This window comes from Aedes albopictus, chromosome 1 (genome assembly GCF_035046485.1).
Source record: "Aedes albopictus strain Foshan chromosome 1, AalbF5, whole genome shotgun sequence".
NCBI classification, from domain to species: domain Eukaryota; kingdom Metazoa; phylum Arthropoda; class Insecta; order Diptera; family Culicidae; genus Aedes; species Aedes albopictus.
This window is the reverse complement of record NC_085136.1, coordinates 63,584,340-63,728,518: the sequence shown is the minus strand read 5'-3', so window position 1 is coordinate 63,728,518 and position 144,179 is coordinate 63,584,340. Positions and strand designations below refer to the sequence as shown.

The 144,179-nt window shown below is 40.8% G+C and overlaps 1 protein-coding gene across 4 annotated transcripts; it reads right to left on the bottom strand.

Moving 5' to 3' along the window:
- Positions 1-27,801: 27,801 nt before the first annotated feature.
- On the bottom strand, positions 27,802-139,639 carry LOC115256531 (uncharacterized). 4 transcript variants are annotated; one of them, XM_062844663.1, is made up of 6 exons: positions 139,499-139,638; positions 138,588-138,780; positions 124,617-124,808; positions 123,681-124,133; positions 72,038-72,119; positions 27,802-40,495 (listed from the first exon to the last, which is right to left on the bottom strand). In XM_062844663.1, exons 5-6 carry the CDS (start codon positions 72,056-72,058, stop codon positions 39,377-39,379), a joined length of 1,140 nt encoding a protein of 379 aa, XP_062700647.1. In that variant the 5' UTR covers positions 72,059-72,119; positions 123,681-124,133; positions 124,617-124,808; positions 138,588-138,780; positions 139,499-139,638; the 3' UTR covers positions 27,802-39,376. The 4 variants fall into 4 exon arrangements, with proteins under 4 accessions (XP_062700647.1, XP_062700648.1, XP_062700650.1 ...); XM_062844664.1 differs by lacking the exons at positions 138,588-138,780; positions 139,499-139,638 and adding exons at positions 126,214-126,246; positions 126,360-126,583; XM_062844666.1 differs by lacking the exon at positions 123,681-124,133 and having other exon boundaries at positions 139,499-139,639.
- Positions 139,640-144,179: the final 4,540 nt, after the last annotated feature.

Here is a 144,179-nt window from a genome sequence, read left to right as displayed (position 1 = left end):
CCTCTGGGAGTTCCTTCAGGGATTCCTCCAGGATCTCCTTCAGGGATTCCTCCAGGATCTCCTTCAGGGATTCCTCCAGGAACTCCTTCAGGGATTCCTCCGGGAATTCCTTCAGGGATTCCTCCGGGAGTCCCTTCAGGGATCCCTTCAGGAATCCCTCCAGGAGTTCCTCCAGGAGATTCTTCAGGGATTCCTCCAAGAGTTCCTCCAGGGATTCCTCTGGGAGTTCCTTCAGGGATTCCTCCGGGATCTCCTTCAGGGATTCCTCCTGGAACTCCTTCAGGGATTCTTCCAGGAGTTCCTTCAGGGATTCCTCCGGGAACTCCTTCAGGGATTCCTCCGGGAACTGCTTCAGGGATTCCTCCGGGAACTGCTTCAGGGATTCCTCCGGGAACTGCTTCAGGGATTCCTCCGGGAACTGCTTCAGGGATTCCTCTGGGAACTCCTTCAGGGATTCCTCCGGGAACTCCTTCAGGGATTCCTCCGGGAACTCCTTCAGGGATTCCTCCGGGAGTTCCTTCAGGGATCCCTTCAGGGATCCCTCCAGGAGTTCCTCCAGGAGATTCTTCAGGGATTCCTCCAAGAGTTCCTCCAGGGATTCCTCTGGGAGTTCCTTCAGGGATTCCTCCGGGATCTCCTTCAGGGATTCCTCCTGGAACTCCTTCAGGGATTCTTCCAGGAGTTCCTTCAGGGATTCCTCCGGGAACTCCTTCAGGGATTCCTCCGGGAACTGCTTCAGGGATTCCTCTGGGAACTCCTTCAGGGATTCCTCTGGGAACTCCTTCAGGGATTCCTCCGGGAACTCCTTCAGGGATTCCTCCGGGAACTCCTTCAGGGATTCCTCCGGGAACTCCTTCAGGGATTCCTCTGGGAACTCCTTCAGGGATTCCTCTGGGAACTCCTTCAGGGATTCCTCCAGGAACTCCTTCAGGGATTTCTCCAAGAACTCCTTCAGGGATTCCTCCGGGAACTCTTTCAGGGATTCCTCCGGGAGTTCCTTCAGGGATCCCTCCAGGAGTTCCTCCAGGGATTCTTCCAGGAGTTTCTTCAGGGATTCCTCCAGGAGTTTCTCCAGGGATTCCTCCAGGAGTTCCTCCAGGAGTTCCTCCAGGGATTCTTCCAGGAGTTCCTTCAGGGATTCCTCCGGGAACTCCTTCAGGGATTCCTCCGGAAACTCCTTCAGGGATTCCTCCGGAAACTCCTTCAGGGATTCCTCCGGGAACTCCTTCAGGGATTCCTCCGGGAACTCCTTCAGGGATTCCTCCGGGAACTCCTTCAGGGATTCCTCCGGGAACTCCTTCAGGGATTCCTCCGGGAACTCCTTCAGGGATTCCTCCGGGAACTCCTTCAGGGATTCCTCCGGGAACTCCTTCAGGGATTCCTCCGGGAACTCCTTCAGGGATTCCTCCGGGAACTCCTTCAGGGATTCCTCCGGGAACTCCTTCAGGGATTCCTCCGGGAACTCCTTCAGGGATTTCTCCGGGAACTCATTCAAGGATTCCTCCGGGAACTCGTTCAAGGATTTCTTCCGGGATTTTTCAAGGAACTGTTTCAGAAATTCATTCAGGAACTCCTTCAAAGATTGTAACAGTAACTCCTTCAGAGATTTTTGCAAAAATCCCTCTAGGAACTCCTTCAGGATTTCTTCCAGTAGCATCTCCAATGATTCTTCTGGAAACTTCATCATGGATTCCTCCAATAAGTCCTAAGGGATTCCTCCGGGAACTCCTTTAGAGATTCTTGCAGTGACTCCTTTGGGCATTCCTAAATAACTGAAAGACTTCTTGAAGAATCTTTTTTTTTATTTTATTTTTCATTTCAAATTTCTGTGAGGAATTCGGAAAGAGCTCTTGCAGAAATTCTATATGCAATCGGTATAGGAACCACTAACAAAGTTCCTGGAGGAGTCTCTGAAAGAGTCCCTGGAAATTTGTTTTGTTTGATAAAGATTCCTTAAGCAAAAGCAGGAATTCCTTGACGAATTTCTAAAGCAACTTGTGAAACAAAAACCTATAGGCAAATGCTGGAAAAACCACTGAAAAAAGGACCTCCTGAGCGAATACCTGTTGGAACCAAGATATATTAGAAAAGTTCATAGAGTTTATGGAAGACATCCAAGAAGAATTCACAGAAAATCTCTGGTAAAAATTCCGTAAAATAATGGTAAAATTCCGCCGGAATCGTGCAAGAACTCCTTTCAAAAGTCTCGGCAATTCTTGTGGGAACCCAGATATAAATGGCCGAAATAATTTTTGAAGGACTTCTGGGAGAATTCGACAATGATTTTTCATAAGGGCCTAACTGACTTGATCGATTTCTCTCCGTCGACTCGCTCTTTCGCTAATAACTTGATGAAAACAAACAAAAACATTATTCTTTTTGTTTCCATAGCAAGATGTAGTCGTCTTCTTTGCATTTCAACCAAAAAATCTTTGGAAAACTCAATACACATTTTCTAATAACACAAAGAGAGGATCGATGAAGAGAAATCGAAAATGTCAGTTAGGCCCTAATGAAAAATCAGTGTCGAATTATTCACTGAATTTCTGGAAAACTTATGTCTTGCTTGTGAAATTTTTCATTGATCCACATCGGTGCTAACAGCCGGCTCGCACATCATTGGCATTATTTGCCTAATCCACATTCTGGAAAAATCCATCGAAACCACCACCCAGCAAACTGAAATTTGAACGATTCCGCAGGAACAGAATGCTATTTCAGACCATCCTTAAGTACACTGCTTCCGTGGCCATTTAGCTCAATGTAGCGCGACAGTAGCACGACGGAACTGCTCCGCTAAATAAACCAGGTCGGACGGTTCGATCGGCGCAGATCCAGACCCGTCCCATATTTCCAGCTCCAAAACACCGCATTAGCTGCTGTTCCGTTGGTTTTGTTTTGTTTTTTTTTTCGTTTCTCCTCTTTCTGACGTTTGCCAATATGAATTCATTAGTGTGCGGGTCAGCATTTACGGTACGCAGCCAGTGTTCTCGTTAATCCGAGATTAACTTTGATGCGCCGAAATCGGCGCACTAAAGTTAATACTCGGATTAAAAACAAGGATAATACCGTTCGGTGCTTAAGAAAATCGAGGATAATACGCGATTGGCGTCTCATACGCTGTTGAGCTTACCGCCATTAGAATTCCCTCAACCCAAGCACCAACACGGATACACGGGATCATCGGGTTCATGAAAAATAACTTCTGCCACAATTCATATATTTTTAAACACCAATTCACGTTGCAGACCACATAATATCTTGTTTGCTCCCCCAACATTCTTAACCCTGGATGTGACAGCTGGCGATCCATCTATGTTGTTTGTTCTTCAACAAATAATTCAAAGCATACTGTGCTGGTTTTCCTCTACGCGGGGATAGCCCACTGCGCGTTATTTCCGCACTGCGATCCAAATTTTTAAATTTCCGCGTAATATTCCATCGCACATAGGCGTAAATGGACCAAATTCCTGGCCATAAGTCAATATTTTTTTTTGGGATTTTTCAAAGCCTATTATTTTTTGAAGATGAATAAAGTATTGGTTCATTATGGGGCGATCAATAAAACGCTTTAGGATGCACCATTTTTTAAGAACAAATGCCTGAAAATAATGGTTTTTTCTACCTTTTATTTCATTTGCACCATGACTCATCGGAAGTACTTAAATTATCGAAATATCGACAGTTTGAAAAAACAATCGAGAACGTAAACCAGTTTTCCTTATTTAGGTGCATCATAAGAACAAAAAACTGCACCTTGTTTCATTTATTTTTCCCTCTTACAGAAAAGTTTTAAAAATTATGGTTTTTGTCAATTTTTAACCATTTTCAGCATTAAAAAAGTTTCTAGATTTTGCAGCATTCCACGATCTCGATACAGTTACATTAAAATATAAGGTTAATACTTTATGTTTTGCAAGAGAACGGTTGCCAGAAATTGGCAGACGAAAAAATAGATCATTTTGAAATTTATACCTGTTTGGCTTTGGATAAGTGAAATCAACGAGAGCGATAATCTCAACACTCTGTGGGAGTCTATCCACGGAGCGAGGAGTACGGCAGCGCGGGAGGTGATAGGCACTGCTCAAAAACTACCTAGGAACGGGTGGTTCGACGAGGAGTGTCAGAGGGTTACGGATGAGAAGAATGTCGCCAGAAGCCGGATGCTGGTGTTTGGGACCCGGCAGAGCAGGGAGCGATATAGAGAAGTGAGAGCAGCCGAAAAACGATCCACCGCAGAAAGAAAAAAAGACCATGAGGAAAATGTGATTGCTCAGGCGCAAGAAAGTATGGAGCAGAATAATATGCGGAGGTTTTACGAAACTGTTAATGGCGTGCGGAGAAAAACAGCGCCTTCTCCCGTCATATGCAAAGACCGTGAAGGAAACTAGCTGACAGACAAAACAATGGTGGCTGCCAGGTGGAGAGAGCACTTCGAAGAATTGTTGAACGGTGGGAATGGAAGAGCGACAGACAGAATTCGACTCGACGACGACGGACAGGCTGTGGAACCTCCAACGCTAGACGAAGGTCAAGACAGCCATTAGAGGGCTGAAGAACAACAAGGCTGCTGGGAAGGACGAACTCCCGGCCGAGCTTCTCAAGCACGGTAGTGAGCAGCTGTATCAACTCTTACACTGTATTATATTGAATATATGGGAAGAGGAAGTACTGCCTGCTAGTTGGTTGGATGGTCTCATTTGCCCTCTATACAAAAAAGGGCATCGACTGGAGTGCGCGAATTACAGAGGAATAACGCTTCTCAATTCAGCGTACAAAATTTTGTCCAGAATTCTGTTTAGCAGGCTGAGGCCGATTGAGGAGTCCTTCGTCGGCGAATATCAGGCGGGCTTTCGTGAGGGCCGATCAACGACGACGGATCAGATGTTCACCCTGCGTCAGATTCTCGATAAATTTCGGGAGTACAACTTGCAGACCCATCATCTGTTTATTGATTTCAAGGCGGCGTACGATTCAGTGAAGAGAAACGAGTTATGGCAGATAATGATCGAACATGGTTTTCCGGCGAAGCTGATTAGACTGATTCGTGCGACGCTCGACGGTTCGAAATCAAGTGTACGGGTTGCGGATGAAATTTCGTCATCGTTCGTAACCTTAGACGGACTGAAGCAGGGCGATGCTCTTTCGAACTTACTGTTCAACATAGCGCTGGAAGGAGTGATAAGGAAAGCTGGTGTGCAAAGGAGCGGAACCATTGTCACGAGGTCGCATATGCTCCTGGGCTTCGCGGACGATATCGACATCATCGGGATCGACCGTCGGGCCGTGGAAGAGGCGTTCATACCTTTTAAAAGAAAGACAGCGAGGATTGGACTAACGATTAACACCACAAAGACCAAGTACATGATTGCTGGTGGTCAACGTTGGTCCGGCCATGGTAGTGGTGACGAAGTGGTACTAGGTGGTGAAAAGTTTGATGTTGTGGACGAATTTGTTTATCTTGGTACTGTAGTAACTGTGGTAACCAACACCCGGAACGAACTCTTTTAAAGAAATCAAGAATAAATGCAGAAGGCATCTATTCGCTGCAAAAGTAGTTACTAGACTGAAGACCTACTTCCCATTCGAACGTCGTCAAACATCACACACTCACTCACACCCTCAGCTCAGTCTCGCGCCAGTTCCGTTCATTCCTTTTCATTCGCTCATTCGCCATTCAGCGTACGTGGCTTTTGCACACGTATGCTTCGTTTCATTGAAGCGATCGTTTCATTCTCGCTTTCGCCAACACCAACACCAATGAAGCGTCGTAACTGAGCGGCCCGTGGGCCGAACCGGTCGAACATCGGTTTTCGCAAGAATAGTCCATTTTACGAGCAGATTTTATGAATGAAAATTTGACAGGAGCTCTCGTCGTAACACGTGAAAACCAATATCATCATCAGCAATGTTGTCATTTCGTAAAATGGCTCATAAACGTCAAATATGAAGCCCGCCATAAATAGACTTGGGCGATCTCAACCGTTTAAACACACGGAGAGAATTAATTCCGATTTCCGTTCATAAGTTTTATCGCACATATTTTATTTCTGAGGGTGTGAGTGAGTGTGTGATGTTTGACGACGTTCGAATGGGAAGTAGGTCTTCAGTCTAGTAACTACTTTTGCAGCGAATAGATGCCTTCTGCATTTATTCTTGATTTCTTTAAAAGAGTTCGTTCCGGGTGTTGGTTACCACAGTAACGTGCAGTAATGATGTTACCCGCGAGGTGAAAAGACGGATTGCAGCTGCGAATCGGGCCATTTTCGGTCTGCGAAATCAGCTGAAGTCCCGTAGGCTGCAAACGAAGACAAAACTCGCGTTGTACAAGACTCTGATTCTTCCGGTCGCTTTATACGGCCATGAATCGTGGACGTTGAGAGAAGCTGATCGGAGAGCCTTTGGAGTCTTCGAACGTAAAGTGCTGCGAACAATACTCGGCGGTAAACTGGAGGACGGCATCTGGCAGCGTCGCATGAACCACGAATTGTACCAAGTATATAAAGAGATGGATATAGTGAAGCGAATAAAACACGGCAGGCTGCGGTGGGCTGGGCACGTAGCCCGTATGCCGGAGGAACGACAAGCTAAAGCCATATTCAACAGAGAACCAGGAAGGGGCCGTCGGCTTCGTGGTAGGCCGCGCATACGTTGGCTTTTTGCAGTTGAGGAGGACCTAAGGGCTCTAAACGTTCAGGGTGATTGGAAGCGATTGGCCCAGGACCGAGACCAGTGGAGGCGAATGCTTCATTCGGCGTGGACTCACCGCTACGAGTTGTAGCCCATCAAGTATCAAGTAAGTACCTGTTTGGCTAGCTTTTAGATAAAATTTAACTTTAATTTTGAGAAAAACAAACTTGCTTATTAACACTCCCGGCCCCAAGATCGGAAATTTGTTGTAACTAAATTTTTAAATGACTATATCTCAGCGATGGTTCAACCGATTTTCAAATTTTTTTTACCAATCTCATGTCCGAATCTAAAAATTTCAGATGATTGAACAGAAAATATTTTAGAGGTGTTCAATTTTCCTCTAGAACAGTGCAACCGATACAAATTTTTTTCGACATGCATAATTGATTGTAAACCTTAAAAAACTTCAGTAAACATCATAAATCTGAGTGGTTCACATGAATATAGTATAAGATAACTGGATGTATATCGTAAATCCACCCGAAATTTTTTTTGAACATCCCTAGCGCTCCCGGCACAGTGACTAGTTGCAATAAGATTTTCAAATGGCTATATCTCAGCCATGGCTCATCAGATTTTCAAAATTCTTTTACCAATCTCTTGTCCGAATCCAATAATTTCTGATAATTGGACAGATATTATTTTAGGGATGTTCAATTTTTCTCTAGAACAGTACAACCGGTACAATTTTTTTTTCGAAGTGATTTTTTTATTGTAAACGTTCAAAATATTTCAGTAAACATCATAAATCTGCGTGGTTCACATGATTATAGTATAAGATAACTGAATGTATATCGTTAATCCAACCGAAAAATATTTTGAACATCCCTAAACCTCCCGGCACAGTGACTAGTTGCAATTAAATTTTCAATTGGCTATATCTCAGCGATGGCTCAACCGATTTTCAAAATTCTTTAACAATCTCTTGTCCAAATCTTAAAGTTTCAGATAATTGAACAAAAACTATTTTAGGGGTGTTCAAATTTCCTCTAAAACAGTGCAACCGATACAACTTTTTTAGACATGCTCATTTGATTGTGAACGTGGTTCACATGAATATAGTATAAGATAACTGGATGCATATCGTAAATCAAACCAAAAAAATATTTTGAACATCCCTAACGCTCCCAGCACAGTGACTAGTTGTAATTAAATTTTCAATTGGCTATATCTCAGCGATGACTCATTCGATTTTCAAAATTCTTTTACCAATCCCTTGTTCGAATCTCAAAGTTTCTGATAATTGAACCGAAATTATTCTAGGGGTGTTCAATTTTCCTCTAGAACAGTGCAACCGACACATTTTATTTTTCGACATGCTTATTTGATTGTAAACATTAAAAAAAATCAGTAAACTTCATACATCTGCGTGGTTCACATGAATATAGTATAAGATAACTGGATGCAGATCGTTAATCCAACCGAAAAATATTTTTAACATCCCTTGCGCTGCCGGCACAATGACTAGCTGCAATTAAATTTTCATTTGTCTATATCTCAGCGATGGCTCAAACGATTTTCAAAATTCTTTTACCAATCTCTTGTACGAATCTCAAAGTTTCAGATGATTGAACAGGAATTATTCTAGGGATGTTCAAATTTTCTCTAGAACAGTGCAACCTATATGTTTTTCTCAACATGTCAACCTAATTGTAGACGTCATAAAAATGTCCGTATTAATTATTGAACTATGTGGTTCAAATGAGAATACAGTAAAACCTCCATGAGTCGATATTGAAGGGACCATCGACTCATGGAAATATCGAGAAGTGGAAACGGCATTCTTTGGGAAGCCGTTTGAAGGGACCATCATAGCAGTCCAGAATTTTTTTTCAGTATGGAAAAAATTACCTCCATGAGTCGATATCGAGTCAAGGAACATCGACTCATGGAGGTTCGACTGTAATATTAGAAAAAAAAATTTGAACATCCCTAGCGCTCCAAGCACGGTGATCGGAAATAAGTTGAAACTATATTTTTAATCAGCTGTATCTCTGCGATGACTTGACTGATTTTCAAAAAAAAATTCTAATGTGTTGTCTAAATGTTCCAATTTCAGACAATTGAACAAACAATATTTTAGGGGTATTCACATTTCTTCCATACCAATGCAACAGTACGATTTTTTTCGACCATTTTTTCTTCATTGTGAGCGCTCCCAATATTTCCGTAAACATCATAAATTTACGTAATTCAAATGAGAACATTATTAGAATCCCGAATACATATAATAAACTTCACAGAAAAAGATATTGAGCATCCCTGGTGCTCCTGGAGTTGCGATTGGAATTAACCCAAGTAGCACCCCAAGTAGCACTTGTAACTTACGAAATATTTTAGAAAAATATTGAAAATTACATAGCCGTTTCACTTCTGACTATTCGTAACTATTCTATATATCTAGTAAACATTTTGGTTGCTCAGACATCGCAACGCAACCTTAATTTTGCAGAAGCTACACTATTGTCGCAGGGTGGCTTTCGTGAAACATGCTTTTGAACTGTCAAATTCAGAAAGTTGCATTCTTGACATCACACTGTTACATTGAAACCAAAAACCAAAACAAATGACTGACCCACTTGGTGAGAAGTCAATGTTTGGTTACCATGTATCGTGTTACAGAATGTCGTTTCCAAATAACGACAGTGTAACTTTTTTGTTGTTTCATTGTAATCACATATAAGACGCATAAAAACGTACGATTACTTGGTGACAAATGTGCAACCTACCAGTTACTAGTAAGTTATGATCAACACTGCATGCCAAAAGTATTTGATAATTAGATATGTTTGTATGCTAAAACTTAAATGAAAAATTCGATGTTTTGAAACTTTTTATGTAAAAGACGCATTTAAAAATACTTGCTTGAAATCATGTAACTGGAAGTCCTGTAGAAAGCAACGTTTAATGTGGATATTGATATCTTCAGACATTCAACCGGCAATGTAGGTTCTGCCCAATAATCACAATGGTGATTAGCTGTATCAGTGACAGAAAACTTATGTAATATAATTACCAATTATGAGTTTGGAGTTATAAGCAAACAAAATAGATATTTTTTATCAGATTCGACAAATAACTGGGCCTTGCAGGCCTAATATCATTTTACCCTATCATACGCTGTATAACGAATCGGTGAGATAAACAAATGTATATGTTAAAACCCTCGAATTTCGCAGGCGCTCGGGTTTTCTGTTAGTAAAATTGATAGTTTCACCGGAATAAAACGATTGCCAGTCAAATTTAGGATACTGTCCAACAACATTTTATTTGAAGATTTTTTTCCAATCGCCATGTTTTGGATCCACCGTTTATCATTTTCCACATTTGTTATGATGGAACAAGCAATTTAACTTTCAATTTATTTTTCTATTGCAGTGTAAACAAGCGATATTACAAATTGGTTACCATCTAATATTTTATGCAACGAACGACGTTTGTTACAGAGGCTCCACCTCTTGCGCTTTTTCGGTTACATAGCTGTAGACATCGATGTTGCAGTTATTTTGAATCGGTTTTTGTATTTGTCACATATAAATTACTGTGATTTAGTTGTAACAAACTGTGCTGCTTGGGAAGCTGTTACAAAATTTTGAATATTTCAAAATTATTTTACTTATATGTTGTTCAAATCTTCATGTTTCAGACAATTGTCTGACTATATATCAACGATGGCTCAACCGATTTAAAAAAATCTTTTACTGATCTTCTGTCAGAATCTTCAAGTTTCAAACAATTTAACAAAACAATCTAATTATTAAACAAAAAATTCAACTATTGAACAAAAAAAAAAAATCTATCGGTGATCAATTTTCCTCTAGAATGGTGTAGGGGAACCGATAAACATTTTTTCAGCCAATTTTTCTCCGTTGTCCGCTACATAAGTATATGTACATACATTATAAGTTTGCGTTGTTCAATTCAAAATAGTATTAGATAAACTATTTTGAACATCCTTAGTGGTCCCGGCACAGTGATAGAAAGTTGATTTTAACTTTATTTTAATTATGCTATATCTCAGCGATACTCAGCCGATTTTCAAAACGTTTTTACAAATCACTTGATCGATTCAGCAAGTTTTATAGCATTGAACAAAAATAATGATGGGTTTATTTTCTTCGTAATAAATAGTAAAATAAACACGATTGTTTCGACAATTCTTTCGACATTCTAAACGATCTAAATATTTCCGTAGGTATCGTATATCTACGTGTTTCAAATGAGAATAAGGTATGAGGAGTGTATAGGAAATTAGTTGAAAATGTTCAGGATGCTCTATCTCAAATCTCATAACTTTGGTTTTTCTATCAAATAATATAATCAAGGTGAGAACAGCCTGGAGAGATATGGAAAATGTTGTGTATTATTTAACAAACGATTCAATCCAGCTTTTTTACGCTGGCTATAAACACACCTCACAGAATAAAATTCTACTAAAAGTGTAATTACCGCAATACTAATTATTTTTTTATGTAGCCAAAATAGTTGAATGAAAAAAATCTGGAATATATTAATTTTTGTTAGCAGTTATGTACACATAACAAATCAAACAAATCCGAATTTTGAAAATTCCTATTTTTGAACGAAAAATCTCCATCATTTGGTTGGTTTTAAGTCAGAGTGGACTCGGCGATATTTTGGACAGGTATATAAGAGAAGGAGATCAATAACTCTGAACTTTTTGATACAGATGTCTGCATTTTGATGAACCATAGGCATACCAATGGATCCCCAAAACCACTAAGGGGCATCACATCCTGTGACATCAGAGACCAACAGCCATCATAACACTGACAAAATTTCCAACCCATATGTCTCAGGGTTTTGATTACTTAGAGCGTTGGTGTGTTCGCTAATATTATAAGCTGGCCAAGGACTTACAGTTGATGCTTCGTTTGATTCGAAATTCCACCAGTAGGCGGCGCTATAGAACTTATAAATTTTAGTTTTTAAATATCTCAGGATCCTGATTACTTAGAAAGATGGTTTCTTCGGCAAAACTGTTAGGTAAGTTAAGGGCTTACAGTTTGTTTGCCATTTGATGCAAAATTTTGTCACTAGGCGGCGCTAGTTGTAAATTTGTTATAGCTTGTACATGATTGGAATTTCTAAAAAATGTGTTCAACAAGCTGTAGCTTTTTTCCTTTTGACATATTTGTGGTATTTTTTTTTTGAGTGGATAACTGACACTGAGGAAGATTACAAGTGGTAGTCGAAATACGCGTATCTGTCAAAGGATAAGCAACATAGGGCGGAATTAAAAGGTACAAAACTGATTACACTCATTCATTCGAATACTTGTGGTAAGTCAAACGGTAATCAAAGACCAATATATTAGTAATAAATGTTCAAAATTTCATTTAATTTGGTTCACTGAATCATAAGATTAAGTAGTTTAATGAACTGCAGTGAAATTAGAAGTATTTTACTAGAAACATTCCGTGTAGGGTCAACCAATCAAGCCCTAGTTTGCACCACTTTGAGCTAACTAGTTGAGGAACTAGCAGTCAAAATTTGAGAATTTTTACTGAACTTAATAGAAAGTAACAGCTAGTTGAAAATTTTCAAGCTAATATTAAAATTTGTAAATTTTTGCAAATTTGCTACAAGCGCCCCTAGTGGCAGAAACTCGAACCAAACAGTAATTCGACGGAAATCCCTAGATCTACCAAACAACTTCGCAGAAGACACCATATTTCTAAATAATCAGGATCCTGAGATATGGGAAATTTTAAATATGTTTACACTCTAGCACCGCCTAGCGGTGGAATATCGAATCATACGGCTCATCATCTGAAAGTTCTTGAGCAGCAGAATAACTTCGCCGAAGACACCAACTCTCTAAGTTGTAAGGATCCTGAATTATAAGGGATGGAAATGGTATCGGTGTTACGTCTACTTGAATTTGATATCACAGAAATCACAGACAAAGAGATGCAACAGTAACGAAATTGCAATCTCATCTATCTCATGACCCTGACTACTTAGAGTGTTGGTGTCTTCGGCAAAGTTGTTTGGCTGGTAAAGGACTAACAAATGATGGTACGTATGGCTCGAATACAACGCTAGGCGGCGCTAGAGTGCATACAAATTTTAAATTCTACATATCTCAGGAGCCTGATTATTTGGAAATATGTTGTCTTCGGCAAAGTTGTGTAATTGACCAAGGGCTATCAGTTAAATTACTGTTTGGTTCGAATTTCTGACACTAGGTGGCGCTATTAGCAAATTTGCAAGAACATGCAAATTTTAATTATGTGCTACAAAATGTTCAACAAACTGAAACTTTTTATTAAGTGCACCAAACATTCTCAAATTGTGACTGCTAGTTCCCCAACAAGTTAGCTATAATTGGTACATTTTTGGACTTGATCGGTTGACTCAACTCGAAGTTGGAGCGTTTCTAGTAGTTCCGTTCAATAACCTGCTACATCTCAGGATTAACGGAATCGAATGATATGAAATTTTGTATATAAATGACTAATATATTGTTCTTTGAGAAGTATTTGACTCAACTAACAAATGTTTGAAAGAAAAAAGTTATGGCCTGTTGAATACTTTTGGGGAAATTCCAATCCTTTACATGCTATTATAATTTTCTACTTGCGCGTCGTCGCATTGCGTTCAACAGTATAATACTTGAAGATTAGAACAAAAGATTGGTAAACGCATATTGAAAATCGGTTTTGCCATCGCTGAAATATGTTCTATTCAAAATCTTGTTACATCTAAATATTGATCACAATTTCATGATCACTTAGGGCGATCAACATGTTTTTTCTGCGAGGTTCACTGTATGTATTCGGTAATCTTATACTGTTCTTATTTGATTTGCGTACATTTATATGTTTATGCATATAATTGAAACACTCGCTATGAAGTACAAATGGTAGAAAAAACCCAGATTGATCCACCTAGTGGTGATAGTGCCTTTCTCGTTGATCTCATGATCTTTCGTCGACGTAAGATGAAATGTTCCTGAATCCTGAGAATACTTTATTTAGAAAAGCAAGAATTTGATCGAAGCCATCATCGAATTGAGAAACTTATTGATGGCACATATTCTGAGATAATGTATAGGCAGAGCAAAAATCATTGGTTTTAGTAGAATAGCGTATTTTTTCGTCGAAAAAAAAAAGGTTTTTTTAGGTCCATACAATTTTTGACAACTTTAAGCCACTTGAGGGACCACTAAGCCTTGAGATACGGACTTCAAGTTTTGACACGATTTCTTAGCTAAAACGATCATTTTCCAACAACGAACTTACAACATTTCATTTTTTTTTTTGCAAAATAAGGGACGGCCTACTGTATATTTACAACTCAGGAATCTGAAATGTGTAATTCGATGAGATCGCTTTAGTTTTGTCAAGACTTTGTTTTCTTACAGATATTTATCGCTTGCATTGCTTACTCTTTTGTAGTTCCGGCAAAGCACCCAACGCTGGTTATGCAACACTACCGGTCTCTAATGCGGTATGAGCCTATACTCTTGCTAACCGTTCATCAGATTATCAAAAAATCCGCGGTTTGGTGTGTCGCATGCTTGGGTTTGGTCCACTTTTATATTTGGTCACTCTCGGCGAAACACCTGGAACCGATGCCGGGACACTACTAGTTTCAGTGTTTGGAAGCCGAAGTGATAAATGAACCACTCGGCAGTTTTTCTTCCTTTCTGTTGGTTCTGTTTCAATTACCACGAGCGACTTTGTTCTCTGTCGAGTTGCATGGTTCACGAAGGAATACAAAGAAGATACTCCGATTATCAAAAGCTGCGACGAGGAGCGTGCATCACTAAGAATAACACTTTCCGATGCTCTCTCATCATTGTCTTGCAACAACTGTGAATATACGTTATTTTTATCGTTATTTATCGCATTTCCACTCAAAAAACGTATTAATGGTTGCGTTGCCAAAAAAAAAACAAGAGTTATGACACTATTCTGATGAAAAATATTGCTGCCGAATGCTTCGCTTTCATTAACGTCGCCGAACATCCTTCCTCTTGATTGCGCTCTCGTATCGAACCGGGAAAGAAAATGAGCAGCATTCCGGGAAGCGTTCGCGAGCATGTCGCTTCACGATTTGCTACATTCATCGAGTGTAGCACAAGCTGAGTATAGACCACTCAGTGATTCGCGATAAAATTCTAAACACTGACTAGTTTCCTCAAATATGGTCTAAGATTTTCTTCTTATTAACCGTTCAACAGGATACCTGAAAAGTCACTTGATGTGTCGCATGTATGAGTTTGGTTCTCTTTTACTTTGATCACTTCTGGCGGACACCCTGAACCGGTTCCAAAACACTACCGGTTGTCCCAAATATGATCTGAGGCAATTTTCCTGCTAACCGTTCATCAGGTTATCGATAACGCCGCTATTTGATGTATCGCATGCATGGATTTGGTTCATTTTAATATTTGGCCACTTCCGGCGGGAATGACACCCGGAACCGATTCCGGGACACTACCAGTTCAGATATGGTCTGAGACTATTTACCTGCTAACTGTTCATCAGGTTATCGGAAAAGCCGCTATTGGATGTGTCGCATGCATGGGTTTGGTTCATTTTAATATTTGGCCACTTCCGGCGGGAATGACATCCGGTACCGATTCCGGGACACTACCGGTTCAGATATGGCCTGAGACTTTTTTCCTGCTTACCGTTCATCAGGTTATCGAAAAAGCCGCGGTTTGATGTGTCGCATGCATGGGTTTGTAGCATTTTCATATCTGGCCCCTTCCTGAGGTACCGGTCCGGAACACCTAAATGGCCATAACTCCGGAACGGCTGGACCGATTCGAACCATTTTCAATAGCAAACAATGCGGTAAAATTCCGGTTTGATTCATGCTAAAATCCGTAAAATCGGACAATGGGAAGTGCCTTAAAAGTGAGTGACCTTTTTTGTACACAGACATACATACATACATACACACATACACACATACACATACAGCAGGGCAGCAGGGACAGGAGTCCAGGGGCTTGACGAACCCCCCCTTCTGCGAGTCGGGTGGGAGCTTGGGAGTCTGTCCTAAGCGAAAACCGTTCACACACCCGTGTGGATTACCACCATTATTGGCTCTCCCTTCGGGGAGTGACCGAGCTTCTGGCTTCCAGACAGCTCAAGCGGGGGATGCCTAGGATGTGGTGGGGGTTCAACAGTGGGCTCTGTTGGATTCCCATAAAAAGCCACACATCTGCAAGCAACTCCGTACAAGCGACCTGGTACCGCTTCCAAAGTGCCTTAGCCCAAACACTCGGAGTGCCAACCGGCACATCAGGATCGATGCCAGTAACATCCTGATTATGGTATACTGGTCAACGCAAACGACAACGGACTACGGAATATGGATCGGATGGCGACAATGGGCTGGTATTCGTGCTGTTCTGTTCCCTGAGTAAGGAAGGGTGACACCTTCTTGAAATGGCGAGCGGGCTAACAGTACGTTTGCCACCGTCCCGTTAAAACCTTGGCAGGCCTCCAAGTACGTTCCGAACTCGCCACCCTAGCCGGTGGAAGTAGGCTCAGATGAACATTCCTGACTAGTGCCGATCCGGCTCTGAACACGGTTCCCCATAAAGGACCGTGTCAACCCTAGCATGGCCTCACTGCTTGCAAAGATCACCATGGGATCACGACGGCAACTACTTACGACGGGCGAAGATAGCGGCTTGGAGGGGGGACCCAATCAGATGGAGAAAACACAAAACAACACCATAACGGAGGTAGCAGATGATAAGGATGCGAGCGCATTCTTCAGGAGTAGTAGGTTGACACGATCGCCGGTAGAAACTTTCAGTATCGCGGCAACGGATAACAGCGGCACGCCACGAGGTGGGCAACATGGACTCTTTGGAGCAAAAGGGTTAACGAGCCAAATGTCCACACCAAGCAGCAGCACTATAGGAGGGCCCCCGGTGTCTACACCGAGCAGCAGCACCACTCAAGAAGGTCTACAGCTTGCGAGGCCCAAGGTGTCAATGACGGAGTTGAACAGGAAGGTAATCGAGCTGCACGAATACGTAAAAGGCCGTAACAACGTGCACACCGAGATTAAGCAAAGGGTGTCGAGCCTCAGATATGCCGTGATGGAAGCTGACCGTGAGCACACTGCGTTGCGGAAGAGAGCTGAGACGGCAGAAAAGGCTTTGAAGCTGGCCTTGGAACATGTGGCGGCGGTGGAAGCATCCACCGAACTACAGGAGACGCCGAAAGGACGCAGAAATAGGAGCTCGAACAAGCGGGATCGAGAAACACCTGGCGAGGAGGAAGACCCGAAGAAGACAAAAAAAGTTCAGGGTAGCGAAGAGTCGAGAGACGAGCGAACCAACAACGATTGGAACGTCGTCAAAAATCGCAAGGAGAAGAAGAAAAATCAGTCCAAAAAGGAGGAAACGAAAGGGAATAATCGAATCGAAAAGGGAAGAAAGCCGGTTCGAGATGAAAGGAGACCCAAAGAGAACAGGCAAGAACGCCGTCTGCCCCTTCGGGAGAGACACATGGGAGACGCCCTGCTGGTCAAGGCAAACGACCAACAGTCGTACGCAGCAATCCTCAAAAAAGTCCGAGAGGATCCGGAGTTGAAGGAACTGGGTGAGAACGTGGTGAGAACCAGGCGCACTCAGCAAGGAGATATGCTGTTTGAGCTGAAAAAGGATCCTGCGATTAAAAGTTCTGCCTACCGAGAGCAGTTCGCCAAGTCATTGGGCGACCTCGTCGGGGATGGTGGGAACGTGAGAGCTTTGGGCCAGGAAGCAATGATCGAATGCCGATACCTGGACGAGATCACAACAGTAGAGGAGCTCGGTCGTGAACTGAAGACGCAATGCGAATTGGGAGAAGAGGTTCTTACGATCCGGCTGACGAGGGGGTACCAAGGCACACAAACAGCGATGATTCGACTATCGGTGTCTGCGGCTAGAAAATTGTTGAAGGTAGGCAAGGTACGAGTTGGCTGTTCGGTGTGCCCGCTGAGGGTCGCCGCCCGAGTAGCAAGGAGTGACAGCAAACGGGTGTTGAGATGCTACAAGTGCATGGGTTTCGGACACATGTCGGCCAACTGCAAAGGCCCAGACAGATCTGAACAATGCAGAAAATGCGGAGAGAAGGGACATTTAGCGAAGGACTGCTCGCAAGCGCCAAAGTGCATGCTCTGCACAACGGAAGAAGGAAACGCCCATTCGACGGGTGGATACAAGTGCCATGCATATAAGAAGGCGATCGCAGGCCAACAGTAATGGAGATAATGCAGATAAACCTGAATCATTGCGATACCGCACAGCAACTGTTGAGGCAGTCAACAACGGAAGCAAAGTGCGACGTTGCGATTATTGCAGAGCCGTATCGAGTTCCTCTCGGTAACAACAACTGGGTGGCAGACAGCACGGGAACGGCTGCTATACAAGTGATGGGAAGATTTCCTATTCAGGAGGTGGTTGCAAGCGCGTACGAAGGTTTCGTCATCGCCAAAATCAACGGTATCTTCGTATGCAGCTGCTATGCACCCCCAAGGTGGACAACGGAGAAATTCGATCGGATGCTGGAGGAGCTAACCGACAAGCTGGTTGGACGCAGGCCAGTACTGATCGGCGGTGACTTCAATGCGTGGGCCGTGGAGTGGGGTAGCAGGCTAACCAACGCAAGAGGTTACAGTCTGCTGGAAGCACTAGCGAGGTTGGAGATACAACTGTGCAACGTTGGCACCGTTAGCACATTCAGGAAAGACGGGCGGGAGTCGATCATCGACATTACCTTCTGCAGTCCATCGCTGGCGAGCAACATGAACTGGAGAGTAAGCGAAGGGTACACCCATAGTGATCACCAAGCGATCTGCTACAGCGTTGGCCAACGGAACCCTACGGCCATGCAGAGAAGCAGAACATGCGAGCGAAAGTGGAAGACGAAGGCCTTCGACAAGGACCTCTTCATCGAGGCCCTCCGTGTGGACAGCGACACTCCAGACCTGGATGCGGTAGAGCTGACAAGAGTGATTACAAGGGCATGCGACACTACAATGCCACGAAAACGGGAGTCAAGGTACAAACGGCGTCCTGTACATTGGTGGAACGAGACACTCGGCACTCTCCGTGCTGCCTGTCTAAGAGCCAGAAGACGCTACCAGAGGGCAAGAAACCTCCCGGATAGGGAGGAGCGGAAGTTGGCGTTCCAGGAAGCCAGATCCGCATTTAAAAAGGAGATAATCGCGAGCAAGTCAAACTGCCACAAGGAGCTATGCCGAGATGCCGATGCAAACCCCTGGGGTGACGCGTATCGAGTCGTGATGGCGAAGATCAAAGGTCCAGCGACGCCAGCCGAAATGTGTCCAGACAAGCTGAAGGTAATCGTAGAGGGTCTCTTTCCGAAGCACGACCCAACGACGTGGCCACCAACGCCGTATGGTGAGGAAGACGAAGGTAGTACGGAAGCTCGACAGGTTTCCAATGTCGAGTTAGAAGCAGTGGCGAAAAAACTGAAAGCGAACAAAGCCCCGGGTCCGGACGGGATCCCCAATGTGGCGTTAAAATCGGCGGTCCTAGCCTATCCCGATATGTTCAGGACGGTGATGCAGAAATGTTTGGAAGAAGGTCACTTCCCAGACATATGGAAGGTACAGAAACTGGTTTTACTGCCAAAGCCAGGAAAACCGTCGGGGGATCCAGCATCGTATAGACCGATATGCCTGCTGGACACACTTGGGAAGCTGCTGGAGAAAGTCATCCTTAATAGGGTGGTGCAGTTCACAGAAGGAGAGCATGGACTATCACAGATGCAGTTTGGATTTCGGAAGAAAAAGTCGACGGTGGATGCTATCCGGACGGTCCTGGAGAGGGCCGAGAAGGCGTCCAAACAGAAGAGGAGAGGAAACCGGTACTGCGCCGTAATCACAATTGACGTCAAGAACGCGTTCAATAGCGCCAGCTGGGAGGCCATCGCCGTAGCGCTGCACGGAATGCGGGTTCCAGACTACCTGTGTCGGATCCTGAAAAGCTACTTCCAGAACAGAGTCGTGGTGTACGACACTGAAGCTGGACAGAGGAGGATGAAAGTGACGGCGGGAGTTCCACAAGGCTCCATCCTCGGACCAACGCTGTGGAACGCTATGTACAACGGAGTGATTACGCTGCAGCTACCCACAGGAGTCGTACTCGTGGGTTTCGCGGACGATATCGTCCTGTCAGTAACAGGCGAGACACCGGAGGAGGTAGAAATGTTGGCGGCAGAATCGATCGGCATCATCGAAAACTGGATGAATGGAGTCAAGTTGAAGATAGCCCACCACAAAACGGAGGTGCTATTGGTGAGCAACTGCAAGGCAGTGCAGCGAGTGGAAATCCCCGTCGGAGAACACGCAGTGGCGTCGAAGCGAGATCTGAAGCATCTGGGTGTGATGATCGACGATCGGCTAAATTTTAACAGCCACGTCGACTACGCCTGTGAGAAGGCGGCGAAGGCGATCAACGCACTGTCGAGGATTATGCCAAACACCGGTGGCCCGAGAAGCAGCAAGAGGCGGCTGCTAGCGAGCGTGTCATCTTCGATACTGCGGTACGGAGTTCCAGCCTGGGGTGCGGCGCTGAAAACCAAGCGAAATCGGGTGAAGCTAAACAGCGCGTTCCGGCTCATGGCCATGCGAGTAGCGAGCGCGTATAGGACCATATCGTCGGAGGCAGTTTGCGTGATTGCAGGGATGATCCCGATCTGCATCACCTTGGAGGAGGACATCGAGTGCTACGAGCGGAGGACGACCAGTCAAGCGAGAACGTTGGTGCGAACGGCCTCAATGGCAAAGTGGCAACAGGAATGGGATTCCACGGAGAAAGGGAGATGGACCCATCGGCTCATCCCTAATGTGTCGACTTGGGTGAATAGGAAGCATGGAGAAGTGAACTTCCATCTAACCCAGTTTTTGTCTGGTCACGGCTGCTTCAGGCAGTATCTACATCGGTTTGGCCATACTGCTTCGCCCTTCTGCCCGGAGTGCGAGCATGTGGAGGAGACACCGGAGCACGTAGTGTTCATCTGTCCCAGATTTGAGGCGGTAAGAAGATCGATGCCGGCATTAAGCGTGGACAACGTCGTCGACGAGATGTGCCGCACTGAGGAGACGTGGAATGCGATCAGCAGGGCAGTCACTAAAATGCTGACGGAGTTGCAGAAGAAGTGGAGGAGCGACCAGCAAGCTGGGATCGCTTGAAGAGGAGACATACGAGAAGTGCATGAGCACGGATTAGAAGCGACAAAAGGTGCCTGAGCACAGCAACAGAAGAGTGCATGAGCACATTGCCCCCCCTGAAGCAGTCGCATCAGTGGTACCAGGGGGATCGAGGCATATAGGTGTGGCAGAGTTTTTTCAATAGGGTTTCTCTGCCGAGGGAGGATGGGAGGAAAAAAAAAAAAAAACATACACACATACAGACATCATCTCAGCTCGTCGAACTAAGTTGATTGGTATATGTGACTTGACCCTCCGAGCCTTCTATCGAAAATTCGTTTTTTGAGTGAACATATAGCCTTTCAGTACACTTTGGTGTACGAGAAAGGCAAAAATGTTTCGCTGTGTAATTGGTACACTTACCCTACCAATAACTCTTTTCAAAGACTTAGGTTTTTCCAACCTAACTCCAGCCCACTCCTTTCGCATTCGAAGGCTTGGGTGATAGGAAGGATTAGAAAAAGACTATGGTGATTATAGAACAACGCCACACTTCGAATTTTCAAAAGCACAAATCTAAAGAACCAAATGACGGATCGCCCTGAAAAGTTGATCGATTAGCCACCAACCAGCAGGTGACCAATCGATCAACTTTCCAGCGCGATACAATATTTAGTTCTTAAGATTACTGCTTTTGAAAATTCAAGGTGTGGCTTCGTTTTATAATCGCTGTAGAGTCGTACCTTGTGAGAAAGTGTATACCTAGTATAAATCTATCATCCTTGATGAAAGCGCACAGCTCTGTTAGGTAGACGTACAAATGACACGACAACCGAGCAGGCAGGCAGGCAGGATGGGTAGAATGTGTTGAGCAACGGCGCCGAGAGCACGCACAGGAGAGTGACGGTGAAAGATGTTAATAGTTTAAAGAAGTTTAATAAACGAGGATTTATTGAAAGAGTGCGATTCGTGTATTATCATTATCCGGAATATTACAACCTGGCGACGAGGAGAAAGGTTAGTGAATTATGCAATTATTAAGTTGAAACAGAAAAAAAAATTGATGCATTGCAAAGAAACATTGTGTTCACATCGTGAAGAAAAATGGCGTCGGTCGGATGAAGTGTTATGCTGCAAATTTTATGAAGGGGTAAAGTGTATGTGTGCGCGTGTTTGTTTTTGCATTCTCTTTGTTCCTATGCAGGCGAGGCAAGTGTTTCTGTGGTCGAAGGGAAAATTTTCAATTTGATTATTAAACAGAGGAGAGGGTAAGATTTTCGTTGAGCATTGGGTTTCATTCAAGCTTGGATATGGGATTGCGAAAGTTAATGATGACGATGATGACTGAAACGGTAAGTGTGAGACAAGGAGGTGTGTTGTGGTTTGCATGAGGGAGGGAATGCAAAAGGGTATACAAGTGGAAAACATCGACTTCATCCACCATAGGCGTATAAAGGAGGTTGAACCAGGAGCGTTCAAGAAGTGGATTTGTTGGTGAAATTGCAAGCGGAGGACGATTGAACCAGTAGCGTTCAGGGAGTGGATGTTTTGTTTTTTTTTTGTTACATTTTCTTGGGAGATATGAATCACGTTGGAGATGATGATATATTGGTACCAGAAGCGTACATGGAAGAAGTTGAGATTAACGGAGAATTTGATGAGAGGATGAGTTGAACCAGTAGCGTTCGAGGTAATAAATTTCTTGTACCAGAAGCGTACTTGGGAGAAGTTGGAAGTAATGGAGACATTGATGGAAGAGGTTATTAAGTGTTTGTACCAGAAGCGTACACAGGAAAAATTGAAAGTAACAGAAGATAGGAAGAAGGATAATTCAAACCAGTAGCGTTTGATAAACTTGTGTAGATGTGTTGGATGTCTATCACCAGTAGCGTGATGGAAAATCATTAGTTAGCAACTTTAATTAGTGGCATTTTAAACAACCGTGATGCATATTGCATGGAGGTCTGGGAGAATTTTGGAGTGTGATGATGGTGATACCATGAGTGTAAGTATTGTGAACCAGAAGCGTTCATAGAAAAGGGGGGAAACGTTTAAGGAAAATAAATAAAAGTTGGAAACAAATGATGGTAATGTTTTATTTATGGGTCCAATGGAACACTGATTGGTATTGAAAATTAATTTTGTTTACGGTAGCTGGCTTCATCCGACTCGATGCTATTTTATTATAATACCAGTAAAGAAAGTTCACGATGCTGATAGAAAGCATATTGTTCACAGATGGAGGAAGTACGGCAAATTCCACCTTTTCGTTGTGAGGCTATTGAAAAAAAGCAAGTTATCACAAGCATGGGAGGAATGGAAAGGCAGTTTCGAGGCATATGCAATAACGGATCAACGAATGATGAAGGCTAAGCTACTACATTTGGGAGGGGTTGATCTACAACGTGTGTTCAGAAGTTTGCCTGACCATAACAAAGTTCCAATGGTAGCGACGGAACCGAGAGTCTACGATATAGCAGTTCAACTTCTCGATGCATATTTTCAAGCCGGGCGACAGTATGTCATTGAAAGAAGGAAGCTGAGGCAGCTGAAGCAAATGAACGATGAAAAATTTTCGCATTTCGTAGTTTGTTTGCGTCAACAGGCGAAAAATTGTGGATTTGAGAAGTACTCCAGTGAGGTCGGTGAGATATTGAAAGAGATTTATTTGATCGACGTAGTTGTAGAGAACTGCCGATCTGATGAACTCAGGAAGAGTATTCTGAAAAGGGATCGCAGTTTGCAGGAAATCGAAGAAATAGCAGGTAGCATTGAGGGTACAGAAGCACAGATGAAGAATCTGAAAGATTCCGGATTGAGTAGGGGGGAATCGACTGTGTACGACGTCAGGGATAAACACCGAGCAATTACGCGTACTCGATACCTGACAAACAAGTCCGATGTAACACGACAGAGGAACCGTAGTACCAGCGTCCCATCATTTTCGTCCGGACAGAACAACCAAAGTTGCTACGCCTGTGGACAACAAGGACACTTTTCTGCCTCCAATGAATGTCCGGCAAAGGGCCGAACCTGTCGGCGATGCCGCCGGTTGGGTCATTTCGAGAAGACTTGCCGAAAGCGGCGATTTGAAGGAAATACACCGTTTAAGGCTAAACGAGTCAATCAAGTTGAGGATTCATTAGACACCGAGGAGGACCAGGATGATAAGGCAAGGTAGAACATGGAAGCGGATAACAAGGTGTACTACGCGTTTTACGGAGGTAATGATTCAAACGTTGTTCCCGGGAATATTGGAGGAGTAGCTGTGGAATTGTTGGTAGATTCCGGAGCCGACGTAAACCTGATAAAACCGGCGACATGGGAAGCTATGAAGCAGCAAAAGGTTTCAGTAAAACGTTCTATAAAAGGTTGTTCAAAAGTGATGAAAGGTTACGGTAGTGATGCGCCTCTGGTCATAATTGGGTCTTTTGAAGCGGAAATTTCTGTGGGCAGGAAGAAGGTTGAAGCTGAATTTTTCGTTGTGCAAGGTGGACAACGCGATATTCTCGGCGACAACACAGCAAAACAGCTTGGTGTTCTGAAGGTCGGGTTAAATGTCAATCACGTTGATGAAGAAAAAGGACCATTCAGCAAGATATCTGGAATACAAGCACACATCCGTACCAGTGCGCATATCAAGCCAGTGTTTCAACCTCTTCGGCGTGTCCCGATCAGGGTTGCAAAAAAATGAAGGCATGCAACGAACTTGAGTTTTTGTTTTTGTCTTTTCACCACACCGCTTCTGACGTTGAAGCCTCTTTCCTTCACGGAGGCGGGTGAGAAGAGAATAAAAATTCTCTCGCCGCTCCCATCGTGGTGACGTCGAGATTCAATAACAACATTTTCCCTGTCATTGGCACTCAAAAGATAAAATTCACCACGCTTGCTTATGGGCCAGTCGCATTCATGCGGCCGTTGATGACATGAAGCATCCATCAGCGCAGAGCGTGTGTTGATGATTGTGGAGTCATTACGTCCACAAAGTAGTTGAGTTTTTCTGTGTTCACTTTCAGGTATCTCACAGTGGAGCTGAAAATGAATGCTTAATGCATTCAGTTCAGCACAAATTCATTCAATTGAATGTGATTTTTTCAACCCTGGTCCCGATTCATTTGGAAAAAGCGGTGGACAGGAAATTGGAAGAGCTTCTACGTCGCGATATCATCGAACCGAAAACAGGACCGACCACCTGGGTTTCCCCACTGGTGGTAGTAGGGAAAGCGTCCGGGGAACCACGGCTATGTCTGGATCTTCGGCGTGTTAATGAGGCAGTTGTACGAGAGCGTTTTCCGATGCCGGTAGTGGAAGAATACTTGGCTCGTATTGGTCGTGGAAAGGTATGGAGTAAGCTCGACATACGGGAAGCTTTTCACCAAGTGGAACTAGCGCCTGATTCAAGGGATGCCACAACCTTTATAACGAACAGGGGTCTATTTCGTTTCAAACGGATGCCCTTTGGATTGGTCACTGCCCCAGAGATCTTCCAAAGAGTAATGGAGGAATTACTGTCTGGATGTGAAGGAACACACTGGTACCTAGATGACATTATCGTTGAAGGTGAAAGCCGAGAAGCGCACGACAGGAACTTGCAAGAGGTAAAGTAAATTCATTGTTCTTCATTTTTATTAATTTTCCTATGACAACTGATTCAAAATGACAAATAAAAGGAAGACGTAAAGCACATTTTTTATTGTTTGTAGGTTCTTAAACGGCTAAAAGAAAGAGGCGTTGAGATTAACTGGGACAAATGTGCTTTTGGTGTGTCAGAATTAGATTTTCTAGGCCATCATATTTCACCGGAAGGTATTAGTCCAGCATTGTCGAAGATCAATGCTGTTTTGTCTTTTCGCCCACCAACTTCGGAGACTGAAGTGCGGAGTTTTCTTGGGCTTGCCAACTACATGAATAAGTTTATTCCTGATTTGGCGAACATCGCTCAACCACTTCGAGAGTTGACAAAGAAAGGAGTCAAATTCGAATGGGGTTCTGCGCAGAAAACTGCATTCGAAACCATCAAACATCTATTAGGTGCGAAAAGGAGCCTTGGTTTCTTCAATCCCAGAGATCGCACGGCAGTCATGGCAGATGCAAGTCCAAATGGACTTGGTGCTGCCTTAATCCAGACAGATAGCACTGGCGATTCTCGAATTATTTCGTGTGCGTCTAAATCATTGACTGAGACAGAGCACCGGTATTGCCAAACTGAGAAGGAGGCGTTAGCATTAGTTTGGAGTGTGGAACGTTTCAGTATGTATCTGTACGGAACATCTTTCGATTTGATTACCGACTGCAAAGCTTTGGAATATTTGTTTACGCCTCGTTCAAAACCATGTGCGCGCATTGAAAGGTGGGTATTGCGATTGCAATCCTTCGACTACCAGATTGTTCACATTCCGGGGAGCCAAAACATAGCAGATTCTCTCTCACGGTTGGCAACAGTGGAGGCTGTACCATTTGATCCAGAGGAGGAGATTTTCATTCGCGAGGTGGCAGTTTCAGCAGCAAATGCGTCAGCTTTGAAATGGGAGGACATTGAACAAGCAAGCCGACAGGATGACGAAATATGTGAAATTATCCAGAAGATTCAAGAGGGAGATCAACAGAACTTGTCGTTGGCATACAGAGTTGTTTCAAATGAGTTGTGCACGGTAAATGATGTCCTGATGAGAGTGGACCGAATCATCGTTCCGGAAAAGCTTCGAGAAAAGGTTTTGGTGTTGGCTCACGAAGGACACCCAGGAATGCGGCTAATGAAAAGTCATCTTCGAACTAATGTGTGGTGGCCGAAAATTGACCAACAAGTAGAACGATTTGTCAAGCAATGTAAAGGATGTACGCTTGTCTCGGCACCGGATGCACCTGAGCCAATGATTAGGAGAGAACTTCCTAACCAGCCATGGCTGGACATTGCTGCCGATTTTTTGGGGCCACTGCCAGAAGGCCAGTACTTATTAGTGGTCGTGGATTACTATAGTCGATACATGGAAGTTGTGGAGATGACATCGATAACGACAGCAGATACCGTTTCTGAGTTGGCGACCATTTTCAGCCGTTTCGGACTTCCAGCATCTCTGCGCGTGGATAACGGGCCTCAATTCAGTGAGAAGTGTGAAGAGTTTCGAGAATTTTGCGAGTCCAATGGAATACAACTGGTTAATACAATTCCGTTTTGGCCCGCGATGAACGGAGAGGTGGAGAGGCAAAATCGGTCGTTATTGAAGAGATTGAGAATAGCACAGGAACTGGGAAAGAATTGGAGAGAGGAGATGCGTAAATACCTTTTGACATACCATTCGACCAACCATTCAACAACTGGGAAATCACCGGGGGAATTTATGTTTGGTCGTAGAATGCGGACAAAGCTTCCTCAAGTACCGCCGGAACGGATAGAAGATGGAGAGGTGAAGGATCGAGATACACTGGAGAAGGAGAAAGGAAAAATGTATGCAGACGGTAAAAGGAAAGCTAGGGAGAGTACGATTGAGATAGGGGATTCTGTATTGGCAAAAAGAATGAAGAAAGATAACAAACTTGATACTAACTATTCACCTGAAGAATTCGAGGTAGTTAAAAAGCATGGAGCGGATGTTACTATAAGGTCAAAACAGTCAGGAAAGGAATACCGACGAAACGTTGCACACTTAAAGAAGCTGATATCCAACTCGACAACTAACGATGAAATAACGTTGCAACAAGAATCGGAAGGAAGGCCAGCTAGGTCAAGATCAGAGCCATCGCGATTCAGGGAGCAACGGCGGCGAGAGCACGCACAGGAGAGTGACGGTGAAAGATGTTAATTGTTTAAAGAAGTTTAATAAACGAGGATTTATTGAAAGAGTGCGATTCGTGTATTATCATTATCCGGAATATTACAATCACCTTAAGCTTCTCAAAGTGTTTGGAAACGAAGGATTTCGAGTAGCAAATAAGTGAGCGTTTTGGTGCTTGTGTGCCGTCCAAGGAAAAACTGCTAGCGACTTTATTGTTCGATCTCTTTATATACTCTCGTCCAGACATTATTCGCACCCTCTTTTTACATGTTTTTTTCCTGATTCCTACGTAAACTATATTATTTGCATGTGTATCGTTCAGAAGCTATGCTCACCCTCTTTAGATCATGATTGATCAGGATTCTAACTTGTACACAGACAATCCTGCAATATTAGTCTTACAAACAAGTACACTGAAGTTTTTTTTAAGATGGTAATGGTACCGCGTAAAAAAAACCGCGTTATTTCAAAGAACGTCGTAAAAAAAGTCAAGTCAAGTCGGACCGCGTAAAAAAAAACCGCGTAAAAAAACTTCAGTGTATTGCTAACAATGATGTTATCCCTGATCAAAACCTTTCTATGGTACTTCGACCATTACAATACATTGGGGTTGCGTTCCTTACTTAACCTTAGTGGTGAGCATAGATAGTTGCTTACAATTTTAGATCCTATCGGTGCATGTCTGGAGCTAACAATTACAAATGGCCTAATCATAATGCTTATAGCAGCGCTTTTACGAGCTCCGTTAACGATTGAGCATCTTTTAAACCCCCTCAATCATTCATCCCTCAACACCGGTTGCATGACGCCTTGGATTCGTTTTTTTTTTAATTTTTACAATGCTTTTTTTTCTTTTTTTTTATATCCCTCAACACGGGTCCTATAACCCATGGATTGGGGTTTTCTGTTTGGTTATAATGTCACGGCAGAAAAATAAGTGCGTCCAAGTCAAATTTAGACAGCAAAATTTGCAAAATCTTTAAAGACAAAAAGGAGGTATCCATCAGAGATTGCGCAAAAAAGTGTGGAACGAATATTGGTATGGTTCAGCGCCCCAAGGAGCGTAATACCCTGAAGACCTACCCAAAACAGAAATGCTGAAAACGCAGTCAAATTCTTGCGGATTATGTGAAAACTCGGGTACGGAAACTGTACGATGATGTTTTGAGCAAAAATTACATGTGCACAATCATGGATGATGAAACGTATGTCAAATTGGGCTACAAGGCACTTCCAGGGGCATAGTTTTTCACTGTGAAGCGTGGCACGGATGTTCCGAATTCGGAGAAATCGATTTTTTGCGAAAAATTTGGGAAAATGTGTTGGTTTGGCAAGCAATTTGTTAAAGTGGCATGAAATCGTAACTTTTCTTCAAAGTCCCAAATATGAACGTGGAAATATACCGGAAGGAATGTCTCCAGAAACTAATTCTGCCACTCATCTGAAAGCACAAAGGTCCTATATTATTTTGGCCGGATTAGGCATCCTGCCACTGTAACGACCCTAAGTCGATATCACCCTTACTATTCCATATTGATTAGGATTTCTCAGTAAATATAATGTAATTGTCACTTATGTGGAACATTGGCACTTTTACCCTAGTAGCGATAAAGTTTGCGTTTCAGTGTAAAAACAGTAAATATAATGTGTCGCCTGGGCACGCACATGTGAATCAATGGTTCACCGTTAAGACAAACAAAGACTGCTAGAGGTCAGAACGCTCCGAGCGAGCACGTTGGAATCTACGAAACACCGTTAACGTAAACAGTAAACCGCGAGTCACGTGGGGTTCAACGAATGTCCGTTAACACCCAAAGGTATGAACTAGGTAGCCAAAACAGACGTGTACGGTCATAAATATTACTTTGAAGCCAAATTATAAAAGAGATGACTATGTTTAGAGGAGGGGAGTCAGGAGTCGGGAGTATACAGTCAGTATGTAGTCAGTTAATAGTTGAGTTTATAGAAGTCAGTGCTCATGTGTTTAGTTTTAGTTTTAAGTGTTTTAGTTTTATAAGAAGGACAATATAAGTGAAGAAAAGAAGTGATGTAGAAGTTATCAATTTGATGACAGAACCATGGGGGGAAAGGGAAATAAGTACATCTTTTTGTACAATATGGTGACAGCGGAAACTAACCGCTTAGGAAGTTAAGGAACGCTTAAGTATGACTGTGAAGAAGTCTAAAACTTTTTAAGTGCAGAAAAACGGAACAGTAGTGCCATCAATCGTGGTGGTATAATATCGGAAATCAAAGATTGATCAGTGCTGAGAAGAAATCGCTCGATTGCAGAGGACACGCAGCAGTGCAACATTTACAACCTGCAACCTGTTCCATGGGAAGAACAATGCAGTGGAGCAGAGCAACCCAAGACGCGAGACGATGAGGAAACAAGTGCTAGCTGAGGCTAAGTATAAAACAATCTCTTCATTTTATTTTTGCACATTTTCTACAATGGGGTTGTAAAATGAAAAACAAAATACCGTTTTCATTAATAAATACGATCAAACATGGTGTTTTGATCGCAACAGTACATACCAAGGTACAAACTTTTTCCAAACGTTGAAACTGAAATAATAATAATGATTTAACTCAAAATCAATAAGGCCAAGGGCGGGATACAAGAAAAATAATAATAATAATAATACATATTTTCATCGACAACCTATAAACACGTCGAAAATGAGTAAATGTGTACTCACCATGTTTGAACCAAGGTTTGAACCAAAAAAAAATCTAGACAGGACTTAATGACCCTATTAAACGTATCAAAAACCACCCAACAATCGGTGTGACGAATTTGATACTTGAAGATAGGTCGCGAAGTTCATATACGTGCATAACGGTATGATGAGTAACGAAACGATAGTAACCAAAGCCAATGTGCGAAAGAATGAAAAAAGCAAAATATTGAAACGACACCTTCGGTGCTGGCGCATGCATTAACTGAACAAGTCGGTTGACTCTTACGCTAGAATGATTTTGCCTGAGCCCCGTTTAATGGTAGCTAGCATATCAACCATGCGCTGTTGTTATTGTTTGCGATACGTTAGTATCACCGCAAAGCCAAGCAAATTTGATCTATTCACATAAAGATAGATAATGAAAGACTGCACTATGTGTCTAAGTAGGGGGAACAAATATGGGAATGTAGTTAACAATCATTTTTACTTGAATAATTATTTATTTTTTAATCCTGGAATACTGACGTTGCTTTAAATCACTTAAAAAGAAATCATGGAGAGGTTTTCGCAGGTAATCCAATGCATCCCAGAATTTGATGGGAATGTAGAAAACTTAATACCTTTCATAGGACAAGTTGATTTCTTTGCGGATCAACTTGTGGAAGGAGAAACCCACAGAGCACTGCTCAATGTGGTATATATGAAATTAAGAGGAAGGGCATTGCAATACCTGCCTAGTATTATAGCAGCGAATACCTGGGAAGAGGTGAGAGAAAATTTGACACAAGCATTTCGTGATCAAAAGGACATAAGGTCCATAATTAAAGAAATTGAAACATTGTGGCAAAATAAGGACGAGCAATTTGATGCCTATAAAAACAAAGCCAAGGAACTATTTAAATGGGTAGAAAATGAAGGACAATATGCTGTGAACCATTTACGGAAACATTTCCTAGCTGGCTTGCGCAATAAAAGCCTAGCACAAATAGGAATATCACAGAGGGAAAAACCTTTCCATGAGTTATTAAAATGGTTGTCAAAGGAAAATGACGAAAGGGATGAAATTGAAGAAATACATTCCAGGGTTGCATCTTTATATTCCAACGAAGAGAAAAAACAGAACACAAACAAACTAATTTATCAGGGATTCGATGATTGTGTCCGAATACCCCGTCAGAGAAAGACCATAGAAAGACGGTACCAAGTAAATGTTGCCGAGACTGATTGTACGCAAAGTACAAATATTTTTAAATTTGAAAAATATAAACAAAGCATTCCATTTAATAAGCCACAAAGGCTAAGAACCTGCATTCCGGAACATGAAAAAATACCTATAATATATACAGAACAAAATCAATTTTTATTGATTCTTGGAACGATAAGTAAACCAAACATAAAAGTCAAGTACATATTAGATACCGGTTCATGCTATAATTTTATGGGGTGGGACATAGTGGCAAATATAGGCGCGCATAACATAGACTACTCCGAAAAAATTACTATTTCTGGGTTTAATTCTACACTGTCCGAGACATTAGGATCAGTAGAACTGATTTTGCCAATGGGAAATTCACACTATAAAATTAAGTTTCATTTAGTAAAAGAATTATGTTCTCCTGGAATAATTGGAGCGGAATTTCTTAAAGAATACACCTTGTATATAGATCAGCAATTTTCTTATCTAATATTACGTAAGCCGAATATAAATATGGACAAATATAAAAATACTTTAATGCATAGCAATGGTCAAACAGATAGCCATTCAAATATTAATATGGGTTCCCTCGAATCACATGAGGATATACATAAAATTGTATCAGAAAAAGCAAGCCAAGAGCCAACAAAAACCAAAACTAATAAGGTATATATTGAAAAATGCAATAATAATAATAATAATCTTAAGGAGATTCGAAAAGATACAACAAATAATATTGATAAAGGGTCCAATATGCATAAAGCAAATAATATCAATAAGGGTAGAAATCGTAATAGAAGAAATAAACATAAAATTGATATCCAAGACACGAAAACCAGCGAAGAAACATTGTGTAAAAACCTACAAGTAAATATTTGGAAAAAGAATTTGAAGAGTTTTCTGAAGAAGAACATTATAATGGAAATTTCAAAGTAGCATCTATGGAATATATTTTACCCGATGATTTGGATACAAACCAAGATATAAGTTTAACAGAAAATAAAAGACAAACACAATTGAAAGAAGATGATCGAGTAAGAAATTTACTCTGCACAATAAATTTGAAACATTTAACAAAAGAAAATTTCAATTTCATGGAAAAAGTTATGGAACAGTATAGCGATGTATTCTATTTGAAGGGCGACCAACTTACAGTCACAAACGCCGCCATGCATGAGATTGAAACTACAACAAATATACCAATCAATAAAAGACAGTATAGGTTTCCAGAATCCACGAAGAAGCAAATCAATGATGAAATTGAAGAGATGGAAAGGCAAGGGATCATAAAACCTAGCAAAAGTCCATGGAATGCGCCAGTATTGTGCATACCAAAAAAGGACCTAGATGCAGAGGGAAATAAAAAGTATCGAGTTGTGGTTGATTTCAGAGATCTCAATTTGATAACCAAGCCTTTCGTCTACCCAATTCCTCTCATTAACGATATTTTGGACAGTCTAGGAGACAGCAAGTATTTTTCAACAATTGATTTAAAATCGGGATTTTACCAAGTACCAATAAATCCAAAAGACGCTGCAAAAACCGCATTTTCAACTCCAAAGGGTCATTTTGAGTTTACAAGGATGCCTATGGGTTTAAGGAACAGTCCATCAACTTTCCAAAAATTGATGAACTCTGTTTTGTATGAAATTAATGGTATTAAAACAATTGTTTATTTAGACGATATTATTGTCTTTGGACGAACAATTGAAGAACATAACGCAAATCTTGTTAAAGTATTGGAAGCTCTTCGTAAACATAACCTGAAAATGGAACCGACCAAATGTCAAATTTTGAAAAGCGAATTGAAATTTTTGGGGCACACTGTTGATGAAAAAGGTATAAGACCAACGCATGACAACATAAAAGCTATAAAAGAAATGCCCATTCCAAAAACAGTCAAAGATGTTCGCTCATTTTTAGGTACAGTTAATTTCTATGGAAAATTCATACCACAAATGGCAGAAATTCGAAAACCCTTGAACGAATTATTAAAGAAAAATGTAAAATTTAATTGGACTCAACAATGTCAAGAATCTTTTGAAAAACTCAAGCAATTTTTATCTTCGGACTCTTTATTGGTAAGACCAAATTATAAAGATACATTTGTAATAACCACAGATGCAAGTGACCATGCTATTGGAGCGGTGCTTTCAAATGATAAATCAGTAGATAGACCTATTGCGTATGCAAGCAGAGGACTTGTTGGGGCCGAAACCATACAATTGAGAAAGACGAAAATACCATACAATTGAGAAAGAATTATTGGCAATAGTATGGGCGGTCAACTATTTCAAACACTACATTTATAATCAAAAATTTATTGTCTACACGGATCATCGGCCACTGATCTCGCTTTGGCATTTAAAAGAAACATCACCTACTTTAACACGATTAAGACTGAAATTGCAAGGAATGGAATGCGACATTCGATATAAACAAGGAAGGGATAATGTTGTTGCGGATTTCTTATCTAGACTTCATTATAAAAATGAAATGGAAGACGATTCTAATCATATCGCTGTCATGACAAGACAACAAAAAAGGCAGCAGCAACAAAATAGCGAAGTTATCCAAAAGAATAAAAATCCAGGTCCAATTACGGAAAAATCAGGAAATTCCAAAATTTTAAAGAATGAACAGAAGAGTGGAACATGGATGGTCTTGAAAACATCGATATCAGGGATGCTGATAAATATGATAATTTGGACAAACTAATTTCAATTGAAGATTTCTCCGATGCAATTTGTAATGATCAGATAAATGACAAGCTTTTAAAATTTACTAAAGAAAAACTTCCAACAGAAGATGTTGATGCAACATTCCTAATACTCAACAGCAGATCTGCGTATAAGGAGTTAAGCGATTTCATAGATTTACCACATGGATTGAAAGACCATTTAAAAGGAAGAATATTCTCATTCCCAAGTCAAAGAATATGGGGATTTATTTTGAACGGGTCTAAACGATCTCAAATCGGTGACTCTAAATTCGTTCTAGAAAATTTTGTGGATGCATTTGTCAATTGCCCAAAGTTTGCAAAAACAGCGAAAAATATTCAAATAATTTCATTTAGGGATGTTCAAAGGCTTCCATACCTAAATATTATGAGATTTATTGCTGATAAGTTTGACAAGAATTTCACATTGTATGCTCCCGATAAGGATCGGATGTGGGTATCTCCAGAAGAGCGAGAAACAGTTTTAGAAGAATTTCACGATTGTCCGCTTGGTGGACATGTTGGATGCAAGCGCATGTTGAAACGCATCAATCCTCTTTTCAAATGGGAAAATATGCGTAGAGATATAGAAAACTATGTCAAGCAATGTGATTCATGTCAAAAGAACAAAATCAGAGCTGCAAACAAAATTCCTATGAAAATTACTACTACATCCGCAGAACCTTTTGAAAAGATTTTAATGGATATCGTTGTACTACCTGAATCTAATAATGGCAACAGATACGGGTTGGTGATACAAGATGATTTGACTAGATATTTAACGGTGGTACCAATGGAAAATCAAGAAAGTCATACAGTCGCCAAAGCATTTGTAGACCATTTTATTTGCAAGTTTGGAGCACCAAAAGAATTAGTAACTGATAATGGTGCAAATTTTGTTAGCAATTTGATGAAAAATGTTTGTAAAATATTGAAAATTAAAAAGATTACAACCACAGCCTACCATCCTCAAGCAAATCTTGTAGAAAGATCTAACAGAGAACTGAAAATATATTTACGTCAATTTATTGGAGGCGATCCTCAAACATGGGATAAACTTTTACCACATTTCACGTTTCAATACAACACTACGATAAACTCATCACCCTGTTGTTACACCATTTGAACTATTATATGGCAGGCAAGCAAGAATACCAAATTCTATTTACAGAATGAGAGATATGGAATTTACTTACGGAGATTATGCAGATGAGTTGAGGGCGAATTTGAAATATCTCCACAACTTAGCACGAGGAAATTTAACAGCATCAAAAAAGAAGCGTAAAGAAGTTTATGATAAACAAGCCAATGATTGGCAACCAATGTGGGGTGACTTGGTTCTAGTAAAGGCGAATCCTACAGGATCAGGACAAAAATTGCAATCCCAGTGGAGGGGACCATATGAAGTGGTCAGTTTTCCAAGCGAACAGACAACTATTATTAAAAACGGGAAAAGATTAGAAAAGGTTCATAATAATAGACTACGAAAGTATAATGAGTAACCACCATATATCGGTCAATATAGGTATATTTGTAAATATGTACATAGCAACCTTGTAAATATTAGTTAAATTGTATTATATTATAACAAATATTGAATGATACAAAAATATTTTAAAACAAAAATTAAAAAAAAAATCTAGTATAATAAGAACTAAATATCTTTAAAAAAATAAAAATTATTTTGTAGAATAAAAATGCAAAAGACCATTAAGTTATAAATATTCAATTAAAAACAATAACAAAAATATATGCTGAACAATAAATTCATATGATCAAATATTATTTTATGATATTATGGGCAACACACTAAAACAAAACTGGAAAAAAATGATTTTTTTTTCTTGAGTTCTGAAATGAACTAATAATAAGAGGGATCTCTTGGGACAATATAAATGAAAAGAATTTAATGAACAATTTGGGTATGACCATGCTAATAAAACCACAATATTCCTAAATAATGGACGCAGTGGTTAAAAAGGCTCTACAGATGAGGGTGAAAAAAAGGCTAAGAAAAAGCTGAATCAATGGAATAAACCGAATGAAATGATCAAAAAATGAACATGATTTTTGAAGACGAAATAAAAACATCGTATGGACCCATACATAAACAATAACGCACAAAATCAAAAATACATACATAACACATATACATGACAGAACATAACTGACAGGATGTAACAATTTCAAAGCATGAGTGAGAATGAGTGTGTGAATGGACAAGGGGATCGCGACCCCGTATGAAACATCGAGTTTGTAAATGTTTGAAAGAAACATCAATACTATTGGACAACATTACCAACTGACAAAGGATGCTGGTCACAGAGTACGAGCATTACAATGATATAATAAAAAAATAAATAAATAAAGGGATAGGGATAATGGGAAAAAATGTGGGTATGGGAAATTTATAACAACCAATAGGGGGTTGAACAATAATGAAAAAGGGTTTTTGGGGCAACAGCAAAATAATGAATAAATAAAAAATTAAATCTGAAGATCACTAAAAGAAAACAAAAATAATTCAGCAAGGCTGAATGAATGTCATAATAGATCTAAAAACTGGTCGCAGTGACCAACAAGGAAAAAAAGAGGTTGAATGAATAATCTTACTGAATACAATATATAAAGATATATAATACATAAAGAGGTATATATAAAAACATAAATGAAGAACAAGTAGAAAAAAAAGTTGTGGTCAAAGACTATTTCAACTATTAAAATTATTGTATAAAATATGAATTAAACACAAGATCTTAGTTTCATTACAGGAACCCACAACCTCGAATGGGAAAAGCGAGGAGCTGTAGCGAATATACAGACAGAAACTAGCCTGGAGGAACGATTGAAAGGAACAGGTAATATATTAATAATGCGTAGTGTGAAGTATTTTGCGAGGTTAATATACAATCCGTTGCTTGATCTTAATGATTCCTGCAAAATGCTTACATTACTACAGCTTAAATTTTACATATATTTGAAAAAAAAAAAAAAACGTCGACTCTAACAGAACTTCAATAATGATGCCAAAAGATATTGAAAAAAAAAACGCAATAAACACAGAAGATTGGTTTATCAATATATACAGAATACAGATAATAATAATACAATGTAATTTTGAACAGATTTTGATTTGAAAGCAAACAAAATAAAACACAAATCAATCAATATACAAGATAGAATGACTTTAAAGATCTGTAAAAATAAAATATTTTGGCCTGATTCATTCCCCGAGAGTCATCATCGAAGAGGACAACACACTGATGGTACACTGCAAATTGGAAGATTGGTCAGCATTCCGCTGATGGGCACGATTATCCCAATTGTATTTTGGTATATGAACGGATGGAGAGGATGACGACAGAGGACAGGTGTTGGGTGGTATGGAAGGAGTTACATCATGACAAGTGACGGAATAAGATCCCGGGTAGAAACCAAGCAGAATGTTTAGCTCGAGGTATGATAAGCAATTGAAATCATAATGATTTTACTGTCATTGAAAAACACACAAATACGGATTAACACAACAAATAATCCATACATTCGGTGCAGAGCAATTAGTTCGTTACTCAAGACTAATTCTACAACAAATATCGATAGTCATCAACATGGATGCGCAAAATAATAACCAAACTATAAGCAAGCAGTTTCAACCTAAAAACTGCATGATTCGGACAGCATGGAAGCAGTCTGAAGTTGGAAAGAAGACTTTTGGATGATATTTTGATTTACTACGAAAATTGAGTGGAGCCGGTTTTCTCCTACCAAACCAGAAGCCGAAAATGGAATAAGAATATAAGGTTTTCACCCTTTTGAAGACGAGATGTCCTATATGACTCGACGATGAAACGGAGCATTACAAACGTGTTCGAGACCAGTGAGGTTGCGACAATAGACATTTGCATGGTTAAGATATCTTTCATTCATCTGAAATCATGGAAGGTATGTGAGAGCGGCTTTAGGCAAACGGATACCCACACCTGGAATCTGAAATCATCCGTGGAGCTACGTAACGTAAACGGAAACCCAAGGAAGCAGACTTTGAAGGCAGAGCAACATATCAACAAGTTCTCGGGGATGAAAACAAAATCATAATAATGATAATAATAATAAAAATAATGTTTTAACCTACACTTACCGTTTGTCTCTAAAATCTTCAATTCTAGAATCAAACAGCTGATTGGCAAAGGGGAGATTTTAACGACCCTAAGTCGATATCACCCTTACTATTCCATATTGATTAGGATTTCTCAGTAAATATAATGTAATTGTCACTTATGTGGAACATTGGCACTTTTACCCTAGTAGCGATAAAGTTTGCGTTTCAGTGTAAAAACAGTAAATATAATGTGTCGCCTGGGCACGCACATGTGAATCAATGGTTCACCGTTAAGACAAACAAAGACTGCTAGAGGTCAGAACGCTCCGAGCGAGCACGTTGGAATCTACGAAACACCGTTAACGTAAACAGTAAACCGCGAGTCACGTGGGGTTCAACGAATGTCCGTTAACACCCAAAGGTATGAACTAGGTAGCCAAAACAGACGTGTACGGTCATAAATATTACTTTGAAGCCAAATTATAAAAGAGATGACTATGTTTAGAGGAGGGGAGTCAGGAGTCGGGAGTATACAGTCAGTATGTAGTCAGTTAATAGTTGAGTTTATAGAAGTCAGTGCTCATGTGTTTAGTTTTAGTTTTAAGTGTTTTAGTTTTATAAGAAGGACAATATAAGTGAAGAAAAGAAGTGATGTAGAAGTTATCAATTTGATGACAGAACCATGGGGGGAAAGGGAAATAAGTACATCTTTTTGTACACCACTATGCGCGTGACACCTTTGACTGGTATGAAGAAAACAATGTCCAATTTGTGGAAAAGCCAATGAATCCTCTGAACTGCCCGCAAATAAGGCCCATTGAGAAATATTTGACTTTGATGAAAGGGAAACTACGGAAAAAGGATGGAGGATCAGAGGACGTCATCAAATTCAAGAAAAACTGGGTCAACCTAAGCAAAATCATCGACGGAACGGTTGTCCAAAACCTTATGAAGAACACCAAGAAGAAGGTGCGAGAGCTGGCAAGATCCACGAAAAATGAAATAAATGAAATAAGTTACGGCCTAAACGGGGTGGGTATAAACATCAAGTGTTTATTTCCATTTTTTAAAGACAAAAGATAAACAATACCAACCTATTACCAATAATCTAGGTAATATTGAATTTCGGAAATCAGACAAATCCATATGTGAAGTTATACACTTAGAAATCAATGATATAATCAATGTCATTATCACCAATATCGCCAATATCACCAATACATCCACAGTTGACAGCCAAGGCAATTGTCCAATAACGCTGCGGGCCATTTCCTTAACTGGACCCCAAACAGCATTAACGCTATTTGAGGAAACGTCATTGTTGCCGTTGGCCACACCGTTTTCTTTTGGGGCTGCCGATAGCTGTTGCACATAATTTTTGTAGCCATCCCTGCCCAGCTGCAGTAAATGGTTTGTGTTCGACGTCCGCAATAAAACATTTAATTGAGAAAGAATGTCTTTGATCGAAGCCTTGTTCATGAAATGATTTCCAGAAAACTTCAGCCATTTTCTTACTACAATCTTGGTGTATTGTATACAAAGTTCAACAATTTCGCCAGGACCTACAATTAGTCCTGGCGAAATTGTTGAATGAAACTTCATGATGACGGAATCATTTGTTTCAATTTTTTTAAGTTGCTCATACAGGTCATTTAACGTTTCTTTGTAGTAACTTTCCGGTATACTCCCAATCAAACAAGGTGGATCTTGGCTAAAATCTACCACCTCTAGAAGTTTCAACAGCGGAGCTTGTAATTCGTCAATGTTCTGCCCAATTCCTCCCCACATATTGGCCCACTTTTCCACGAGCTCCGTGTAGCCAAAGTGCGTTTTTATGTCCTCGTGCAGGTCGGGAAATCCTTCCAGCTTTGACAGCATCTTCTGTGCAAGCTGGATTCTGATTACATGCGAAGCATGTAATCTTTTATCGGAACTATTTCGATCTTGGTACTGAGACCTACCGGCACACAAAACTTCATTTCGAGGAATCAGTAGGTGATCGGCCTCCTTCTGAGTAGCCCCAGCTTGATAAAAAACTGTCATCAAACGCGTCAGGAGATGTTCTAGAGCCGAAGTCTGCATGGTTGGGTCCGCGTGGACAGATGTCGACTTCCGCCTTCCCCTTTGTTGCTCGGAATTTCGTGCGTTGGTAGGTTGTAGTTGCGTTAGGAACTGTAAAAAATAAAAATAGCACAACCTTAGTTGGATGGTTTACTAGACTGGTTCAAATACACTAAGGTCTTTTTTACACGGGGGATACGTACCGTGTAAAAAAACCCTGTAAAAAAAAACGTGTTAATTTGCGAAACCCGCGTAAAAAAACTGAGGGATGACCTTCAGATATCCGAGGATTGTTTCAGAGAGTTCAAGCAGAAAGGGAGGGGATAGTGTAGCAAGGGTGGGTTCTAGGGGATAGTGGGGAGGGGGGCAAGGGATGGTTAAAGGGTTTCAAGGAGGGGAGTGCATACTGGTTTCAAGGAGGATTTCAGAGTATTTTAGGGGTGTTAAGGGTGGTTTAGACGGACGAAGCGAAGAATCAAGGAGACTGTCACGAAGTGTTCAAGAGAATACAAGGCTTTGTCTGGGTGGGGCATAAGGCCACCCCTGAGGAAACTTTCCCACCCCCCTGAGGCCTCCCCTCCAGGTAGAGGTGTGCGCCGATTTAAAATCTGTCGGCGGCGGCGTTTGGCACTTTTTATGTCGGCGGCGGCGGCGTGATCGGCGTGACGCCGAATGCATTTTCGGCGGCGGCGGCGGCGGCGTGAATCGGCGTGGCCATAATTTTAACATATTTATTAATTCCATTTTCGTAAATTAATAAAAGTGTTTAATTTTTTAGTAAATCACTAAATTGTTGAAGATTCAATGACGTTTTTATAGTTGTGGTTTAACATTATTTTCATTTACCCCTGTTTTGGTAATTTATCTGAAAACTGTTACAGTGAATATCAACAAGTTGCACAAGGAATTAAACCAACAGTATTTTTTAGAATATTTTTTTTTGTTCAAGATATTGTTAGAGAATAGATCCCCAAGATATCTTTACAAATATTTGCGTTCAAACTCCATTAGGAACTTAACTTTAAGTTTCCACAATATTCTACTAAGACTCTACTCGGAGATTTCTCCAAATGTTAAATACTCATTGAAAAAGAGACATCGGTTGCAGACTTCTTCTTAGTTCATGCAAACTTCATTCACAAAAGTGCCTTCATAATTTATTTACCATACTATAGTTTAAATTATCCAGGTACTCTGTCTGACACATATTAAGAAACAAAAAATGGAAAGCATACAACCATTATAAAGCATGGTGCACTGGTTTTATCATTTACATAGCTTCTGCTTTCTCCCTGTGTGGCTCTAAACACGTGTGAGTTTCTATAATTGCTCTCGACAAGACATATCAGCGGTCAAACGACAAAAGCTAAACGTCAGATCGTCTTATCCCTTCCGAAAAGCGAGCGTGATTATGGCGGCCATTAGGGCTCGTAAAAAGCTGGATTTTTAGAGCAGGTCTTAAAACATCAATACAAGCTTTTTAATATTTTACTGTTAACTTTTCTTATTCTATAAAGTCGAAAGGAATTTAACAGGCTAAAAGAGATAGTCAAGGATTTTTATTCAATATTTCAAATGTTTTTTTCAAATATTCTTTCTAATAATTTCTTAGTTGGAGATTCGGTAGAGTAATATTTTCAACAAATTTATAAAAAAGCTAACAAGGCACTTAAAGCAGCTTTGTAAAAATTGCTATAAAAACTTTCAGAGGATATCCTTTGTAAACCTCTAAATAAGTTTATTCTGTAAAATTTTTTATTCGTTATTTCCACAGAAACTCTTGATGAACTTTTGTCACATTCATAGGAACCTTGAATCACTTGATTAAATAGACATGGGATATCATTAAAACTCTTTTAAGGGTTTTCGTATATTTTTTGTTTTTAGTTCATAAATTAAATAATACTGTCGGCTTAAGTAATTTAGAATAACACAGAGAACTAGCCGTTTTTAGCCTTTTAAAGCACTACTGGTAGCAGGAATTGATAGCTGAAATAATTGTTTTAGGGAACAAGTTTATGAACATAATATTCAAATAGTAGATAACAGATTGCGTAAAGTGCTGAAAAGTTCAAAAGAAATTTCAGTGAATATCTCTAATAGTTTTATTAACTTTTGTGATGCCCAGGGCTTTGCGGAATTTCAGAATGCGGCGGTTTTACTGTGCAATTGTCTGGCATTATAAGAGCACAATAAACATAAAATTTATGAAATTTTTTGAACGAATTTCTAGATAATTATCTATAAAAATTATTAAAGGTGTTTCCCGTAAATATTTAAGAAAAAAAAAATAGGAAGAAAGCTAATAAATATTCGAGAGATTTGGCGCCATTTTTTTCCTATTATTTTTGACCGAATATCCGGTAAAATTGCAGGGGAAAAGTTTCCAAGTTTGTTTTATTATTAGAAATATGTTAGCTATTCAGACATTTCTTCTACAGTATTTCTTGGAATTCTCGTGTGTAATTAATTGAAAATTGATAAAATTAGAAAAACTTCCAGACGTTTTTTTTTCTTAGATAATCTCCAGCGTAATATTTATCATATTCAAAAATAAAATTTCTTTAAAAAAATAACAAATTCATGGCGGAAATCCAGCAAAAACTCGTGAGGTGATTTTCGTCATATTTTCAAGATTTTTTTTTAATTCTAGGGTAAACAGCAATAGACTTAATACAGAAGTTTGCTTTTGTGACAAAAAAAAATAGTTTCACTGTGTTATTAACGGAATTTCTAATTATAGTTTTCGGAATTCAGGATTTCATTAAAAACTAGCTGTCCCCGGCAAACGTTGTCTTGCCTATTGCGTTTTTGACGTTTCAAAACCAAGTCCCCGCAAATTGCATAGAAAACCGATTTTCAAAAAAAAAAATCTCAATTTCTCCATGTTTTTTGCCTCATCAACCTTCCTTGGGTGAAAACTAACAGAATAAAATAAAGTTGACCCAAATCGGACGTTCCGTTCGTGAGTTATGCGCGGTCCCACGTACGCCACTGCATTTTTATATATATGGATGTCCGGGGAACTTGATGTGTTTATTTCCGAATAAAAATTTCCTTATGAGCTTCCAAAGGAATTACAAATTTTACAGCTATGAACTATTTATATATGTATAAGAGCCATTCTTGGAGAAATTGTGTAGTTGAATCGAGGTACAGCCATTATTTAGTATTCATTCTGAATTAAATCATGTTAAAAGTTTTTCACAACACAGGGTTTTTGAAAATGTGTGATCAATTCCACAAGAAATTATCTCAGATACATGTATCGTGAATTTCAGTCACATTTTTTTTTGATGATTTTGACCATAGAGTTCACTAAAAGTTTCACAACAAATTTTCCAGAAAATTTTGTTATAAACTTTACCAGAATATTCTACAGAAATTCCATCAGCAATTCTCCAGTGTTTAAGTTAAAAGTTGAAAATTCATAAGGAACTCTTGCAGAATTTCAGAATTTCTTACAGAAATTCCATTTTAATTGCCTTCAGAAACTGTCATAGAAGTGATTTAAGTTACCAGTATAAGAGACTTGAACTATTTATCTTACTCATGCGTATTTTATCCGGAGATTCGTCTGATAGTAACTGATTCGAAATTGATAACTAAGTCACTGAAAAAGTTACATGCTACCAGGCCTGCTGTTGATAAATAGTAGCGTCACGGTGCTCCCCAGACCGTTATTATAAAATAAAAATCTCCATCCAATCGGTGCCCACCAATCGTTTTCTATGACTATCCTGCATGTCTGGGCAAAATTTAAAAAAAAATCGTAGGGCCCATTTTTGAGTTACGCCCTTTTAAAGGGCGTAAAGCCCTATATTCAAAGAAAAAATCGAAATATTCAAGTACTCAACCATTTTTTTTAGATTTTGATGAAATATTTTCACGAAGAATCGTTTTGCATTGAGTAGTGGTTGTGTCGAACATAGTTTTGGTTTATTTATTGATGAAAATGTGAACATTTGAATGTTATAATACGAATAAGTGAGTACTTTAACGTGAATACATATTACAATAAATTTGGAACGTCTAGGTAAACTTCAACCAAGAAAATGCGTAAAAGAAATAACAAGAAAAGGAAAATATAAAGTTGTCTGTACATGGCAAAAGGTAATGGGGAAATTAGTAAGAAATTACATGAGTTAGAGGAGAAATTCTAGAAGAAAATTAGAGCATCTTATCCAAGGAATGGGTTTCACCATTTTTGCTACAAGATATGTTTCGTTTGTCCATTGTTTTATATCTTAAAAATTGATCAAGTAATATCTATCAGGATGCTGGGCGGTTCTGGTGTGAAGTGCATGCAGTCTTGTTAGAGATCACAGTCTTTGACACCTTTTTGTCGATATTCGGCTGCCTTTGTGTCCGACATTCGCAACACAAGCAATCAAACTACCGCACGAAACCAAAATGTCAAACGAATGCGCTTGACCACGATAGCGTCTTCGGGAGACGGTTCGGCTTTTGTGATTCCTGTCTTCTTCCATAATGAGCGCTGTTTTGGCCATATGTGTATCGTATTCGCTTCAACAAGCAAGAATAAACTTATATTAACATTCATAATCGGAATTGGCTGAATTCTATGCGAAAAGCGAGAATTAGACAAATGTCAACGTGTCAGATGACATTGATTCGACTCTTTCTTATGTTTATTGATCTTCGTTCTACCGCTCGTGTTGTGTGCAAGAGGTAGCGGTAGCGCACGAATGTAACAAAGCAAGCTGACACACGACCGGGGCAACGAAATGAAGGTAGGGAAAAGTATCGAATGTTTACAAGACTGAGTGCATGTCTTTCAAGGCGAGATTTGGGGCCTGTACCCCACTTCTAATGTATTCCCAAAAATCAGTGAGTTTCTTTTAGCAGGGAAGAAAGCCGTTGGACTAGAAATCTCATTGGACTAAAATCTAGTTGAAATAGATATAAAGAATTTTTCAGTATACCATGCCAATATATTATATAAATACATCTTACACATTTATACAAACTTTTTTATTTTAGTTAAAAAGGGGATTTTAAGTTATAACTAGATCAACATTTGAAAGGGCAAAACACCCTTTGCGCATTTGTGCTTCATTCATCAATTTTAAGCAAAGGTCCAACTTATTTTCATATTTATACCATTTGAAGGAAGGAAAGTGGAGGCCAGTTTTATTTATTGGTAAAATGAGTGTATAGATGATGGAAGGCAGATGAATAATACACAATGGCTATTCCGCCTGTTTTTCATGTTCATCTGAGTACAAAAATAATAAAGTTCAATTACTTTGAAGATAATGTTGGTATGCACAGTTCCTACAACGACACAGTCAAAACAATGCACTATGGGCTCGTCCATAAACTACGTGGACTTTAAGGGAAGTTGAAGGGTTTCTGGTCAAAGTGTACACATTTTTGAAAATATTGTTTGGACAAAAGTCTCGGGGGTGTTTGAGATGCCCAAAATTGAGTCTACGATTATGGACAGCGCCTAAGTTGAAATAGCTGCGCAAATTCGATGAAGAAATTACACAAGTAACATATGTTAGTCAAGTAGTTTCGAGGAGGTTATACCATCAAAAAGTCAAAATAAACTATCTTAGTTTTATGACGGATCTCAAATCCTCTTGAAAGCAAATTGCTCATCAATTTGTTGCTTGGGTAATTACCTTAAACATGTAGATGTCGCTTAAAAAAAATGAGAAATAAACAGATCTGGTTCGGCATTAGAGTTATTCTAAGTCTATTAATTTGTCATTACATGTCCACATACTGTGACAGCCATTCCGTATTTATCATATCAATAGGTATTAAAATTTAATATAACCTACATTTAAATTCAAAACCTACGTTTCAAAATACAATATATATTTGGCTAAATGCGATTCGCATTAGAAATATATACAACACTAAAAAGAAATAAAATAATTGGTTTAACGTAATTCACCTTTTTCCATACTTTGTAGCCTTTGTTGAAGCAGCAGTGTATTTCAAACATTTGAAAAGTTAGCTTTTCAAAGTAGACACTCTGTTTATTTTTATTTAAAACTCATACAGATGCGTTGGATAGTTCAGCACATATTAGTACTCCTGATTTCATACCGACTTGGTCTATTGTTTTCTTGCGCAAGCAAAGCTAGCATTTTAAGGGCTGAAAACAAGCTTTTCTCCCATCTATTCCAACACACATAATCTAGTATTCAACACTTCAAAAGGGCGTAACTGCTTTTCAGAGTGACTCATTCTTTCAAAGCTATTGGTCATATTTTATCTTTCCATCTCAATTCACCACCACCAGCGGGAATCCTCCTTTTTCCGAAAGTAATGGAGAATTTTAAGGAATTTCAACTCTGCACCCTACAGCTTTGAACGAAAGTGCTGTGTTCAAATGCAGTTACGCCTTTTTAAATTGTTGGTGCCGTTTTCAGCTTTCGCTTCATTTACTTTCATTTTCAATAAATAAGTACATTCACGGTTTTTTAACGTATTTCATCTTGAGAAGTTACAGAAATTATTGAAATATTTGCATATAAATACGCATGTCAACTCACAAAAATATTCCCATTTTCTTTTACAAATGGACCAAAACTATGGACAACACAACTGTTACTCAATGCAAAACGATTCTTCATGGAAATATTTCATTAAAATCGAAAAAAAAATGGTTGAATACTTGAATATTTCGATTTTTTTTTTAATATAGGGCTTTACGCCCTTTAAAAGGGCGTAACTCAAAAATGGGCCCTACGATTTTTTTAAAATTTTGCCCAGACATGCAGGATAGTCATAGAAAACGATTGGTGGGCACCGATTGGATGGAGATTTTTATTTTATAATAACGGTCTGGGGAGCACCGTGAGCGTATAACGGGTGGCCACTAAATAGCGAGAATGCTTACAAAGTGCTCTTAAAAATATATGATCTTTAAAAATGGCTATCTGAATTTATCTATCATAAAGGTTTAACATTGTACTTTCATGGAAAAATATAAAATTTTAGAAAATTGAACGCAGTGATTTGTACAGTATATTTTTGTAGTGATGTTGGAGCAACTGTTTTGTACGACTTTTCAAAGTGTACTTTCACGCATTTTCTGCATCTGTGGAATAGTTGGTTGAAGTAATTGGCTTCCCAGCTGCCTTTAGCATCTACACACTCAAACAACAATAAGAAAAAAAATGGGGATACTGACTGGTTTTACTGTTTTGGTGGCAGCCTTTTTCCGTAAATGACGTTTATTGAAATTTCCAAAAAAATGCCATTTTTCTGTATCATAAAAACGTGTCAATGTAATTTGTGCACTGCGGTTCATTGATGACCTTTTTGTGTGCTATTTTATTTTATAACAAACCATTTACATGATGTCCAATGTGTAAATGTGATTTGATGTGAATATTTGATATTTTACACGGCATTCTATTGATTTATCCAGCCCATGTCGAAAACATACATTGAATGATGTAAAATGATTTCATGCTTATTGGATTAGTAAGTTTGCCTCTATTTCCTTCAGGATCTGTTTCTTGGGATGCCAGGTTGTGGAGTTCATTCAAAACTTGACAGATTTTAGGTTTACAATGGTTTACTGTTAACTTTTTTACGGATTTTTTGAGCAATCGGTAAAGCCGTCCAAGGCGCTTAAGTAGTGCTTCCTGTTTCAATGTCGTTTTCTACAGAACAGAATAAGTTGAAACAAAATAAAAAATACGCTAACTTTGTGGATAGATAGGTGATTGTTTTGCATAAAAAAAACTTTTCTCTATAGGCGCTTTTAATTTTTTAGTCAGTTGCTATAATCATTCCCGTTATTTAGTGGACACCCGTTAGTAAGAGTATAGGGTTTTGGATGTCTTTGGTGCAGGATTTCCCGGGTATAGTGTATAACAATGCTAGTAACGCAATATAATAATTTATGTAACGTCTGACAAAGGAAGCCCACTGTTTAGGACTGACTTATTAAAATATAACAGTATTTTTGTGCGATATCTTTTAACAAAATATCGGTTTTCTTCAGATCATTAATTATTTTACAATTTTGAAAAAAATTACATTACATTAATTATTCATAACTGTATAATTGAAGTGGTTTTTAAAAATCCAATTAAACCAATAGTTCTAGACTGTACATAACTATTCACTATGTTCCTACTCAGGGAAAACTAAGCATGTATTTGTCAAGGACGTAGTGAAATACGTTACAATTATACCTCTCAGCGCTTTTGGAACATTATATTGAATTAATGGAGAACGTTGTGCCCCGGTATGAGCAATGAGCATATCGAAGAAATTTTTATTTCAAGTTATTATCTTCAAAACGTTCATTGTTTAATTTATGTAAAGTATGTAGATGACCTAAATAAATTACTTTAAATGTTAAAACAGGATAAATGCAAGATCATTTCCGTTTCGGAGGTGGTTGCAGATACTGATGATGTTGATAAAATAGAATTTATGTTTGCTGAAATAAGCCACAATGCAGACAAATTTTTATTATGAACTTTTTATAACCCACCTAGGGGAGACTGCGCTGCTAAACTGGAAGAGAAGTTGTTCGAACTTTCTCTACGATTTCAAAACACTGTTTTAATAGGTGATTTCATTACTGATTTTATTGAACCGAGTACTAAACGTTATCGTATGCAGGGCGTGCTGGATAGTTTTGGATTGATGTGTGTTAATGATGAACCTACTCATTATTATTCTTCTGGCTGCTCATTAATAGATTTACTATTGACTATAGACCGTTCCAGAAATTATAAGCACAACTTTGCCGCCCAGCCATCTAGGAATAAATGCAAGAATAAACTTTATTTTCACACATATTGTGCTCTTATATATTAACATCAAATACCGGTAATCAAAAGTTATATTTGACTCTTGGTTTGTAAGTGGCAGAACATTCTTTAGTGACACCTCAAAAACGTTTTGCACAAATTGCACTATTTTTGAAAAACCTTGTTTGACTATTTTACTTCTATGGAGAAAACTAAACTAGATAAAAATCTAAAAAAATACATTCATGAATGTCAATATACGTATCTATCAGGCAATCATTAGATTTAGTTTCAAATATAGACTTTCGGACCTGAAACTTCAATCCAAATTCAGAAATTTTGTTTCCCAAAAATCAATTTTTTCATCAGTCGAAACAAGTAGCAAAATTCATACTATAACATGTGTAAAACTACAATTTTATTTAAGCATAAGTGAAAGCAATGCCTAAGCTTCATTATGCGTAAAGTGAAGTATATTTTTTGTCGTAGGAACATGTTTGAAAATTCCAAAATCTGTGGACTCATTCCTTTAAAAATTAAGAAAGCTGAAATTTCAAGTTTTCTCGAAATTTCGAAGTGCCCGTAAGCACAGTCAAAATATTATTTTCAAAAAAAAGTCAATGCAGTATCTAAAGAAACATGTTTTTGAAATGATCCTGTGAAAAAATTAGGAAAAAAATAGTTTACAGTACATGAAATCAGCATAAATATAAAAAAGTGATTTGTGCAAAGAGTTAAAAAGTTAATTTTTTGTAATGAACATTTTGGATACAAAAACTCGTTTTAATGTATAAACTCATTACAGATATCGAAGAATATGCTTTAAATAAAAATACAAAAATATAAACATAGCTGTTTGTTGAGAAAATCATTATTTTATCGCTATGCGTAGGTGTGCTTATAATTTCTGGAACGGTCTATAATAACGCAAATTTTGTATCTAACTTCAACCAAGTAAGTGCTTCTGGTTTCTCGAAGCACGATTTAATCTTTGCTTCATTGGACATTGATCGTCGTAGTAACAATACTGATATCACAAGATACAGAGATTACAAATCTATTGACAATTTATCTTTGAGAAACACCTTGCTTGATATCGATTGGTCAAATTTATATTCAATTGATGACCCTGCACGGTGTGTCTAAAACCGTTATTAACAAAATAAAATACCCATCCAAGCGGCACCCACCATTTGAAAGATGTAGTATCCAGGCATCAACTCTGAAAATTTGAAAATGTTTCATCGAGGAAATTAAAAGTTTGAGCGATTTGAAATTTTAGGGTGATTTTTATCGCTATTGTTTTACTTTGGCAATACATCAATACAATCCTAGTGCATACCAAAAGGAGAAAGTTGTACGTGCGGGTTGTTAATATAAAAACAATAGTGCCTATACTCATTGTATAAACATTTGCAGTCTATTCCATCCTGCGCAGTGAACACGTGGTTAAAATGGTGCGATCTAAATCTCACGAGGAAAACAGGCACGTTTTGTGTGCTTTATGTTTTTCTAAATAAAAAAAATTGCATAAAATAACTGATGCTCAGAAAAACATAATCAGTGAATATTTTTTGAGCAACTTCAAGATTTGCGAAGCTGATTATCTGGATAGGTTATGTGTAACCTGCCGTGTAGTATGTAACCAGTATGGTGCCGGGAATTTCGCGCGAAAAATAAATTTACACATTTACTCGCATAAAAGTTCAACCATTACAAGGTCAAGGGCATTTGTAACAACTGTTTGTCGGAAGTTGGGAAGGGAAGGCAGCATTTTTGTAATGTGTCGAAGCGAATCAGCAATTTAAGCAATTTGCTGGAAGATAATTCATCAGCCTCACGGCCTGGCGAAGCAGTGGTGTCATCTTTCTTGCACTCAAAAACAACTGAATCTGGAAGCAGCACAATACAGCTGAGGAATAGAAGGGGGAAACCCACGGTTTTTGAGAAAAACTGGTAAGATGCATTATAAGAAGATTTAATTTGTAATTTATTGGAATATATATACAAATATTACAGCTCTTCAAAAGTTGTGTCCGTTTCGGCGAAAAATGTGTTCGAGATGAAAACGGATAAAAACATAAGCATCAGGAAAACATTGAGTATTGCAAAGAATTCGAAAATGTGAAGTTTGATGCAAATATGAAAGAAAAACTGAGCAGCTTCAATACGCAATTGAAGAATTTCTTCGAAATAAAGAATTTGGGGGAAATTGGAGGTCATGATTCGGTTAGATATTCCTATTCTACTGGAGGATCGACTGAGGATTTTAATCTACGATTTAAACGGCTACGCAGTCTTCTAGTATGGGAAAACGAGGTTTATTATTTGCCCGACGTTTCGACACTGGGGTTTTGTGTCATCTTCAGGGGTAATTAATTTTTCGTTTCTGGTCTTATGTTTCGTCAAACTGTAACTGTCTTGTCGAGTTGATGTTGGTACATGACTTATTTTGGTTTGTCTAGTTTTGCAACGGACTGTACGCATTTGGTGCAAATCTACTTCTAACCTAGGTTAGAATAATAAACCTCGTTTTCCCATACTAGAAGACTGCGTAGCCGTTTAAATCGTAGATATTCCTATTGTACATTGCTCTAACGTACAAGGGCTAATTGATAAAATGTTGGCAACTCGTGACACTCAAAAAGAAGACGTTCTGATAAAGTTTGGGATTGATGGCGGAGGAGGATTTTTTAAAATCACCTTTTCGATTGTTTCACTGGAACAACAGTCGAAATCGGTTCGTTTTAAAGACGGCGGTGTTCGAAGGTTTGTATTTCAGCTGCAGTTATTAGCTATGTATCTTACATTTACGCTGGTACATATTAGTATTTATGATGTTTTTATTATTATAGGCTTTTGATCCTAGCCCTAGCTCCAAGTCTGGCCGAGAAACATGAAAATGTTTCTCCAATTTGGAAAGCATTAGGACTGCAAGGGATCGGTGGAGTTGTGTCAGGCGACCTTAAAATTATTAACATTATCACAGGTATAATGGCTCACTCATCTGCTCATCTATGCCCATACTGTGACGTGGAGAAAGTTAACCTGATGACTTGTTGTGGAATTTTAAGAACAGTCGGAAATATAAACCATAATATGCAGCAGTGGAAAGAAAGTGGATTCAAGTCAACGAAACGTTATGCTTGTTGTGTAAATGAGCCCCTAGTCAACGGTACGGATGAGCAGTAGATATTGACAGCCACTCCCCCACCTGCTTTACACATAACTATCGGAATTGTAAACGCATTGTACAAAGCCATCGAAAAAGTATCCCCTGAAAAGGCACAGTTGTGGTCCATAAAGGCTGGAGTGAGACATCAGCAACGAACGTATGGTTTCACAGGAAAAGTATGTCTTCTTTTTTTTTCTTTTTTCTTATTTGTGAATTTTAACTTATGCTAATTCTTCACAAGGAAAAGCATGTCACAATTTGATGGACGCTTTGATTGTGCTTGAAGGAGATCCTGAACTTCACGATCTTTCAAATGTAAGCGTTTAATTAACTATGATTTATAAATGTAACCTAGTAGTATTTTAATAATTATATTTCAAGCACTAAAACTCTACAAAGACATCTACAGAGCATGTTTAATGGAGAAATTGGATCCAGAATACACCATGTTAATTGCAAAGTTTGGAACGATATGGGAGACACTTAAGTTGCCGAACTCCTCAAAGTTCCATATATTGCGGTTCCACGTGAAGCAGTTCAGTGAAGAGACTGGGAAATCTCTTGGTGTATTCGGAGAGCAAGCTACTGAGAGCGTTCACAGCGATTTTGCCGAAACATGGGGGAGATATCGTACGCCCAAGACATCGAAATCCTATTTCAACCAACTGTTGAATGCTGTGGTTGACTACAATAGCGGGCATTTGAATTGATTTTGTTTATTTGTAGTAAATAGTAACCATTTATTTGCCATATATACAGTAAAAACCTATATATTTGGTTTACAAACACTATTCACAATAACTTCTTATTCCGTAGATCAAATGTTCTCAAATTTTCAGCAAGAATGCTTGAATACCATACATTTCGAATGTTGAATGCAAAATTTATGAGGGGGAGGTCGAATGTCACGATCGTGACACAACCAGGATTGAGTATTAATAGTTTAAAGAGAATTTCCTAAAAAATCACCCTAAAATTTCAAATCGCTCAAACTTTCAATTCCCTCGATAAAACATTTTCAAATTTTCAGGGATGATACCTGGATACTATATCTTTCGAATGGTGGGTGCTGCTTAGATGGGTATTTTATTTTGTTAATAACGGTTTTAGACACACCGTGCCTGACATTGCTTTAGACATTTTGAATAACCGGTTAGTTGATTTGTATAATTCTTTTGTACCAGTCCGTGTACATAAACGATCGTGTAACAAAAACTGGTTTAATAATGATATTTTACATGCCATGATTGAGCGAGACTTGGCATATAGATCTTGGATTGCTAACAGAAATGATTTTAATCACAACCAATATAAAAGATTACGTAACCGAGTGACGCACCTGATTAACGTAGCGAAAGCGAATTATAGTCTCAATGTTACTAATGAACATGAAAATAATTTGCATTATTCAAACACCAAGGAGGAAATCAATGAATACTTCGCAAGTAACTTTTCTAGTGATTCTTCTCATGTTCCATTTATGCCGCAAAATCCAAATGGTTTTAAGTTTGAAGTAACTAACGATTGTGAAGTAATCAATGCGATAGGAACAATCAAGTCTAATGCAATAGGTTTAGATGGAATTCCAATAAAGTTTATTAAGCATATTCTTCCCCTAGTAGTTTCTCACATAACTTATGTCTTTAACCTTATTATCAAAACGTCAAAGTTTCCAAAGAGTTGGAAAACTGTTAAAGTTATTCTAAGAAAGCTGGACGGACAGATTAAAATAATCTGCGTCCTATCAGTATTCTGTGTGCCCTCTCCAAAGCTTTTGAAAAAATATTCAAATCTCAAATCAAACCTTTTTTGGATAATTTCGATCTTTTAAGCCCGTATCAATCTGGTTTCCGAGCAGGGCATAGCACAACTACCGCAGTGCTTAAAGTTCACGATGATATCCATTCTAAGATTGACAAAAAAGCTGTAGCATTTCTAATGTTTCTAGATTTTTCCAAGGCTTTCGATCGTGTGTCACACACAAAACTATTAATCAAATTGGCAAGACAATTTAGTTTTTCCAGTAAGGCTGTTGTATTAATAAAATCTTACCTAATAAATCGCAAACAGTGTGTCTGTATTGATGGCGAAAATTCAGATCAAATCGATATAGTATCTGGAGTTCCGCAAGGATCTGTGCTGGGGCCAATCCTTTTTTCATTATTTATCAATGATCTTCCGACAGTACTTCGTCATTGTAGGATACACTTGTTCGCGAATGATGTCCAGATTTACTTTGACTCGATCGATCTTTCTTTAAATGAAATGGCACGGATAATCAATCTAGACTTGTCTAAAATTCATGACTGGTCAATGCGAAATTTGTTGCCTGTTAAATCACGAGTCATGTTTATTTCACGATCTCGTTGTCCGCCTGCTTTGCCTTCTATTAGACTTGGGAATGATGATCTTGAATATGTCAATAAACTTACAAATTTAGGTATTGTTATACAAAATAACTTGGAATGGGAAGGACACATCAATTTACAGTGTAGCAAAACCTATGGTAGCCTTCGATCTCTCAGAATTACTGCTAATATGTTGCCAAGCGCTGTTAAACTTAGAATATTAAAATCGCTTGTCTTACCCCACTTGTCGTACGGTTGTGAGTTTCTTACAAACGCTTCAGCGAGAGCAATCGATAGACTACGAGTTGCATTAAATTGCTGCATAATGTGGATTTTCAATCTCTCTAGATATGATAGTGTAACGCATTATCAACAACAACTATTAGGCTGCTCATTTCACAATTTCTTGAAACTACGTTACTGTTCTGCATTATTCAAAATTGTTAATACTGAAAAACCCTCGTATCTATTTGAAAAATTAAGACCTTTTCAGGGAACGCGCAATCGAAATTTCATATTGTGTCATCATAAAACCTCTCACTATGCGGGAACTCTCTTTGTACGAGGCATTGTTAATTGGAACTAGTATAATTATTAACACGAGTAAAGGTTAGTTTAGTTAATGTATCAAAGTTTTATGTATTCAAAGTTAATCTAATTGTAGAAATTTATAAGGAGAAGTCCTTACTCTACATGAATTTGAGCAATAAATAAATAAAATAAATAAATCAAGAAATTATATAGTTTTTTAATGGGTTTTAAAGATCGGCGTGGAAAATTGGAGTGCGGCGGCGTATAATTTCACCGCATACCGGCGCGCCGAAAAATAATCGGCGGCGGCGGCGTGAACCAAAAATCGGCGGCGGCGTCGGCGTGGCGCGGCGGCGCACACCTCTACCTCCAGGAAACTTTCAGATCTACATACGTTATCAATGGGGTTTTATTATCCTTCTGCTGATGCGCAGCATTCTATAGGTCTATGAAACGTGGTTCAGTAGAGTAGTTATGTCCACAAATGTTGAAGGTCCTTCATAAACTCTTGCGAATATAGGCCTCAAGACCTACAAGCGTAATCAACAGCTTGTTGTTACATAAATGATACGGTGCAACATCTAACAGATCCATAAGGCATAGATCTGTAGAGAAGTAATTATCAAAGATGTTCTAGGTCATACAAGAACTTCCGCGAGTAAAGGCCTTAAGATCTACGAGAGTAATCTACGGATTGTTGTTACATTACTGATATGGTGCAACATCCTACAGGTCCATGGAGCATTGTTCTGAAGAGAACTAATTTCCAAAGATGTTCTAGGCCCTCCAAGAACTTCCGCAAGTGAAGTCCTTAAGATCTACAAGCGTAATCGATGGATTGTTGTAACATTACTGATACGGTGTAACATCCAACAGGTCCATTGAGCATTGTGCTGAAGAGAACTAATTTCCAAAGATATTCTAGATCCTCCGAGGACTTCCGCGAGTAAGGTCTTAAGATCTACAAGCGTAATCAATGAATTGTTGTTATATTACTAACACGGTGCAACATCATGCAGGTCCATGGAGTATTGTTCTGTAACGAAGCAATTTCCAAAGATGTTCTAGGTTCCCCAAGAACTTCCACGAGTTAAATCCTTTAGATCTACCAGCGCAACCGATGGATTGTTGTTACATTCCTGATACGGTGCAACGTCCATGGATTGTTGCTCTGTAAAGATATGATTTCCAAAGATGTTCTAGGTCCTCCAAGAACTTCCGTGAGTAAAGGCCTTAAGATCTACAAGCGTAATCAATGGATTGTTGTAACATTACTGATACGGTGTAACATCCTACAGGTCCATTGAGCACTGTTCTGTAACGAACAATTTTCCAAATATATTCAAGTCCCTCCATTGACTTCCGCGAGTAAGGTCTTAAGATCTATAAGCGTAATGAATGGATTGTTGTTACATTACTGATACGGTGCAACATCATACAGGTCCATGGAGTATTGTTCTGCAACGAACAAATTTCCAAAGATGTTCTAGGCAGAGCTGCACAACATCAGTCATGTCAGTTGACTACTGATTTTGCACCACCGTCACTATCACTGTAGGCCGATCAATATCAAGACGACAATGACAGGCAACGACTTGATACTGACCCGCACTCCAAATCACAATCATTGCAACTGAACTGATGTTTTGGCGATTCTAGCCAAATCTCAAAATTTTTAATGACTAACATGCAATACTTGTTAATTTGTATCACATATTAAAACTTCACCACGGTAAGTGTTTATTTGGATTTTTAAACGAATTTTAAAGATGGCCTATCAGTGATATCTACACGCCATCAAAGTCAGTTCAGTTGTGATGGACAAAGGAAAGTGACGGTGCCTGGTGACTCATCAGAGCACACGCTGACTTGGATCGCAGTTAGCCTATCAAAATAGGAGATTTACCTACCATTGATAGCGATAGAAAGCAACTCTGGTTCTAGGTTCTCCAAGAACTTCCGCGAGTGAATACCTTAAGATCTACAAGCGTAATCGATGGATTATTGTAACCTTACTGATACGGTGCCCCGTACTACAGGTCCATGGAGCATTGTTCTGTGTAGAACTAATTTCCAAATATGTTTCAGGTCCTCCAAGCACGTCCGCGAGTGAATACTCTAAGATCTCTAAGGACAATCAATTGATTGTTGTTACATTACTATTGTGGTGCAACAGCCTACAGGTCCATGAAGCATTATTCTGTGAAAAACTAATGTCCTAACTAATTTCCAAAGATGTTCTAATCGATGGATTGTTGTTACATTACTGATGCGGTGCAACATCCTGCAGGTCCATGGAGCATGGTTCTGTAATGAACTTATTTTCAAAGATGTTCTGGGTCCTCCAAGAACTTTCGCGAGTGAAGGTGGTCTGATCTACAAGGATAACCAATGGCTTTTTTTTATTCTACTGATTCGGTGTAAGAGTCTTTTAGATGTTAAAACCTATAACTCAAAGGATTTAAAGAGTGGACATCTTCAAATGCATAAATACCATACTATATGTGGAATTGCGGTTCATTTGTTTACTATGATGATAATGTTTGGAGCTCCAGGGCGCGATGACGTCATGTTTTTGACTCCCGCATTGTACCAATGTTTAGGGAACCCAAATTGTTAATGGGATACCCGATTGATGTTGGCTGCAAACAAGCCCATTAAGGGGGAATAGGGATGTCATCTACGTGGTTAGGAGATTCAATCCAAAAGCCAGCATATCGTGCATTGATATTCCGTGGCTGTAAAATACGTATATTACAAATCACAAGCGTGATGCTTCCATCGTAGTTGTTTTTAATAGCTGTGGATTACCTGCAAAAGTCATTCCATCAGTGTAGAAGTCCTGCCACCTTCTTTCGGTCCTTTATTTATTTACTATTTGTACTGAATTTAGATTTCAAAATGTTACACCTCTCTGAAACCATCTGAAGACCCTCCAACCAACAAAAGCCCAAAGAAATACCTGGTAACGCTTAAAGGCCTTAAGTTCACTCTAGACTGTTCTTGGATGCCCTACATTTGATAAAGTCATTTATTCATTCAGGTTAGCTCTATGAACCTCGTGATAGTGAATACAACCCATTTATTACGCTTGTAGACCTTAAGGCCTGTACTCGCGAAAGATCTTGGATGACCTAAAGCATCTTTGGAACAATTTTTCATGGACCTGTAGGATGTAGCATCGCATCAGTAATGCAATAACAACCCATTGATCACACTTAAGGTCTATATTCACGAGAGTTTTTGGATGACCTAGGATTTCATTGGATATTATTACTCTACAAAACTTCCATGTTCCATTGACCTGTAGGATTTTTCACCACATAAGTAATGTAACAACAATCCATTGATTACGCTTGTATATCTTAAGGCCTTTACCTACAGATGTTCTTGGATGACCTAGACCGTCGTTAGAAATTATTCCCCTGCAGTACAATGCTGCATGGACCAGTAGGATGTTGCACCGTATCAGTATTGTAACAACAATCCACTGATTATGCTTGTAGATCTAAGGCCTTTACACGCGAAAGTTCTTAGGTGACCTAGAACTCCTTTGCTTCATGGACTTGTAGGATGATAAACCATATCAGTAATGTAACAACAATCCATTCATAACGCTTGTAGATCTTAACGCCTTTGCTCGCGGGAGTCCTTAGATTACCTAGAACATCTTTGGAAATCAGTTCTCTAAAAAACCATGTTCCATGGATCTGTAATGATGTTGCACTGCATTAGTAATGTAACATCTACTGATTGATTGCACTTGTAGACCTTCAGACCTTTGCTCGTGGAAGTTCATGGATGACCTAGAACACCTTTAATGGCCGTGCGGTTAGTGCGGTCACTCATCTGGGCGTTTCGTAAGCCTCGGAGTGTGGGTTCGATTACCGCTTCAGTCGGGGAAAACTTTTCGTCAAAAACGGAAAATTCTCCACTGGGCCACTGGATGTTATATGTGTTGTCCGTTGTCTCGTGTTAGTAATGTGCAGTCTGTGCAGCCTTTGGCTGAAGACAGTGTAAATGTCTTTTTAATAAATAGTTCTTTACAGAACCATACACCGCATCAAAAATGTAACAACATCTATTAGTTACGCTTGTATTGCTTTGGAGGGTGTGATAAGGAGAGCGGGGATAAACACGAGTGGTACGATTTTCACGAAGTCCGTTCAGCTGCTTGCTTTCGCCGACGATGTTGATATTATAGCTCGCAAATTTGAGACGATGGCGGAAACGTACATCCGACTAAAGAATGAAGCCAGGCGAATCGGATTAGTCATTAATGTGTCGAAGACGAAGTACATGATGGCAAAGGGCTCTAGGGAGGAATCAACGCGCCCGCCACCCCCAGTTTCTATCGACGGTGATGAAATCTAGGCGGTTGAAGAATTCGTGTACTTGGGCTCACTGGTGACCGCCGACAACGACACCAGCAGAGAAATTCAGAGGCGCATTGTGGCAAGAAATCGTGCCTACTTTGGACTCCGCAGAGCTCTACGAACGAATAAAGTTCGCCGTAACACGAAGTTAACCATCTACAAAACGTTGATTAGACCCGTCGTCCTCTATGGGCACGAAACATGGACCCTACGTGCAGAGGACCAACGCGCCCTTGGAGTTTTCGAACGGAAGGTGTTGCGTACCATCTACGGCGGAGTGCAGATGGAAGACGGGACTTGGAGAAGGCGAATGAACCACGTGCTGCATCAGCTGCTGGGAGAACCAACCATCGTCCATACCGCGAAAATCGGGAGGCTACGGTGGGCGGGTCACGTCATCAGGATGTCGGACAGCAACCCGACTAAAATGGTTCTCGAGAGTCATCCGACCGGTACAAGAAGATGTGGAGCGCAGCGAGCTAGGTGGGTCGACCAAGTGGAGGATGATCTGCGGACCCTACGCAGAGTGCGGAACTGGAGACAAACAGCCATGGACCGAGTGGAATGGAGGAGGCTACTATGTACAGCAGAGGCCACCCCGGCCTTAGCCTGATCGGTAAGGTAAGGAAGTTGTTTCCATTTTTCTGTGACGAACTACAAAACATTTCAATTTTTAAAAACTATTGAAAAAGTTCGGTGTTAGCTATTGGTACAAAAGTTACAGATATGTTGAATTTTGACAATAAAAATGTACCAAGACAAAAAATGTTACAGCAAAAAATGGATACGTCATATCATTATGGTGTCTTCGGCAAATATGTTTCTTGTGTTATGACGAATAAATTTGCTTAAGAGACCAACATGATTTGACTTCTGCATTTTTTGCAATATTTTTGTTTGACTTGGTTCATTTTTATTGTCAAATTTCAACTTATCTGTAACTTTTGTATCAATAGCTATCAATGAACTTTTTCAATAGTTTTTAAAAATTGAAATGCTTTGTAGTTCGTCACGGAAAATTGAATTGTTGGTTGAGAAATAACTGAGCAATGGCAATCTAAAGTTGGCTAGTTTGCATGGGAAACCGGCTTTGGTGCAATTTTATTGTCCGATACTGTACATTGATTTTATGGCAGGTCCAATACATAGCGTATACTCGAGATATTTTAAGTAACTTTAGATGTGCAAGATTTTCCTAAGATGGACATATTGTACTATACATTGGTTTCCGAAATTTTTAAGCAATTCCGCGGAATTCCGTTTTATTTCGTCAGAATGTATTTTTTAGAGGCGAAATTTTTAGAATTTGACGAAACGAAACGAAATTTAAAAAATAAAATTTCGCCTAGTTGAATTCCGTGGAATTCCGCGGAATTTCGTTTCGAGGTGTCATTGGCGAAACAATTCGGTATACCGCATACCCTTACTTTTTATAGGCCTGACACTTAAAGCATCCCGTCTTATGGTCGTTTCTGTCCTCCGGCTTACACAGCATGCACTTGAGTTGGCTCGTGCAGTCCCGAACAACGTGGCCGTTTCCCCCCCCCCCAACTCCAGTATCGTCCGGACCTGTCGGGGTCCTTACAATTTTTCGCCTGATGGCCAAACTCCATGTATTTAAAACATCGAATCACTTGTCCATGTTTTACGAAAATGACATCAAACTTTTGACATCAAGAGTTAATTTACTTAATAACTTTTTTACAAGATTTTTTAGCCAAGTTTGGTAAAAAGCAGTTGAAAGCTAAAAAAAATATATAACCACTCTCATCTTAAAATTTAGTCGACTCACTTTCCAGCGATATTGCCGTATGTTTGTATTTATTTTTAAGGAAATTTGGCAACTTTAGGTTAAGCTTACATACAAATACTTCTGTATAAGTTTTACCTTACCATGTTTAAAGATACGTTGACTTATTATCTTTTGAATGAGACCTGAGGTTTTGAAATTGGATGCAAATTTGGGGAGATATGGGCCTAAAAAAATTACATATTTTTGAGGGGGTGACCCCAAACCTTTGATTGGGAGTGTATGAAGGATTGGTGTAACAACGAGTACCCCTCGGCGAGCTACCACCAGGAATTACAATAGGGTATGCGGTGGTGTCAATTGCCATACAAGTCGAATGTCACTGCGTTGAGTTCAAATATCGATGACGATTAGGTTGTCCAAAAATTGGACATGGTCGAAAAGCTTGGGGGCTCACCCTGCAAATGATAGCTAAGGGTGTTAGAAACAAACTTTTGTATGACGGCAACTTTCAGACATGACGTTTAGAGGTCGCCCCGGCGAGATTTTTGAAAAATGGCCATTTTTCGTAATAGATTTCATACAAATATTTTTTACCGTATAAAAATTGGCAATACCCACTATTTTTATATTTTTTACAGCTTGATATGGATCCAAACTTCTTGGGAAAAATAATTAACGACATGTTTTGCAGGTAACTTTTTGATACTGATTTTTTTAATTTACTGAAATTTGTCATTTTTCGATATACTGTGCATTTTACCCATCATAAAAAGTATCTGAACCTAATGCTAATTTAAAACAATTCCCATAAAAAGATAGGAAATTTTATGAGGAAAAACTTTGCCGAAGACAGCATTGCGTTTTTTCTATCCGTTTTGGAGTTATTTACGATTTACTATTTGGTGAAATTTGAATTTTTAGGTATTTTTCTAAAAATGTCACATAAGAACTTCTCAAAAACACATAGGTACAAGTAAATCACGTATGCTCAACAAGTTTTTGTCCTGATTGTGTTATGGAATTATGGTGACATCATTAAGAGGTTTTTATTTTTTGTTATTCAATCCCTTCATATAGAAATTATATAGCAAAGTTTTCTTAATAAGCTAGCTCTCTTGGCTTTACAAGCTTAGAACTGCCTATTAATTTTTAAAGATATTCTCCACAAAATGTTGAGCCATATTTTCGCGTTTATCTTACTTTCCTGTCGATATTTTCAATTATTTTTCTATGTGAAGACGTATGAGTCCTGGACCAGTGAAACAGCCCAGTAAACAGTGGCAAAGTGAATAAAGGCGAATACGTTGATCCATACCAAATACAAATCGCGATTACGAACATCTTACGTAAGAACACCAATTTTTAGATACAAAGTTCTAATTTAAGACATTCCAGAGCATGTCTTTTTTACATTTACTGACTTGAACTATCTTATCAACACCGAAAATAAGATACACCGAGGCAAATTGAAACGGGTGGGATGAGCGAGTTAACGTAATGTTATCCAAGGTTAGAACAATTTGATTACCATAACACACACGCGGCAAGGGATACTCAAAATAACTGGAACAGGCAAAATTTTCACTTTTCAAAAAATGTTCAACTCGCTGTAACTTTTCGAAAAAGGCATCAAATATTCTCAAATTTTTACTGTAAGCTCATCAACTAGTTGTGTATTAGTGGTAAAAATTTGGGAAGGATTGGGTCATTCTACACAAAGTTATAAAGGTTCTAGAAAAAGGTATAACTATCCGATAGCCAATTTTGAGCTGCTATATCTCTGGATTCAATGAACCGCATGCAATGAAATTTTGTTCATTTATGACTTACATAATGAACTTTGAAAAACAGTTGACTTAATTTGAAATTATTTATAAGAAAAAAAGTTATGGCGATTTCATTTATCCCATGTTTCTTCAGTAAATTTATCTATTTTTCATATGCATCCCATTACTTTTTCAATTTAATGAAGGCTATTTGGTTGCTTATTCATTATTGGTTATATATTCAATTCAATTAGAAGGGAATTTAAATGAACTATAATTACTATCTCGAACTTTGAAACGATGATGAAGTTTTCGATAATTGGTGTTAAATTAGAAAAATAATCTAATCGAAATAATTTTCTTTCGTGTGAAGAATTTTAAGTTTAGTCAAATGTTTTTAATAGCTCATTATATGAGTCATAAATGATCAAAATTTCAATGCATTCGGTTCATTGAATCCGGAGATATAACAGCTCAAAATTGGCTATCGGAAAATTATACCTTTTCCTAGAACCTTTATAACTTTGTGTAGAATGGCCCGATCCTTCCCAAATTTTGATCACTGATACACAACTAGTTGATGAACTTACAGTAAAAATTTGAGAATGTTTGATGCGCTTTTCGAAAAGTTACAGCGATTTTAACATTTTTTGAAAAGTGAAAATTTTACCTGTCCCAGTTATTTTGAGTATCCCCTGTAATAAGCCAAGGTAGGCTATTATTGGTAAACAACAGTTTTGGACGTAAACAAGTGACGTCATTTTTATCATCCTATATGTTGATCAAAATGATAGGGACTACTAGGACGTTTTATTCATGTCTTTGAACGATTTGAACAACATCATTTTGAAAAACAAAAGCGGCATGTTTTGCGGAATGTATCGCCTTCTAAATAATATAGAAAATGTGCCGTGCGTTTGATTGTGTATTATGCGCGTATAAACCATTGTCAGTACATCACCGTTAAAAATGCCATGGCCTACTGAGGCATCTCAAAATGGTACCTGTGATAAAGTTTCTCGCTAGTAGGTACCGTAATCCGGGGTAACATTGATCAGAATTTTTGATCTTTCTTGAATAATTCTTTTGTTAAAGCAAACATTACATGTTTTATATTTTTAAAACAGGTACTGGTCCTCTGAGTATGTGTTAAGCTACTCGAAAAAGTATTATAAAACTTTAAATCATGTTTAAATAGGCTTTTTAACCTAATTTTTGATTTTGTTGATTTGGGGTAACATTGATCATGTCAGAGATCAATACTCGTTTGTGTTGAAAATACCCTTACTTACTAAATTCAGGGTCGCTGATTTCGAATATGCTGTTCAAATTCTTACTTTGTTTTGTACTTTTTGAGTTATTTTAGGATTAAAATCCTCCAATCCGCGAATAACGCCTAAAGGTAGGCAATGGCTTAATGAATTTGATTGAATTGATAACCTACTTTTAATAAATCGCATATTTTATTGAAAAATAGTATTCTCATAAAAGTTTCGGTGATTAAATCTAACTCTAGGATATCATATTGAAGTAACACAGTGATTTCGAACCTCATATTGTATCTAGTATTCATGCCATGCATGATTTTTTGACAATGTATCTCATTGCGTTACGAAACACACTTATGGAAAAATCGATTTATTTCATTGTTTATGAAATTCAATTATCGTGTATTACATGTCATTCGATAGCTGAATAATAGCAGATCACGATATACCATTCGATAGTAGAAACGGATTCAATGTAAAATGCTTGTTTGAACATTTCATGAGGTCGGTCAAGACGATCAATGTTACCCCGCTGATCAATGATACCCCGTTTTACGGTACCTTTCTATATCAAAGAAAATGGATTTGCCAACGGAAACAAAAATTCAATAAATGATGCCGCCATAATTCCATAACACAGTCAAGACAAAAACTTGTTGAGCATACGTGATTTTTTACTTTGTATGTGTTTTTAAGAAGTTCTTATGTGACATTTTTAGAAAAATACCAAAAAATTCAAATTTCACCAAATAGTAAATCGTAAATAACTCCAAAACGGATAGAAAAAACGCAATGCTGTCTTCGGCAAAGTTTTTCCTCATAAAATTTCCTATCTTTTTATGGAAATTGTTTTAAATTAGAATTAGATTCAGATACTTATGGTAAAAGGTAAAATGCGCAGTATATCAAAAAATGACAAATTTTAGTAAATTTAAAAATTCAGTATCAAAAAGTTAACTTCAAAACATGTCGTTAATTATTTTTCCCAAGTAGTTTGGATCCATATCAAGCTGTAAAAAATATAAAAATAGTGGGTATTGCCAAATTTTGTACGGTAAAAAATATTTGTATGAAATTTATTACCAAAAATGGCCATTTTTCAAAAATCTCGCCGGGGCGACCTATAAACGTCATTTCTGAAAGTTGCCGTCAGACAAAAGTTTGTTTCTAACACCCTTAGCTATCATTTGCAGGGTGAGCCCCCAAGCTTTTAGACCATGTGCAATTTTGGGACAACCGACGATGCAAACTGATGGAGATTGAACGATAAAAGAAAGTCTGTTGTTTTGATAGCATTTTTATTTGTTTAATATCCTCAATAATTTGTTAAATCTTCTTAAAACTTAATTTCTTAATCCTAGAGTGAGTATGTGAGAGGTCACAGAAAACTAATGCACTGAACGAAAATTACTTGAGCGATTCCGTTTGAAGTGCATACTTCGCATAAATAGTTAAATATACTTAGTTCTATAGGGCTAATTGTATTTCAGAATCCACAAACCTAAAGGACAAGAAAGAAGAAAACTGAATAATTGTGAGTGCAAATTCGTTATTCTAATAATTGAAATCGCTAAATAAATTAAATTTTTTAGCTAAAGGTGATCCCTACCAACTAGGAGTATCACTACGGGCTGCTAACAAAACAGTTTCAAAAGTTAGTGTGGTAGTCTACCCAAGCAACCAAAAGTTCGGATTTCACTTGAAGCGCGGACTCAGAAGTATAAATTTGGTTCAATTCTGGCTTCGTCGAACTTGATTCTCCAAAAAGTTACTCATGTATTGTTTATGAACTTGAAAGTATATGTAGAAGCGTGTGACTTCTCTTTCAAACGACATTAAAGTCGAAAACAAGTTCAGAAAGAACTTACGTTGCACTTTTGAGCAGTGTTCAATCAAATATTAACCGTACTCATGTTGAACGTTTGCGTGCCTCTTAAGCTTAAATATAGTTCATTCGGACTATGTCTGAACCAGGGTTGTTAACGTTAATCAACGATTAACGCCGTTTCGTTAATTCGTTAACGTTAATTGTAACGATCAACGATTCTTCCGTTGATTTTTTGGAAGCGTTGATCAACGTTAACGTTAACGCGGAGCGTTGATTTAACGTTAACGACTCCGTTAATTTTTCGTTAATTGTAGTACATGTTTAATTGATACTAGACTGTACATTTAAGTGAATCTACTTGGGTCCAACCAAAAATTTTGGTAAATTTATCGGAAAGGTGTGCAAAATCGCATAATTCAGATTGTTCTCAATTCAATTCTCTAAGTAATCAGTATCCTGAGATATATGAGATGGAAATTTTGTCAATGTTTCATCTGCTTGTCTAAGATGTCACATAAATCACAGACCAATAGATGTGACACTAACGATATTTCAATCTCATATATCTCATGATCCTGATTACTTAGAGAGTTGGTGTATTCGGCAAAGTTGTATGGCTGGTCAAGGACTAACCGATAATAACACAAGTTTACAAAATAAAACGAAAGTCGTGAACTTCTGTCAACGACCAACATTTTTGAAGCACAATTTAGTGCTGATTTCGAAACCGACCCTCAAAAAAATTTAAGTAGAACAGTTTTTGAGTTTTAGCTCAATATCGAGTTTTACAATTTTTCAAAATATGTAATTTACTAAAATTCAAATATATTGCGTTTTGTTAAACCAATTTTAAATCTTTTTCCATAAGTTAAAAGCTGAATACAATACCATTCGATCATCTGAATACAGGTTTTGCGTCAGATTGATGAAACTCAAGATATTGGCGAGTTTTAGGGACGATCTTCTTAAATTTTTGCAAAATTCCCAAAAATTTTAGAAGAAATGTATTTTTTTCAATAAGAAAAAACCAACTTAAAAATTCTCTCTCGACGTTTATTTGACATATCATATGTAGGCGAGTTACAGTAAAAATTTTAGATCAATCGGAGCATTGATTACGGAGAATGAGATGTTTGAAGTGAGTGACTTTGCTTAAAATTGGAACAAAAATCGATTTCAAATCATCAACCTTGTATGGAAAGTCGAAAAAAATTCCGCTCTACTGTAATTTTTTTCTTTCGCGTTTTCGAATTCAGGGCATGATTCTACACCAAAAATGATCATCAGCTTACCGAGTTCAAAAATGCTGTAAACTAGTGTAATTTATGCTGGCCTGCTTACTATCACAGAAAATTTGACGTTTGAGAGGTGCCGACACCGCTCAAACGTCAAATTTCGTGTGAGAGTAAGCAGGCCAGAATAAATTCTTGCAGTAATCCATTGAGTTGATCACAGTAGCCATCCATGCAAATGTCAAAAATTTCAATCTCATATATCTCATGATCCTGATTACTTAGAGAGTTGGTGTCTTCGGCAAAGTTGTATTGTCGCGCTTATCTTAGATTCTCAGCAAGCTGCGTTTGAAACGCGCAGCCTCAGATCGCGCCAGACCGCGCACGTATGATTTGTACACGGTGTGCACCTTGGCTAAAACTGTTTTGCAGCCGCCGGGTGGAGCTGTCAGCCGCCGTGTACAAACCAAACGGGCGCAATCTTATGGCGGCTGACTCAGATCAGCAGCATCTGAGTGATTAAGCTAGGATGCACAATATGGCTGGTCAAGCATTAATCGATAATTAGACTTATGTTTCCAAATTCCACCGCTAGGCGGTGCTAGTGAGCTAACAAATTTTGTTTTCCATATATATCAGGAAAATTTGCAAAAAATTGCAACTAGCGCCGCCTAGCTGCAGAAACTGGAACCAACCGGTAATTATTCTGAAAGCCCTTGATCTACCAAACAATTTTGCCGAAGACACCATCTTTCTACAAAATCAGGATACTGAGATATGCGAAATTTAAAATTTGTTTGCTCTCTAGCGCCGCCTAGCGGTGGAATTTTGAATCTTAAGTCTTATTATCGGTTAGTCCTTGACCAGCCAAACAACTTAGCCGAAGACACCAACTCTCTAAGTAATCAGGATCATGAGATAGATCAGATTGAAATTTCGTTAGTGTCACATCTATTTGTCTGTGATTTATGTGATATCTTAGACAAGCAGATGCAACACTGACAAAATTTCCATCCCATATATCTCAGGATTCTGATTACTTAGAGAGTTGGTTTCTTCGGCAAAGTTGTTCAGCTGGTCAAGGGCTTTCAGAGTATGGGCCGTATGATTCGTAATTTCACCGCTAGGCAGCGCTAGAGAGCGTACAAATTTTACATTTCACATATCTCAGCATTCTAATTTTTTAGAAAGATGGTGTCTTCGGCAAAATTGTTTGGTAGATCAAGGGCTTTCAGAATAATTATCGTTTGGTTCCAGTTTCTGCAGCTAGGCGGCGCTAGTTGCAATTTTTTGCAAATTTTCCTGATATATATGGAAAACAAAATTTGTTAGCTCACTAGCACCGCCTAGCGGTGGAATTTGGAAACATAAGTCTTATTATCGATAAGTGCTTGACCAGCCATACAATTTTGCCGAAGACACCAACTCTCTAAGTAATCAGGACCATGAGATAATGAGATTGAAATTTTTGACATTTGCATGGATGGCTACTGTGATCAACTCAATGGATTACTGCAAGAATTTATTCTGGCCTGCTTACTCTCACACGAAATTTGACGTTTGAGCGGTGTCGGCACCTCTCAAACGTCAAATTTTCTGTGAGAGTAAGCAGGCCAGCATAAATTCGTGCAGTGGACCATAGCTACTTAAGATGAGTCACGTTATATAATTGTCCACAAACAACATGTGGATAGCCTAAAAACACCGGGGGATAGTCATGGACGAAATTAGAGCGCTTTGGGCACTTCCAGTCCCAAAAATGAGCGCGCTGGGTGTATATTAATATTGCAATTGCATAACAAGCGCGCTCAGTTTCACAGCTGAAGGTGCATAATGCACCAACACCATTACTTCCTTCCGAAGCATAAACTCACACTTCCTGAGTAAGTCGGCAAAGCATTTTGCAGGTTCTTGACGTGGACGATATAGACGAGTGCACCGCCCGCTGGAAGTTCACTTGGGCAGCGAATTTTGACACCACAGCGGGGTCGACTCTCAACAACTTCTACCCAGCTAAATATTTGTTTAATTTATTGCAACTAGTTTTCGCGATGAAGTTGCAAAAATATGAGCTTGTGCATTAAGTAGGGGAAATTACCTATTCTCGGCCGTTTTGTTCTCTTCGTCTTTGGGGTTTTTTTGAAACCTGTTGAACTCAGAGTTGGTCTCAAATCCTTCCCAACTAAGCTGAATTATATGGCCAAGTTTCAAAAACCCCCCATGACGAAGAGAACAAACCTGCCGATAATACCCATTGTCACCCTATATGCATATGCATCACTTTAAATGGAAATTCATGTAAGAAATCAAAGAAAATAAAATATCAGCGCATTTTGGTAATGCATCTCTGAGTAGAAGTTGTTGAGAGTCGACCCCGCTGTGCTGTCAAAAATTTTCAGGCTTAGTGAACTCAATGTTCCTCGTCTTTCAATTATGACACTGTTGGTCAAATGCCGGCGCACAAGTTCCAAAAAAAAATTCCTGCTAGTGAGTAATGAAAAAAAAAAATCTTGTCAAACACAAATAATAATCTACCCAAAAATTGAAAAAAAAAACCACAAGTGTCACACAGATCACAAAGCATATCACATCAATTAACGCCAAAATTAACGGCATTCGTTGACGTTAATTTAACGCATTCCGTTGGCGTTAACGTTAACTGGCTAGAAAATTAACGCAACGCCGTTGACGTTGATTCGGACGAAAATTAACGTTAACGGCGTTAATCGTTGATTAACGTTAACAACCCTGGTCTGAACTCGCGGAAAATTTTCAAAAAAGTATTTTTGAGACGGTAATTTCATAAGCTTTGATCGCTGAAATTTTTGGAATGCACCTTGTTTTCGTTCCTGAGTTATGGGAAATTTAGAGAAAAATAACCATATAATATAGGCTTACATGATCATTTTGACAAAATTGGCGATAACTCAGTAACGAAAAAAAAAGTACATTCCAAAAATTTCAGCGATCAAAGCTTATAAAATTACCATCTCAAAATTATTTTTTTGAAAAATTTTCGCGCGAGTTCGGACATAGTTTTTCCGGCTTTTCTTTGTGAATTTTCTCGACGGTGGAAAATTTTGTGGAAATCTTTCTCCATTTCATATTTTTTTTTGAATTCCTGAGAAAATTTGCTTTATGTTTTCATAAACAAACTTAGCTTCTACGATGCTTCGTTCTTGAGTTATGATTTTTCAAAAAAAAAAAGGCTTTTATGGCACATTGGGGCATTTTTCAACAAAATTGACCATAACCGAAAATCAAAAAAATAAATTGCATTCTAAAAATTTCAGCGATTAAAGCTTATAAAATAACCTTCTCAAAAATATTTTTTCGTAAATTTTCCACGAGTTCGGGTATAGTTTTTCCGTCTTTTCTTTACAAATTTTCTCAACTGTGGAAAATTTTGTGGAAAACTTTTTCCAGTTCAAAATTTTTTGAATCCTGAGAATTTTTTTTTCATTTTCTAATAAAAAACTTTGTTTCTACGATGTTTCGTTTTTGAGTTATGATTTTTCAAAGTAAGTAGTGTCAGGGGAAAACCAAAAATTTCCACCTAAGTTTTCCGGGAAAATAGTCGACCTCGAATTTTTCTCATTTTTTTTTTGTTCATATGTGCCCTGCCTGTGGAAAAAAATCCATGAAAATCTGAGACCCTTCGGCCCTTTTTTGTACGATAATAAAAATATGCCCTACTGTGTCTTACTAATAAATTACTTTTGAGGACAAAGCGCATTTTTTTTCCTCGATTTTTCCGAAGCTTATTTTTAAACAGAATAGCGTTCCTCTTAACGACACAAGTGTACTTCGTGTGAACTCATGTTCGGTTAATTAACTGATCTGAATAGAATGCTATTCATCTTCCTTCGAATAGCTAAGCCCAAACATGCTATTTCATCCGAACTTCTGGTTTCTTGGGTAGACTTGCCGAGTAGGCGGTGGATGTAACATTGAAAATGATCAAGGATGGAAATCTAGTGATCATGATCAGATTTCGAATGTGTCGCGGTCGAACGGAATCGCGCGATCATAGCAACAACGATAACATTTTGTCGTCAAGCATCATAACCAACTTCGGTCCGAGAAGAATGATTCGCTCGGCATGTGCGGGCGCGATGCGATCGTTATCATGAAGTCGAAATGATAAATTAGTGATTTCATTCATTTTTGAGCATTCTTGGTGATTCAACTTCCAGATATGCTTATGAACGTATCATTTCGAATCATGAATGCGGCTTACGGGTGCATAAGTGGCAAACAATGTGATGAATACGATTTATCATGACTTGTAACATGATCCGATAACGGGTCATCACGCGATAAAGCGTGCATCAGATGCTTTAATTGTTCTGTGATACGAGCACGGTGTGAGGCGTCGACATCATGCTACTGCAAGAACAAGGCTATCTTGGATTATTCGTATCCCGTATCATTTATTGCTTGAAGTGATTTTCTGCCATCCTTGAAAATGATCGGTTGACCTGTCAATGGAAGAGCACGAAACCGTTCTGTGACGAAACCCACCACCGTTAGCTTGAAAAACATCTTGTTCATATTCTTGTCGCGAAGCACATTTCCACGTGTCCTGACAAAAAATAAATGTATTATTCTATAGCTCACCATTTCATTCATTTCGAACATGCTGCTAGCAAGAACCGTGCACACTTCAGCGGCGGTGGATCCTTCCTCAGTATGTGTGATGCTAAAAAAACAATAATTGTGATTTTATTAGTACACATTACGTACGTAAAGGGAAATTAAAAAAAATAAATGTAAGTAATGCTTTACACAGTTATATGTAATACGATTCATGGGCTTGCTTTTTGCATTTTTTTTTTGAATTTCTTTATACATATTTGTGAAAAAAAAATTCAAAAAAAAAAATGCACAATGAAAAATATTCAATTAGGGTGCATGTACCAGTTATGGCACTACCTAAGGAAAACCACTTCTACAAAAATAAGAAGAAGACCGACGAATGTCGGCGATATGTGAAATTATAGATTTGTTTTCATACTTTACAGGAAAAATTTAAAATCTTAGCCAACCCCACTTTTACTATTTATTACGGCGTGTGTCAATGATAGGAATCCTGTACCAGTTATGGACATACTTTTTAATTTCTGGGACTTGCCATAACTGGTACACTATGGCGAAATAGGATGCAAGGAAGCCGAAATTTTAAGGAAAATGAGTTATTTCTATATAATTTCTATATAATTTGAGCGAAATGTGAAATTTGAATGAGTGCAATCATCTTTTATGAACGTGATCGATTGTTCACATATTTTTTCTTGATGATTTGCACCGTTATAGGTTAAAAAACAACTATGGCGAATTTGAGGTACTATAGCCATAACTGGTACACTGAGCCTATTTCCAGTCGTTTAACCCTTCTTACACCCATAAGAAGGGTATAAATACCGCTCGAAAAACCGACTTTCGATCCGAGGCCCGCAGAGCCGAGTCACATATACCAATCAACTCAGCTCGACGAACTGAGCAAATGTGTGTGTGTGTGTGTGTGTGTGTGTGTGTGTGTGTGTGTGTGTGTGTGTGTGTGTGTGTGTGTGTGTGTGTGTGTGTGTGTGTGTGTGTGTGTGTGTGTGTGTGTGTGTGTGTGTGTGTGTGTTTTTTTTTTTCCTCCCTACCACCCTCAGCAGAGAAAACCGATTGGAAAAACTCTGCTACTTGCCTCGATCCCCCTGGTACCACTGACGCGACTGCTTCAGGGGGGGCAATGCGCTCATGCGCTCTCCTTCTTCTGTGCTCATGCACATTTCTTCGCATTTTAATTTGTTATTCTAATCATTTTTGTGTTCGTACCTAACCTATCGCCATTCAGCGACACAGTTGGTACAAACATACACCAAATTTGTTATTCTAGATGCTGCTAACTTGCTCCGAACAGTGCTCTTTCGGTGCCACTCCACTTTTTCGTCCAGCTTTTCGCACACGACCCGGATAGTCCCCGACGGTGGATCTACCCTATCCGACGAAGAGTTCCCCGACACTGAAACTTCTTCCGTTCCCGATACTTCCCAGGCTGGTGCCAAGGTCGGTTCTGAGATTCCGGTTGGAGACTGGCTTCCGGTTCACAGGCGCCCCGACGACCAAGCTCCGGTGCTTTTTCGCGGATTACTCGGTCTAGTCCCCGGCGGTGGACGGACCTAGCCTACTCCGACAGAGAAAGTCCCCGACGGTGGAAGTTCTCTCGACACCGATGTTTTCATCCCGACCAGTAAGGTGCCGAAGTCGACCCGGCGATTCCGGTTGGTGGTAGGCTTCCGGTTCACCGGCACCCCGACGACCTATAACCGGTACTACGCAACGGACGACTCGGTCAAGTCCCCGGCGGTGGATCAAGCCTACTCCGATCGCGACCCAATACTCTTTGATCTTCGCGCCATCTCCGCTGGAGAGCTGACATGATCCGCGTGACCGCTCTGTTCACCGCATTCCATACGCTTTCGTCCTGACACATTCTCTCTACTACGTTGTTGGGACTCAGATTTCCAGCAGCGCTCGCTAGCATGTCACCACGTACAGGGGATGGCCAAAATGTTTGGGATAGGCAACTTTTTTTCTCCAAAAAAAAAATTCAACATGCTGTAACTTTTCATAGAGTGCACCAAAAAATCTCAAATTCTGACTGTTTGTCAACCTATTATATGTGCATCTATGGTACAAATTTGGGCTCGATTGAATAATTTTTGGCGGTGTAAGAACCGCTCGGGTAAAACACTATTATTGAGACAACTAGTTTTTTTAACTGTCGTATCTCAGAAACCAGTAAACCGAATTGAATGATTTTTTTAACGTTCATCAACAATATATTGATACTTGATACGACGTTATAAAATGTAATATTTTCTCACGGTGAATTAAGTTATACCGGGTTGAAAATTTTACCCATATAGAGGAAAATAAGTCAAATTTACAATACCACACAAAAATTACTAAATGTGTTCTTCCTTCAGTCTTAATAGGCTCTAATATATCTAATTAGAGATAACTTGAGAACAGAAGTAGGAAACCTTTGAATATCAACACTAAAATGTATTGACATTGATGTAAAAAAATACATTTTTTAGAAAAAAAATCTATAAAATGTCAATCCATGATAACTTTTTTCAACGTTCAAAAAGTACCAATGTTTTAATAGTTTGTGAAGCATTTATATGGTGTTAGTGTTCGTTCAAAATTTTATTTAATTCGGTTCAATGGTTTCCGAGATATGACAGCTCAAAAACGAGTTGTCTAAAAAATAGTGTTTCACGCAAACGGTTCTAACTTTGCGAAACATTAATCAATCGAGCCCAAATTTGTACCATAGATGCACATATAATAGGTTGACAAACAGTCAAAATTTGAGATTTTTTGATGCACTCAATGAAAAGTTATAGCATGTTGAACTTTTTTGTGAGAGAAAAAAAAGTTGCCTATCCCAAACATTTTGGCCATCCCCTGTACTTCTTCAAATCGCGGACAGTAGAATATCACGTGCTCCGGTGTCTCCTCGTTGTTTGGGCATGTCGGACAGAATGGGGACTCTGCATGGCCGAATCGATACAAACACTGTCTGAAACATCCATGACCTGACAAAAACTGTGTTAGGTAGAAGTTCACATCTCCGTGTTTTCTGGACATCCATACCGACACATCTGGGATAAGCCGGTAGGTCCATCTACCCTTCTCCGCGTCATTCCACTCTTGCTGCCACTTAGCCAACGAGTCCGCTCTGATTGTCTTCCTCACGTTTGCAGTGCCTCTTCTCCGGTAACACTCTACATCCTCTGCCAGGGTGATGTGTATGGGAACCATCCCGGCGATAATGCAGACTGCTTCCGACGATATCGTCCTGTACGCGCTCGCCACACGAATAGCCATGAGCCGGAACGTGCTCGAAAGTTTTGTTCGATTCCGCTTCAGTTTCAGCGCTGTAGCCCAGGCCGGAACTCCGTATCTAAGTATCGAAGAGGATACTCCCACCAGAAGACGTTTGCTGCTGCTGCTGCTCGGTCCACCGATGTTCGGCATAATCCTGGATACAGCATTAACAACTTTCGCTGCCTTCTCCCAGGCATAGTCGACGTGACAGTTGAAATTCAATCGGTCGTCCACCATCACGCCCAGGTGTTTTAACGCACGCTTTGACGGGATAACCTGTCCGCCGACGTTAATTTCGGCCCGTTGAACTGCTTTACAGTTGCTGACTAGCACTACCTCTGTCTTATGGTGAGCCAACCGCAGCTTTACTTCACTCATCCAGGCCTCGATGGAACCGATCGTCTCCGCCGTCAGCATTTCTACTTCTTCCAGGGCCGCGAAACCGACGATCTCGACTCCTCCGGGTAGTTCAAGTCTTAACACTCCGTCATACATAATATTCCACAACGTTGGGCCGAGTATGGAGCCCTGTGGCACACCCGCCGTGACTCTAACCGATCTCTAACCCTGGTTTGTCTCGTAGACCAAGACTCTATTCTGGAAGTAGCTTTTCAGAACCTTGCACAGATAGTCAGGGACCCTCATGTTGTGTAGTGCTGTGGCGATGGCTTCCCAGCTGGCGCTATTGAATGCGTTCTTCACGTCTATAGCTACCACGGCGCAGTAACGATTACCTCTTCTTTTCTGCTTTGAGGCTTTCTCCGCATTCGCAATGACTGTCCGGATTGCATCCATAGTCGACTTCCCTCTCCGAAACCCGAACTGCCTATTAGACAGTCCGCTCTCGCTTTCCGTACACTTCATCAGCCTGTTCAGGATGATTTTCTCCAGGAGTTTGCCAAGCGTATCCAGCAGGCATATCGATCGATACGATGCTGGGTCTCCTGGCGGCTTGCCAGGCTTTGGCAGCAACACCAGCTTCTGGATCTTCCAAATGTCTGGGAAGTAGCTATCCACCAGACATTTCTGTATCGTTATCCTGAACATGTCCGGAAACGCTTCGATCGCCGCTTTCAATGCCATGTTGGGAATACCATCTGGACCAGGGGCTTTCTTCACTTTTAGTCCTTTGGCTATTGTAAGGAGTTCCTCGTTAGACAGCCGGTTTGCGCCGGCAGCTACCCAAGTAACACACATGTTATAATAGAGTTACGACAGCGCAAGTTTTGGTTGTATAGAAGTTTATTTTACGTAATTCTAACATTGTGTTGAAATAACGTAAAATAAACTTCTATACAACCAAAACTTGCGCTGTCGTAACTTTTATATAACATGTGTGTTGCTTGGGTACTTCCACCCCGTCGACGTACGGCGTAGGTGGCCATGTGGTTAAACCGTGATTCGGAAAGAGGCCGTTCACAATTACCTCCAGCTTTTCAGGGCACATTTCAGCTGGTGTAGCTGAGCCCTTGATCTTCGCCATCACGACGCGATAAGCTTGTCCCCAGGGATTGGCGTCTGCTTCTCTGCACAGCTCCTTGAAGCACGTACGTACGTTGTCTTGTCGCTCGCTTCGACAATGAGGGCATCACCTCTGCTTTTCCTCCTAGATGGCCGAAGTTTCTCTTTCTTTTCCGGTTCCGTCTTCCTTTCTATTTTTTTCCTTTCGCTTTTTCTTCTTAACTCGCTGGCTTTCAACGGTGCGCCATCCACTGTCTCTTCCATCGTTTCTCTGATTGTCGACGCGCGACTGATCGTTCTTCTGCTTCTTCGGGACTTCCTCGTCTCCAGGCGTGTCCCTACCTCTTTTCTCCGAGCGGTGACTCTTAGGCGTCTCCCGAGTTTCCGCCGTAGCTCTTCCTGCAGCTTCCGTTACAGCCTTTTCAGCTGTTTCAGCTCTCAATCTGAGTGCCTTTTGCTCCCGTTCGGCAGCTATAACAGCAGATTTGATGTTCGTCACCATCTGCTTAATTTTCAGGTGCACGTTGTGTCTGTCCTTCACAAACTCGTATAGTTCGTTCACCTTCTTCCTCACCTCACCCAAACCCGACTCTTGAGCAGCACTGCTCTTCGGCGTCGGTGTGAACACTCGCTGGCTCGAAGACCCTAGCTCCTGTTGGTTTCCTTGGAGCTCGCTTCGGATTGTGCTACTGGTAGCGATCGCTGCGGTTTCCAGCGGTGTCACTGGTGATCTCTGCATCCTCTCGCTTCTTCAGAACGCGTTCGCGTCCTCCTCGGCTTCGATATTCGTTAGATTCTCCATTTTGTTGGGTCCCCACTCCGGGCCGCTATCTCCACTCGTTGTAGTACACAGATAAAAATAATGAGATTTACACGTCATGTAAACTTCATTTCAGTCATGTAAACTTAATGTTATGATGGTTTACATGATATATCATGTAAATTTGTGTTATATGTCATGTAAACACTCAGAGTCATGCTGAATTACATGACATATAATGGAAGTTTACATGATATTTTATGACTTTTACATGATATGTCATGTAAAGTTCTGCGATATCCCACGCTCCAATTATGTGCATCATATGTCACAGAACTTTACACTCTTTTTTCGATCTGTGTAGTCGCTTATGATCCCTTGGTAATCTTTGCAAAGCAGGGAGGCCAAGCGAGGGTTGAACGCGTACCTTCATGGGGTACGTGTCCAGAGCCGGATCAGCGTAGGTCAGGAATGTTCCATCTGAGCCTACTACCCACCTTTGTTGGTGCGAGTATTGACCGTACCTGGAGGCCTGCCAAGGTTTTAACTGGACGGAGGCAAACGTACTGTTAGCCCGCTCGCCGTTTCAAGTAGGTGTCACCCTTCCTTACTCAGGGAACAGAACAGCACGAATGTCAGCCCATCGTCGCCATCCGATCCATAATCCGTAGTCCATTGTCGTTTGCGTTGACCAGTATACCATAATCAGGATGTTACTGGCATCAATCCTAATGTGCCCGTTGGCACGCCGGGTGTTTGGGCTAAGGCACTTTGGAAGCGGTACCAGGTCGCTTGTACGGAGTTGCTTGCAGATGTGTGGCTTTTTATGAGGATCCAACAGAGCCCACTGTTGAACCCCCGCCACATCCTAGGCATCCTCCTCTTGAGCTGTCTGGAGACCAGAAGCCCGGTCACTCCCCGAAGGAAGCGCCAAAGGTGGTAATTCACACGGGTGTGTGAACGGTTTTCGCTTCGAGAAGACTCCCAAGCTTCCAACCGACTCGCAGAAGGGGGGGTTCGTCAGGCCCCTGGACTCCTGTCCCTGCTGCCTTTGTGTGTGTGTGTGTGTTTTTTTTTTTCCTTCTAAACCATAGGGGGATAAATCTGCTCATCAGACACCCTAACAGGAAGGTTAGGGTAGTGTGGGGATGAGGCCGTCTTCTACAATGCCGGTAGAAGCCAGGACTACTCTCTCCTCGACCCACTAAAACACATTCCTGTGGTCGCCAAACCCTACGTCTCTCCGGAACCACCAAGAAGGTATTGCTGCCCTTGTGTGTGTGTGTGTGTGTGTGTGTGTGTGTGTGTGTGTGTGTGTGTGTGTGTGTGTGTGTGTGTGTGTGTGTGTGTGTGTGTGTGTGTGTGTGTGTGTGTGTGTGTGTGTGTGTGTGTGTGTGTGTGTGTGTGTGTGTGTGTGTGTGTGTGTGTGTGTGTGTGTGTGTGTGTGTGTGTGTGTGTTTTTTTTTCTCCCAACCTCCAAAGCAGAGAAAACCGATTGTAAAAACTCTGCTACACCTTGACGCCTCGATCCCCCTGGTACCACTGATATGCGACTGCTGCAGGGGGGGCAATGCGCTCATGCGCTCTTCTGCTATTGTGCTCATGCACTTTTTGTCGCTTCTAAATTTGTTATTCTAGTCATTCTCGTTTTCGTACCTAACCTATCGCCATTCAGCGACACAGTTAGCACAAACACACACCAAATTTGTTATTCTAATACCACCAGCAAGTACTTCGGATCATACTGAGTTTCTCCGAGGAACGGTGCCGTTTTAGCACTCCAGTTTTTCGCGCACGACTCGGATAGTCCCCGACGGTGGATCTACCCTACGCCGACAAAGACTTCCCCGGCAGTGGAACATCTTCCGAAACCGTTTCTTCCCGGACAGGTGCCGAGGTCTCTCCTGCGATTCCGGTTGGAGACTGGCTTCCGGTTCACAGGCGCCCCGACGACCAAGTTCCGGTGCTTCTCCGCGATATACTCGGTCTAGTCCCCGGCGGTGGACGGACCTAGCCTACTCCGACAGAGAAAGACCCCGACGGTGGAAGTTCTCTCGACACCGATGTTTTCATCCCGACCAGTAAGGTGCCGAAGTCGACCCGGCGATTCCGGTTGGTGGTAGACTTCTGGTTCACCGGCGCTCCGACGACCAAAAACCGGTACTACGCAACGGACGACTCAGTCATGTCCCCGGCGGTGGATCAAGCCTACTCCGATCGCGTTCCGGCGCTCTCTGGGCTTCGCGCCACTTCCTTTGCAGCGCGGACAGCATCCTCGTTACTGCTCTGTCGACAGCGTTCCACGTAGCTTCGTCGCGACACATTTCTTCGACAATGTTGTCGACTGTCAGGCCGCGCATATCCCTGCGCATCTCCGAGAACCTAGGGCATTCGAAGACGACGTGCGCCGGTGTTTCCTCCACGTTCACACACTCCGGACACAGAGGGGAAGACGCGTGACCGAATCGAAACAGGTACTTCCGGAAACAGCCGTGCCCGGACAGAAACTGCGTCAGATGGAAGTTCACCTCCCCATGCTTCCTGTTCACCCACGCCGACACATTTGGGATCAGTCGGTGGGTCCACCTTCCGTTCGCCGCATTGTCCCACTCTTGTTGCCACTTCACCAGCGAGTCCATTCTAGCAGCTGCTCTCGCATTCCTTACGTTACTCCGCCGATAACACTCGACGTCTTCCTCTAGGGTGATGCAGATGGGCATCATCCCAGCGATAACGCATACAGCCTCCGACGAGATTGTTCTGTAGGCACTCGCGACTCTCATAGCCATGAGCCGGAACACACTGCCCAGCCTTCCACGGTTTCTCTTCGTTTTTAGCGCCGGAGCCCAGGCTGGCACTCCATACCTAAGTATTGAGGTTGCAACATTTGCCAAGAGGCGCCTCCTACTGCTTCTTGGACCGCCCGCGTTTGGCATAATCCTCGCTACTGTGTTAACCGCCTTCGCCGCCTTTTCGCAGGCATAGTCAACGTGCGCGTTAAAGTTTAAGCGGTCGTCGACCATCACGCCCAGGTGCTTCAACGCGCGCTGCGATGAAATTCTCTCCTCTCCGATCGTGATCTCCAACCTTTGCACTGCTTTGCGGTTACTGACTACGAGCACTTCTGTCTTGTGATGGGCTATCTGCAGCTTCACTCCATTCATCCATCTTTCCACTGTGTCGATTGCCTCCGATACCAGCACTTCGACTTCATCGATTGATTCGCCAGTTACCGCTAATACAACGTCGTCTGCGAACCCCACGATAATGACACCTGCCGGAAGCTTCAGTGTTAACACATCGTTGTACATTGCGTTCCAGAGCGTAGGGCCAAGTATTGACCCTTGTGGAACACCTGCTGTCACTCTAAACGACCTCTGCCCTACGTTGGTTCCGTACACAATGACTCTATTCTGGAAGTAGTTCCTTATAATCCTACACAGATAGTCGGGGACCCGCATATTATGCAGGGCTACGGCGATAGCTTCCCAACTGGCGCTGTTAAACGCGTTTTTAACGTCTATCGTTACCACGGCGCAGTAGCGATCTCCTCTCCGCTTTTGTAAGGATGCCCTTTCCGCCATCTCAGCGACGGTCCGAATTGCGTCAACCGTCGATTTTCCCTTGCGGAAGCCGAACTGCATCGTGGACAGCCCTCCCTCACTTTCGGTATACTCGGTCAGCCTGTTAAGGATAATCCTCTCCAGGAGTTTTCCGAGCGTATCCAACAGACAGATCGGCCTGTACGATGCTGGATCTCCCGGCTGCTTTCCTGGTTTTGGCAGCAGCACTAGTTTTTGGACCTTCCATATATCCGGAAAGATGCCTTCCTCCAGGCATTTCTGCAACACTGACCTGAACATATCGGGATACTCCAGGATCGCTGCTTTCAACGCCACGTTGGGGATTCCATCCGGACCGGGAGCCTTCTTCACCTTCAATGCTTTCGCCACGGCAACGAGCTCGTCGTTCGAGACCAGTCGGTTTACGTCAAATTCCACATCGCCCTCGCTGTACGGCGTAGGTGGCCACGTTGTTGTATCGTGTTTTGGAAACAAACCCTCCACGATACCCTTCAGTTTGTCTGGGCACATTTCGACTGGCGTCATTGGGCCCTTCAGCTTTGCCATTATGATGCGGTAGGCATTTCCCCAGGGGTTAGCGTCGGCTTCCTGACATAGCTCCTTGTAACAGTTCGCCTTGCTCTGCTTGATAGCTCGTTTGAAGGCAGCTCTAGCTTCACGGAACGCAACATTGCGCTCTTCTCTATCGGCCGCAGTTCTTGCCCTCTGAACTCGTCTCCTAGCTCGGAGGCAAGTCGCACGAAGGGTGCTGAGCGTCGCATTCCACCAGTACGCTGGGCGTCTAGCGTTCCTAGGTTCAATCTTCCTCGGCATTGCTGCATCACATGCCGTTGCTAGCGCTTCCGTCAACCACCCTGGGTCGAGGTTTGCCGCATCGCTATTTGGCCGAAGTGCCTCGATAAAAGTCTCCTTGTCGAAGTCCTTCGTCTTCCACTTCCGCTCATAAGTTCTAGTTCTCTGTATGGACGTAGGAGCTCTCTGGCCTATCTTGTAGAGGATCGCCTGGTGGTCGCTGTGGGAGTACTCCTCACTCACCCTCCAGTCCATGTCTTCCATCAACGATGGACTACAAAATGTAATGTCGATGATGGATTCACGACCGTCTTTGCGGAATGTGCTGACTGTTCCTACATTGCACAGCTTTACGTCCAGCTTCGCCAGAGCTTCAAGTAGACTATATCCTCTTGCATTGGTTTGCCGGCTGCCCCACTCAACGGCCCAGGCGTTGAAATCGCCGCCGATGACTACTGGCCTACGTCCTACCAGCGTGTCAGTGAGTGCATCCAACATCCGGTTGTATTGCTCCTCGGTCCATCTTGGAGGCGCATAGCAGCTACATACGAAGACACCGTTAACTTTGGCGATCACGAAACCTTCGTAAGAGTTTTCCACCACTTCCTCTATAGGGAATCTGCCCATAACTTGTATAGCTGCCAGTCCTGCTATATCCGCTACCCAATTGCCGTTCTCAGGAGGAACCCGATACGGCTCTGCGATGATCGCAACATCGCACTTCGTCTCTGTTGTCGACTGCCACAACAGTTGCTGTGCGATGTCGCAATGATTCAGATTAATTTGCGTTATCTGCATCATTGTTGGCCTGCCTTCGCCTTTTTGTAGGCCGGGCATTTATAGCCTCCCGTCCGGTGGCCATTTCCTTCCTCCGACTTGCACAGCATGCACTTGGGTTGCTTCGTGCAGTCTCGAGCAACGTGTCCGTTTTCGCCGCAGTTCCAGCACCGTTTGGACCTATCTGGACCCTTGCAGTGTCTTGACTGGTGACCAAATTCCATGCACCTGAAACACCTTTCCATTTTCTTGGTGACTCGGGGAGCCAGTCGCAGCGGGCACACCGCCCATCCGACCTTGATCTTGCCGGCTACCGCAATCTTGTTGGCCGCATCTACTGGAAGTCGGATTGCCGCCGTCTGGGTACCTGCAAACGATCTCTGTGTGTGTGTGTGTGTGTGTGTGTGTGTGTGTGTGTGTGTGTGTGTGTGTGTGTGTGTGTGTGTGTGTGTGTGTGTGTGTGTGTGTGTGTGTGTGTGTGTGTGTGTGTGTGTGTGTGTGTGTGTGTGTGTGTGTGTGTGTGTGTGTGTGTGTGTGTGTGTGTGTGTGTGTGTGTGTGTGTGCGTTTTTTTTTTTATTATTCTAGGAGTCCAAAAATCTTCAAAAGACGCTGTATGGGATTCGAATGTGCGCCTACCCACTAAAACACTCTCCTAGTTCACCTCCACCTTAAATTCCCCTCCGGTACCACCATGCAGTATTTGGAGGGGAGGCGTTATGTGCCTTGTGCACCATCACCAAATTGTTATTCTACGCTGTTATTGTTAAAATTTTCTATGCTTTTTCGCTACCTCCATGCTAAGCCAATTAGCTCTTGTTGGTAATTTGTTAGGTTTCGCCAATCAGCAAGCAACATGCGTCATGCTGAACCATTTAGCTCCTGTTAGTAATTTGTTAATTTCCTACTTTTTTCGCCCTTCAGCGCAGACCCACCCGGAGGCAGACATCTTCTACGCCTTGCGGACATTACGAACTTACCGGCGGGGTGCCGAAGTCACTCCAGCGATGCCAGTGAGTCCTGGCGTCCGGTTCACTGGCGCTCCGACGACCCAGACCGGTGCTACGACGCGTTCTACTCTACTAGTCCTCGGCTCTACTCCGTCAGAGAGTTTCCCGGCGAAGGAATGTCTCCCGAAACCGATCGTTGTTCCTCCCGCGAACTTTGCTGTAGTACAACCATGATCTGAACTACAGTCCTGTTAACTACGTTCCACTTTTCTTCGTCGCTGCACATACGTTCGACGATATTTTCCACATTTACGTCGACGCCGACAATTGCTACCATTTCTCCTCGCGAATGCGCGAACCTTGGACAACTGAAGATGACGTGCTCCGGTGTTTCTTCTGTGTCCCGACACTCAGGACAGATCGGTGAACTGGCATGGTCGAATCTGTACAAGTACTGCTTAAAGCACCCATGACCAGACAGAAATTGTGTCATGTAGAAGTTAACCTCCCCGGGTGCTCTGGTGATCCACATCGACACGTTGGGAATTAGACGATGAGTCCACCTGCCATTCGCAGCGTTATCCCACTGCTGCTGCCACTTGTGTAGTGTGCTGACTCGCGCTCTCTTCCGAATTCCTCTTGTGCCTCGGTCCCTGTAGCATTCGCTATCTTCTTCCAGTAGAAGGCAGATAGGGATCATCCCGGCTATTACACACACGACGTCTGACGAGATGGTTCGATACGCACTCGACACTCGCATCGCCATCAGCCTGGACGTACGGTTCAGCTGGGCGCGGTTTCTTCCAGTCTTTAATGCCGACGACCACACTGGGGCTGCGTATCTGACGATGGATGATGATACGCTCGCTAGTAGTCTCCGCTTGCTGCTGATGATCGCAGAGTTGTTAGGCATGATCCGGGATAGTGCCGAGATCACCACCGTGGCCTTCTTGCAGACGTAGTCAACGTGGTTGTTGAAGTTCAGTCGGTCGTCTAGCATCACTCCCAAGTGCCTGACTTCGCGCTTCGAGTCGATAGTACACTCGCCAACCACAATTGTTGCATGCTGCACATTCTTCCGGTTGCTGATGACAACTATCTCAGTCTTGTGGTGAGCTAGAGATAGCTTCTTCTCCCGCATCCAGTCTTCCACCGTGTCTATCGCCTCCGTGGCCAGTACTTCTACTTCCTCTCGTGTTTCTCCGATCACAAGCAGCGCCACGTCATCCGCAAATCCGACGACCTTTACTCCTCTGGGAAGGCTCAGTTTCAAAACCTCATCGTACATGACGTTCCAGAGAGTCGGGCCCAGAATGGATCCCTGTGGAACGCCCGCCGTAATAGCCACACTCCTCTTTCCAGCGTCTGTTTCGTAGATCAATCTGCGGTTCTGGAAATAACTTTTCAGAATCTGGCACAGATACACAGGTACCCTCAGCCTGTGCAGCGAATCGGCAATTGCTGCCCAGCTGGCACTGTTGAAAGCATTTTTGGCGTCTAGGGTGACCACCGCGCAGTAACGGTTTCCCTTTCTCTGTTGCTTCTGCGCCGTCTGCATAGCATCCACAACGGTTCTGATGGCATCTACAGTGCTCCTGCCTTTCCGGAATCCGAACTGCAATTCTGATAGACCGCTCTCACTCTCAGTGTATTTCGTGAGCCTGTTTAGGATCACTCTCTCCAACAATTTACCAACGGTATCCAATAGGCATATCGGCCTATGCGCTGATGGGTCGCCGGGAAGTTTCCCAGGCTTTGGCAGTAGCACCAATTTCTGTCGTTTCCAGATGTCAGGGAAACTGCCCTCCTGAATGCAATGTTGTATTGTGCTCCTGAACATATCCGGGTTTTCGTAGATTGCTGCTTTTAGGGCCACGTTTGGTATCCCGTCCGGGCCAGGGGCTCTCTCGATTGGCAAGGCTTTCGCTACCGCGATCAGCTCTTCGTTAGACACCCTGATTTCTTCCTTGTGGATATCCTGATTGACGTACGGTGTGGGCGGCCAGATTGTCGGCTCGTGAATCGGAAACAGTGCCTCGATGATAACTTTCATCTTTTCCGGGCATCTGTCGGGTGGTGCCGCAGGACCTTTTATCTTCGACATTGCTACTTTGTACGCACTACCCCATGGATTCAAGTTGGCCTTATGACAGAGATTGTCAAGACAGGCTTTCTTGCTGAGCTTGATCGCTTTGTTCAATGCGGCTCTTGCTGCTCTGTAAGGTAACCTTCGTTGCTCCCTATCACTGTCATTTCTAGCCCTCTGCATCCTTCTTCTAGCTCGTAAGCACTGTGCTCGCAGATCAGCAATCGTTGGGTTCCACCAGTAGACGGGGTGTCGACTGTTTCTTGGTTTTCCCATCCTTGGCATTGTAGCGTCGCACGCGCGGGATAGTACCGCTACCAGCTCGTCTGCACTGAGGTTCAGTGAATTGCTCTCCAGCCTTAGCACCTCAACAAACACGTCCTTTTCGAAGTTCGCTGTCCTGCACCTCCGCTCATTCGTTTGTGTCCCACGTGACTCCAACCGAGCCCTGCCTCCAATATGGTACCGGATGGCTTGATGGTCGCTGTGGGTGTATTCCTCACATACTCTCCAATTTATCGCTCCCATCAGAACAGGACTGCAAAAGGTGACGTCGACGATAGACTCTCTACCTTCCCTACGATACGTACTGGTGCTACCTTCGTTCGCGATGTCTATGTTTAGCTTAGCTAGGGCCTCCAGTAGACTACTTCCTCTTGGGGTTGTGAGACGGCTAACCCATTCGACCGCCCAAGCGTTAAAATCGCCGGCAATGACGACTGGTCTTCGGCCGATTAGCTCCTCGGTTATCCTGTCCAGCATTTGGTTAAACTGCTCTATCGTCCATGTTGGTGGGGCATAGCAGCTACATATAAAAATTCCGTTGATTTTCACAACCACAAAACCTTCATCTGCGCAGTACACCACTTCTTGCACGGGATATCTTCCCGCTGCCCAGACTGCTACTGTTTTCGCCCTATCTGCTGTCCAGTTTCCATCTTCGGGGGGGATTCGGTATGGCTCCGAAATAATAGCAACATCGCAACGGCTTGTGTGTGTGTGTGTGTGTGTGTGTGTGTGTGTGTGTGTGTGTGTGTGTGTGTGTGTGTGTGTGTGTGTGTGTGTGTGTGTGTGTGTGTGTGTGTGTGTGTGTGTGTGTGTGTGTGTGTGTGTGTGTGTGTGTGTGTGTGTGTGTGTGTGTGTGTGTGTGTGTGTGTGTGTGTGTGTGAGTGTGTGTGTTTTTTTTTTCCTTCTAAACCATAGGGGGATAATCTGCTCAACAGACACCGTAACAGAAGGTTAGGGTAGTGTAGGTCTGACAGGCCGTCTTCTACAACAAAAGTAAAATCCAGGACTACTCTCTCCTCGTACCCACTAAACACATTCCTATGGTCGCCAAACCCTACGTCTCTCCGGAACCACCAAGAAGGTATTGCTTCAGAGAGGGGCTAGTGCACATCGCACCCACAAGGTTAGCTGCGTAGCCTGCAGCAACGAACATCGATGACTCGCTTTGGAGAGTCCATCACGGTAGCATGCTGGCGCTTAGCCAGTTTCCCGAGTGGTCCTCGCCACTCCCTTTGTCCTCGGAAGGCGGGCAGGGTCAACCCCGCCCGCGCCCTACTGCTGAGCGGACATCAAGAACTGATGCCCACGTGCAACCCGATCTGACCTGCCCGCAAGGAAGGGTATCACTACCCTTCATACTTAGGTATGGCGGCCCGGCGTGGGGCACCGCGCTAAGTACTATATGCTACCGACGGAAGCTGGAAAGTACTTACAGGCTTATGTGCCTGAGGGTTGCGAGCTGGTATGGTGCCTATCAGCATTCTTATCAGTGAGGACATGGAGTGCTTCGAAATGCGCGGCACAAGAGGCATACGCAGGACTGTCAGGATGGCCTCTATGGTCAAATGGCAGCGCGCGTGGGACAGTTCCACCAAAGGAAGGTGGACCTATAGGTTGATACCGAGGGTAGATAGTTGGATTAATAGGCGCCATGGGGAAGTCACATTCCACCTGACACAGGTCCTTACAGGTCATGGTTGCTTCCGACAGTATCTACACCGTTTCGGGCATGCGGATTCTCCCGAATGCCCAGTGTGCAATGGTTTAGAGGAAACGGCGGAACACGTTTTGTTCGTGTGCCCGCGTTTTCGCACAATGCGTGACCGCATGCTTGCCACATGCGGGGAGGACACAACTCCGGACAACTTGGTCCAGAGGATGTGTAGGGATGAGTTTGGCTGGAACGCCGTTTCAACGGCTATTACCCACATCGTCTGGGAGCTACAGAGGAGGTGGCGCGTGCACTCGGAGAATGGCTAGTCCAGATGCAGTACAAGAGGTGGTCCAGGGGTTCGGAGTCGGCTTCGTAGGTCATACCGATGCCCTGCGGTCGAGATCGACCCTTACGGAACTCCGTCCGGACCAGGAGCCTTACCTACGCTAAGGGACTTAGCTATCCCCGCAAGTTCCACATCGGTGACCCTCTCCTCATCGCCAGCCCCAGTCCCCGGCTGTCCTACGAAAGGAGGCCAAGGACTAGGATCATGACGCGGAAAAAGTCCTCCAATGATCCCCTCCAACATCTCTGGAGATTGCTCTGTAGGAGCCATCACACCTCTCGTCTTGGCCATAACGATCCTGTAGGCGTCACCCCACGGGTTCGTATTGGCACTCTGACAGAGACCCTCAAAGCAGGCCTTTTTGCTTGCTCTAATCTCGGTCTTAAGCGCGGCTTTTGCAGCGGCGAACACCACCCGCCGTTCGTTTCGCTCTTCCTCTGATCGTGCTCGCTGCATCCACCGCCTAGCCCGTAGGCAGGCGCGGCGCAGGTCCGCAATCGCGTCGGTCCACCAGTAAGCCGGTGGCCTCCCATTTCTAGGGTGGACTCGCCTAGGCATGGTCGCATCACACGCACGTGAGAGCACCGCTACCAGCTCGTCGCCGTCTAAACCGATTAAGTTTCGCTCACGGCGGAGCGCCTCCCTAAATACCCCTTCGTCGAAGTATGATGTCTTCCACCTGCGAGGGCTTGGCCTTGGCCTAGCCACCTCTTCTTCTATCCACTGTCTGCTGTTATTGTAGTCGATACTGTAGCGAACCGCCAGGTGGTCGCTGTGAGTGTAGCCATCATCTACTCTCCAGTTCGAACTACTTGTTAGGCCAGGACTACAAAAGGTCACGTCAATAATTGACTCCGCTCCGTTTCGACTAAAGGTACTCTTGGTACCGACATTAGCCAAGTCGACATCTAAGATGGCCAGTGTTTCTAGCAGGATCTGACCCCGCTGGTTCGTGAAACGGCTTCCCCATTTCACGGCCCAGGCATTAAAGTTGCCCGCTATTACCACCGGCCTTCGCCCTGTTAGCACGGTCGTTAAGCGGTCCAGCATTTGCGTGAACTGCTCGATCGGCCACCGTGGAGGCGCATAACAGCTGCAGAAGAAGACCCCGTTTACTTTGGCGACCACGAAGCCCTCATAAGTAGTAGACACCAACTCCTGAACGGGGTATTTACCCGTCGTCCATATCGCCGCCATTTTTCTGGTCCCATCCGCGACCCAGTTGCCGTTGCCGGCGGGTACTCGGTATGGGTCCGATATGATGGCGATATCCGTCTGCCACTCAGAAACTGCCTGACAAAGCAGTTGCTGAGCCGCATCACAGTGGTTCAGGTTCAGCTGCGTTACCTGCACTGTGATTTGTTGTTCACTGCGGCTTTCTTGAAGGCCGGGCACCTTGGACCACCCATCGGATGTCTGTTGTTCGAGGATTTCCCGGTACAGATCATGCAGATGGGCGGACTCGTACAGCTTTGGGCCTTATGACCTTCAGCGCCGCATCGCCTGCACAGTTTGCGCCTGTCGGGGCCTTTGCAGTCCCACGACTTGTGTCCTGGTTCCAGACACCTGAAGCAAACCTCTGGTGGCTCGTGGAATGTCAGGTGACATACACACCAACCCACCTTTATGCTCCCTACTTTAACGGACTTTTTGACGTCCGCCACAGGTAGCTGAACCAAAGCTATCTGTGTCCCTGCTGGCCCTTTCCGTAGCTTAACGGCCTCGGCGGCCACCTGCACATCGCACTGTTGCCGCAGTGCCGTGACGAGCTCTTCCACTTCGGTGATCTCATCGATGTCCTTGACCTTCAGAGTCGCCTCATGTGTCAGAGCCCTCACCTGCACACCCTCACCAAGGACCTCTTCTGCCAGCCTCTTATAGGCGGCGCCCTTGTGCTCCTTCTGGCGCTTCAGCTCCAGGATCATCTCGCCCGTACGAGTACGTCTAATACTGCGTACGTCGGCTCCAAGACCCTCAAGCTTGGCGTCGCTTCGCATCATCTTCAAGACGTCCGAGTACTTGGACTGTTCCGTCTTGATGACGATAGCGTCGCCTTTCTCGCGCTTGGCACCTGCCCTCCTACGCCTTGGCTTGGCGTCCTGCGCTACTACCTGCGGTTTCGCCTTCTTCTTCCTCTTCCGCTCTACCTTCGTCCAAGGGGGGTCCTCCCCTTGGATCGCCCTACTCTGTGGCTGTTGAGGGCCCACTAGCGGTCGCAACCCCTTGTTCCCATCGTTCCGGGACGGGCCAGCCTTTTCAGGCCCACCCTTCCCAGCTTTCCGGGAACCCTGGCTGGGGTCCGACCTTCCGGCATTATTACCGACTTTCGGGGTAATGATTCGCCTGGCCTTGCGGGCACCGCCAGACAGCTCCTCGCCTGACGGTTGCCTCGCCCGCTTCTGCGATTGCTTGCCCCGTTTGTCGCGAGCAGTCGCTTCCGCCTTATTCGGACTTCCTGCGAAGGAGAAGGCCTCCGTTTGGGTAAACTTCGGCACTTTCTCATTTGCAGGCTCCGCTGCTGCAGCAGTCAGCAACGCGAGTGCCGCGTGCTCCTGCTTGGCATCGTCGATCGACGCCCTAAGCCGAAGCAAGGCCGTTTTCAGGTCCTTGCTTATGTTCGACTTAGTGGACGCAAAGTCGATGATTTTGCCAAGCTGCTGCTCAGCCACCTCTATTGCGGACCGTCCTTTGGATCCTCGGTTGACGGCCCTCAACAACCACGCTCCGTCCATAACCTCCACCGGCTGGCTTGCCGGGAAGTGGACTGGAGCACCCACGCTTGAGCTGCGTACGCAACTCCCAGCGCCTATCTCCTCACTTCTCCTTGTCGGAGATCTCATCAATCCGCTTCTTGCGAAGGGGTTGATCCCATCACTACTTCCACCTAGATTCTGATTTTTATTTGACTTCATGATTAAATCCCACGAGTAGCACGGGAAAGAATGTCCACCACGCCAGAGCCCTGCATTAACGCGGTAAGGGACAGCTTACTGTGGGAGGTGCCCAGGTACCCCACAGGCTCCGTTAAAGATCGAGCATCTTTTTCACCCCCTCGATCACTCATTCCTCAGCACGGGTCGCTTGACACCTTGAATTGGGGTTAGTAGTCCTATTCTTAGCCGGCGACTACGCGGCTGACTCGCAAGCGGGGGGGTGCGTCAGGCCCCAGGACTTTCGTCCCTGCTGCCCTGGTGTGTGTGTGTGTGTGTGTGTGTGTGTGTGTGTGTGTGTGTGTGTGTGTGTGTGTGTGTGTGTGTGTGTGTGTGTGTGTGTGTGTGTGTGTGTGTGTGTGTGTGTGTGTGTGTGTGTGTGTGTGTGTGTGTGTGTGTGTGTGTGTGTGTGTGTGTGTGTGTGTGTGTGTGTGTGTGTGTGTGTGTGTGTGTGTGTGTGTGTGTGTGTGTGCGTATGTGTGTTACAAAAAAAAAAAGTCACGCACGTTTCTCAGCCATCAAATATCCGATTTGGATTCTCTTAGATGCACATGAAAGCTACAACATCCTAGTAGAACCCTATTGAATTTTATTACGATCGGACATTTGGTTACCGAGATATCTTTCGTAGAGTACTTTAAAGTAATATAGGTTTGATTTTTGAGATTTTTGAGTCATCTCCACAGGTGCACTTTCATGTTTGTTCATGTTGGAATAAAAGAAAAATGCTATACAAAAAATGACTTATTCAGCGATATTACAAGCATAGCTCATAAGGCCGTAATCAAATCCAGCTCAACCAAGAGCGATAGATAAGACAAACATCAAATTTAAATCTCGCTAGAACAAATCGTTTTATCGCTCTAACTTTTTCATTTCAAGTTTTTCTAATCAAAGTCGCCAAAGAACCACTTTTAGAGCTTCCAAAAACGCACATTTTCGTGCGCTGAGAATGTTGCTACGTCTTTCCGTTCAAAAGTTATTGATGATTTTCTAGAAAAAATAGCCACTTTTCAAGTATTTTTTTACATGAGTTGCAAAAATAACACCTCTCTAATTTTTTGATATGGTTTATAACAATATTTCTTCTTTTGAATGCTGGAAAAAGATATTTTTCATCTTTGCCCCAACTCGTAATATCGCCTTTTGAATAAACTATGATTTTTAAAGAAAAACACTCATAACTTTTGAACCAAAAGAGTTAACGATCGTCTCAGCGCACGAAATGACGCGTTTTCAAATGCTCTACCAGTGATTCTTGGGCGACTTTGATGAGAAATTGAAACTGAAAAAGTTAAAGCCAGACAGTGGCGTAGCAAGGGGGGTGTGATGGGTCCGATTTCAGGGGACCTCTAAATCAAGGAAGGTTTTTTAACAATAGTTTGAATAAATTACTTTAAATAGTGAAAGATTCCTATAAGTTCTACACTTCGCAGAACTTCTAATAGGTATGTGGGGGCCCCTTCGTGATTATCAAGAGTTTTTTGGAATGGGGCACACAGATGGCCCCAAAATTAAAAGAAAAATGGGTTGGAATTTAAAATGAATTTTACGAAATTCAGTATCGATATGGAAGTAAAATTCATGAGCATTGTGAAAACGTCCCTGGTATCCCAACTACAGGACCAAACATACAGGGGATAGACAAAATGATCGGGACAGGCAAAATTTGCATTTTCCAAAAAATGTCCAATTAGCTGTAACTTTTCGAAAAGTGCATCAAATATTCTCAAATTTTCACTGTGTGTTGATCAACTAGTTGTGTATCAGTTGACAAAATTTAGAAAAGATCGGGCTATTTTGCACGAAGACTAAATGCAATGAAATTTTGATCATTTATGACTAATATAATGAGCTTTGGAAAACAGTTGACTTAATTTGAAATTATTAATAAGAAAGAAAGTTATAGGATGTTTTTAAAAGTACTTAAGAGTACTTCAAAACATTCTTGCAAATACTTAAAAGTCTTTTTAGATTTTTTTCAAACCTTCCTCCATAGTTTCTATCCGGAGTTCCTCTAAATATCCCTTAAATGATTTCTCCACGGTTGTAAATCATTTCTCCATTGATTTATCCAAGAAGTTATCCTGGCATTTCCTGAAGTATTCATTACTTATCTTGGCGTTCCTTTGATGATTTCTTAAGAATTTTTTCAAAGATTCTTTTAGAAATTTCTCCAAAGATCCCTTCAAAAATTACTGCAATGCTTTTTTTCTTTTGAAAAAAAAAATCGGCAAGGGAGTTTCTCTAAAGTTTTATTGAGAGATTCATCTTAGAAATCCTCCAAGAAATTTTAAAAGAATCCATTGGATAATAATTTTTTTAAAATCTACCAAGGATCTCTACAGAAGTTCCTCTAAGGAAATTCTGTGAGAATCTTCTGTTGGAATTCTTTCCAAAAATCCTGCTGGATTTCTTCCGAAGAATTCTTCAGAATTCATCTACTCTACGAGTTTCCCCAAGGATTCCTTCTGGAATTTTTGCTAGCATTCCTCTAAAAACTCTTCTAAAAAATTCTATTGTGACTTTTGATGGACTCCTTAGAAATTCTTTCGAAAAACTCTCATTCTCATTCCGAAAAAAAAAAACATTCCAAGTTACCTTCAACATCTCAGTCAAGCATTTCTCCAGGATTTATTATTGACTCCTCCAGAAGTTTCTCTGAAATTTCGTCCAAAAAAATCTTCGAGGATTCCTGGTAGGGTCAACGTGTCTTAGTAATCCTGCAATCCCAAATTCATCCTATTTGAAAACAAAGCAATTACCGCGCCGATTGATTACGTATTATTTGTTATCATTCGTGCTCACTTCTAACAAAAATATAAAAAAGCGCTTCATTCCTTTGTTTTCAGTAGGATGAAAATAGGAGCGTATATGCTTACATAATAAATGATTTGATAAAATAAAATCAAATGATTTCTTCAGAAGTTTCTACAAGGATTTCTCCTGAGACTGTTTTGCCTAGAAGCATATTTTAAGTGATTAATGCAAGTTTAAGATTTCATATAGGGTACCTACCCATCGAGAATTCTCCGGGAATCGCTTCAAAAATTCCTACGGGATTTTTTTCAAGAATTTCTTAAATTTTTCTTCAAACAAGTCTTTTGGAATTTAGGAACCTCTGCGAAGGTTTTATCAATCGGATAATGCATTCTTTGCTTAATTTATTCAATAATTTTCTTTAAGAGCTCTATAAAAGATTACTTTTGGGCTTTTTTCAGGGATTGCTTTAGGAATTCTACCAAGGATTTATTGAAAATTCTAAAAGAATTCCTTCAAAGATGCTTTAGAAATTCCTTCTGAACTTTCTTCAGGATTTTTTCCAAAGATTTATTGATTAGTTCATCCAATGAATTCTCTTGCGATTTCTTCAAAGATTCAACTGATTCAAATAAAAAAAATGAAAGAATTCGTTCAAGAATTCTCACAGAAATTCCCCAAAGAACAATGGCAAATAAAAAAAATCTTCTGGTATTCCTTTAAATAATTTTTGTGTTTTTTTGAGAAATTGTTTGTGAACTTCCTTAGATTATCGGAAATTCCTTAAATAATTCGTTGAGATTTTCTTCGGCCGTTCCATTGTAAATGCTTGTTTTTTTTTTAATTTGCAAGAGTGTATCTCATAAAATCTCAAAATTAACAATAGACGGAAATCCGTAAGGAATTATCAAATGAAATTTCCGCAGGAATTACCAAAGAAATTTTTTGAGAAATTAATGAAGGAATTTTCTAAAATTGCCGCCTAAATTTACGAATTAACTATGGAATTTTCTAAGTACCTGCCTAATGAATTTGGAAAGGAACTATTGAAAGAATTACAAAAGTCAAGTATATTAGCAAAGGGACTGCCAGTGAAACTTCCAAAAAAATTGCTGAAGGGAATATCGTAAGGTTTGCCTGATAAATTTCTAGAGCTATAGCCCAAAGAATTTCGAAAAGTTTTGTCGTAGATATATTGAAAAATTAAAAACCTAAATCAATTTCGAATATTATTGCCCAGAAATTTACGAATGAGTTACTGAACCAAATTTCAAACGAACTGCCGATATAGTTTTCAAACAAAAATCCAAAAAAACACATAAAAATAATCTTATAGCAATTTTAGGATCAAATCCAACAAAAATGGCTAGAAGGATTTCCAAAAGCTTTGTCGCCAAAGGTAATATGAAAGATTTAAACGGGGTAGCTCACAGGAAATTCACCGAATGCATTGCCAAAGTAAGTTATTCCCAATGTAATTTTACCAGAAGATTTTTCAAACGAATTGTCAAAAAAAAACAACGAGAAGTAGTAAATGGAATTTCCAAAGAAATTTCTGTAGAAAAAATATTCTGGAGAAGTTCGCAAAGCCATTTCTGAAGCATTGCCGAGAACTGATCAAAGAAGTTTCCAAAAGAATTGCCCAACAATTTCTCAAAAGAATTGCCGTAGGAATTTTCAATGAAACTTGTAACAGAGTTCCTAAAAAATCTCGATAGTTTTTACCAAAGAAATTGCGTACATAATAGCAGAGACAATTGCCAAAGAATGTCTTTAAAAATAATGAAGGATGTCGAATGAGTTTCCAAATAAATTTTCAAAAATATTCCCTAACCAATGGGCCTTTTCATTTGACGTCTTGAATCAGCTGATTTCTCGGGCCTTTGACAGTTCTCCAATGAAAATGACAGTTTAGCGTCCAGTTTCAGCAGTTGTAAACAGTGGCATTCACATACCTGTCAGCTGAAAAGGCCTTTTGCTGTACGGATTTCCAAAGCAATTACTGAAATAGATCCAAAAGAAATTTCCAAAGGAAAATTCTAATAAAAAAAAAACTGTAAGAGTTCTTTCAGGAATTATCAATAAAATTCGTCCAAGAAATTTTATTGGATTTTTTTTATGAATTCTTAAGGCATTCTTCAGAGGTTTCCATATATTGATACCTTTTAAGATTTACTTAGCGATAACGCCAATTTCGTTCGAGTTTTATTCACGAAGCTTCTAAGATTTTTTTCTAAGGATTTCATCAAGCATTTGTTCCAAAACACTGCAACTCTGGTGAAGCTCTATCATCAAACAGTTTCGACTTTGGGTTAGCAATAATTGATTATTCACGAGTTAAAAGTACGCAACAAATTCAGCTCCCGATTTGTCTGCAACAAAAAATTTCGAGATCATGGCATTATCTGTTACCAGTAGGGATAAAGAGTAATCGTCGCGCCTTCTTTGTTGCTTGTTTTGTGCCTCTTTTGTCTGACAATCCTCTTCACTGCTTCCAGGTCATGAAGAGCGTAGTTCAAAATTTCACCGCCACGGAACGACCTTGGTGGGATATAGGACACTGCATGAAATTCTCTCCTTCTCTTTCACTCTTACAGAAATTTTGTAAACAACAAGGCCACGAAACTTCAAAATCCCATACAAAATCAAAACAGTGCAGTGCCCTATAGCACGAGATTGAAGCCAGATAGGAAGACGCGATCTTCGCCAAAATTGTTAAGGACTACGAGTACTTCCTGGTCATGAAGAGCATAGTTCAGAATTTCACCACAACGTGGCGGTAGTGTACATAGTTACTACGGTACGACTTTGGTGGGATATAGCACGAGATTTAAACCAGACAGAAAGATGCGATGTTCGGCAAAGTTGTTCAGTACTGTGAGTATTTCTAGGTCATGAAGAGCATAGTTCTGACTAACACCACCACGTGGCGCTATATCATTAGAATGAAGCCAGATAGGAAGGTGTGATCTACGGAAATGTTCTTCATGACTACGAGTACTCCCAGGTCAAGAAGCACATAGTTCCGAATTCCACCACCACGTGATGCTAGTGTACATAGTGACTTCCGATACGTCTTTAGTGAGATGTATCACAAGATTGAAGCCAGATAGAAAGGTACGAGTCTAGCTCCCACGTTCAAGGATCAAGGATCATTTCAGGACCACTTGGGGAGTATTCCATAAGAATATCTACAGAAATACTTTCCGCGAATGCCCAAGGCGTTTCTCCAAGAGATTCAGTTCTAGTACACCCAAAACAGAGCCATAAGCGCGTTTTAGCTCACAGTGTTCTGTGCACGAAACGCGCACGGGATAAGCGCAAAACACTCAGGGTGTCGTTATAGTTACGCGTGAGAGTGGGAGTGCGCGTGTGCGAAGCCGCAAAGAAGAATATCAACAATAGCAAATTCACGAAAATCCTATGGACGCGCACTTTCACTCTCACTTTGAAGCGGCACTATGTCATCGCCGTCATTCTTGATGGCGCACAAACGCTCACGCTCGGTTATCGCATACATGCGCCACAAAAATAGTATCGCGATACAGACCCATTGCTCGACTACCGAACTCGAATGACATGCGATTGATGATGCACGTACACATATGCTGTGTGGATAAGTGGAAGCTTTTATACAGTATCAGCGACGCTTACGTGTGTGTGAGCAAAATCATCGCCTGCTCTTTCCAGTTGCCAGTAGAAACACAGTTAGTTGTTTATCGTTCGCCGGTCGTCGCATTTTGCATTTTCCGGTAAAGTTTTTAGTAAGGAAGTTTGCGTATGTCCGCGACGGGTGAGTTTCTCGTGAACGAATTAGGATGTTCCGCGGTAGGCAAATATCCATGCCGCTCGATCTACCGGTACACAATTTCGCTGATAGTGCCTGTGCCAAAAGCCTGTACGGGATAGCGATTTGTGCATGCACTGGCCGGTGCCACCACCAAGAAGAGTACACCGTCTCCAGTCGTCATCCGGCAGCGAAAAAGCTTTCGCTCCGTAATTTGATGGTGATGTTTACTTGAGTACGGGGTTTGTGCTCAGTAAATCAGTGTGTTGTGTTGAGAAGAAATATAACGAGTTTTAGAAGAATTCAGAAGAAGCATTATCATTGGTGTTTAGCGGTTCTTTTTTTTACTAGCTTACAAAGTGTGACAGTGTTTGCGGAAGAGGAATCTGTGTTCCGTATTTGTTGTTTTGTGCTTCCACGATCGTTTGTGCCTGATTAAATTAAAAATTGAAATCTAAATGAATGAAAATGTTTGATCCAATCACATGTTACACCACAGGAATTGAACCTGGAAAATTTACTGGGTTTGTGTGGTCACATTCCTCATTGGAGATTGGTGGGTTGGCTGGAGTTTGCCAAATGAGCCCCAAATCGTTCTTACGACTTCTACACCTTTTGTTTAAACTTATACAACATGACATGGATATGCTGCATTGGGAAAGAGTAAGGGTAAGTAAATATCTATCATTTAGGATTCCTTCTTCATAACCTTCTTCTTGTTGGCGTAACGTACTCACTGCGCCAAATCCTGATTCTCAGCAGTGTTCTGTGAGAATTTCTGGTCACAACCAGGAATTTTCTAATTGTTTGTAAAACCCTAGTGCCAAGAGGAATTACCTTTAAAATATTTTTAGAATTTATGGACAGGAATAACGCTTTATTTTTTTTGTAGAATACTAGTGCCAGGTGGTTAAACCCTGATATTTTTAGAAGTTTCGGACTCAATTAACTATTAAGTCTATTTCACTGAAAAATGTTACTCGGGAATACACTTAAATGTTTTTAGAACTTCTGGTCACAACTAGATATTCTCTGATCATAGGTGCAACTGTAGTGCCAAGATGAATCGTAAAACCTTTGAAGTAGTTTTAGAATTTCTTATCACAATTTATAATTTTCTGATTTTTAATAGAACTCTATTACCGAGGGGAAATACTTTGAAATATTTTAAGAATTTCTGGTAACAACTAGGATTGTTTATGATTTTGTGTAAAGTTCTAGTGTCAAGAGCAAGACCCTTTTAAACAGTTTTAGAATTACTGGTCGCTTGTGGGATACCAGAGCTGCACCGCGCTCGCGCTGTACACGACAAGCGAGGTTTTTGGGTGTGTTGTACTTTTGACAACGGCGATTCCATCTGTAATTTTTTCAGGAATTCTTCCTGGGATTCCTTCAAGAATTTCTCAAGGAATTCCTCCATGATTTTTTTTTCAGAGATTCCTCCAGAAATTGTTATAGGGATTCTTCTGGGAAATTCATCCAGGAATTCCCCCAGAAATTCTTCTAGAGATCCCTCCAAGAGTATTTCTAGAGATTCATTCATTAATCCCTACAGGCCTTCCTCTAGAATATCCTCCTTCAGGGATTGTTCAAAGAATTTATGGCAATAATTTTCTCGGGAATTTCTTCTGTGATTCTTTCTGGAACAACTTATTTTAAAAAAATCCTCCAAAGATTCTCCAAGGAACTCTTCTTAGAATTCCTTTAGGAGTTCCACCTTGTATTCTTTAAGGAGCTCACCCAGGAAACAATTCAATACTTCTTCCAGGAGTTGTTTGGGGATTAAGAATTCCTCTCGAAATTGCTTCCGGGCTTCCTTCAGGAGTTTCTTCAGAAATTCATCTAGGATTTTTTCCAGGAATTCTCCAGGATTGTTGCAGAAATTTCTCCAGGAAATTTTTCAGTGATTCCTCCCGGAATATCACCAGATATTCCCTCAGAAATTGCTTCAGGGACTCCTCAGAAATTCCTTCAGGAGTTCCACAAGAGTTCTTCCAAGTGTTTCTCCTGGGTTTGCCTCAGGAATTTTTCCTGAGGTTCCTCCAGAAATTCATGCAGGCATTCCTCCAGGATTTCATCAAGGAATTCCTCTAAGAATTCTTCATGGTTTGCTGCATGGGATTCCTCCAGGAATTCCGTTGAAAATCCTCCACGAACTTCTTCGGTGATTTCTCCACAAATTTCTTTGGGGGATTCCTTCAGAAATTCCTTCGAGGATTTCTCCAGGAATTTCTTTAAAAATTCCTCCAGGAATTTCTCAGGGGATGTTTCCAGATACTTTTCCCAGAGTTTCTTTAGAGATTTCCCCAGAAATTCATCCAGTTATTGTTGCAAGAATTTCTCTAGAGATTCCTCCAGGAATTCCTTCAAGGACTACTCCAGCATTTCCCAAAGAAAAACCTCCGTGCAGTCCTCCAGGCATTTCTCAAGGATTTCATCTAGGAATTACTTCAAGAATTTCGCAGGAATTCATACAGCAATTTCTCTAAGAATTGATCCAGGAATTGCTCCTGGACATCCTTCAGAAATTAGGTCAGTAATTTCTCCAGGAATTTTTCCAGAAAATCTACTGGGGATTTTTTCATATTTTTTTCCAGAAAATTCACCGGGAATATCCTCAGGATTTTTTGAGGGATTCCTCCAGGCATTTCTTCATGAATTTCTCCTGAGATTCTCCCTTAAATTGCTTCCGGGATTCCTCCAGGAAATCCTCCACAAGTTTCTCTAGAGATTTCTCCTGGAATTCCATCATGGATTCCTCCAGCAATTCCCATAGGAATACCTCTAGGAAAGATTATCCAAGAATTTCTTCATGAATTTCTCCAGGAATTTCTCCAGAAATTGCTCCTGGACATCTTTCAGAAACTACGTCAGTAATTCCTCTATAGGGATTCCACCAGGCAATGCTCCAGGAATTTCGCCAGGGATTTCCAGGGAAAATCCTCCGTGCACTCCTCCAGGCATTCCTCAAGGATTTCATCCAGGAATTACTTCAAGGATGTCTCAGGAATTTCTCCAACAATTTCTCTAAGAATTGCTCCTGGACATCCTTCAGAAATTACGTCAGTAATTTCTCAAGGAATTCTTCTGGGGATTTTTTCATATATTTTTCCAGGAAATTCACTGGGAATACCCTCAGGATTTTTTTCAGGGATTCCTCCAGACATTTCTCCAGGAATTTCTCCTGAGATTCTCCCTTAAATTGCTTCCGGGATTCCTCCAGGAAATCCTCCACAAGTTTCTCTAGAGATTTCTCCAGGAATTCCATCATGGATTCCTCCAGCAATTCCGACAGGAATACCTCTAGGAATTCCTCCAGGAATTCCCCCAGAACATTATCCAGGAATTTCTTCATGAATTTCTCCAGGAATTACTCCAGAAATTGCTTCTGGACATCTTTCAGAAACTATGTCAGTAATTTCTCTATAGGGATTCCACCAGGCATTGCTCCAGGAATTTCGCCAGGGATTTGCCCACGGATTCCTCCAGGAAATCTTCCAGAAGTTCCTCCAAGGATTCTTCCAGGAAATCCTCTAGCGATTTCTTCAAAAATTCTTCAAGGAAATTCTCCAGGAATACCTACAGGAATTTTTCAGGGATTCCACCAGGTATTCCTCCTGAAATGCCTACAGAGATTTCTCTAGAGATTCCTCCAGAAATTTCTCCACAAATTTCTTCAAGAATTCCTTCTGGGATTCCTTCAAGAATTTTTTCGAGGATTTCTCCAGGAATTCCTCTAGAAATTCCGCTAGGAATTTCTCTATGAAGTTTTTCATAAATAGAAAAATAACAGCTACAGAAATAGATATTTTCCAGAATTCTTACAAATTCATCCAGTAATTCTATCAAGAATTCCTCTAGAGATTCCTCAGACAATTCCCGCAGAAATACCTCTAGCAATTCTTTGAGGCATTCCTCCAGGATTTTATCCAGGAGTTTTTCAGGAACTTCTTCAGGAATTCCTCCATGAGATACCCCAAGATATTCTTCAGGAATTTCTCCAGGAATTGCTCCTGGAATCCTTCAGAAGTTATGTCAGCAATTCATCCAGAAATTCCTCCAGGAAAACATTTAGGAAACCTTCAGGGATTCCTGCAGGAATTGCTCCAGTGATTCCTACAGAGATTTCACCACGAATTTCTCCAGGGACATTCTTAGAGATTTCAGGGAATCCTACAGAAATTCATGCAAGGGTTCTTCCAGGAAATCCTATTTTTAATTATATTTTTTTTTAATTTGACTTGTGTTGAGGATCGTTGTCGTAAGATCACAGTTCTTATGACACTTCTTGGAGTGATTCTGATAAATTTATTATATTTCTTTTTTAAATTTTACTTATGTTAACAAATTGCTGTCGCAATATAACAGTTCTTATGGAACTCTTTGAATTAAATCCGGTATTTTTTTTTTTCAAATTTTACTTATATTAAAAATTGTTGTAAAACACGAATTCTTACGAACTTTTTTGGAGTAGTTCTGATTAATTTACTGAAATTATTCTGAAAATTTGACTTGTGTTAAAATTGCTACCGTTAAATCACAATTCTTATGGAAACGGTTTCAGATATTCTGATTAATTTATTGAAATTATTTTCAAAATTCAAACTGGCAATTACACTGTCTTCGGTCACAGGCCGCAAAGACTAAACATTACTAACATTAGACAACGGACAACACATATATAACACCCAGTGGTCCAGTGAAGAATTTTTCGTTGGACGAAAAGTTTTCCTCGACTGGAACGGGAATCGAACCCACACTCCTAGGCTTACGAGACACCTAAACAACTAACGCCGCTAACCGCCACGAAGCCCACAATTCATTGATTTTTTTTAATCTTTGTGGTAATAGCTGAATTTCGGAATATACTTTAAGGATCTCTGGTGCCAACTGGAAATTCACAGATTACTTTTAGAATCCTTGCAGCAATGGATGATCCTCGGAATAAATTTTATGGATTTCTGGTGCCAACTGGGAATTAACTGATTTTTTTTATAAATGTTTGTGCTAATAGCTGATTTTCAGATTACATTTTAAGGATTTCTGGTGCCAACTGAAAATTCACATATTATTTTTAAACTGACGCCGCTAACCGCTCGGCTACGAAGCCCACAATTCATCGATTTTTTTATAAATCTTTGCGGCAATGGCTGATTCTCGGAATATATTCTAATAATTTCTGGTGCCCACTGGAAATTTACAGATTATTTTTAGAATCTGCAGAAAAGGCTGATTCTCGGAATGCATTTTAAGAATTTCTTGTGCAAGCTAAAAATTCACTGATTTTTTGTAAATGTTTGTGGTAATAGATGATTTTCGAAATATATTTAAAGGATTTCTGGTGCGAACTGGGAGTTAAAAGATTAGTTTAAGAATCTTCGGCAATGGCTTGGCAATGGCTGATTTTAGGATTTTCTTGTGCCAACTGAGAATTCACTGATTTTTCATAATTTTTTGTGGTAATAGATGATTCTCGGAATACATTTTAAGAATTTTTAGTGACAACTGAAAATTAACAGATTATTTTTAGAATCTGCGGCAATAGCTGATCCTCGGAATACATTTTAAGGATTTCTTGTGCTAAATGGGAATTAACTTAATTTTTTTTGAATCTTTGTGGTAATAGCTGATTCTCGAAATAAATTTTAAGGATTTCTGGTGCCAACTGGGAATTTACAATTTATTTTAGATTCCTTGCGGCAATGTTCGGATTATATTTTAAGAGTTTTTGGTGCAAATTGGGAATTAACTGATTTTTTTTTACAGATTTTTGTGTTGTTAGCTGATCTTCGGAATATATTTTAAAAATTTCTGGTGCCACCTGGGAAGGGCCCATATAGCCGAGGCGGTAAACGCACGGGTATTCAGCATGACCATGCTGAGGGTGACGGGTTCGATTCCCGGTCGGTCCAGGATCTTTTCGTAAAGGAAATTTCCTTGACTTCCTTGGGCATAGAGTATCTTCGTGCCTGCCACACGATATACACATGCAAAATGGTCATTGGCAGAGGAAGCTCTCAGTTAATAACTGTGGAAGTGCTCATAGAACACAAAGCTGAGAAGCAGGCTTTGTCCCAGTGAGGACGTTACGCCAAGAAGAGGAGAGAGAGAGGAGGAGGTGCCACCTGGGAATTCACAGATTATTTTAAGAATTTTCGCGGCAATGCTCTGAATATATTTTAACGATTTCTTATGCAAACTGGGATTTCAATTATTTCTTATGTGTTAATAGCTTATCCCCGGAATATATTTTAAGGATTTCTGGAGCCAACAGGGAGTTTACAGATTATTTTTATAAATTTTGCGACAATGCTCGGGATATATTTAAAGGATTTCTGGTGCAAACTGGGAATTCACAGATTTTTTTATAATTTTTTGTGGCTGATCCTCGGAATAAATTTTAAGGATTTCTAGTCCAACCTGGAATGATATGGTTTTTTTTTTCATAAATCTTTGTGGTAATTGCTGATTCTCGGAATATATTTTAGGGATTTCTAGTGCCAACTGAGAATGCACAAATTATTTTTAGGATCCTTCCGGCAATATTCGGAATATATTTTAAGGATTTTTGGTACAAATTGGGAATTTACTATTTTTTTTATATATATTTTTGTGTTATTAGCTGATCCTCGTAATATATTTAAAAGATTTCTGGTGCAAAATGGGAGTTAACTGATTTATTATAAATCTTTGTGGTAATAGCTGATCCTCGGAATATATATTGAGGATTTCCGGTGCTGACAGGAAATTGGCAGATTTTTCTATGATCTTTGTTGCAATAGTTGGCTCTTGGAATATGTCATGTTACTAAAGGAATGCCTGGAAAATTCCCTGGGAGAGTTCCTTTATAGATCCCTAAAACATTCCTGGAGGAATCCCTTAACAACATCTAGACTAACCCCCCTACAGGGAGTTCAAAAAGTATTCTTGGAGGAATTTCCAAAGGAATTCCTAGAGGAATTCCTGATACATTTTTTGCAGATATTCATGTAAAAATGTCTGAAGGAAACCCTGTAGGAATTCCAGAGAGAATCTCTAGAGAAACTCCAGGAGGAATCCCTGGAGGAATCCCTAGAAGAATTTCTGGAAAAATTCCAATAGTAATTTGAAGCAATTACTGTGGGACTTCCTGAAACAAACCCTGAAAGGATTACTGGAGGAACCCCTGGAAGAATTTCTAGAGGTATCCCTAGAGGAATTTCTGGAGGATTCCCTTGAGGAAATTCCTGGAGGAATCCTTGGAGAAGTTCCGGAAGAAATCCATGGAGGTATTCCTGAAGGAGTCCCTGAGGAAAGTCCTGGAGGAATCCCTGAATGAATTCCTGGATGAATCTCTAGATAAGTTCCTGAAGGAATCCCTGGAAGACTTCCAGGAGGACATCCTGCAGGAATGTCTTGAGATGTTACTGGAGGATTTCCTTGCAAAATCCCTGTAATCTGGTGAACACTGGGAGACACTGCCCCGGATGAATTACTGAAGGCATCCCTGGAGGAATCCATTCATTGAGGATTTCATTGGAGAACTTCCTGGTGAAATCCCGGGAGTAATTCTAGAAGGAACTCCTAGAGGAAATCCCTGGTGGAATTCCTGAAAATATCCTTATAAAAACCTGAAGAATTCCGTGGACAAATAGCAGAAGGAGTCCCTGGAGAAATTCCTGGAGGAATCCCTGGACGACTTCCTGAAGAAATTTCTAGAATGCCTTGAGATATCCATGTAGGAATTGATGAAGGGATTTCTGATGAAAGTTTCTAGAGGAATCCCACGAGCAATTTCTGGAGGATTTCTCGGAGAAATTCCTGGAGAAATCCGTGAACTTATTATTGGAAGAATCCCTGGAGAAGTTCCAGAAGGAATTTGCGGAAAAATACGAGGAAGAATTCCTGGATCTGGTGTCCAGAAGGAATTCCTGAATTAATCCGTGGAGGAATTCCTGAAAAAATCCTTGGAGGAAATCCTGAAAAACTCCTGGGGAAATTTCTCAGAGAAATCCCTGGTAGAATTTCTGGAGGAATCTCCAGAGGGTTTCCTGAAGGAATTCCAGGATGAATCCCTAAAGTAATGCTTGAATGAATCCCTTGAACAGTTCCTGGACGATTTCTTGAATGAATCCCTGGTGGAATTCCTTAAAAATAACTGTAAGAATCCCAGCAGGAATCCCTAAAGAAATTCCTGGAGGAATTTACGAATGAATTCCTAAAGAAATCGCTGGAGGAATACCTGAAGGAGTCTCTAGATGAATCCCTGGAGAAATTCCTGCAAGAATCCGTAGAGGAATTTATGAAGGAATCCAGGAATTTCTGTCGCAATCCCTGGAGGAATCCTGGAGGAATCCCTGGAGCACGTCATGGAGGAATTAAAGGAGGAGGACTGCCTGGAGAAATTATAGTAAAAATGCTGAAGGAATTGTAGGAGAAATCCCTGGAGGAATTGACTTTAGAGGTGTTGAGATAATTCCATATTCTGAATCTGCATGCCAAACTGGACGAAAATCTAAATGTTCATTAAATTTGGTGGCAAGGAACCTATTTAAATATCAATTTGTAGTGTGTATGGAAGCGATATGATGAATCACCCCTCGTAATGGGTGGCGCTGTCAAGCAGTGTCCAAGCTGTCAAAAGCTGTTTTCGAGAAATATCTTAAACATTGATTTTATAAATATAAATAAGCACTGAAAAAGATGCACTTTCTTGTAAAATAAAAAAAATCAATAAATTTTTCGAAATTAAAAACCCAACTATAGGAGGAATTCCAGGAGAAGTTCCAAGAAGATTTCCTGGAGGAATTCCAGAAGGAATCAGTGGAGGAATTCCAGAAGGAATCCCTGCTGGAAGTCCAGGAGAAATCCCTGGAGGAATCCCTGAATAAATTTCTGGAGATAGCCCTGAAGGAATCTCAGAAACAATTCCTCTAAGAGTCCCTGAAGAAATTCCTGGAGGGATCCCCGGAGGATTTCCTGGAGAAACTCTTAGAGCATTCCCTGGCGATATAACTGGAGAAATCCCTGGGGAAATTGCTGAAGAGATCCCTGAAGAAATTCCTGGAACAATTCCTGAAGGAATCCTTGAAGGAACTCCTGGAGGTAGCCATGAAGGAATCCAGGAGAAATTCCTGGAGGATTCCCTGGAGAAATTTCGGGAGGAATCCCTGGAGGAATTTTTGGAGGAATCCCTGAAATTAGTACCTTGCGGAATCCCCGGAGGAATACTTAGAGGAATCCCTGGAGAAATCCCTGGTAGAATCCTTGGAGGAATTCCTGGGGGAATACCTGTAGGAATTCTTGTAAGAAACCTTCGGAGAATCCCTAGAGGAATTCCTGAAGAAATCCCTGGAGGAATTTTTAGAGGAATTCCTGGAGAAATTACTGGAGGAATCCCTGGAGAAATTCCTGGAGGAATCCCTGGAGAAATTCCTGAAGGCATCGCTGAAGAAATTCCTGAAGGAATCCCGTGAGAAATTCCTGGAGGTATTCCTGGAGGAATACCGTGAGAAACTCCTGGAGGAATTCCGGCAGAAATTTCTGAAGGAACCCTTCTGGAGCAATTCTTGGAGAGATTACTTGAGGAAACCTCGGAGGAATTTCTTGAGGAATCCCTGGAGTTATTCTTGCAGGAATTCCAGGAGCTATTCCTGGAGGAACCCTGGAGAAATTCCTAAAGGAATGCGGGGTAAAATTCCTGGAGGAATCCCTGTAGGAATCACTGCAGGAATTCCTGGAGGAGTCCCTTTGGGAAATACCTGAAGGTATTCCAGGAGAATTCTGTGGAGGAATGCCAGAAAAAAAAACTTGGAGGAATTCCTAAAATTTTACTGGAGGAATCCTTGGAGAAATTCCAATCCCTGGAGGAATCCCTGGAGGTAGCCCTGGATGAATCCAGGAGCAATTCCTGCAGGAAACCTTGGAGAAATTCCTGGGAAAATTCCTGGAGAAATCCCTGGAAGTTTTTTTGGAGGAATACTTAGAGGAATTCCTGGAGAAATCCATGGAGGAATTCTCGAATGGATCCATGGAAGGATTCTTGGTTTAATACCTGGGGAGATACCTGGAGCAATTCTTGTAGAAATCCCTCGGGGAATCCCTAGAGGAATTCCTGGAGGAATTCCTGAAGAAAATCCTCGAGGAACTCCTGCAGGAATTCCCGAAGGAACCCTTGAGAAATTCCTGGCGGAACTCCTAGAGCAATCCACGGAGGAATTTCTTGAGGATTCCCTGGAAAAATTGCTGTAGGAATTCCTGGAGGAATTTCTGGAGGCATTCCTGGGCAAAACCCTGGATGTATTTTTGAAGAAATTCCTGGAAGAATTCCTGGAGCAACCATTGAGAAATTCCTGTCGGAATTCCTGAAGGAATCTTAGAGGAATTTCTTGAGGAATCCCTGAAAAAAATGCTGTAGAAACTCCTGGGGGGATTTCTAGGGGAATTCCTAGGGAAATCCCTGAAGGTATTTTTGGAGGAATTCCTGTAGGAATCCTTGGAGGAATTCCAGGAGGGATCCCTGGAGTTATTCCTGCAGGACTATCTGAAGGTATTCCAGGAGGAATCCCTTGAGGAAACCTTGGAAAATTTCCTGGAGAAAGCCTAAAGAAATTTCTAAAGGAATGCGAGAAGAACTTTTTTGGAGGAATCCCTGGAGAAGTTCCTGGAGAAGTCCCTCGGAAAATACCTGGAGGAGTTCTTAGGGAAATTTCTGGAGGAATCCCTGGAAAAATTCTTGGAGGATTTCCTGAAGATATTACTGGAGGAATTACTAGGGAAATTCCTGGAGAAATCCCTGGGCAAATTCCTGATTGAATTCCTGAAGAAATTCCTAAAGAAATCCCTGGAGCAATTCCTTGAGGAATCCCTGTAGAAATTCCTGAAGAAATTCCTGAAGCAATCCCGTGAGAAATTCCTGGATTAATTTTTGGAGAAATTCCTGAAGGATTCGTTGAAAAATTCCTGGTGGAATTTCTGGAGGAATCCCCTTGGGGAGTCCCTTGGAGAATACCTGGAGGAATTCCTAAGTGAATTCCTGGCGGAATCCCTGAAGGAATACTCAGAGGAATTACTGGAGAAATCGCTGGATGAATTCTTGGAGGAATTCCTGGAGGAATTCCTGGAGAAATTATTGGAAGAACCCTTGGTAAATTCCTGGAGGAATTCTCCGAGGAATTTCTTGAGGAAATCCTTGAAAAAAATCTTTAGGACTTCCTGGAGGAATTTCTTGAGGAATCCCTGAAAAAAATGTTGTATAAACTCCTGGAGGAATCTGGAGGAATTCCTAGGGAAATCCCTGAAGGTATTTTTGGAGGAATTCCTGTAGGAATCTCTGAAGGAATTCCAGGAGGGATCCCTGGAGTTATTCCTGCAGGAATATCTGAAGGTATTCCAGGAGAAATTCCTTGAGGAAACCTTGGAAAAAATCCTGGAGAAAGCCTAAAGAAATTCCTAAAGAAATGCGTGAAGAATTTTTTTGGAGGAATCCCTGGAGAAATTCCTGGAGAAGTCCCTCGGAAAATTCCTGGAGGAGTTCTTAGGGAAATATCTGAAGGAATCCCTGAATAAATTCTTGGAGGATTTCCTGAAGAAATTACTGGAGGAATCCCTAGGGAAATTCCTGATTGAATTCCTGGAGGAATCACTGCAGAAATCCCTGGAGGAATCCCTGGAGATATTTCTGGAGAAATTCCTTGAGGAATCCCTGGAGAAATTCCTAAAGGAATCCCTGGAGCAATTCCTTGAGTAATCCCTGTAGAAATTTCTGAAGAAATTCCTGAAGCAATCCCGTCAGAAATTCCTGGAGGAATTTTTGGAGAAATTCCTGAAGGAATCGTTGAAAAATTCCTGAAGGAATCGTTGAGAAATTCCTGGTGGAATTTCTGGAGGAATCCCCTTGGGGAGTTACTTGGATTAATACCTGGAGGAATTCCTAGATGAATTCCTGCGGAATCCCCGAAGGAATACTCAGAGGAATTCCTGGAGAAATTCCTGGATGAATTCTTGGGGGAATTCCTGGAGAAATTTTTGGAAGAACCCCTGGAGGAATTCTCGGAGGAATTTCTTGAGGAAACTCTTGAAAAATTTCTTTAGAAATTCCTGGAGGAATTCCTGGGGAAACCCCGGGAGGAATTTTTGAAGCAATTCCTGGAAGAATCCTTGGAGGAATTCCTGATGTAAGTCGTGCAGGAATTCCTGGTGGAATCCCTGGAGATATTACTGGAGGATTTTTTTTTTCTTTTTTTCCTCCCCTGTTGGGGAAATTAAGCCACTGCGTCCAATAGGCTGAACTTTTGTGGCATGACCCGTTTTGATATTCGCATCTAGCCAGCTTATTACCATGTGTCAAGTAATCAGCTACTGCCACGACGCGTCGTCTCCCAGTCAGGTGCAATGGAATTGATAAACTCCAAGACCTTCCCAGGTTTTGCAGACCAGATCTCACTGGGTTGCAAGCAACCACTATTTAGAAATCTTTGCCTGCGCGTGTATAAAGCACCACAACTGCAAAGCAGATGTTCCGAGGTTTCACGTTCCGTATTACAGAAACGACAGATATCACTCTGAATCTGGCCAATATTTTTCAAGTGATACCTGCTCAGACAGTGTCCAGTTACTAGGCCAGTGTATGTACATAGAGCTCTCTTGTTGAGCTCTAAGAGCTTTTTGGTTTTATAAGCATTTGGTGTTATAAATCGTTTTGACTGATTGCAATTTTTGACGTCCATCCAATTGGATATCACCCTCTGCTCAGCCCAGCGTTTCAGGTCCATTTTAATTGTACAGTTTGATATACCACAGAATGGTTCTGGGCCAGCAAACTGTAAATTGGAACCACTTTTAGCAAGCTCGTCTGCCATTTCATTCCCTTCAATGCCACAGTGACCTGGAACCCAGTATAAGTTTACTGAATTCCCTTGGCACAGCCTGCGCAGTGAAAGAATGCATTCCCAGACAAGCTTTGAAGTACATTTGTAAGCGCACAATGCTTTTAGTGCAGCTTGACTATCTGAGAAAATACAAATATTTGCATATCTGTATTTTCTCTCAAGGCAGATATTTGCGCATTTCAAAATAGCAAGAATCTCTGCTTGAAACACCGTAGGATAGTGTCCCATCGCCACTGAAATTTGTATTCCAGGGCCGTAGATTCTTGCTCCCGTTTTCATTCCAACTTTTGAGCCATCTATATAGAATTTGATTGACCCTTGACGAACAGTGGGACCTCCGACTTCCCAATCTGCACGAGTTGTTTCGTGCAACTTGTAAGGAACATCATGGTTCTCCACAGGTTTCATCCAGTCTTTAATCATTTTCATTACTGGCCTATTTTGGAAGTATTGTGAAATGCTCAGGTGACCTACAAGATCACCTGGCATGAACTTTTCAACTCGTTCAAATCTCAGCAATTCCTTCCCTGCTTCTAATTGCACGTACTCGTGCAAAGGTAGCAGATTGAGAATCGCATCTAAAGCTATTGATGGTGTGCTTCGCATCGCTCCTGTAACAGCAATGGACGCAAGACGTTGAATTTTCGCAAGCTTTGATTGCGTGGTAGCCTCTTTTGTTTTTGGCCACCAGACAAACGAAGCATACGTCACTTTTGGGCGGATTATGGCAGTATAAATCCACATTATCATTTTTGGTTTCCTTTGGAGGATTTCCTGAAGCAATTCTTGGAGCAATCCCTGGAGGAATTCTTAGAGGAATCCCAGGAGAAAATGCTGGAGGAATCCCTGGAGAAATTCCTGGAGGAATCCCTGGAAAAATTCTTGGAGGAATCCCTGGAGAAATTCCTGGAGGAATCCCTGAAGAAATTCCTGGAAGAATCCCTGGAGAAATTCCTAGAGGAATCCCTGGAGAAATTCCTGGAGGAATCCTTGGAGAAATTACTGGAGGATTCCCTGGAGAAATTCCTGGAGGAACCCCTGGAGAAATTCCTGGATGAATTCCTGGAGAAATTATTGGAGGAACCCTTGAGAAATTCCTGGTGGAATTCCTGGAGGAATCCTCGGAAAATTTTTTTGAGGAATCCCTGGAAAAATTGCCGTAATTCCTGGAGGAATCCTTAGAAAAATTCCTGGAGGAACCCTGGAGAAATTTCTAAAGGAATGCGTGAACAAATTTCTGGAGGAATTCCTAGAGAAATTCCTGGAGCAGCTCTTGGGAAGTACCTGGAAAAATTCCTAGAGGATTTCCTGGAGGAATCCCTGGGGGAATCCCTGGAGAAATCCCAGGATAAATTCGTGGAGGTTTTCCTAAAGATTATACTGGAGGAATCGCTTGGGAAATTCCTGGCGAAATCCCTGGAGAAATTCCTGATTGAATTACTGGAGGAATCCCTAAAGGAATCCCTGGAGGAATTCCTGGAGGAATCCCTGAAAGATTTCATAGAGAATTTTCTGGAGGTAGCCCTGGATGAATCCAGGGTTAATTCCTGGAGGAACCCTTGGAAAATTTCCAAGATTATTTCTCGGGGGAAGCTCCGAAGGAATCTCTGGAGCAATTTCTGGAGAATTTCCTGGAGGAATCCCTGGAGAAATTCTTGGAGGAATTCCTGGAGAAGCTCCTGGAGGAATCCCTGGAGAAATTGCTGAAGGAATCCCGTGAGAAATTCCTGGAGAAATTCCTGGAGACCCCTGAGAAATTCCTGGCGGAATTCCTTGAGGAATCCTCGAAGGAGTTTATTGAGAAATCCCTGGAAAAATTGCTGTAAAAATTCCTGGAGTAATTTCTGGAGGAATTCCTAGAGAAATCCCAAGAGATATATTTGGAGGAATTTCTTTAGAAATCCATGGAGTAATTCCTGGAGCAAGCCCTGGAGAAATTCCAGGAGGGGTACCTGGAGTTATTCCTGCAGGAATATCTGGAGGTATTCTTGGAGGAATCCCTGGGGGAATGCTTGGAAAATCCCTGGAGGAACCCTGGAGAAATTTCTTAAGGAATGTGAGGGAAATTTCAGGAGGAATCCATGGGAAAATACCTGAAGGAGTCTCTTGGGAAATACCTGGACGAATTCCTAGAGCAATTCCTGGAGGAATCTCTGGAGAAATTCGTGAAAGGTTCCCAGAAGATATTACTGGAGGAATCTCTGGGGAAATTCCTAAAGGAATCCCTGGAGAAATTCTTGGAGGATTCCCTGGAGGAATTGCTGGAGGTAACCCTAGATGAATCCACGGGAATATTCTGGAGGAATCCCAGCAGAATTTCCTAGAGGAATTCCTTGACGTATTCCTGGAGGAATCACTGCAGGAATCCTTGGAAAAATTCCTGAAGGAACCCTGGAGAAATTTTTAAAGGAATGCGTGAAGAAACTTCTGGAGGAATCCCTGGAGAATTTCCTAGAGGAGTCCCTTGAGGGTTACCTGGAGGAATCGAAATGAATTTCTTGCGGAATCCCTGGAGGAATACTTTGAAGATTTTCTGGAGAACTCCCTGGAGTAATTCTTGGAGGAATCCTTGGAGGAATTCTTGGAGGAATTCCTGGGGGAAACCTAAAGGAGTTTTTGTAGGAATTCCTCAAGGAATCCCTAGAGGAATTCCTGGAGGAATTTCTGAAGAAATGGCTGAAGGAATCCTTGGAGAAATTCCTGGAAGAATCCCTGAAAAAATTCCTGGAGGAATCTCTGGAGAAGTGTCTGGAGGAATCCCTGGAGAAAATTCTGGAGGAATCTCTGGAAAAATGCTGGAGGAATCCCTGGAAAAATTCCTGGAGAAGCCCTAGAAGAACTTTTTGGAGGCACCCATGGAAAAAAATCCGGAAAAATTCCTGGAGGTATCCCTGGAAGTAGCCCTGGAGGAATCGCAGGAGAAATTCCGGGAGAAATTCCAGGAGGAATCCCTGGAAAAATTCCTGGAGGAATCCCTGGAGAAACTTCTGGAGGAATCCCTGGAGAAACTTCTTTAGGAACCCTGGAGAAACTCCTGGAGGAATCCCTGGAGAAACTCCTGGAGGAATCGCTGGAGAAATTCCTGGAGGAATCCCTGGAGAAACTCCTGGAAGAATCCCTGGAGAAATTCCTGAAGGAATCCCGTGAGAAATTTCTGGAGGAATTCCTGGTGGAATTCTTGGAGGAACCCTTGAGAAATTCCTGGCAGAATTCCTGGAGGAATCCTCGGAGGAATTTCTTGAAGAATCCTTGGAAAAAATGCTGTAGGAATCCCTGGAGAAATTTCTAGAGGAATTCCTTGAGAAATCCCTGGAGGTATTTTTGGAGGAATTCCTATAAGAATTCATGAAGGAATTCCTGGAGGAAGCCCTGGAGCAATCCTTGGAAAAAAATCCTGGAGGAACCCTGGAGAAATTTCTAAATGAATGCGCGGAAAAAAAATCCTGGAAAAATCCCAGGAGAAATCCCTCAAGAAATTCCAAGAGGAATCCCTGGAAAAATTACTGGAGGAATCCCTTTAGAAATTCCTGGAGGAACCCTTGAGAAATTCCTGGTGGAATTCCTGGAGGAATCCTCGGAGAAATTTTTTGAGGAATCCCTGGAAAAATTGCCGTAATTCCTAGAGGAATCCTTAGAAAAATTCCTGGAGGAACCCTGGAGAAATTTCTAAAGGAATGCGTGAACAAATTTCTGGAGGAATCCCTAGAGAAATTCCTGGGGGAGCCCTTGGGAAATACCTGGAAAAATTCCTAGAGGAATTCCTGGATGAATCCCTGGGGGAATCCCTGGAGAAATCCCAGGATTAATTCGTGGAGGTTTTCCTAAAGATTTTACTGGAGGAAACGCTTGGGAAATTCCTGGCGAAATCCCTGGAGGAATTCCTGATTGAGTTACTGGAGGAATCCCTAAAGGAACCCCTGAAAGATTTCGTAGAAAAATTTCTGGAGGTAGCCCTGGATGAATCCAGAACTCCAGAATCCCTGTTAAAAATTCCCTGTAGAAAATGTAAAAGTATGCTTGGGTGAATTTATGAAGATATCACTGGAAAATCTCTTGAATCCCTGGAAAGATTTGCAAAACAATACTCAAGGATCCCAAATGGAATCACCCAGATGATTTCCCGAAAGAAATCTTGGAAATAACCCAGAAAGGACCGCTAAAGGAATTTCCAAAAAAATCACTAGAGGAATCCCGATAGAATCCCTGGAAGAATTTGGCAAAGAAATCGCAGGAGAATGGATATTCGAAGGAATCTTGGGAGGCATTTCCGAAGAAATGTCTAAAAAATCTCAAAGAATTCTTGGTGAAATTTCGAAGTATTTTTCGAATAGCTGGAAAAACCTTTGTATGAATTATTTAACTATTTCTTGAAGAATTTCTGGAAGAATATTTCAAAAAATTCCAGAAGCAATTCCTTTACTGGAAGAAATTCAGCTGGAATCTCAGGAGGGATACCTGAAGGGTGTCCGTGAGGAATTTAGTAATAACAACTGCATAAATTCAATTGGGAATTCCAAGAATGAATATTCACAGGAATCCTTGGTGAAGGAATTTCTTGAACAATATTTTTGAGGAATTCCTGGAGGAATACTTCGAAAAATATCCGGAGGAATTCCTAGAGACATAATGAATAGGTGAGTTTATTCCAGAAGAATCACTGGAGAAATGCTTGAATAAAATTCTAAAGAAATTCCAGTAGGAATCTGTGGAACAAAAATCCCTAATAAAATTCTCGAATACATCATTGAAAAAAAAAATCCCAGGACAAACCCTGAGGAAATTCCTTGTCGGAATTTCCTTCAGGAATTCCCATACAAATAGCTAGATAAATTGTCAGAACAATCCTTCGAGTGAGCCAGAGAAGTCCCAATCTGGCCTAAAATTCTCTTGCATAGCTCTTAAACAACGTTTTTTGTATACTATCAAATTCCAATTTTGTATACTATCAAATAGTGAAATTCCAAACCCGGTAGTGCTCGTAGTCCTGAATAATTTTGCCTTCCTATAAGATTTGAATATCGTGCAATACCTCATCAAATTCGTACCGGAGATTATTATGTACACTAGCGCCACGTGGTGGTGACGTTCGGAACTGGAAGTACTTGTAGTCCTGAACAACTTTGCCGAAGATCGTACTTTCCTGTCGGGCTTCAATCTCGTGCTTTATCCCACCAAAGTCGTACCGGAAGTAACTATGTACACTAGCGTCCGTGGTGGTGAAATTTGGAACTATGTTCTTCATGACCTGGAAGTATTCGTAATCCTGAATAACTTTGCCGAAGATCGCATCTTCCTATCTGGCTTCAATCTCTTGTTATATCCCATCAAAGTCGTACCGGACGTCACTATGTACACTAGCGCCACGTGGTGGTAAAATTCCGAACTATACTCTTCATGACCTAGAAGTACTCGTAGTCCTGAACAACTTTCTCAAAGATGGTACCTTCCTATCTGGCTTCAATCTTGTGATATATCTCACCAAAGTTGTACCAGAAGTCACTATGTACACTAGCGCCACGTGGTGGCAAAGTTTTAAACTATGCTCTTCATGACCTGGAAGTACTCGTAATCCTGAACAACTTTGCCGAAGATTGCATCTTCCTATCTGGCTTCAATCTCGTGCTATATCCCTCCAAAGTCATACCGGAAGTAACTATGTGCACTTGCGTCCGTGGTGATGAAATTTTGAACTACGCTCTCCATCACCTAGAAGTACTCGTAGTCCTGAACAACTTGGCCGAAGATCACATCCTCCTATCTGGCTTAATCTCGTGCTATATCCCACCAAGGTCGTACCGGAAGTCACTATGTACACTAGCGCCACGTGGTGGTAAAATTCCGAACTATGCTCTTCGTGACCTGGAAATACTCGTAGTCCTGAACAACTTTGCCGAAGATCGCACCTTCCTATCTGGCTTCAATTTCGTGCTATATCCCTCCAAAGTCATACCGGAAGTAACTATGTACACTTGCGTCCGTGGTGGTGAAATTTTGAACTACGCTCGCCATCTCCTAGAAGTACTCGTAGTCCTGAACAACTTTGCCGAAGACAGAATGTTGCTATCTTGTCGATGTTCCGAAAGAACTCGCTACAAAGACATGGTACTCACAACCAAACCGGGAACAAAAAGGAACCGGAAGAAGTTAAAAATGTGGAACTAATGTTTTCGCCTGGTTCTCACCGGAAGCTGCATGAAATTACAATCGGCTTTCACTACACCTCTCTAGGATAGTGTAGGATTCCGTTAACGCAAAAAGATTGAAATTTGGTTCACTAACTGCTGAGATATGGATGTGCAAAAAAACAGTTCCACGTTTTTTTGCCTGTCGGTACTTAGCGTGTTAAGCTAAGTCAACAACTACAGGGGATAGACAAAATGATCGGGACAGGCAAAATTTTCTCTTCTCAAAAAAATTTCAAATAGCTGTTACTTTTCGAAAAGTGTATCAAACATTCTCAAATTTGCACTGTAAGTTGATCAACTATTTGTATATCAGTGGACAAAATTGGGAAAAGATCGAACTATTATGCAAAAAGTTATAAAGATTCTAAAAAAAAAAGCTATAATTATTCGATAGCCAACTTTCAGCTGTTATATCTCCGGATTCAACGAACCGAATGCAATGAAATTTTGACCATTTATGACTTATATAATGAGCTTTGAAAAACTTTTGACATAACTTAAAATTCTTAACCTGGAAGAAAATTATAACGTTTAGATTATTTTTCTAATAAAACACTAAATTCTCAAATTTCAAACATCGTTTCAAAATTCAGGATGCTAATTATATTTCAATTAAATTCTCTCTGATTATCTTGAATACAGATATGTTTTGTAAGAAAGTAACAACATTGGCGGCAATTCATTGAAAAAGTAATGAGATGCATATTAAAAATAGATCAATTTACTAAAAAATCTCAAAATTATTTAAATCACTATAACTTTTTCTCTTGCTGATAATTTCAAGTTTAGTCAAACGCTTTCAGAGCTCATTATAGAAGTCATAAATGGACAAAATTTCGTTGCATTCGGTACATTGAATCCGGAGATATAACAGCTCAAAGTTGTCTATCGGATAATACTACCTTTTTCTAAAATGCTTATAACTTCGTGCAAAATAGCCCGATCTTTTCTAAATTTTGTCCACTGATACACAACTAGTTGATCAACACACAGTGAAAATTTGAGAATATTTGATGCACTTTTCGAAAAGTTACAGCTAATTGGACATTTTTTGGAAAATGCAAATTTTGCCTGTCCCGATCATTTTGTCTATCCCCTGTATGTTTGGTCCTGTAGCTAGGATACCAGGGACGTTTTCACAATGCTCATGAATTTCACTTCCATATCGATACTGAATTTCGTAAAATTCATTTTAAATTTTTAAGCTCTAAAAGTGGTTCTTTGACGACTTTGATGAGAAAATTGAAATGAAAAGGTAAAGCGAAAAAACTGTTTTGCCCAAATTTTGAGCATTTTCCCATAGTTTTCATAGGGTGACGCTAGAGCAAATCGTTTTATCGCTCTAACTTTTTTGTTTCAATTTTCTCATCAAAGTCGTCAAAGAACCACTTTTACAGCTTCCAAAAACGCACATTTTTGTGCGCTGAGATTGTTGCTACGTCTTTCCGTTCAAAAGATATTGATGATTTTCTAGAACAAATTGCCACTTTTCAAGTATTTTTTACTAGAGTTACAAAAATAACTCCTCACTAATTTTTTGATAGGTTTTATAACAATATTTCTTCTTTTGAATGCTGGAAAAAGATATTTTTTATTTCCGCCCCAACTCGTAAGATCGCCTTTTGAATAAACTATGATTTTTAAAGAAAAACACTCATAACTTTTGAACCAAAAGAGATAACGATCGTCTCAGCGCACAAAATGACGCGTTTTCAAATGCTCTACCAGTGATTCTTGGGCGACTTTGATGAGAAATTGAAACTGAAAAAGTTAAAGCCAGAAAACCTGCTTTTCCTGAATCACCCTAAGCTTATTCAAAAATATATCTCTAGATCGGTCAATTTTAAAGCTACAAAAAAACTGTCTTCAGCAAACTTGCTCAAAATTGATGGGTCTCCAACTTTTCCGAAGAATGTATATAGTTATTCTTGCAAATAAAAAAGTTTGGTTTCCAATTTCTGTGAAAATATGGACCACCCTTTGTAGAAGACTATATTTGTCTGAAAATTTATTTGAAGGCACTGCATGCATCCTTCCTCGTAAAACAACACTGACCATGCAGATTTATATAAAGCTCAATATCTCAAATCCGTTGTGAGATAGGCAATTCGAATGTTCGACAATGTTGTAATGCACCTCATTTGCAGTGCATTGTTACACAAAAATATATTACGAGGGTCTCCTTTTCAGATCCTTCGGTCATTGGAAAAAAAAACTCACATGATTACAAATCGCATCCGAGAGCTACGAGTTACGCCACGCAAGGAAGTCTTGAATATCGTCCATTTTTCCTGTTCATGAGCATGTTTCTCATCGGTCAATTACCAAATTCCAGATCGGATCGCTATGTAAAATTTCGTATGCGTGTTGGTAACTACACCATCACCAAATGTAAACATGAAAAATCTCAAAAAATCGATTTTCACCGGGATACTCACACGGTGATTGAAATAGCTTTTTTCGACTTCTGCGCGTGGACAAATCACGAGTACCAAAACCAAAAAACAAAAGCTCGTTTTTACTCCCAGCCTACTATGGCATGAGATACTGCTTACGTGCATGCAAATGAGGTCTCCAGTTACCCTAGTGGTTGAGGCTATGGATCGCCAAACTGGGGAAGGTTGCTTTCATTCCCGTTCCGGTCGGGAAAATTTTCTCGACTCCCTGGGGATAGTGCTGTGCTGAAGATCCAAAAGACTGGTGGAAACCAATCTATCTACAGTGTATCAAACAATTGTCCGTACAGCAATTTTTTGGTCAGAATAGTTTTTCATTTAAATGATTATAACTTTTTATACGTCAATCAAAAACGCTGAAATTTTGACCAACTATAACCCATATATTGAAGCTCCATTGGTACAATTTTGAGCGAGATTGAATAAGTTTTCTGAAAGTTACAGACCTTTTAGTAAAACTTATAATAGTTATTTATGTAGTGAGTTGCAAAAAGTTGATTTTTTCAGCACGAGTCGTACATTTATCCAACGAGGCTTGCCGAGTTGGATAAATACGAAGAGTGCTGAAAAAATCGAGTTTTGCAACGAGCTCCATACAAAATTTTATGCAATGATTTTTTTCATAATGCAACCCATTTGAGTTGCATAATGTTCATAATGCAACTCAAATGAGTTGCATAATGAACATTATACAACTATTTTTCATTATGCAACTTATTTCAGTTGCATAATGAGCCAGTTCGGAAAAATTGGCTATTATGATACCAAAATGAGTTATATAAAATGTAAATTATGATACTGAATTGCATAAAATTTTTTAATACATTTTTAAAACATTATATCTTAATATGTACTTGATGAAACTTTTTCAATATTTTTCGTGTTACAGCTTATACCTAAGGCTTTCATATGCAGCTTCGTTTAAGGATATATATTCACTACAAAAAATATGAAAAATCTGAATATGTTCAGAGTGTCATTTGGAAATTTATCATATTTTGATCAATAAAAGTGCCAAGTGTTTTCAACTTTTTCAAATTCTCTTAATGATATATTTTTATGCAGGACCTACTATACTACATATGAAGAGTAGGTCCTATGGATTTTTCGTTCAGTTAATGCACTTTTATTGGTGGAAAACGTTTGGCAGATTATATGTGCAAAATATGGCAAATTTGAAAACATCGTCAACTACATACGCACATTTTTCATATTTTTTGTAGTAAATATGAAACTCCAAACATGGTTGCATATGAAAGCTTTAGGTATAAGATGTAACACACAAAAAATTGAAAAAAAAAATCATCGTGTACATATTGAGATATAATGTATTAAAAATGTGTTCAAAAATCTTATAAGTTTTACTAAATGTTCTAGGGTGCCTGTACCAGTTATCGCACCACCTAAGAAAAACTATTTCTACAAAAATAAGAAGAAGACCGACGAATGTAAACAATAAGTCAAATGATAGATTAGTTTCCATACTTTACAGGAAAAATATAAAACCCGAGCCAAAACTACTTTTAGTATTTATTACGGCGTGTGCCAATGATAGGAACCCTGTACCAGTTATGGACACATTTGTTAATTTGGGTTCCACTTCGCACTATTTACATGCATTCCTTATGGGATTTGCCATAACTGGTACACTATGGCGAAATAGGGTGCAAGGAGGCCGAAAAGTTAAGGAAAATGATTTATTTCTACCACAATTTGAGCAAATTGTGAAGTTTGAATGATTGCAATCATCTTTTGTGATCGTGATCTATTGTTCACGAAATTTGTCTTGTTGATTTATATCTTTAAAGGTTGAAAATCAACTATGGCGAATTTGAGGTACTATAGCCATAACTGGTACACTGAGCCTATAACTTTCAGAAAACTTATTCGATCTCGCTCAAAATTTTACTAATGGAGCTTTAATATATGATTCATGATTGGTCAAAATTTCAGCGTTTCTGATTGACGCATAAAAAAATTATTAACATTTGAATGAAATAATTTTGACAAAAAAAATGCTGTACGGACAATTGTTTGATACACTGTGGTTTTCGGCGCAAGTAGCCATTTAAGTCTTCAGATTAGCGCACTTAGAAATTCGATGTATGTCTTCGTTATATCCTCAGCTTAAGAATACGAGGTAACGGGGATAATGGACTGACAAAAGCTATGCAAAGTGAGGTGCAAATGATAATGAGACAATAAGAAACAAATAGAAAATGAAACTTGTGCAAAAGGACAACGACTTCTGCTTCCACCCCTCTTCATCTTCTCTTCCTAATTAATAGAAAAAAAGGAACGTTTTTTTTATTCTTAATCACATAATCTAATTTACAGCTCTATTGTCCACTGGGGCACTACGTGAGCAATTTCAATTGACAGCTGCACTTACATTTTTGTACAGCGCCTAGGTCCTATTCTACTTTATCGAACTGGTTGCCTTTCTGCTGCTTTCACTTTTTCTACTTTATATCTAGTAGAATGATGAGCACAAGGATGGTGATGGATGGCCGTTGTTCCTTTCCAGTCCGATTGGGGGTCCATTATGAGTAGCAATTCGCCGATGTCCAGGTATCCGGGTCCGTTTGAGCCATGGGGCTCAGAAGAGGGTCAGTGTCAGTTGCTCTCGGGGGAAAAGCAACTGACGAAAAATTGCAAGTGCCGGGGCTGGGAATCAAACCCATGACCATCCGCATATGAAGCGAACGTGTGACCAACTACGCCACGGACCCCGGCAAAAGGAACGTTTATTTCTTTAAATTATTCCAATTTATTACTGTCATTGCAACAACAAGTTGTAATGCACTCGTATGTGGTAGAAACACATTGTTACATGAAACATTGAAAAACTTTTAATGGATCGCCTCAAAATTGTCACGTTCCTTTTCATTTTCAAAATTTAAAATTATGATTTCTTTTTTAAGGTATTGCTTTTGCTTGACAACGCAACTTGCCACTTCGACATTAATCATGAAAAGGTGAAGTTTGTTTTCCTGCCACCGAACACCACGTCCCTAATCCAACCACTGGATCAAGGAATAATTGCAACAATGAAGAAACATTACATAAAACAAACTTTTAAATTTATCCTGGACAAACTTGAGGCCGACACATCATTGTCGGTGACAGCGGCGTGGAAGCAATTTACAATGAAGGATTGCGTAAGATTCATTGGGATTGCCAAGGAAGCACTGAAACGGTCTACGCTTAATGGATGTTGGAGAGCAATTTGGCCCACATGTGTTTCCAAGAACGAAACAGAAGTAGATATGGATGCCACAATCCTCAAAATCTGCCATGCTGTAGGAAAGGAAGGATTTGAGAATCTTGAAAAGAAAAATTTGGAGGAACTGATGATCGACAACCCTCTCGACGATGATGAACTGATGGAGTTACTGATTGAATCGGAAGAAAATTTTGGAGACGCAGAAGAAAGCGAGGTATGTGGGCAGGAATTCAACCAGACTAAGCTTGGTGAACTTCTTGAAATGGCAGAAAAGATGGGCGACATGGCCTTGGATGAGGACCTTGATGTTGAACGAGCCGTGCAATTTCGGGCTGATTTGCGGAGAGTGACGCTTCGGTATAATCAGCTATTCAAACAGCAGTCAGTTACTGTTTTGGCTGCCAAAAATTGCTCGGTCGATGAAGAGAGAATGGGTTAACTAAAATAAGGGCAGTTGTACGATTAAGTTGTTTATTTTTTTATTTTCTGTCAGCACTGGATTTAAAACGAAAGAGAACAATAAAAGAAATTTTCCATCCATATTTTTTGCTTCACTACTTAATACACCTTGAAACGTATACAGAAGGCATCACGGTCAACCGATAAACAAATAGTTCTTATCCTTCTGAACAAGGTATTCGAAGACGGCACTTTTCTATCTACTCTCGACCCTAAAATTTGGAAGTCTGGAACTTTATTTGATGATCACCTTTTTAATTTTTTTTTGTATATTTTAACTACTGCTAATTCTACACTTTGATGATTACCACCACCTAGCGGCGAAATCACCAACTAATTGGTAAATCAACAGAATGCTCTTATCCTTCTGAACAACTTTGCCGAAAATGGCACTTTTGTATCTGCTTTGGATCGCGAGATAGAAAAGTCTCAAATTCTACTTGATAACTAGCGCCACCTAGCGGTGAAATCTCCAACTAAATTGATAAATCAAGAGAATGCTTTTATACTTCTGAACAACTTTGCCGAAGACGGCACATTTCTATCTGCTTTGGATCGCGAGATAGAAAAGTCTAAAAATTCACTTGATAACTAGCGCCACCTAGCGGCGAAATCTCCAACTAATTGGTAAATCAGCAGAATGCTTTTATACTTCTGAACAACTTTGCCGAAGACGGCACTTTTCTATCTGCTTTGGATCACGAGTTAGGGAAGTCTAAAACTTTACTTGGTAACTACGTTTACCGGTGCCTTGAAGCAACACCCCCAGATAATGGATTATTTTATGTAGATCGATCAGTGTTGCCATCTGAGGTCAAAATTTCGAACAGTGAATGGCCACACATGATAGCCCTTGGTCAGTACTCAAACTTTGCTGAACACATGGAGAAGGTAAACTTGCATCTAACATTGGTATTTGGACGAAATTAGGTAAGTACTGTGATGTAGGTGATACTAATTCTAGAAATAAATTAAAATTGAAATAATAATTAAAATTATATTTACCAATGCTGTTTTCTTGACAAAAGGATCCTCTGCGATTGATCCGAAACCAACACTACAGCACAATCCAACGAAGCGTCAAAAACAGCAAGCGGAAAATTGAATCCTTGAACTAAAAACGGCCACTCTAATATGGGTTTCACTGCACACTCTGCTTGTAATCCGCCGTCACCGAGAATTCAATCGTAGTACACCGAGACTTCAATCCGCAATGCTTGAGGAATGTTCACCCTGAAACGAGAAAAAATGTCCGATGCAAAAAAAACTTCGCCTTCTCAGGTCAATGATGAAAATCGGATGTAAAATGGCACAGTGTGCGAAAAATTGAATCCTTGAACTAAAAACAGCCACTCTTATATGGGTTGCACTGCACACTCTGCTTGTAATCCGCCGCCACCGATAATTCAATCGTAGTACACCGAGACTTCAATCCGCAATGCTTGAGGAATGTTCACCCTGAAACGAGAAAAAATGTCAGATGCAGAAAAAACTTCGCCTTCTCAGGTCAATGATGAAAATCGGATGTAAAATGGCCCAGTGTGCGACAAATTGAAGTAACCGTTCCCACTGTCTAGGAGGCATGGCATCGGCAAACTTGCTCAAAATTTATAGGTCTCCAACTATTCCGAAGAATGTATATAGTTATTCTTGCAAATAAAAAAGTTTGGTTTCCAATTTCTGTGAAAATATGGACCACCCTAATGTTCATGTACATTTGAAAGAGGGCCTTATTATTAGCAACAACTTTGTAGAAGACTATATTTGTCTAAAAATTCATTTGAAGGCGCTGCATGCATCTTTCCTCGAAAATCTGGTTCATGGACCACTGTGCACTGTGCTTCGGTTTCCAAGTTTGAAAATCAACGAGGAAAAAAATGATAAAGAATACTAATTCTAGAAAAAACTTAAAATTAAAATAATAATTAAAATTATATTTACCAATGCGGTTTTCTTGACAAAAGGATCCTCTGCGATTGATCCGAAACCAACACTACAGCACAATCCAACGAAGCGTCAAAAACAGCAAGCGAAAAATTGAATCCTTGAACTAAAAACAGTCACTCTTATATGGGTTTCACTGCACACTCTGCTTGTAATCCGCCGCCACCGATAATTCAATCGTAGCACATCCTGAAACGAGAAAAAATGTCAGATGCAGAAAAAACTTCGCCTTCTCAGGTCAATGATGAAAATCGGATGTAAAATGGCCCAGTGTGCGACAAATTGAAGTAACCGTTCCCAGTGTCTAGGAGGCATGGCAGTGGGAGTGCATTTTCAGTTTTACATGGCTGCCTTTTCAATAGGATTTCATTTTGATGTTTGTCTTATCTATGTATCACTCTTGGCTGAGATGGACTTGATTACGGCCTTATCAGCTATGGTTGTAATATCGCTGAATAAGTCATAAGACCAGAATAGCATTTTTCTTTTATTCCAACATGAACAAACATGAAAGTGCACCTGTGGAGATGACTCAATTGTGACCTCACCCAACATGTCTGAAAAGCACATCTCTCGCACTTCGAAAGCTCGCAACTGCAACGATGTCATTTATTTAGGGGAAAGCGGGGTAAGATGCCATTTTTCAGCCACATTTGTTAGGCTTTCAATGTGGTAGCAGCAACTAGACAATATTTGCTCGATGCTTCAGCAAAAACATTCACTAAATTATTGCATTTTCATCGATTTTTAGCGATTTCATAGTAAGTGGTGCAAAAAGGCCATCTACCATAGGGTAAGATGCCACTTCATGGAAACATTCAAAAATTACGTCCATCAGTCTGGCATTTTCGACTCACTTTCACCCCTCTGTCACGTTTTTTTTTCGTATACTCAATACATGGAGTGTCACTACCAGTGGCATTTTGGGCTCTGTTCCCCTACTTAGAAAGGCGCCAACCATTTTAGCATGCGCGATGAAAAAGCAATAAAGATTATGTACCGATATAAAATCCATCCTAAACTTTGAATCACCCCCTTCCGACGTTTTTTACTGACACAATAATAGTTATTTATGTGACTCTGTATGTAACAGGCTTAGTTTGAAAAAAAAAAGAACAATACATTTTTAAAAGAACAAAACACTAGAAGGAATTAATAGATTGGTTACCAATTACACTCAATCCTGTTTATTACACGACTGACGCGTCCGCGCAAGAAAAAGTTCGTGTAAAGAAACATCGTGAAACTTCGAGAAATCGTGCAAAAAAAATTGCAAGGGATTTGCCCTCCGCAAATGACCAAAATCGCGTAACTTCGAGAAAATCGTGTAAAAAAGTCGTGTAAAAACAGGATTGAGTGTAATTCGATAACGTTACATCGTTTGAAGAACAGCCTTATAAATTGAAGAAGGGCAATCCTCCTATACAGTAAGCAGTTCAACTACCAATAAACTCAATAAACACCAAAACATTTTCCATAACATATCATTCCGGGAAATTGATTATTCTGGAAAATGATTTCCGGAAAATGGTGTAGACCCGAAAAAAAAAACCAACCGTGATAGTGGTTTTATGGTGCACGGTGATGTACTTACTTTGGTGAAAAAAAGTGGATGTGGATAAATCGTCTGTAATTATGAAAATAACGATCTGAATTTTGTGAATGGACAATTCTTCACGCTTAGAGCCTAAACTAGCTTATGGAGTTGATAAACCCAATTAATATGGAAATTTCAATTACTTTAACTGATACCACGTCACTGTTTCTCGTTGGGCGTCTGCGAACAAACTGATTGATTACCGTGAAGTGCATTTTTAGCGCGGGAGTTCACGTCGCGAAAGATAATGAGTCAAGTGTATCAGCGTCGAAGATATAGAAACATCGCGAAGCATTGCCAGTTTCACCTGTAGCTAAAACTCTTGATAATGGCGGTGCTAGACCTGTGCGCCGACTGCATGTATTCCGTTCGGCGGCGTCGAGAGGGCCATGATCTAAATTTTATCATGAAGTCAATATTGACGAGGAAAAGGAGTTGTGAGTACTGTTCGGACAGAACCATACTACCGGTGCAGATCTCTACCCCTACCAACACCACTAGAACAGACCCTACTTGACAGTCATTACAGAAACACAACGTAGAATAGTCCACATTTGTTGTACGTCCGATATGTTTAATAAAATGTGAAGTGTTTAATTATTGTTTCACTGCTAAGCAAGATTTGTATCCATCACCTACCACTTGCACGATCAAGTACACATTAGGTAGAATGTCTGATCTAAGAATTTTTCATGATCCTACACTCCCGATTAAGCATTCGAGATCATCCCCAAAATATATGGTATGTTTGGAAGACCATGTCTCTTTATTTTTGCGTCCAATTTCAATACTGAAGCATTTCTTTACTGTTCGCTTCCCTAAGAGAGCATTTGTATTTTAGGTGAATTATCTAGATTGTTGTTTGCTTCCTAGTAAGGGTATGCGGTATGGGATTTTTTTCAAGGCGAAACAAAGCGAAACGAAATTCAAAAATATTTCGTTAGATCGATACGAAATCCAAATTCACTAGGTATTTTTCGAAACGGAACGAAATTTTCGAAAAAGTTCCGCGAAATTTTGCTGTTACTTCAGTTTTGTGCGAATCGGTACTGCGTGTTTGCGGTGGCGCGAATAACATTTCCATAAAGATCTCATCCCATAGCTTGTTTTGCTACAGTGCCATTTATATTATTTTTCAATTTTTCGCAACCTACATTGAAATTTTAAATAATTTCACCAATAACTTAATAAGATTGATCTATTGACTACACCCTTTGAAGCCGTAATTTTCCCAAGCGTTATAATGGATTTTTTCTACGTTTTTCTGTTGTTTTGGTAGTCAATAGTATAAAAACGGTAGAATATTATGCAGAATTTTTTTTTGATATCCTTAGACCTGTGCGCCGACTATATTTTGTTCGGCGGCGGCGCGATGGTCATTTTTGACCGGCGGCGGCGGCGTCATCGGCGTCACGCCGGTGGCAGCTTTCGGCGGCGGCGGCGGCGGCGTGAATCGGCGTGACCAAAATTTGACCATAATGAGATTGGCAAATCAAAGAAAAAAAAACTCACTTTCGTTGGATGCTTCGGATTTTTTGCAACCGTGGACCCGATATTATGATAAATATATTTTTTCATCTGCCCCCTCAAATAGCAAAAACCAGCCAAAAAATTTTGAAGGGGAAGGGGGAGAGAGAGAGAAAGTCAGAACTAAATTAGGAGCAGCCTAAATTAGAATTAATACCTATTTTATTTCTGTTTGAGTCCGTCACTGCCACCAGTCAGTGATTATGCATATTGAGACATTACCTGTATCCTTAGTGTAATGCATGTTGCATTACTCCATTGCAAATCAAGGGCAATAAAATATCGATTTTGCTATAGCTTTTGTTTTGTTTTCTCAACATCTTCTGAAGCTATAAGAAGGTCGCAATATTTATGCTAAGGAATCCCCAATGATTTCAGGAAGCAATCCCAAAAGGAAATCCAAAAGGAGCCTAAAAGAAACTCCTCAAAAAATTTCTGGACTAATCTCTGCATGAACTGCTGTATGGAACCCTGAAGAAACTTCTGCAGGAATCTCTGGTGAATCAAGAATCTCTCTTAGAGAGATCCCTGCAGAAGCTTCTGAAGAAATCGCTGGTTGGAGTTTTCGAGGAATTTCAGAAAGAAATCCATAACGAATCGAAAGAAATTCCAGGAGGATTCCCCAAATCAATTTAAGAAGGAATCCTAAGGGAATTACAGCAGGAATTCCAGGAGGAATCTCCGAAGGAATTCCAGCGAGAATTCTAAAAGAAATTCGAGAAGGAAAACCCCAAGCAGGAGCTAGGAGGAACCAACGAAAAATACCCAGGACGAAGCTCTGAAAGAATTGCAGGACAAATCCCTGAGAGAATACTAGGAGGAATTTCCTCGAAGGAATTTCAGGAGGAATCCCCAAAGGAAATCCAGAAGGAATCCTCGACGAAATATCAGGAGAAATCCCCGAAGGGATTTTAGGAGGTATCCTCGAAGGAAGAATCCCTCAGGAGAAACCCCCGAAGGAATTCTAGAAGGAATCCCGGAAGGAACTCTAGGAGGAATCTCCGAAGGAATTCCATGAAGAATCCCCGATAGAATTCCAGGAGAAATTCTCGAAGGAATTCTAGGAAGAATCACCCCACAGGAATTCTGGGAGGACTCCCAAAGGAATTCCAGGAGGAACCTCCGAAGATATTTGAAAATAAGTCACCAAAGAAATTCCAAGAGGGATTCCCGAAGGAAATCCAGAAGGAATCTTCGACAAACCATCAGGAGAAAATCCACGAAGGAATTTTAGCAAGAATCCTCGAAATTACAGCAGAAATCCCTGCAGGAATACCAGGGGGCACCATCGAAGGGATTTCGAGAGGAATCTTCGAAGGAATTCCAAGCGGAGAAAACCCCGAAGGAATTCCAGGAGGATTTTTCAAAGGAATTCTGGAAGAAATCCTCAAAGTATTTCTAGGAAGAACTATCGGAAAATATCCAGGAGGAATCCTCGTTGGAGTTCCATGAGGAGCCCCTGAAGTAATTGCAAGAGGAGTTCCCACTGGAATTCCAAGAGGAAACCCCGAAATAATTCCATCACGAGTCCCAAAGAAATTTGAGCAGGATTCCTTAAAAAACTTCGAATTAGAGAAAGAATCCCCGAAGGATTTCCAGGAGAAATCAAGGAAAAATATGGGGGAGAAATCTCTGAAGGAGTTCAAGGAGAAATCCTGAGGAATCGAAAATAATGAGAAATCCCTGCAGGAATCCCAGGTGAAACTCCTGAAGGAAATCCAGGAGGAATCTCCGAAGGATTTTCAAGCGGTATACACGAAGGATTTTCTAGAGGAATCCCCATAGGAAGTCCAGGAGAAATCTCCGAAGGAATTCCAGGAGAATCCTGAAGGAATTCCATGAGGAATCCTCGAAGCAAATTCAGGAGGAATCTCTTAAGCAATTCTTAATGAAATCATCAATGAAGTTCCAGGACGAAATCCCGAATAGATTTCAGGAGAAATCCACGTTAGAATATTAGGGGAAATCCCTGAGAGAATTTTAGGAGGAATCCATGAAGGATGTCCAGAAAGAATATCCGAAGGTATTCCAGGAGAAATTCCAGAATGATTTCTAGGCGGAATCTCCGAAATAAAATCCAGAAGGAATCCCCGAAAGAATTCCAGCAGGAATCTCCGAAGAAAGCCTGGGGGAATCCCTAAATGAAGTCCAACAGAGATCCCTGGAGGAATTATATGAGAAATTCTTAGAAGTTATTCTTAGAGAAATCACCAAGAAACTCCAGGAAAAATTCACGAAGAAATTCCAGGAGGAATCCTCGAAGGAAGTTCAAGGGAACCCCTGAAGGAAGTCTAGCAGGAATCCCCGAAAAAAATACAAGAGGTATCCCTGCAGGGATTCCAGGGGAATGCACGAAGAAATTCCGGTAGGCATTTCCAACGGATTTTCAAGCGGAATCCTTGAAGAATTTTCAATGGATATTTCCGGGTAGGAGGAAGGATTTGCAAGAGGTATTCCCTTAAAAAAATCCTGGACGAATTCCAGATGGAAATCCATGAGGAACTCTTGTAGAAACTCCATGAATGATCCCTCAAAAATATCCTGGAGCTAATTATAATCCTAAGGAAATTATTGAAGGAGTTTCTTCAAGATTCTCTGAAGGAATTCCTGAATAAGCTACTGGAGAATTCTCTGATGTAACTCCTGAAGGCATCCGTGAGTCTTTCTGGAAAAATCTCGATCTCAATCTACAATCTGAAAGAACTCCAGGAGCGATCCCTGGATTAACTTCTGGAAGAATCTCTAAAAGAACTTCTCGAGGAATCCCCTAAGGATATCCTGAAGGAATCTTGGAAGAAACGGTTATAGGGTGAAAGCACTAGCCTTCGCCCCCTCCATATAAACTCCATTTTTATGTATGGAATGGCGAAGATTAGAGCAGAATTTTGGGGGGTGGGCAAAGTCTAGAGCTTTTACCCTATGAAAATCATTGAATAAACTTCTGGAGGAATCCCTTAATTCTCCTGGAGGTATCCTTAGATCTTCCTATAAGATTCTCTGAAGAAACTTCTGTAGAGATTTCTGAAGGAACATCTGTAGAAATTCAGAAGGAATCTCTGAAAAAAAAATCTGCAAGAATCCCTGCAACTCCTGGAGGAATCTCTGGTGGAACTCCTGGAGTAATTTCTGTAAGAGCTCCAGTAGTAGGAATTTCTAAAAGAATTTCAGAAGGAATCCTTGTAGGAACGCCTGGACTAATTTCTGAAGACCTTCTGCAAAAATTTCTGAAAAAACTTCTCACGGGATGGATCTCCAGGTGGCATTTATGAGTCCTCCTGAAGAATATTTAAAGGGACTACTGGAAGTTCTTGAACTGGAATATTTAAAGGAAAGCTTGGAGAACTTCTGAAGGATTTCCTAATGAACACCCGGAGGCATCCCTGAACTCTCCTGGAACTATTGGGGAGATCCCTTAGTGAATTCTTGGAGAGATCACCGAAGGAACTTCTGGAGCAATCTGAAAATTTTTCATGAGGCATGTGTGTATCATGTAGTACTTCTGTCGTATTGGTTTGTATAATTAGTTATTTTGTGATAACTGAACATCATTGGGGCTTCCATAGCCTGTTGATGTAAGTAATAATAAATAAATAATAAATAATAATGAATTTCTGAAAGATATCCTGGAAGAATCTTTTAGGAAACTGCATGACTAGTTTCTGATGAAACTGCTGTATGAATTCTTGAAGGAACTTCAGAAGGAATCCATGAAGAAATTCTCAGACCAATTTCTGAAGGACCTCCTATGAGAATCCCTGAAGGATTTTCTGGATGAATCTTTGATGTATCTCTAGGAGGCATCCCTGAATCCTCCCGGAAGTATTTTTGAACGAACTCCTGGAGTTTTCCCTGTCGTGGTCTTCCTGAGCGATCTACTAAAGAAAAAATCAATGATAAAACACCTGGAAGCGTCCCTGTAGAATTTTCTGGAGGAATCTCAGGTGGATCTCCAGGGGGCATCACTGAATATTTTAAAAAATCTCTGAAGAAACTTCTGGAGAGCTGTGAATGAGGAATTATTAATTATTCAATTATAATCTAATTCAAAATTAAAACAAAAGTTCTAAGACTTGAGAAATCAATTATTGTAGTCAATTATTTATGATAGTTATCGTGAGATTTTTTTTTTCTCAACTTTATGTGAACTTAATTTTGATCGTGCACTGATCACCGGCGTGAAAAATGAAAATCGGCGACGTGAAAAACAGCGGTGTATGGCGCACCGCCGGTACCTTGATCGGCGTCAGCGTGGGACAAAAAGTGTCGGCGGCGGCGGTGCACAGGTCTAATCCTAGGTCATCCACATTATTCTTGAGCTTACATCTTTAAGTCTATGGGTGTAACGGTAACTTCTTTCATTATACAAAGCTACGATTTGTAATCTATCATGTTCAGTAAGTTTTCTGACAGGTTTATTGACAGTGTGGAGCCTCGTAGCCGTGCGGTTAGGGTCACCAAGCTTATAATCGCACCATGCTATGGGGTGAGGGTTCGATTCCCGCTTCGGGCGTTGAAAATTTTCGTGAGAATAGTTTCTTCCCCGTTTCCACTGGTGCATGCTCCGTTGTCCGTTGTCTAATGTTAAGTTTAAAACAGTCTGTACAGGCGAAAGCTGAAGACGTTGTCCGTGTCTTTTTGACAGTAAACTGGAACCTCTTTTTATGTACATGGCTGGGACTACATATATTAAAAAAACCCAGATTAATCCACCTAGTGGTGATAGCGCCTTTCTCATCGAGTATGTACTTTAAGATATTTCCGTCGACATAAGCCGAAGTGTTCCTGAATCCTGAAAATACTCTAGAATGGAACAAATATCATTTTCTTCTTTTGTCACAGTGCTCGTTTGTCAATGAGGGGATGGAGTTGATAAATAATAAATCTATTTGATGAAAAAAATGCTCAAACAATTAAGCAAAACCGCTTAATTCATCGGGTTTGGTAAGAAATTTTCTGGAGGACTCTTCACCTTAAAATTTAAATATTTATTGGTTTATTAATTTGTGCCCTTCCTCAAAATGTTGAATTCCGACCCAAAATTTCCAAGGGGGACCCTTCTTGGCACGAAATTTGTGTCAGCCTTGTTCAGAAAAGCAAGAACCTTATCAAAGCCATAATCGAATATGGAAACTTATTGATGGCTCATATTCCTATGTTATGTATTATGTTAAACGTATAAACAGAGCTGAATAATATTAAACCTCTCAGTTGACTGCTTGACCACCTTCACTAGAACTGGATGCCGAACATTATCAAGACATTTCAGCAATTTTTTTCTGCACAGTTTAGCCTTTACTTTATTATCATTGGTTATACTGCCGTTCTAGGCATGATTATCCCATGTTATATGGGATTCCCATATAACATGGGACAATTGGGCGTGGAACGGCAGTATAAAATTCATGTAAAATTTGGAAAAAAAGTGCAAGCAAGTAAAATTTCCCATAATAAAACCCATTGAAATTTCAACCGTGTTACAGAGCGCGATGGCTCAACCAGTTGCATCAAAATTGTGCACAGTTATTTAACCTTAGTAAGGTCTTGGGGTCTTTTTTGACCTTTTTCAAATTTCAATTCTCTGTAGCTTTTGTTTAACGAACCCAAGCAAGCTCAAATTTTCTGACAATTATTTTTTCGCGGAAATAAACCTTCCCCAAAAATCAAAAGCATTGAATGACCCCAAGGAGTGCTCCCATAAAAAAAGTTACAAATAAGACCCTGGGGTCATTTTTGACCCCACACTTTGGACAGCTCGCAAAAATCAGTGGCTTGTCCGATTTTGTGAATCTCTTTGGCTCAAATAAAAGGGGCACAAGTCTAGTTTTCAATGCCACCGGAGAAATCCGGATTTGGCCGCTGTGGCCACCGGGAACCTGCTTCAACTGAAAAATGCCGCTTTAGAGACCCTAACTTTGGTAAGCTATAACTTTGCAACCAAACAAGTATAGGGATTCCGGAAGGTGGTCAATTGGGCAACGACAATGAACTTCGTATAGCTTTCGCTCCAAAACCCGGCGCCACATGGTGCAACCTTCATGGATTTTCATGTCTGTTGTTCTTGTGATACACAAAGAGATTGATAGTCATCTTCTTTTTCATCTTGGAGTAACATCCCTACTGGAAAAAAATCCTGCTTCTCAGCTCAATCGTTTATGAGCACTTCTACTAGTATTTACTGAGAGTTATCTCTGCCAAACATAATTTTACATATGTATATCGTGTTGCAGGCACGAAGATACTATATGCCCAAGGGAGTAATTTCCCTTAAGAAAAGTTTGTAGGCCGACCGTAAATCCCGTCACCCTCATGCTAAATGCATTTACAGCTATGGTTATAGGGGCATCAAATGAATAGTCATATTGGTTCCACGTCGTCACCGGAGCAATCCATATTGTTTGCTCTCAGATTTTTACAACAAATGCAGGCTTTTGACGGTTCATTTTTTATTATTAATCGTGACTGTAATGTTCTGGTATAGAAATGAACAAATGCTGATCTCGATCTTTTAGGCACTCCAGTGCCCACGGGAGCAACCCCAATTGTGTTAGGATCAGTGTACCAGTTATGACTATAGTACCTCAAATTCGCCATAGTTGATTTTCAACCTTTAAAGATACAAATCAACAAGAAAACATTCGTGAACAACAGATCATGATCACAAAGGATGATTGCAATCATTCAAACTTCACAATTTGCTCAAATTATGGTAGAAATAAATCATTTTCCTTAACTTTTCGGCCTCCTTGCACCCTATTTCGCTATAGTGTACCAGTTATGGCAACTCCCATAAGGAATGCATGTAAATAGTGCGAAGTGGAACCCAAATTAACAAATGTGTCCATAACTGGTACAGGGTTCCTATCATTGGCACACGCTGTAATCTATATATATATAAATGCAGTGGCATACGTGGGACCGCGCATAACTTGCGAATGGGGGGTCCGATTTGGGTCGTCTAAGTTTTGTTCTGTTAGTTTTCACCCAAGGAAGGTTTATGAGGCCTAAAACATGGGAAAATTGAGAGTTTTTGAAAATCGGGTTTTCATACATTTTGAACGGGGGCTTGGGGCTTCAAACGTCAAAAAACGCAGTAGGCATGACAAAGTTTGCCGGGTACAGCTAGTAAATACTAAAAGTAGTTTTGGCTCCATTTTTATATTTTTCCTGTAAAGTATGAAAACAAATCAATCATTTGACTTATTGTTTACATTCGTCGGTCTTCCTCTTATTCTTGTAGAAACAGTTTTTCTTAGGTGGTGCGATAACTGGTACAGGCACCCTACTTCAATTTTCTTTCTGCAACAAAAGCAGGCATTCGGAAGTTCGCCATACTGTCGTGAGCGCTATTCGTAATTTTGACTTTCTTGTATATGTCTCGTAAAATAACAAAACTATGATATTTCTGCCATATTATGATTAAGATTTTGTCATTATCTACCGTATGCGTGATAATGTTTGCATTAGGGGCTGTCCATAAACCACGTGGCCATTTTTTTGGGACTTTTCAACCCCCCCGCGTGGTCATTAGTCCATACAAAAAAATTTATTTGCTGTTTAAAATGTCAGGAATAACAATAAATAATAAAATCTCGTCATTTTATCGATCGGGTAGAGCTTAATAACTTTTCCCACGAATGTCGCATCGCTTTGCGGTCTTTGGAGGTCTGATTCCTCATGAAATTATCTACAGAAATCATTCAACGACTTATTTTTAGGGATCAATGGGTGACCTCAAGCGATTTTTCTTTGAAGAAGTAAATTTTCCCCAGAGTAAATCGTATGAAAAACTAAGAATGGCGGGCGCTAAAATTTAGTTTCTTCGATCAAAATCAAATTTTGCACAGTTGATATGGGGCCAAAATGGAACTCAAAAAGTGTACAGGAGTTGGAGTTTTTCCATTTTTTATTTTTTCCCATATAAACCGTGTACCAGGCTAATTCCATATTCTCGGAATCATATTACCGCTTTCATCTTTAAATTTGGGCGACTCAACTTCCAGCGACACTGCCGTAAGTTTATATTCATTTTTTAGAAAATTTGGCAACTTTGGGTTAAGTTTACATACATTTTTTTTTGAAAAAGTTTCTTTTAAATCATGTTTAAAGTTTCTTTGACTTATTATCTTTTGAATGAAACCTAGGGTTTTGAAATCGGACGCAAATTGGCGGAGATATGGGCCTAAAAACATGACATGTTTTTGAGGGGGTGACCCCAAACTTTTGAACGGGAGTGTGGGTGTCTTCGGCAATGTTTTTCAGATAGATGGTAGCTGTCCTGTAGGACACAAATAGGCCTTCAAACCCGCTCTGGCCCTATGGTGGCCATCGGAATGGGCCCTGGGGAACCTGTTTCGAAGTTTATTAAACCTTCACGTACCCGACCTACGACAACACATTTTCAAAATGCTGGCATTCCGTCAATTTTCATCTGATTTTTTTGAAGTCGCCCTCAATTGATCATAAATTGGTGCTAGTTTATTATACTCAAGTGTCCATGCAATATCCGGTACCATTCCGGAGATATTCCGGATTGTGCTGGGGTCAGGAGATTGTCTAAATGGCTAAAAGCTCTAGATCTTCCGATGATTTCGTTTGAAGACATTATATTATGTACTAAATTGTTTATGCCAAATCAAGCCGTCTAGTGAGGAAATCGCGCCATTTAGTCTTGAAATCGCGTTTTGGATCACAATGACCCTAATGCACGATGAAGGTTAAATATATTCAATAGTGAAAATAGAGAATATATTTCCAAAATGTTGGTATAATGTCGCAACATTTAATTTTTCAGAGTTGGTTTCTCCGCCAAAAAAGTGTATTTCAGTAGCACCTACAAACTTGTAGAACATATCAGGTTGAAGCTTTACGATATAATCACGGAAAAGTTCAAAAAACTAATTTTCAGGTTGTTCTTTAAAACATTTATATTTTCTCCCCAAAAATGAAGTCCATGCTATATGATGTCTCCAGAAAAGTTACTTGATGTTACACGTTCTACAACTTTGCTAAAGGCATCTACCCTCTAAAAATATTTTGGTTGGGTTTTTCAGGGCATATCCTTCAACACCTATATGCTAAAATGTCACCTAACGGCTCTTAGAGATTTTGATCGTCTTTTTTCGGAATGGTCCCACTGCACAATGGTCCATGAACCAGATTTACGAGGAAAGATGAATGCAGCACCTTCAAATGAATTTTTAGACAAATATAGTCTTCTACAAAGTTGTTGCTAATAATAAGGCCCTCTTTCAAATGTACATGAAAATTAGGGTTGTCCATATTTTCACAGAAATTGGAAACCAAACTTTTTTATTTGCAAGAATAACTATATACATTCTTCGGAAAAGTTGGAGACCTATAAATTTTGAGCAAGTTTGCTGAAGACAGTTTTTTTGTAGCTTTAAAATTGACCGATCTAGAGATATATTTCTGAATAAGCTTAGAGTGATTCAGGAAAAGCAGGTTTTGTGGCTTTCACTTTTCCAGTTTCAATTTCTCATCAAAGTCGCCCAAGAATCACTTGTAGAGCATTTGAAAACGCGTCACTTCGTGCGCTGAGACGATCGTTATCTCTTTTGGTTCAAAAGTTATGAGTGTTTTTCTTTAAAAATCATAGTTTATTCAAAAGGCGATATTACGAGTTGGGGCAAAGATAAAAAATATCTTTTTCCAGCATTCAAAAGAAGAAATATTGTTATGAAACAATTCAAAAAATTAGAGAGGTGTTATTTTTGTAACTCAAGTAAAAAATACTTGAAAAGTGGCTATTTTTTTCTAGAAAATGATCAATATCTTTTGAACGGAATGACGTAGCAACAATCTCAGCGCACAAAAGTGTGCGTTTTTGGAAGCTGTAAATGTGGTTCTTTGACGACTTTGATGAGAAAATTGAAACCAAAAAGTTAGAGCGATAAAACCCACTATGGGAAAATGCTCAAAATTTGGGCAAAACAGTTTTTTCGCTTTATCTTTTTCATTTTAAGATTTTCTAATCAAAGTCGTCAAAGAACCACTTTTAGAGCTTCCAAAAACGCACATTTTCGTGCGCTGAGAATGTTGCTACGTCATTCCGTTCAAAAGTTATTGATGATTTTCTAGAAAAAATAGCCACTTTTCAAGTATTTTTTTACATGAGTTGCAAAAATAACACCTCTCTAATTTTTTGATATGTTTTATAACAATACTTCTTCTTTTGAATGCTGGAAAATGATATTTTTCATGTTTGCCCCAACTCGTAATATCGCCTTTTGAATAAACTATGATTTTTAAAGAAAAACACTCATAACTTTTGAACCAAAAGAGTTAACGATCGTCTCAGCGCACGAAATGACGCGTTTTCAAATGCTCTACCAGTGATTCTTGGGCGACTTTGATGAGAAATTGAAACTGAAAAAGTTAGAGCCAGAAAACCTGCTTTTCCTGAATCACCCTAAGCTTATTCAAAAATATATCTCTAGATCGGTCAATTTTAAAGCTACTAAAAAACTGTCTTCGGCAAACTTGCTCAAAATTTATAGGTCTCCAACTATTCCGAAGAATGTATATAGTTATTCTTGCAAATAAAAAAGTTTGGTTTCCAATTTCTGTGAAAATATGGACCACCCTAATGTTCATGTACATTTGAAAGAGGGCCTTATTATTAGCAACAACTTTGTAGAAGACTATATTTGTCTAAAAATTCATTTGAAGGCGCTGCATGCATCTTTCCTCGAAAATCTGGTTCATGGACCACTGTGCACTGTGCTTCGGTTTCCAAGTTTGAAAATCAACGAGGAAAAAATTGATAAAGAATACTAATTCTAGAAATAAATTAAAATTAAAATAATAAAGAAAATTATATTTACCAATGCGGTTTTCTTGACAAAAGGATCCTCTGCGATTGATCCGAAACCAACACTACAGCACAATCCAACGAAGCGTCAAAAAACAGCAAGCGAAAAATTGAATCCTTGAACTAAAAACAGTCACTCTTATATGGGTTTCACTGCACACTCTGCTTGTAATCCGCCGCCACCGATAATTCAATCGTAGCACACCCTGAAACGAGAAAAAATGTCACTTCGCCTTCTCAGGTCAATGATGAAAATCGGATGTAAAATGGCCCAGTGTGCGACAAATTGAAGTAACCGTTCCCACTGTCTAGGAGGCATGGCAGTGGGAGTGCATTTTCAGTTTTACATAGGATTTCAATTTGATGTTTGTCTTATCCATCGCTCTTGGCTGAGCTGGACTTGATTACGGCCTTATCAGCTACGGTTGTAATATCGCTGAATGAGTCATAAGACCAGTTTGGCATTTTTCTTTTATTCCAACATGAACAAACATGAAAGTGCACCTGTGGAGATGACTCAATTGTGACCTCACCCAACATGTCTGAAAAGCACATCTCTCGCACTTCGAAAGCTCGCAACTGATGAAGGGCAATCCTCCTATACAGTGAGCAGTTCAACTGCCAATAAACTCAATAAACACAACATTTTCCACAACATATCATTCCGGGGAATTGATTATTCTGGAAAATGATTTCCGGAAAATGGTGTAGAACCGAAAAAAAAAACAACCGTAATAGTGATTTTATGGTGCACGGTGATGTGCTCATTTAGGTAAAAATGGTGGAAGTGGATAAATCGTCTGTGATTATGAAAATAACGATCTGAATTTTGTGAATGGACACTTCTTCACGCTTAGCACGCTGAAAGAGCATAAACTAGCTTATGGAATTGATAAACCCAATTAATATGACAATTTCACTTACTTTAACTGATACCAAGTCACTGTTTCTCCTTGAACGTATGCGATCAAACTGATTGATTACCGCGAAGTGCATTGCGGAAGTTAACGAGTCAAGTGTATCAGCGTCGAAGATATAGAAGCATCGCGAAGCATTGCCAGTTTCAACTGTAGCTAAAACTCTTGATAATGGCGGTGCTAGACCTGTGCGCCGACTGCATGTATTCCGTTCGGCGGCGTCGAGAGGGCCATGATCTAAATTTTATCATGAAGTCAATATTGACGAGGAAAAGGAGTTGTGAGTACACATTAGGTAGAATGTCTAATCTAAGAATTTTTCATGATCCTACACTCCCGATTAAGCATTCGAGATCATCCCCAAAATAAATGGTATGTTTGGAAGACCATGTCTGTTTATTTTTGCGTCCAATTTTAATACTGAAGCATTTCTTTACCGTTCGCTTCCCTAAGAGAGCATTTATATTTTAAGTGAATTATGTAGATTGTTGTTTGCTTCCTAATAAGGGTATGCGGTATGGGATTTTTTTCAAGGCGAAACAAAGCGAAACGAAGTTCAAAAATGTTTCGTTAGATCGATACGAAATCCGAATTCACTAGGTATTTTTCGGAACGAAACGAAGTTTTTGAAAAAGTTCCGCGAGGTTTTGTAGTAAATTCAGTTTTGTGCGAATCGGTACTGTGTAATTGCGGTGGCGCGAATTATATTTCCATAAAGATCTCATCCCATAGCTTGTTTTGCTACAGTGCCATTTATATTATTTTTCAATTTTTTGCGACCTATCTTGAAATTTTAAATAATTACACCAATAACATAATAGATACGGGAGCCCACGGCAACGGAAGAAACGACGACGCCAGTGCAGCGGAGGACGGAAATGAACCAACTCCCACGCTGAGGGAGATTGAGGATGCCATTCACCAGCTCAAAACCAACAAAGCAGCTGGTAAGGATGGTATCGCAGCTGAACTCATCAAGATGGGCCCAGAAAAGTTGACCACCTGTCTGCATCGGCTGATAGTCAGGATCTGGGAAACCGAACAGCTACCGGAGGAGTGGAAGGAAGGGGTAATCTGCCCCATTCACATGAAAGGCGACCATTTGGAATGTGAGAACTTCAGGGCGATCACTATGTATTTTGAATGCTGCCTACAAAGTGCTATCCCAGATCATCTTCCGTCATCTGTCACCTAAAACGAATGAGTTAGTGGGAAGTTATCAGGCTGGCTTCATCGACGGCCGGTCGACAACGGACCAGATCTTTACCGTACGGCAAATCCTCCAGAAATGCCGTGAGTACCAGGTCCCAACGCATCACCTGTTCATCGACTTCAAAGCGGCATACGACAGTATCGACCGTGCTACCTATGAGGGCTTTGTGGTCGCCAAAGTAAACGGGGTCTTCTTCTGTAGCTGTTATGCGCCTCCGCGGTGGCCGATTGAGCAGTTCACGCAAATGCTGGACCGCTTAACGACCGTGCTAACAGGGCGAAGGCCGGTGGTAATAGCGGGTGACTTTAATGCCTGGACCGTAGAATAGGGAAGCCGTTTCACGAACCAGTGGGGTCAGATCCTGCTAGAAACCCTGGCCATCTTAGATGTCGACTTGGCTAATGTCGGTACCAAGAGTACCTATAGTCGAAACGGAACGGAGTCAATTATTGACGTGACCTTTTGTAGTCCTGGCCTAACGAGTAGTCCGAACTGGAGAGTAGATGATGGCTACACTCACAGCGACCACCTGGCGGTGCGCTACAGTATCGACTACAATCACAGCAGACAGCGGATAGAAGAAGAGGTGGCTAGGCCAAGGCCAAGCCCTCGCAGGTGGAAGACATCATACTTCGACGAAGGGGTATTTAGGGAGGCGCTCCGCTGTGAGCGAAACTTATTCGGTTTAGACGGCGTCGAGCTGGTAGCGGTGCTCTCACGTGCGTGTGATGCGACCATGTCTAGGCGAGTCCACACTGGAAATGAGAGGCCACCGGCTTACTGGTGGACCGACGCGATTGCGGACATGCGCCGCGCCTGCCTACGGGCTAGGCGGCGGATACAGCGAGCACGATCAGAGGAAGAGCGAAACGAACGGCGGGTGGTGTTCGCCGCTGCAAAAGCCGCGCTTAAGACCGAGATAAGAGCAAGCAAAAAGGCCTGCTTTGAGGGTCTCTGTCAGAGTGCCAATGTGAACCCGTGGGGTGACGCCTACAGGATCGTTATGGCCAAGACGAGAGGTGTGATGGCTCCTGCAGGGCAATCTCCAGAGATGTTGGAGGGGATCATTGGAGGACTTTTTCCGCGTCATGATCCTAGTCCTTTGCCTCCTTTCATAGGACAGCCGGGGACTGGGGCTGGCGATGAGGAGAGGGTCACCGATGTGGAACTTGCGGGGATAGCTAAGTCCCATAGCGTAGGTAAGGTCCCAGGTCCGCACGGAGTTCCGAACCTGGCCTTAAAAGTAGCTATTGCAGAGGCTCCCGAGATGTTCAGGTCTGCTATGCAGAAATGGCTGGACGAGGGAGTTTTCCCAGAAGCTTGGAAAAGGCAGAGCCTGGTACTATTGCCAAAGGCGGGGAAACCACCCGGAGACCCGTTGGCATATAGACCAATATGCTTGATTGACACGGCGGGGAAGGTGCTCGAAAAGATCATCCTCAATAGAATGTTGCGGTTCACCGAGGGCGAAAATGATCTTTCGAGTAACCAGTACGGCTTCCGGAAGGGGAGGTCCACCGTAGACGCTATCTTGTCGGTTACAAAAACCGCCGAGAAAGCACTCGAGCCTAAGAGGAGGGGAATTCGCTTTTGCGCGGTAGTGACTGTGGATGTAAGGAATGCATTTAATAGCGCCAGCTGGTCTGCTATTGCCGATGCGCTCTTGCGTCTGGGGATACCGGAGTACCCGTACAAGATTCTCGGAAGTTACTTTCAGAATCGTGTACTAGTCTACGACACGGAGGTGGGTCGGAAGTGCTTTCACATAACCTCAGGAGTCCCGCAAGGTTCCATCCTGGGTCCGGTGTTATGGAATGTCATGTACGACGAGGTGTTGAGGTTAGAGTACCCAGTGGGAGTGGTGATTGTCGGATTTGCCGACGACATTACGCTCGAAGTCTACGGTGAAACGATCGAGGAGGTAAAGTCGACTACCAATCACTCGATCAAGGTTGTGGAGACGTGGATGCGGTCCAGGAAACTGGAGCTGGCTCACCACAAGACAGAGGTGACGGTTGTTAACAACCTGAAGTCGAAGCAGCAGACGGAGATCAGTGTAGGAGAGTGCACTATCCTGTCAAAGCGCTCCGTCAAACACTTGGGCGTGATGATCGATGATAAGCTTACCTTCGGTAGCCACGACAATTATGCCTGTAAAAGAGCCTCTACAGCTATTGCGGCACTGTCCCGGATGATGTCCAATAGCTCTGCGGTGTACGTCAGTAAGCGCAAGCTTCTGGCTAGTGTTGCTACGTCCATACTTAGGTATGGTGGCCCAGCGTGGGGCACCGCGCTAAGTACTCAATGCTACCGACGGAAGCTGTAAAGTACTTACAGGCTTATGTGCCTGAGGGTTACGAGCGCGTACCGTACCGTGTCATACGACGCTCTCTGCGTCATTACTGGTATGGTACCTATCAGCATTCTTATCAGTGAGGACATGGAGTGCTTCGAAATGCACGGCACAAGAGGCATACGCAGGACTGCCAGGATGGCCTCCATCAGGTATCAGGTATCAGTAGGTCGGCTCTAGAGGCACGTTCTCCTCCATTCGGGAAATTTGTGCCATCGCCATGAACACGAGCCTATTCATCATTTACCTGACGGAGAAGGGAAGGAAAAAGGATAGGACATGGGAAAGGACAGGTAAGGGAATAGGGTCGTCATACTCGCAAAAGCGTACCACAATGGGTTCACATAGCGTCCTGAAAAGGACACTGTAATAACGCATAAGCGTGCCACAATGGGTTCAAACAGCGCCCTGAGAAGGGCACTGTGATAATGCATAAAGCGTAAAGAGAGCCTATAGCTCTTTACCACAGCGGGTCAAGAACAACAGAACATCCTGAAGATTCAGGTTTCTGAAGTCAGTTTCACTTAATAAGTGTTTCCCGAGTACTCGGAAACGCAATTGCGCAAAAGCTGGACAGTTACATATTAAATGATACGAAGTTCCATAATCGGATTCACAGCTATCACATGCAAATGAATCAGCTTGCTGAATATTCGCCATGTGATAACTGAGTCGGCAGTGGCCAGTCAATGCTTTGACCAGCATGCTGCAATTCTGCTTTGACAGATTTGTTAGATACTTTGCCACCCCTAGAGATGGCTCAGTACAATACAATTTTGTTTGACGACATGACTCCAAACTATTCCAGTATTGTTTGTGCTGAGTGGCAGCCCAGGTGTCAATCTGAAGCTTCACCCAACACTTGGATACCGGAATAGCTGGCTCAGGGCCGATGAAGTCATGTGATGCTCCAGTGCGAGCTAACTCATCAGCCAATTCATTTCCAGCGATGGAAGAATGGCCAGGTACCCATACAAGGTGAACAGCGTTTGCTGAATTCAGCTCCTCAATTTGAGTTCGACAAGCGATAACTATCTTCGACCTGGAGTTGGCCGAAGCAAGTGCTTTAATAGCAGCCTGGCTATCTGAACAGAAGTATATTACTTTGCCCATTACGTGCTG

Excerpts from the sequence above, each read along its gene's own strand:
- LOC115256531 (XM_062844666.1), bottom strand. The coding sequence starts at position 72,058 with ATGTTCGAAATGAATGAAATG. Across the intron at positions 40,496-72,037 it reads TGTTCGAAATGAATGAAATG|TTCCTAACGCAACTACAACC; the intron begins GTGAGCTATAGA and ends TATTTTTTACAG.